This window comes from Arvicanthis niloticus, chromosome 1 (genome assembly GCF_011762505.2).
Source record: "Arvicanthis niloticus isolate mArvNil1 chromosome 1, mArvNil1.pat.X, whole genome shotgun sequence".
NCBI classification, from domain to species: domain Eukaryota; kingdom Metazoa; phylum Chordata; class Mammalia; order Rodentia; family Muridae; genus Arvicanthis; species Arvicanthis niloticus.
In genome coordinates, this window is record NC_047658.1 from 95336701 (window position 1) to 95460056 (window position 123356).

General features: G+C 46.8%; 5 protein-coding genes across 9 annotated transcripts; 3 read left to right on the forward strand and 2 right to left on the reverse strand.

The window, feature by feature from the left end:
* The first annotated feature begins 390 nt into the window (after positions 1-390).
* On the forward strand, positions 391-6974 carry Tgfb1i1 (transforming growth factor beta 1 induced transcript 1). Of its 5 annotated transcripts, none has more exons than XM_034520804.2 (11): positions 391-467; positions 1618-1733; positions 1854-1906; positions 2017-2154; positions 2305-2392; positions 2508-2613; positions 2724-2918; positions 5349-5522; positions 5749-5830; positions 6053-6201; positions 6367-6974. In XM_034520804.2, exons 2-11 carry the CDS (start codon positions 1717-1719, stop codon positions 6631-6633), a joined length of 1269 nt encoding a protein of 422 aa, XP_034376695.1. In that variant the 5' UTR covers positions 391-467; positions 1618-1716; the 3' UTR covers positions 6634-6974. The 5 variants fall into 5 exon arrangements, with proteins under 5 accessions (XP_034376695.1, XP_034376688.1, XP_034376704.1 ...); XM_034520797.2 differs by having other exon boundaries at positions 397-467; positions 2012-2154; XM_034520813.2 differs by having other exon boundaries at positions 397-467; positions 2012-2154; positions 2724-2914; positions 6367-6636.
* A 13020-nt stretch (positions 6975-19994) lies between these two features.
* Positions 19995-26049, forward strand: Slc5a2 (solute carrier family 5 member 2). Its single transcript, XM_034508088.2, has 14 exons — positions 19995-20142; positions 20642-20713; positions 20790-20894; positions 21660-21824; positions 22137-22242; positions 22949-23029; positions 23173-23402; positions 23581-23716; positions 23945-24052; positions 24183-24333; positions 24459-24627; positions 24704-24919; positions 25407-25536; positions 25622-26049. The coding sequence occupies exons 1-14, from the start codon at positions 20011-20013 to the stop codon at positions 25843-25845; spliced, it is 2025 nt and encodes a 674-aa protein (XP_034363979.2). The 5' UTR covers positions 19995-20010; the 3' UTR covers positions 25846-26049.
* Rusf1 (RUS family member 1) lies at positions 25200-55493 on the reverse strand. The gene is made up of 13 exons (XM_034508101.2): positions 55149-55493; positions 54825-54939; positions 46683-46728; positions 45076-45108; positions 44867-44972; positions 41760-41861; positions 29519-29589; positions 29251-29435; positions 29113-29170; positions 28222-28292; positions 27259-27402; positions 27080-27157; positions 25200-26266 (listed from the first exon to the last, which is right to left on the reverse strand). Exons 1-13 carry the CDS (start codon positions 55440-55442, stop codon positions 26169-26171), a joined length of 1401 nt encoding a protein of 466 aa, XP_034363992.1. The 5' UTR covers positions 55443-55493; the 3' UTR covers positions 25200-26168.
* An 805-nt stretch (positions 55494-56298) lies between these two features.
* Ahsp (alpha hemoglobin stabilizing protein) lies at positions 56299-60446 on the forward strand. The gene is made up of 4 exons (XM_034508113.2): positions 56299-56429; positions 59412-59605; positions 59780-59854; positions 60087-60446. The coding sequence occupies exons 3-4, from the start codon at positions 59780-59782 to the stop codon at positions 60318-60320; spliced, it is 309 nt and encodes a 102-aa protein (XP_034364004.1). The 5' UTR covers positions 56299-56429; positions 59412-59605; the 3' UTR covers positions 60321-60446.
* An 8086-nt stretch (positions 60447-68532) lies between these two features.
* LOC143441289 (uncharacterized) lies at positions 68533-79186 on the reverse strand. The gene is made up of 4 exons (XM_076928667.1): positions 79007-79186; positions 77933-78070; positions 72448-72580; positions 68533-70813 (listed from the first exon to the last, which is right to left on the reverse strand). The coding sequence occupies exons 1-4, from the start codon at positions 79184-79186 to the stop codon at positions 70791-70793; spliced, it is 474 nt and encodes a 157-aa protein (XP_076784782.1). The 3' UTR covers positions 68533-70790.
* Between the last annotated feature and the right edge of the window lie 44170 nt (positions 79187-123356).

A 123356-nucleotide genomic window follows, 5' to 3' on the forward strand; every position in this document is an offset into this window, starting at 1 on the left:
TAGAATGTCACTCCCGCCTCTAACAAAATTCTGCAAGTCTTTTTAAAATACCCAGGGTGCGAGTGGGGCCCTACCTTGAACTCTGCTGGCTTTTGGGAGGTGTGGGCTTGGAGCCCTCCGTTTATGAGACTCCTTAGGCAGGAGCTATGGAAGAACCACTCTAACTTGGCTTTAGTTTCAGGGACTCTGCCGCTGAGGCAAAGGCTGGGGTGTGGCCTCCTCTGAGCAGAGCCAGAAAGCTGGATTGGGTGGGCCCTAGTGCTGTCTTTCTTCATGTCCCAATGCTCCCCCTCCATCGCTCCCCCTGACTGTATCCTAGCGGGTCCCGGCTTCCATACATGGTCACGGCCCTGCTTCTAACTCCCTGACGTCCCCCCCCCCCCCCCCCGTCCTCCGCCCCCACCGGACACGGCCCCCGCCCTACTCGCCCCAAGCTGTCCGCCAGCGCACCGCCATGGAGGACCTGGGTGAGTGGGGACCGGATTCCCCTAGCTTCTCACCCTTCCCTGCATCTATCCTCTTCCCAACTCACACACCTTCCCCATCTCAGTTTTCTCCCTTTTCTTGTCTCAGCCTGGCTGTGCCTCCCTCCCAAATCCACATACCCTCTCCTGCCTCTCCCTTCCTGCCTTGCTTGCTACGCCGCTCCCTCCGTTCTTCCCTGGCTCTCTCTGCTCCCTCAATCCTGCTTGTGAAATGGACAAAAGCGTTGAGGCACTCACGGGGCCTGGATTCAGAGACTCTGGAAAGGAAGGGGTTAAGGGATCATTGGGTCCTGGGACTGGGAAAATAGACTAGAGAGGAGAGTGTGACCTGGGAGTTTCAGAGATGAAAAGGACCCACAACGGGGTTTCAAGAAGAGAAGAATTAAGTGCTCCCAGGTATAGCAGGGGTCAAGAAAGTCCTCAGGGCAAGAAAAAGAATAATAGAGAGTGCCAGCGTGATAGAAAGAAGTTTAAGGCTTCTACAGTAGGTGCTTGGAGAAGAGTAAAGGGACGGGGCTCATAGATATAGCGCCCCAGGCATCTCGTCCCCTCTGCTTGTCTAAGCGGAGGCTAAAAGACTCTGCTCTTCGTGGCAGAATTTCTGGACCCAGCAGCAGAGGGCGTTCCTCAATAATAGTACATGGATAAGAAGTACACCAAAAATAGCCCCTCCCTGCCAGGGCCATTTACCCCTGAGGACTTCAGTGTGGCCAAGTGAACCAAGCTGGCCAGGCTGTTTAAATATGGGGAGAAGTAGTGAGTGTGGCAGCAAACATCTAATCAGGAAGTTGGGTGTCAAACATACAGCCGATTGAACAATTTGGGTACAGTAAGAGCCAATCTGGGCTGCACCAGGAAAGATGGAGAGAAGAAAACAGGCCATTACTGGGCTTGTACTTGATTCTCATGGTAAGTCAAGGGAGATGTCTGGTCATAAATACCCTGCACCCCCGCTGCTGTGCTACTTCTTTGCCTTGGTCTGGCCCTGTGAGTATGTTTTTTGGCCGCTGCCTTTAACACTGGCTATCTATCTTTTAAAACACTGACACTTGAAATCCTTTATCCTCTAACCTCTTAAGACCTTGACAGCCCCCTCCCCCCAACCTCTCACCCTGAGGGCCTCTCACTGCAGATGCTCTGCTCTCTGACCTGGAGACCACCACTTCACACATGTCACGGTTAGGGGCTCCAAAAGAGCGCCCACCAGAGACAATCACACCTCCCCCACCCTATGGCCACCAGCCACAGGTGAGATGAGATTCTGGGGTCTGGGGGAGCCATTAGGGCCTGGGTTGGTCTGGGCTCAGGGAAATCAGAGTGAGGTAAGGAATATGACTGTCCTTCCACAAATACCTCTACTCTCTGTAGACAGGGTCTGGAGAATCTTCAGGAGCCTCTGGGGACAAAGATCATCTATACAGGTGAGGGGCTGGGAATTGGGGCATAAAGATGGGGAAACCAGTTGAAGTTCAGGTGAGGGTCCTCAGATTCCCTACCCTAAACCCAGATTTCCTTCTGTCCCTTAGCACAGTTTGCAAGCCTCGGTCCCCAAAGCCTGTGGCCCCTGTGGCTCCTCCATTCTCCTCTTCCAGTGGTGTGTTGGGCAATGGGCTTTGTGAGCTAGATCGTTTGCTTCAGGAGCTCAATGCCACCCAGTTCAACATTACAGGTACCAGGGTTTGGTGGGCTGGGGACAGGGCAAAGAAGGGCAGTCTAAGGGACACAGACTGTCTGAGGAGCAGTTAAAAGACACGAAGTCTTCACTGGGAGGGAGGACTGAGTATGGCTCCTTGCCAGTGTTGTTCTCTTGTCTCTCCAGATGAAATCATGTCTCAGTTCCCGTCTAGTAAGATGACAGAAGGGGAAGGGAAGGAGGACCAATCTGAAGACAAGAGCTCACCCACTGTGTGAGTCTGCCATAGTTGGCAGGGCTGGGAAGGGGTTGATGGGTCCTGGATGCCTGAGTTACTAGAGGGGTGTTAGGCTGGCAGGTTCTGAGGTTATACACTGTGTTCTCCGCAGTCCTCCCAGCCAATTCCCTGCCCCCTCAAAGCCTTCAGCCACCTCAGCCACTCAGGAGCTGGATAGACTAATGGCATCGCTCTCTGACTTTCGCGTCCAGAACCATGTGAGTCTGGAAGGATTTTGGTTGGTGTCATTTTGTGGCTCACCAATTCAGTCTTGATGCTTCCAGTCAGTGGCTTTGTTGACTCAAGTTCCCTGTCCTCTTCACGGCAGCTTCCAGCCTCAGCGCCACCTCAGCCTCCAGCAGCAAGCCCCACGCATGAGGGATGCCCATCTCCACCAGGACAGACTAGCAAGGGCAGTCTAGACACCATGCTGGGCCTGCTGCAGTCTGACCTCAGCCGCCGTGGTGTTCCCACTCAGGCCAAGGGCCTCTGTGGCTCCTGCAATAAATCTATTGCTGGGCAAGTAAGTGCAGTCCTGTGAGCAGAGGCATATACATACTCACATACCCACCTTTGAGAACCAGACTTTGTGTTTTTCCCTTTAAGAATATTTTCTTATTCTTTGAGAATTTAATAGATGTATACATGTTAAATACAGTGTCAGCTACATGTTAGATACAATGTATCTAACTCCTTCCTCTATTTCTTCCAGTGCCCTCATATATCCCCCAACTTCATATCATCTTTAAAAAAAAAAAAATATCTACCAAGTACAGTTAGTGCTTCCAGTGTGTGAATGGGTGTAGAGGCCATCCTTCAGATCACTGGCACCCTCCAGGGGCTACATCCCTAAACAAAACAAGCACCTTCACCCAGCAGCCAACAACTGTCAATCTCTCCTCTGCTAAAGGAAGGGCTAAATAAGCCCCTTCCTCATCCTTGATGGAATTTTGACTGGCTCCATACTGTGTAGGTCTCATGAAAGAGCTACGGCTTTATGAGTGTGTAGGTGCACCAGCCCAGTCATGTTGAGAAAGCACCGACTCACAGCAGTCGTCCCCAACCTCTGGCTCTTACAACCTGGCACCATCTGTGATGCTCTCTGAGCCTGTGGGGACACGGTGGGAGATAGATGCTCCATTTAGAGACTGTGTGTTCCCCACTATTAATGAGTATCTGTGAAATGGAATTTGTTTTTTTTTTTTTTTCCTTGTGATGTTGAGGCCTGAACTCAGACCCTTGCATTTGCTAGGTAGACTTCCTGTCACTGAGCTGTACCCCTAAGTCTTGGGACAGTGTTTCATGTATCTCATGCTGGCCTCGAATTCAGTATTTAATCAAGGATAAGCTCTGATTTCTGATCCTCTAGTTTCTACATTAGGAGAACTGAGATTATAGGCATGTGCTGCCCCTTCCCAGGTTATATGTAATTCTTGGAGATTGAATCCAAGACTGTGTGTGCTAAACCATCAGTCCACCACCTCTAACCCAACCCTCGGAATTCTGAGACCAGGTCTTACTGTGTAGCACAGCTACCTCACAGCCCATGATTGTCCTCCCTTTACCTCCCAAGTTCTAGAAATTTTAGCATGTGCCACTATGCCTACTTGAAATGGACATTATTATTTATATTTTATGTGTTTTTTTTTTATTTTTTTGAGGCAGTGTTTCCACTGTAACCTAAGCTGACCAGAAACTCACTCTATAGCCCAGACTGGCCTTGAAATCATGACAGGCCTCCTACCTCTGCCTTCTAAGTGCTAGAAGTACAGGTGTGAGTCACCATGCCCAGCTATCGTTTCTTTCTTTCTTTCTTTCTTTCTTTCTTTCTTTCTTTCTTTCTTTCTTTCTTTCTTTCTTTCTTTCTTTCCTAAATGTGAATTGGTGTTTTGCCTGAGTTAACAGACTCAGCTGCCATGTAGGTGCTAGGAATTGAGCCCCAGGTCCCCTGAAAGAGCAGCCAGTGCTTTTAACCACTGAGCCATCTCCCCCAGTCCCCTATTTTATGTTAATTTAAAAAGTTGTGTGTGCTAGGGACTAAACCCAGGGCTTTTATACATGCTAAATACACCTTTTGCCATTGAACTTACCCCCCAGCACCATGTATATTTATGGATGAAAAAAACTGAAATTCTTAGTGATAAGCAATAGGGTAGGAATTCTCCAACCTGTATAGTATTTGGTGTGGCCCTACTGTGTGCCAACCACTGTGCTAGCTAGTTCTTTTTCATACCCCTATTTCATTTAATCTTCCCAAAGGGCTCATTAGTTTTGCCTAGTATCTCCCGGGAATCATAAAAACTGTCTCTCTTCCCTTTCTGGTCCAGAAGTCCTGTTTCTTGGATCATAGATTGAGCAGATAGAATCCAGTATAGCTGGGCTGGGTTGGCTTAAAGCATCTCAATAGATTAAGTACCTGACTCCCAAACCAGACTCACCAACCTCAAAAAGCAGAGTGGTGTGACCTCTGTGAGGCTCTAGGAACTCTGGACTTCATGGGGCACTTCCTCTACTAAAACTGACCTCTATGTCGGCATCAAGAGGACTCTGTTTTCTAGCATGGTGGTACTGCCTTAATTCTAGCACCACAGAGTTTGAGAGGTAGGAGGATTAAGCTACATAGTGAATTTGAAGCCAGCACAACTTAAACTCTGTCACAAACAAGCACCCTACATAGACTTTAAAGTAGCTAAACCTTTTTGTGGGCCCTTAGAAGGAGTGTGGTCCCAGATACACTATGCCTTCGGTGCGTAACTCTGGGGTAAAGCTGGAAGGCCAGCTCTGGACCTCTAACACAGTTTGCAGAGCCTTGGACACTTGATTTTTTTTTTTTTTTTCATCCTGATCCGTTAGGGTTAAGACTGGGAAAATGTCAGGAACATAAACCTTAGCTCGTCCAGCTCCTGCCAGGTGAAGAGCCACTCTGACAGAAACCTCCTATTCAACTTCACAGGTGGTTACAGCTCTGGGCAGAGCCTGGCACCCCGAGCACTTCCTTTGCAGCGGTTGTTCCACAACCCTGGGAGGCAGCAGTTTCTTCGAGAAAGATGGAGCTCCCTTTTGCCCCGAGTGCTATTTTGAGCGGTTTTCCCCACGATGTGGCTTCTGCAACCAACCCATCCGACACGTAAGCTCTGCAGACCCACACCAATTAACCTGTTTCAGAGAAGACTGGCCAAATTGAGACATATCTCTTCTACCTACCTCCACGCCCACCCCACCCTGCCTCCTCAGTTTTCCCTCGTTAACCTCAAATTCCTTGTTAGTTCTTCCGCCTTCCCTAGGTTCCCAGAGGGAGGTGGAGAGAAGACTGGAGATAAGGTGATTGGAGTGTCCTTTTTCATTTTATGCAGAAAATGGTCACCGCCTTGGGCACTCACTGGCACCCAGAACATTTCTGCTGCGTCAGCTGCGGGGAGCCTTTTGGAGAAGAGGGTGAGAGCTAAAACTGAAAAGCTACAGGTCCACTGTTCTCCTCGTCATGAGTTTCTTCTATTCCATTTGGCCTTTCCTATCCATCTATGGATCGCAACTCCCGGCTCTCTCTCCACCCACCGCGCGCCCTTTCCCTGTCCTAGACCCTATCCTTTTCTCCCTACTGCCCATACCCACTGCCACTCTTATAGTCCCACACACATTGTCTGTCTCCGACCCCAGGTTTCCATGAGCGGGAGGGCCGCCCCTACTGCCGGCGGGACTTCCTGCAGCTGTTCGCCCCGCGCTGCCAGGGCTGCCAAGGACCCATTTTGGATAACTACATCTCGGCACTCAGCGCGCTCTGGCACCCAGACTGCTTCGTGTGCAGGGTGCGTGGCTGTGGGGAGCGGGCTAGGAGCCCAGGGTGGGATGATTCGTTTGTTAGTCGCTTCACTTCTGCTGCGAAGCTGCAGGAGTCAGGGTGGATGTTAGTTATCTACGCGGGTTACCTGGTCAGGGTTTTGTCTCATTTTGTTAATTCCTGCTTCTGGTAGGAATGCCTGGCGCCCTTCTCTGGAGGCAGCTTTTTTGAGCACGAGGGTCGCCCGCTGTGTGAAAACCATTTCCATGCTCAGCGTGGTTCGCTGTGTGCCACGTGTGGCCTCCCTGTGACTGGCCGCTGTGTGTCTGCTCTGGGTCGCCGCTTCCACCCAGATCACTTCACCTGCACCTTCTGCCTGCGCCCACTCACCAAAGGCTCCTTCCAGGAGCGTGCCAGCAAGCCTTACTGCCAGCCTTGCTTCCTGAAGCTCTTCGGCTGACCTCCTCTTGAGATCACAAATCTCCAAAACGAAGCCTCCAAAAACCCTTTCGTGAAAAAGACTGAGTCCTCCAGGTCACTAGCTCTGGAGCTACCCAGGCATCCTTGCCCATCCTCCCACCCCCATTCCCGTGTGGCCTAGCCACTAGAGAGGCCTACCCCTAAGGTTCTCTAGGTGTGTCAAGTTCAGAAAGGGCCCCACTCGCCTGGAATATAGCTCTCACTTTGACACCATTCTGGGTTTCTAAGCTAACCAATTAGAGGTCAGGATACCCCTGTTCACCCATGGCTCACTATTCTGTACACTTTTTTTTTCTACAAGCATAAAAAACACGCTCCACATCTTACAGTGCCAGAGAACCTTGCTTTACTACCCAGAGCCCTTGCTCTGTGCTCTGAGGGCTCCAGGCCACAGCTCTGTGGAGGGAACAGAACTGCATCCCCTTGGAGATAACAACAAATAACAGATGAAGGCAGGCATGGAGAGGTGCGCCTATAATGGAGGCCAGGCAGACTATCCTCAGTTGTATAGCAAAATTGAGGCCAGGTTGGGTTTATGAGACTATCTCAAAACAAAACAAAAACCCTCAAACACCTGGAAACCAAAATTCAAAGCAATGGCAGCAGACTGAGTGGTATAATCCCAGCATGATGGAGGCAAGTTCAACACCAGTTCAAAAACAGTCTGGCCACCTGGGCGGTGGTGGCGCATGCACGCCTTTAATCCCAGCACTTGGGAGGCAGAGGCAGGCAGATTTCTGAGTTCAAGGCCAGCCTGGTCTACAGAGTGAGTTCCAGGACAGCCAGGACTACACAGAGAAACCCTGTAACAAAACAAACAAACAAACAAACAAACAAACCAAACAAACAAACAAACAAAAAAAACCAAAAACAGTCTGGCCATATATAGTGAGTTCCAGGCCAGCCTGGTTCCTGGATATAAGACCTAGTATCAATAAGGTGGGAGTAGGGCACCAGAAGACCCAGGTTTGATTCCTAGCACCTGCAACTGTATGTAACTCCAGTTCCAGGTAATCCAATACCTGCTTCTAGCCTCTACAGGCACCAGGTACACACATGGTGCATAGACATACATGCAGGCAAAACCCCCATACATATAAAGCACAATTTTTAAAAAAGGGTTGGAGAAATGGCTCAGTGATTGAGAGTACTGTACATTAAGAAGATGTGTGTTCAGTTCCTAGCCCCCACATGGTGGCTCACAATCATTTGTAACTCCAGTTCCAAGGAGTTGAGGACACCATGAGTTATCATTTATTTTAAAAGACATTTTTAACATGGGTCTTAACCACAAAGTCAAAAGAGAGGCACTGGAGAAGAAAGAAAGACATGATTTAAACCATAGGTGTGGGCTCCTGACAGACAGACGCGTCGCTGTGTTCTAGAGGTGAGTATATAGGATTTTAGCTGCTGATGAGCTTCTCAGACACCCTCTGCTTCTCTGTCTCTATTCCCCTTTTAGGTACTTAATATTATTGGGTGGATATCTGGGAAAAGTGGGAGCTACAGCATGGAAAAAGATCTTTACCAATTACATAGCTGATAGAGGGCTGATATCAGATATAAAAAGAACTAAAACAAAACAAAAACCCAGATATTAAGAAAACAAATTGCGCCGGGTGATGGTGGCACACGCCTTTAATCCCAGTACTTGGGAGGCAGAGGCAGGCAGATTTCTGAGTTCAAGGCCAGCCTGGTCTACAGAGTGAGTGAGTTCCAGGACAGCCAGGGCTACACAGAGAAACCCTGTCTCAAAAAAAAAAAAAAAAGAAAGAAAGAAAGAAAGAAAGCAAGCAAGCAAATAGCCCAATTAAACCAGGGCACAGAAGTAAGCAGAGTTCTCAGAAGATGAAACACAGTGGCTGAGAAACATTTAAGGAAGTGTGCAACATCCTTAGTCATCAGGGAAATCCTACCTCAAGCAGCCCTTGGGAGACAGAGATGGGCCTGCTGGTCTGCAGAGTGAGTTCCAGGACAGCCAGGGCTACAGAGAGAAACCTGCCTTGAAAAACAAAAAACAAATGAACAATCAAAAACCCCAGATTACTTTGAGATTTCATCTTACTTTAGTCAGAATGGCAAAGATCAATAAAACAAATGGCAGCCCATGCTGGCGGAGATGCGGGGTGAGGGGAACACGAACAAATGGCAGCCCATGCTGGCGGAGATGCGGGGTGAGGGGAACACGAACAAATGGCAGCCCATGCTGGCGGAGGTGTGGGGTGAGGGGAGCACGTCGTGCATTGCTTGTGGGCATGCATGCTTGTACGGTCACTATGGAAATCAGTGTGGAGGCTCTTCAGGAATCTAGAAATAGATTTACCTCATGATCCAGCTGATCACTCTTGGGCATATCCCCAAAGGACTCTACATCGTACTGCAGAGACGCCTGTCCATCCCATCGTACTGCAGAGACGCCTGTCCATCCATGGTCATCGCAGCTCTGTTCATCCTCTCTTGAAACTGGATAGATGCTTGTTGACAGATGAATGGATAAGGTGTTACATTTTACACAGTGGTATATTATTCAGCTGTTTAAAAAAATACAATAACAAAATTCACCAGTAAATAGATGGAACTAGAAAAAAAAAATCATTCTGAGCAAGGGAACTTAGATCCAAAAAGACAAATATGGTATGTATTCTCCTATATGTGAATGTTAGCTTTTAAGCTTTTAATAGACATGCGACAATCCATATATAATCACAGAGGTTAGGTATGGAGTAAGGGACTTGGTGGGGGGATTGTCCAAGGGAGGAGAAATAGAATATATATATAGTTATGGAGACACAGGAGAAAGGTGAACAGGAAGATTAAGCAGAGAAGAGGAGAAAAGAGGAAGATAAGAGAAGAAATGTAAGAGACAGCTAATCCTGAAAGCCCACTGGAGGGGCTGCATAGAAACCTGCCTCCTAAAATATACACATATATGAAAGGAATCTAAAGAGAGTCACCAAATACTTGGGAGACAACGCTTCAGCCAGATACCTTACACCGCCACGGGAAACATCCAGTGCTAGCAATGGGCTACATCAAGTTGAGTTCTTGGCCAATGGGGACCCACGAAACCCCCAAACATCTCAGGCTATTGGTTGCTCTCCACAACCTGATGGTAAAACCCTATTGCTGAAGACAACGCTTGCATTATGTCATCCAACACAGAGAAGTCAAACTGGTGCCTAACAAGAGCCCTCACCCTTACTAACTAGTGTTCATTATATTGGGAGGTACTCTCTGCATGCTACTGAGGAAGGACGACAAACACCCACTCAGCTACAAACCCTTCAATCTATATATAATATGGTGACCTACCTGCATGATATATGCTGGTGCAATCGTGGCACGAACACTGTGGGAGTAACCTGCCACTACCTGGTTGGATTTAAGGCCCACCCATGAGATGGAATACATGCCTTACACTGCTCAGGTGGTTGGGAACCTGAGACTAATAGACTTAGGGGCAAACCAAACATTGCATTCTGCTAAAGCGGTGGTTCTCAACCAGCCTAGTGCTGAGAGCCTTTAATGCAGTTCCTTGTATTGTGATGACCCCAACAATAAAATTATTTTTGTTGCTACTTCATAACTGTAGTTTTGCTACTGTTATGAATCATAATGTAATTTATCAGATATGTGACCTACGTGAAAGGTCTTCAACTCCCAAAGCAGAGTTGACCCACAAATTGAGAACGGCTATGCTAAGAAACGTGGCAATTCTCCTCTGCCCACATATTAGTGTCTTTCCCAATCAGCTATCATCAGAGAAACTTTTTCCTGCAGTAGATGGGAAACTAATACAGAGACCAGAGACCTGCAACTAGGCAGTGTGTAGAGCGAGAGACCTTGGAACTTCCTGTCCTTAATGGCGCATCTTCACCAAACCCCTTCCCTCAGGGCTCGGGAACTAATTAGAAGAGAAGGCAAAAGGAGATTATAAGAGACAGAGGTGATGAAAGACACCAAGGAAACAATGTTTCCAGACACAACAGGATTGATGTACATATGACCTCACAGAGACTATGACAGCAGGGCCTGCATAGCCAAATGGGGTCCCAGTGCTGAGAGGCAGAAGTGGACAGGAGCTCCCATCCCTAAGTATGAGGCTATCTTCAACTGATAACACTTGATGTCCGGAGGTGTTTGCCTGCTTCTCTGAAGCAGAGAGAGAGAGAAAGTCTGCCTGCTAGGCAGAGAGTCAGGGAAGGTCAGGGTCTGATGACATGTTTTCCAGCCTGCTGAGGCATGGGGTGATAAGAGGAGGTGCACTTGAGGCTCAAGGTGAGAGGCTGAAGATTCTCTTGACCTTGGAGGAAGGAACAGGAAGGTTTTTGGATGGGAATGAAGACCCTCATACTCAGGAGACCCTTCCTCAAGTCTCAGGAATCACAACCACCCAAAGATCACAAGAAACCATACCTGGATGCAATCAGCAGAGGTTTATTAGGGAAGAAACCTGGCAGCCAGGGGTCTCACCACGCACTCGCGCAGGAGTGGGGTTCGACCCCAACATCCAGTCCGTGGAGGGTTTTAAAGGGAAAAAAACCCACAAACCAGGGGAGTGGGGAGGGAATGAGGGGTTGCCAAGGATACATAACATAAGAATAGTGAAACATTCCAGAGAAACCCACCCTGAATGGTTAGTGTCATGTGGAAATCACCCTGCATTCTTCTCAAAAATGTGGTTTTTATCATGTCATTGTGTCCTATCCTGCCATTACCAACTATTTCAGATTAACTATCTTCCGGCTATAGCCCCACCTAGGTGGCAGCATCTTTATCTGTAGTCAGGAATGTGTCTTCCTGCCTTGGGTCTCTCTCACCCATAGGTGGGCCTACTACTTGAGGCTTGATTCAGGGGCAGTGTCCTCCACCCAGAATGTGCCCTGGAGAAAGTGAAAGCCTGAAATCTTATTTTCAGTTCCTTGTTCTGGAATCTGCACTTTTCTGCCCAGGTCTAAGGGCAATGAAATCTACACATATTTCATAAAATGGCCTTTATAATTTTTTACTCTACAGGAACAGATGTCTTTTTTGGGGGGCGGGGGGGGGGCGGTTTCAAGACAGGGTTTCTCTGTATAGCCCTGGCTGGCTTTGAACTCAGAAATCTGCCTGCCTCTGCCTCCCAAGTGCTGGGATTAAAGGCATGTGCCACCACTGCCCGGCTGGGACCAGATGTCTTATGTGTATATTTCATCAGTTGTTTCTGTTAGCTTGTGGCTTTGCTTCCCACGGCAGTGTGTGGTATAAAAAGGCTATGAAAAATAAACCCACTGCTCAGGCTGCTGCTGGTATGGAATTGACCAGCCCTCCCATATCTGTCTCTTGCATCTTTTTTCTGCCTTTCCTATCTTTAATCCTCCCCCTCCTCCCCAGCTGGTCCGGTACACTTGCACAGGAAAATTTAGTTTTCTCCAATGGAATCTCACTGGGTTTATGAGCACACTTAAAGGCGAGTCCTGGGCATGCCCAGCAGTAGATGGCCAACATAAAATGAACTCAGTGGTGTTAGGTTTCAATCCTAGGACAAATGGCTGAGGTGCCTACTTAACATATCAAATGGCCTTCAGGTTCTTCCAGCATCCTTCTGCCCCTGCCTGTTACAGGGTCCTCCTGGATGGCATACCCTGCCTCCTTCTTCTGTAACCCAGGTATTGGGTTGGGCTGCCCTTCCCCCAGCTGCCCTTCCCTATATAATCCAACCATTTTAGTTCTGTTCTCTTTTGGGCCACCTGCCTACTGCCTCTGGGTCTCGGTCTCTTCTCCCCCTCCTCCTCCCCTCCCCCTCCCCTCCCCCTCCCCTCCCCCTCCTTCTCCCTCTCCCTCTCCCCTCCCCCTCCCCCCTCCCCCTCCCCCTCCCCTCACTTGGCTCAGGTCATGTTCACTCATTTCCCAGACACCCTTACCTCTGGCCATGTTCTCTCACATATCTATAATAAACATTCTCCTCCACTATACCTAGGACAAGTGATGCCTTTCCTTTTATTTATTTTTTCATTCAAATGATATTTTTGGAGATTTTTGTTGTTCTTGTTTCATATGGCTTTGAGTTTTTTTTTAAATTACCTTGCAGATCTTTTGCTTGTATAATTTTGTATTTTTATTGATGTATGCCTGCTTGTCTATCTGCCTGCCCGCCCACCTGCCCGCCTGCCTGGCCATTCATCCATCCGTCCGTCTGTCTGTCTCTGTCTGTCTGTGTATGTTTCTCATGCCTTTTCTTTGTGTTGTTTCTGGTTTGTTTGTTTGCCTATTTTCTAAAGAGAGAGAGAAAGAAGGCTTGGAGTTGGGGTGGGGATGTGGGGAGAATCTGAAAGAAGACGAGGAAGAGAAAATTGGTCAGAATATATTGTATAAAAATTTATTCTAAATTTAAAAATAGATTACTGGGTGGGTCTGGGTGCCATGTGAATTGAACCTGGGTCTTCTGGAAAAGAAGCCAGTGCTGTTAACCATTTCTCCAACCCTCTTGTTAGAATTCTTGCTTCTCAGATGGTGAGAGGCTTAACTAGTTTCTGGGTGAGTGCTCCCTTTGCCTTGTGAGCCATTTATACAGCATGTACTTGCCTATGAAATTTTCATCTCACCAAGAGGCAAGGGTTAGAGAAAAAATCCCACTGAGAGACAGGGTTTGGTGAATAAATACCCCATTTCCTGGCCCACTGATGGCCCAGTCTGAGGGACGTTCTGTGTAGCGTCTCAGACCACTGGGGGCTGGGCCGCAGCTTTGCATAGGTAATACCTGGTAAGCAGTGCATCGCTTTCTGGTCTTTCTCTTTTGCCTGCTTCCCCCATCCCTTCACTAGAAGCACTAGTTTTGACTGGACTTCCACACCTGGGGCTTCTACATCATACCCCCTCCTCTAAGGATTATTCTCAGACAAGAGACTCAGGAAGCAGTGGGAATCTAGGTGACTTGGACTTTTGTGATTTTGAAGATGAGCTGTGTGTAAATGGGCAGGGCGCCCAGCATCCCTGCTTCAGAGGACAGTATAGACTCAACTAGCCTTTGAGCAAAACCATTTGAGAAGAGAACAGTGCTCTTGTACTGGGTATATATGCAGGCCTTTTCTGGTCATTTGTTAAACAATACAGTACAGCAACTATTTTTATGTCATTTATATCAGTTTGTGTATAATAAGGGATTTTGAGATAGCATAATATCTGGGGATATGTGTGGGGCTTGAGCATCCTGAGGCCTGTAGTGGGTTCTGGAACCAGGACCTCACAGGTACTGAGGAATGAGTATCCTTGAATTATCACGTCAATTCTTGGCTTAAGATGATGATGACCTGTGCCGTTCTACAAAGATGGTGACGGAATCAGGGTAGAAACTTCCACCAAGTCCTCACCAAATGTTTAAAAGCACTCTGCCTCCTTCCCTGCCTCTGCCTGTCAGCCCCCAGTCGTTTCTTATCTTGACGTCTGCTTTTGCCATACTAGGCACTCCTTAAACACAGGCTATCATATTCATCCAAAATTTCATTCTCTCTTCCCCATGTCAAGGATCCCCGCAACTTCCAATCAGAGAAGTCCTCCTCACTCAGAATGCCACTCTCTGATTTCCAGTCTGGTCAATTGTAGAAAGCAGATATGTGGGTATTTTCCAGCCCTTCCTATATGTAGCATGTAATAAGCAATGGGCTACTAAGAACGAATCTGGTCAGTCTGCTGTGGCAGAGTCTTGAACCTGCTGGAGCCTAGAGAAGTACCACAGAAGCATCCAGAACTACATCAGGAAAGCCAAGGAAGCCTCCTCATTCCTCCTCTCTCTCCAGGGCTCAGAATCAAAGCCAGGGTATTTGTGCATGCCTGGAAGAGTTCTACCACAGTATTATCTACTTTTCTGTCACAGAGACCAAAATACCTGACAATGACTTAAATTAAGAAAGAGCTCATCTTGGCTCACAGTGTCAAATCATGGCAGAGAGGTCGTGGCAGACTAGCTCAGTGCACGGCCGTGGAGGCTTTTCAGATCATGGTAGACCAGCGAGCAGAACAAGCAGGAACCAGGAACCCAGTATTATCTTCAAAAATCTCTAGTCTTCCTAAATAATGTCACTATCTGGGACACTCAGACATTCAAGACATGAGACTGAGGGATACTTCATATTTACACCATAACAACCACTGAGTTTCCTTGCCAGCTCTTGGTTTTTTTGAGAACATATCTTATTGTGTGGTCCAAGCTGGCTTTGAACTTAGGATACTCATGTATCCACCTACTGAGTGCTGAGATTGTAGCTGTTGCCACCACCTCTGACTGAGAAATATTTTTTTAAAGGTGTCATAGACAAGTTAGTGAAGGCTGAGGAGAACTCTTCATTTAGGAGGCAGGGAAGTCCTCTAAATAGAAGACAAACATATGCAAAGACTTGAGGGATATGAAAATTTTCAGCACAGGAAAAGATTTTCTGAACAGGACCCTGACAACACAGGCATTGACGCTTATAATTACTAAATGGGACATTATAAAGCTGAAAAGCTTCTGGATAGCAAAGGACACCATCATTTGAGCAAAGAGGAAGTGTATAGAATGAGAATTACATATCTGACAGAAAGTTAGTTTTTGGAATATACAAAAAACTAAACAAACAAACAAACAAAATCCTGAACATCAAGGAAAAATAGCCCAATTTTCAAATAGGATATAGAACTAAGTAGAGAGTTATCAAAAGATGATACACAAATGATCAAGAGACATTTTAAAAGTTCAGCTTCCTTAGCAACCAGGGAAATGCAAATTAAAACTGCTCCGAGATTCATCCGAGAATGGCCAAGATCAATATAAACAAATGACAGCTCATGCTGGCAGGGATTCTGGGAAAGGAAGACACTGATGCATTGTGGGAGCACAGACTGATACTCCCACACTCTGGGAATCACTATGGAAGTTCTTTTAAAAGCTAAAAATCAATATACCATCACATTCAGCTATGCCACTTATGATGGTTTGTATATGCACACCCCAGGGAGTGGTACTATTAGAAGGTATGGCACTGTTGGAGTATGTGTGGCCTTGTTGGAATAGGTGTGTCATTGTGGGCACGGGCCTTAAGACCCTCATCCTAGCTGCCTAGAAGTCAGTATTCTGCTAACAGCCTTCAGATGAAGATGTAGAACTCTCAGCTCCTCCTGCACCAAGCCTGCCTGGATGCTGCCATATTCCTGCCTTGATAATAATGGACTGAATCTCTGAACCTGTAAGCCAGCCCCAATTAAATGTTGTCCTTACTAGAGTTGCCTTGGCCATGGTGTCTGTCCATAGCAGTAAAACTCTAACTAAGACACCACTCTTGGGCATATACCCAAAGGACTTTACATATTACCTCAGAGACACTTGCTCATCCATGTTCACTTTGGCTCTGTTCACAATAGCCAGAAGTAGGAAAAAGCCTAGATGTCTATCAACTGACAAAAGGACAATGACAATGATGTGCATCCATGCAAAGGAATGTTATTCAGCTGATAAAAAAATGAAATTTGAAGGTAAATGGACTGAACTAGAAACTATTATTCTGGGCTGGAGAGACAGCTCAGAAATTAAGAGCACTGACTGCTGTTCCAGAGACCCTGAGTTTAATTCCCAGCAACCACATAGTGGCTCACAACCTCTATGAGATTGCTGGGAATGAGATCCAACACCCTTTTCTGGTGTGTCTGAACACAGCCACAGTGTACTCACATACATAAAATAAATAATTCAAAAGAAAGAAAGGGAGAAAGAAAGAAAGAAGGAAAGAAAGAAAGAAAGAAAGAAAGAAAGAAAGAAAGAAAGAGAGAAAGAAGCTATCATTCTGAGTGAGGTTAATCTACACCCAGAAAGACAAACATTGAAATTTTTCTCTTATTATGTGGATATTAGCTTTTAAACTTTAGATATGTGTGCTTCATTCATAATATCCACAGAGGTTAGGCAGCTACTAAATGACCAGGGAGAAGGAGGGGATTTTCTATGGCAATGGGAATTGAATATAAAGGGATAAAGGAAAAGTTAGAATAGGAAGATTAAATGGGGGCAGGGTAGAGGGGGAACATGAGGAGAGACAACTAACACTAAAAGCCTTTTGAAAAGCTGTATGGATTATCAGAGGAGCTTCCTCCTGCTGCAGATGAGATCTGATACAGGAACCAACAACTGGACAACGTGCAGAGAGGGGGAGAGAGAGAGAGAGAGAGAGAGAGACAGAGACAGAGACAGAGACAGAGAGACAGAGAGACAGATAGAGACAGAGGCAGAGAGACAGAGACAGAGACAGAGAAAGACAGACAGACCAACCGACCTTGAAGTACTCAGTCCTAAATGAGATGTCTAGGAAGTCACCATCAAATCCTTTCTCTGATAGCCCAGGGGACTCTGCAGAAGAGAAGGCAGAAAAAGTGTAAGAATCAGAGGGGATGAAAGACACCAAACAAGGCCTTCTAGACACGACAGGACTAATGTACACGTGAACTCACAGACACTGTGTCAGCACACGCAGGGCCTGCCCAGGTCTAAGACTTATGGGATCTCAGCACTGAGAGGGAAGTGGACATAAGCCTCCATCCCTGACTCAAAAGCTATCTGTAACTGATATCTGATCAAAAGGAAAAGGTTAGTTTTCTTCAACAGAGTCTAAGTGAGTATACAAACTATTCTTTTTTTTTTTTTTTTTTTACAAACTATTCTTAAGGGTAGGCTCCACGCCCAGCAACAGCTAATCAACATAAACAAACTCAATAGTATTTTGGGAGGTATTTTTGTCTTATAATGCTTTGTCTTGGCTTTGCTTTTTTTTTTTTTCCACTGATAGGTCTTCTGCTTATATATTTTTATGCTTGCTTAATAATTCTTTCTTTTTAATTTCTCTTAAATTTATTTATTTAATGTATGAATGTTTTGCCTGCATGTATGTCTATTCCCCACATGTGTGCAGTACTGGAGGTGGCCAGAAGAGAGTACTGGAATTCCTTAGAATTGAGCTACAGACTATATGGGTGCAGGGAGGTCCTCTGGAAGAGCAGCCAATGCCTCTAGCTGCTACGCCATCTCTCCAGCCTCCTTTGCTTATATATTACGGTTTCCAATGTTGTGTTTTGATGGGATTTGTGTGTGTGTATCTATGTGTCTCTGTGTCTATATGTGTTTCCTGTGCCTTTCCTTTGACTCTTTTATGTTTGTTTGTTTTTGTTTTACTCTGGTTTGATTTTATTTTAGATGACCGTTTTCTAATGAGATAGAGAGAAGGAAAGAATGTGGATTTGAGTGGGTTGAGAAGTGGGGAGGATCTGGGAGGAGTTTGGTAGAAGGGAAACTGTAATCAGAATATATAATATGAAAAAGTATTTTAAATTAAAAAAAGAGCCATATGGAAATCTACTACTGCAGAAACTTTCCAAAATATACACATCCATAAATGGAATTTAAATAGAGTTGCCATATAACGAGGGAGACCATGTCCCAACTGGACACCACATGGTGCCAAACAAAAGTCCCAGTACCAGGAATGAGTTGCCATCTTATGAAATCATTGGCCATAGAGGTCCAATGGTACTCCCAAACATTACAAAAGCGGTTGCCAGGGTTACTGGGTGCTCTCCATAGCCTGATGGTAAGACTCTATTGCAGAAGACGGTACTTACTTATATCATGAACGTGGAGAAATCGAGCTGTGTGGCTAGAAGCTTCACCCCCATCGACGAGTGTTCATGGTGCTGGAAAGTGCTATGTACAGGGGGAGAGTACTCAGAACCTCACCCAGCTACACACCAGAGACTTACACCAGAGACCTGCTCAAAGGACGGGCCCACCGTGCACAAATATTACCGGAGCAACTAATCACTTTTTTTTGGGGGGTGTATTTGAGCTCCACTCCATGAGATGGAATCCATTCCCAACATTGCTAAAATGACTGAGAACAGGCCCTAGGGGAAAACATACTACAGTTATTCTGTTTAATGCACACAGCTATGACTCCTAATGACCTATCACTGGCTCCATCCGTTGGTCAGTGCATCACTGAAACCTCATCAGAGTTGTTTCTTGGTAATTAGCACAGGACCTATGACTGAACAACTTGCAGAGACCTTGGAGCACTCAGACTCCAAAGGGATGCTTGTATCTCTCCCCTCTGCTAAAGACTCGGGTTCTATAAAGGAGATGAAAAGATTGTAATAGCCCGAGTCAGAGGTTGTCTCCAAGAAAGCAGAGTTTTCGGGATACAACAGAGGTGATGTGTATCTGAACTCACAGACCGTGATAGCACATTCAAGACCTGCACAAGTTCAAACCAAATAAAATCCCAGCATGGAATATGAAAAGTTGGCACAAAGTCCCACTCCTAACCAAGAAACTACTTGCAATTGACAGCTACTGGGAGAGAGAAATGGGTCTTCTTCAATGGAGAGACACTGGGTGTATCAATTGCACCCCAAGGCAGGCCACATGCTCAGAAATAGTTGACCGACACAAAACACACTCCATGTTCTGTTTTCTTTTTGCTTTGGTTTGTTTTTGTGCTTTCTTTTTTTTTTTTTCTTTTTTTTTTTTTTGAGAGAGAGAGAGAAAGGAGAGAGAGAGAGAGAGAGAGAGAGAGAGAGAGAGAGAGAGAGAGAATATATGAAGTTGATTGGAGCAGGGAGGGGGAATCTGGGAGAAGTTGAGGAAGAGGAAAGAATTTACCCAAAATATATTGCATAAAATTTTTTTTAAGGGCTGGAGAGATGACTCAGCGGTTAAGAGCACTGACTGCTCTTCCAGAGGTCCTGAGTTCAATTCCCAGCAACCACATGGTGGCTCACAACCATCTGTAATGGGATATGATGCCCTTTTCTGGTGTGTCTGAAGACAGCTACAATGTACCCACATAAATAAATAAATCTTTTAAAAAAACATTTAAAATAAAATTAAAACAATTCTTGGGCTAGAACAAAGAGAAAGTAGAACATGTTTGGGTTGGGAAGGGCAGGAGAATGAGGGCTACGTGACTATTTTCGTGACAGGCTTGACGGTTCTGCTGAGGAGCTGTACTTCCTGCTGGCTGTTGTCGGGGAGCTATGGAGGCTTGTGTGTGAGGCACTGTCAGAGTTGGATCCAGACCTTTCTAAATCAAAGCTAGAGGGTGTGTTTTCAGAGAACGCAGGAAGTAACTTTGCCTGGAACACTGTGTATAGGATGGAGCCTAAACCCAGGAAAAAGTGCTCTTGAGTTCCGAATGGTCCAGCGCCCCAGGACCAGCCTTCGGCCTTGATAGAACCTGATTCAGCTAAATAAAACTGGAGAAGGAGGCTGAGACCTGGGGGACTTGTCGGCTCAGTGCTCCTGAGGTAACCATTAATCTTTCCCCCAGGAGAATCCAGGGACTAGCCCCTTGAGGGGCAGATGCTGAAGAGAATGGAGGAATACACAGAGGAAGGCTCTGAACTTGGGGATCAGAAGGTCCTGATTGATAATCCTGCTGACATTCTGGTCATTGCTGCGTATTTCCTGCTGGTCATTGGTGTTGGCTTGTGGGTGAGACGTTGAGGGGATTTCGATAGGGAATTGCTTCTGGGGCTTGAGGGCAAATATTTAGGGAGACCTCAGAGAGGAGTGGGAGAAAGGTACTTGGATACACTGAGGGAGAAACCTAGATCTAGTAGGCAAGAGAATCTTTAATTCTTTGTCTTGGTACCTTCTGGATTGTACAAAAGAGACTGGGGGTACCAGTAGGTTGTTCATTAAGTCAAGTGTTCTAAAAGATGTATCCATTTCCATGTCTGTATTATGGCCGAGCAGCAGCCCAGGTAAGTCAGGCTGAATCTAGACACATTTAGGTTCCTGTACTTGTACTAGGATTAGGGCCTGGGTTGTTCTGAGTGTGGGAGAATGTTGGGGTAAGGAGATACACAGTCTGGGGAGTCCAGTGCTGGTTAATCTTCAGCCTGAAACAAGGCTGAGGAATGTGTTGAGGAAGCTAATGAAGTCCAAAGATGTGCCCCAATCCCAGTTTCCCCCCACTTCTGTCTCCCAGTCTATGTTCAGAACCAATAGAGGCACAGTTGGTGGCTACTTCCTGGCAGGACGGAGCATGGTGTGGTGGCCGGTGAGAGGGGATGGGACATGGGATGGGAGGGACCCTGGAGGAGCAGCGTAGCTCACCCCCATTTCTGGCCACCCAGGTTGGAGCCTCTCTGTTCGCCAGCAACATCGGCAGCGGTCATTTTGTGGGCCTGGCGGGGACTGGCGCAGCAAGTGGTTTGGCAGTGGCTGGATTTGAGTGGAATGTGAGGTCTTCTTTTCTATAATAATCCACCCCAGTGGAGACTCTCGGAAAGATCACATCTTGGGGAAGCTCCTGGCATGGGGATATGAACAAGTTGGAACAGCCCAGTTGGGGGATGAATTTGGGCTGGGAGCAAGGATTGCATGCTAGCTTACAAGCAGCAGGATACAGGCAGTTCTTCCTCCCGACTTTTTGTATATGCCAGCATCAGTTCTCAATGGGCCTTGATCTATGTACTCCACTCTGAAGTGGGGCCGGCACCTCACAGATGAAGTACCTATCTTGATGTTCTTTGATGCTGTAGTCTGTGAGCATCTATCTCTAGGCTGAACTGAAGTTCTTTGCAAAGACAAGGAAACCAAGTGCAGGGACTGGGCTCACTTGGAGGGTTGGAGAGATGAGGGTTTGAGCCTTTCTATAAGAGGCCTCTGAACTGAGCCTATGAGGATAAAATTCTTGGGTGAGTGAAGGAGGGGAGGTAGTCCTGCCTGGCAGATGCTGAGGTACAGTCTAAAGCGTCTGTGCATGCAGGTTCATTTGCTAGAGAGGTAGGGAGGGGCCATAAAGAACTTGGGAGAATCTAGATAGAAGTGATGGTCTATAAGCGCTAAAAGGGCTCTGTATAGTTAAGGTGCCGGTAAGACGTCAAGATTCTTTCCCTTCCTGTCCAGGGCCCAGGCACTTTCGCTGTCTTCGGGGTCCTGGGTGTGAAGACTAGGACAGGCCTGCTCGGGATGCTATCCCGGGTTGTCATTTGTTTCCACAGGCGCTCTTTGTGGTGCTGCTCCTCGGCTGGCTCTTCGTGCCTGTGTATCTGACTGCCGGAGTGATTACAATGCCTCAGTACCTCCGCAAGCGCTTTGGTGGGCACCGTATTCGCCTCTACCTGTCGGTGCTCTCGCTTTTTTTGTACATTTTCACCAAGATCTCGGTGAGCACTGCAGTGTACTGCAGTGGGCAGTACAGCGGCTTAGAAAGGTAGAAACACCCAGTGAGGTCTTCAGAGACTTCTGGAAGGGGCAGGAACAAGGAGAAAAGCAAGAATCAGTATGAGGGGCGAGAGCTTGGGAAAAGCAAGTCTCTAAGGCTGTGGGCACTGTGCTCGGGACCTGGGAAGACCAAATTGTTAAAAAACGAGTGGACTTTTGAGGTGTGGCCACAGAGGGTGGATGGTTTTAGGGCAGGCATTTGACCTGGCTCACTGCCTTTGCCTCCAATCTATGTATTTGCTCTCTCCTGAAAGGTGGATATGTTCTCCGGGGCAGTATTCATTCAACAGGCCTTGGGCTGGAACATTTACGCTTCTGTCATCGCACTCTTGGGCATCACCATGATTTATACTGTGACAGGTGGCTGCACGGGAGTGGCGGGGTAGGAGGCGAGGAGCTTGATGGCAGTGATAGAGAGCTGGCCTGCAACATAAGCAGGGAGCCATTGGGTCTATTGGGAAACAGGAAAGTGGGACAGAGGGATATGGAAGTGTGATATAGTACAAATAGAATTAAATCTGGGGAAAATAAATCCACTTTCTCTCAGTGTCCCTTGGATTTGGATTGTAAGGTCAGGTGCCCAGCTAGTGCTGGGTGAGCCTCAATAGTGAGAACGAGGGAAATAATTTAGAAGCACCTGCCCTTCTTGGTCATCTCAAGAGTTGACTTGGTGAGTCTCCAAAATCTTTGGCTAAACTCTGTGCAGTTCCTAGGATCCAAGATCATACATAGAATGGGTAGAGTGGTGCTACAGTAGGCTTGGGGGCCTGCTGAAGGGTGGGAGACAAGCAAGGGCTGGACTTAGAGGGATTGCCCCACCCCATTACCCAATGGAGAAAACAGGCCAAGCAATGGATTGTGGGAGTCTTATACTACATGCATTCCTAGCCAAGAAAGTATCAGTGAACTCTCAAACTCAACTCTGCCTCCCAATGCCCCAGTGCACAAGCCCAACTTCATTTTTATGAAGTTTGTTCTCTAGAATGGGTACTTTCCTTAGTCTCAAAACCATGGGTGCCAGGGACTGGCAGCTGTGTTGTCCTCCGTTGACTCTGGCTGGTTGCAGGGGGGCTGGCGGCACTGATGTACACAGACACCGTGCAGACTTTCGTCATTCTTGCCGGGGCCTTCATCCTCACTGGTTATGGTATGGGGTTTACCCACTGTGGGCAGGGCATGGCTCTCTGATGCTGCAGCATTGGGGCTGGAACCTTGCTTGTCTCTGCCATGTGGGTCCTAAGGAGGGCCTTCCCACTTGGGCCAGATCCCCTGACAACCTTGCCTGCACAGCTTTCCATGAAGTGGGCGGGTACTCGGGTCTCTTCGACAAATACCTGGGAGCAGTGACTTCACTGACGGTGTCCAAGGATCCAGCTGTTGGCAACATCTCCAGCACCTGCTATCAGCCAAGGCCTGACTCCTATCACCTGCTTCGTGACCCTGTGACAGGAGACCTGCCGTGGCCTGCGCTGCTCCTGGGGCTTACCATTGTCTCAGGCTGGTATTGGTGCAGTGACCAGGTAGGTCAAGGCATGGGGTGGTGTGTGTGTGTGTGCACATGCCCGGGACAGAACTCTAAATGCCCTGTGCTCGTTGATGGGTGACACCACCCCTTGGAGTTAGGTTGAAGGCAGAGCCTGAGCTGATGGATCATGCTATGGTGAACCTAAAAGTTGTCAGAATTACCCCTTATCACAGGTGATAGTGCAGCGCTGCCTGGCTGGAAAGAATTTGACTCACATCAAAGCTGGGTGCATCTTGTGTGGCTACCTGAAGCTGATGCCCATGTTCCTCATGGTCATGCCAGGCATGATCAGCCGCATTCTTTACCCAGGTAATGTCCACATCACACCAGCCTCAGCAGTACTGGGCTGCATCCAAAGCCCCTCCTCTGTTGTTCAAGTGCCTGACAGTCATACCTGCTACTATCCTAAGAGCTAGAAACCTGGTATCTCAGTCTTGCTTCCCACCGTCTCTGGGATTGCCAGTTCACACTAGGCTTCAGTATCTTCGTCTCCACATCATGGTCTTTCCTAGCCGCCTTACAGCTTCTTCCTTGCAGATGAGGTGGCATGTGTGGTACCTGAGGTGTGTAAGCAGGTGTGTGGCACTGAGGTGGGCTGCTCTAACATCGCCTACCCACGGCTTGTTGTGAAGCTCATGCCCAATGGTGAGGGCTGGAAATGGACTTCCCTTGGCCAAGCCTGCAGGGACTGCCTATGGGAGGGTCACCTCCTGCCAATCCTTCACCACCATGAACACAATAAAGGCCCTGGCCTGACAGCTCTTGTTGGCCACAGGTCTGCGTGGACTCATGCTAGCAGTCATGCTGGCCGCCCTCATGTCTTCTCTGGCATCCATCTTTAACAGCAGTAGCACGCTTTTCACTATGGATATCTACACACGCCTGCGGCCTCGTGCAGGTGATAAGGAGCTGCTGCTAGTTGGAAGGTGTGGCCTGGGTCCCAAAAACCCTCCCCCCCCTCCATAAACGAACCTGGGATGTGGGCAGGGAACACCAGAGGGGTAATGGGGAAGGTGGATCCTCAGGAAAATCTGATTGTCCTCAACTACAGGCTTTGGGTGGTATTCATCGTGGCGGTGTCTGTGGCTTGGCTGCCAGTGGTGCAGGCAGCACAGGGTGGGCAGCTCTTCGATTACATCCAGTCTGTCTCCAGCTACCTGGCGCCTCCAGTGTCTGCAGTCTTCGTGCTTGCACTCTTTGTTCCCCGTGTTAATGAGAAGGTGAGTAGGGCGTGTCTATGTGAACTCCGGGGGAGGCGCCAGCAGCTTGAGTAGGCTAATGCTGTTTCTCCTGTAGGGGGCGTTCTGGGGACTAGTTGGGGGCTTGCTGATGGGCCTCGCTCGTCTCATACCCGAGTTCGTCTTTGGCACGGGCAGCTGTGTGCGACCCTCATCATGCCCGGCGCTCTTCTGCCGGGTACACTACCTCTATTTCGCCATTGTTCTCTTCATCTGCTCTGGTCTCCTCACACTCATAATCTCCCTGTGCACCGCGCCCATCCCTCAGAAGCATGTAAGTGCTGGCCTCCAAGGGAACCAGGAGACTATACAGACTGTTTGGGATGGATGAGCCCTTCCCAGCCCTTTAACCAGTCTGCTTCAAGGAATGCCCACAGGGGCCAGAGGCTGGGAGTCCAGTATGAAGCTGTTCTCAGGGCAAGCACATTTACTTACTGACGTTTGTAGGAAGCCGAGCAAATGACAATGGGAATATGCTGTATCAGAACTTTAAGACCAGTGTAAAGAACTACAATTCTGGGTGTAGACTTAAAACTTGGGATGAAACATGGGACTGGCCAGGGCCAAAGACTTTAATACTAGATGAAAAGCTTGGGGTTCAGTGTGAAGGCAAAGACTATCCTGGAAAGAGGAGTCTGGGTGAGCTGAGCCTAGGCAGGCCAGAAGGGAGGCTGTGGAGGGCAGTGACAAAGCTGTGTGCCAGCATGGACCTGGGGTGAAGGGCACAACTCCCACCTGGTCCCTTCTCCCTAACTTCCCAGCTCCACCGCCTAGTTTTCAGTCTCCGGCACAGCAGGGAGGAGCGGGAGGACTTGGATGCTGAGAAGTTAGAAGATCCAGCCCCTCCCCCTGTGCAGAACGGGTGCCAGGAATGTGCAATGGCGATCGAAGGTAAGGCATACCCCAGGAGAGTATCCTGGGAAGCTCGGGGAGCCAATTCCCTTCAGACTAACTGTGTGCTTCCCATTTCTTCCAGAGGTTCAGACCCCAGCTCCAGGCTTGCTCCGCCAGTGCCTGCTCTGGTTCTGTGGAATGAGCAGGAGTGGGTCAGGGAGTCCTCCACCCACTGCGGAGGAGGTGGCTGCAACCACCAGGCGGCTGGAGGACATCAGTGAGGATCCCAGCTGGGCCCGAGTAGTCAACCTCAACGCCCTGCTCATGATGATTGTGGCTGTGTTCCTCTGGGGCTTCTATGCATAAAGTCAAGTGTATTGGGTACCATGAGCTGCAACCAGAGCATGTCTGAGCCTCACAAAAAGTGAGTGTGAGGAGCTTGTAGTGGATCCCAGGAAAGGAAAAGGGCAAGAATACAGCAGGAAAGAACTGGTTCCCTTCCTCTTTACCAGTCCATCTGGTTGGCTGTCACTTCCCACAAGATGGTGGCCAATTGGTCATAGAAGTTTGCCTATGCAAAAATAAAGCTGCCCTTCCAACATCCTGCTGTGGCTGAAATATCATTGCTCTAGGCTCCAGTCCTGGGCTCCAGGCTCCTGTCCTGAGCTCCGGGCTTGGAGTCCGGCTGCTCATAAAACCTTCTTTTCTGGAGACAGGGGCCATGTGGCCCTCCACTCATCCACCTCTAGATGATGTTTCTCAGTCTTCCAGCCAGCGGCCTGTAGTCCTAGGGAGAAGTCACAGGATGAGGCCAGGGAGGAGACTCTGGGCTGAACCTGGGGGGTGTGTAGCTGGTCTTGGCTACTCTGTGGATTCTTCTTTTTCCCACCGTTTCTCCCCCAAGTTTTACCCCCATCACTAGGTAGGAGAGAAAGCAGGATAGAGCAGAGAGAGAGAGCTAGAGATCCCTGAATCTAATGTCTTTTGTTTCTTCTTTGACCATGGCTACTAACAAACCGCAACCAACACCGCCCACCCCCACCCCGAGTGACCAACAACCACCTATCCCACCTTTTGGGGACCTAGTACTTATGTTCCCAGAATGCCAATAATTGCCGAAACTATCTGCAGCTGGCAAAACCACGGCTCTGCTGGAGCACGAGGCAAATCACTGTCAGCTGCTGCAGACAGTCTGAAGCAGCCCTATGTCCCTATATCTGGGATTAAAACAAAAACATAGTCTTGTAATAGTTCTGTGGTTTTTTAAAAAAAAAAAAAAATTCCAGAATTCTCACTACAGAAATGAATTATGTGAGCAGAGGTACAGTCTGGTGCAGCCTTTCACACGACTTGGGCTCCTCTTTTGGAATTATCTGTGGCAGAAAATAAAGCTAAAATTTTGTGTAGTGAGAAATCAGCCATAGCACATGGAAAAGGTCAGAAAGAAGTGAATGCTTTAAGAGCAACTTGGTTTATAAACTATCAATATCAGAAACCGTCCTGAACTCCAATCCTGTAGGTAGGGAAACAGAGACCCAGACCGAAGTCCTATATTTCTCATGCAGGACCCAAGGTTGCAGAAGCCAGGGGATGATATTACCTTTCAAGAACTTTGGGAACAGTGTATCCAACACTTGATGTGTCTCCCTGACAAGAATCCAGCTTTCTTTCTTAGGACCTGGTGGGTGTAAAATCAGGAATTCTCACATCCTTGGCAGAACAGATAGCCCACCGTTTCCCACCTCTGCTGTAGTCAGCAGGAGACCACAAAGCTCTTACCAGCCTGAACTTGCTCCCTCAGCTCTGCCAGCTCTCCTGGAAGTGGCCCGTCTTCCTGCAGGGCTCCTAGAATCAGCCCATGGGTGGCAGCCCTTAAGACAGTCTCAGGGCCTGCCTCTTGACTCAGCGCAACCTGTACCTGGTCTGAAGAGACCCAAGAGACAGACAAAGATCAGAATAACTTCCTCAGATGCCTTCAACCCATTTTCCTGATTCTCTCGTCCACCCAAGGCCATTGCCAGACACGGAAATCCCCACTCTTCCCTTCCCAACTTCAACTTCTGCTGTTTCTTTAGCCAAACTGAAATGCTCAGTTTTCAAGAGCAATTTCACAGTAGTTCCAAGAGGTAACAGCTTTCACCAGTGAAAATTAATGCCTTTAACACATCACAATCAGCAAATCCCAGGACTCCTTTCCCTAACAAAGGACTCAGGGTAAGAGACAAAGGGATCTACAGAGAAGCCAAGGGCCACAGTCTTACCTGGATGGTTACAATGTACAAAGCACTTTTACAAAATCACCCTATTTAATCCTTAGAAAAATGCCACAAGTAATAAGGCAACTTCTGTAGCTTCCGTTCTAGATCAGTGGTTCTCATGTAAAGGGTCATGCTGGGACCCTTTAACACAGTCCCTCCTGTTATGGTGATCCTCAGCTATAAAATTACTTTCGTTGTTACTTCAAAACTGTAATTTTGCTACTGTTATGAATCACAATGTAAATACCTGATATGCCGGATCTCTGATGTGTGACTCCTGTGAAAAAGTCATTCGCTACCCACAGGCTGAAAACCATTGTTATAGAGGGATACAGCAAATTCACTAGGGCATGAAGCTATTCACTTGAATGCATCAAAACTTCGTCTTGAGCACTCTCTAAGACTCTAGGCAGCCCCCAAACTGTCCAGGAATCGGAGGCCTGGAGTCAGAGAAACGAAGACTGGGAGAATACAGCACACTCACTTCGTGACTGGTTCCAGCAAAGGAGGTATGGTTCTTGATGGCCCTCAACCAGCTGCTTCAGCTCAGAGACACTGAGGGAGAGAAGAGTGCACTGGGCAGAAAAAGCAAGGCAGCAGGACCCACTTGGTCAAACTGTTGGCTGTAACCGCCCATTTGCCATTGGCTTCTGCTCACTGGTGCTTAGTTTTTGTCAACTTGACACAACTTAGGAGTCACCGGAGAAGAAGGAACCTCAACCAAAGAATTGCCCTGACCAGACTGGCCTATGGCTATGTCTGTGAGAGATTGACTGATGGTTTATTTGGGTGCCACTATCCCTCAGCAGTCAGGCCAGGGTTGCATAAAAAGCTAGCTGAGCATGAGTCAGCGAGTGGGCCAGTTAACAGCAAGGCTTCCTCTTAGTTCCTGCCCTGACTCCCCTTGATGATTGAGTGTGACCTTGAACTATAAGCCAAAGAAACCCTCCCTGAGGTGTTTTTTGGTCATGGTGTTTATGACAGAAAAAAAAAAAAAAAAGTAAACCAGATCATACCAAGTGTAGAAAATGCGTTTAGAGCCTTTTATCCTGTCTTCCAGCTTACACACTTCCTGCCCACTCTTACACAATGCCCCATGAGCCTTAGAGGAGATGGTGCATCTCTGGTAGTCCTGAGTCTGCATCACTGCCACACTCGGTAAGGAGGCTGAGGGCTGCTTTTGTCTGCTATACCATATCTACTCTGTTCTAGTTCCTGCTTCCCTCAAGAGCGCCCGCTGATCTCTAAGGCTGTACAATGGCAGTAAGAAACCTAGAACAGATTATACAGTGAAACCTGACCAAAAATCAGTGTGTAACTGAAAGCAGGAGCTTATGTGGGAAGTGTGTGAAGCAGGAGAAACTGGACCACTCACCTGGAGACCAAGCGGTGTAAGGGAACGCCCAGGGATAGAGACAGGGATGGCCAGAAACCTGTTGGAAGCAGTTGGGATGCTCAGGAAGAGGGAGAAGGCTGGGAAACCCTAGGACAAGAGACCAAAGGGTTGGATCACCTGTCCACAATGGCTCCATCTGATTGGCTGAAGCAGGCTCAAGTACCTCTCCTCGATGAAGGAAGTGCTTTAGGACCAGCTGGAGGCGGCTTTCATTCAAGGTCTCCAGGACGAGGGCTCGGACTGCCCGGTAGTTGGCATAGATGTGGAGAGCAGTGAGCAGGATGAAGCAGCCAAGGCTGAGGCTGGTGCCAAAGAGGAAGGGAGCCAATGTACGCAGGCGCAGGCTGAGCTGGGCATCTTCACCAGCGCCTCACTCCTGGCTTACCTTGGGCAATCTGACACCAGGGGAAGCATCAAAAGGCTGACCAGAAGCCCTGCTAGGTTCACCACTGTCTCCTGGAAAACAGCAGAGAAGTTGAGCATTAGAGGGCTTCCCAGCAAGCCAGGAAAAATGGCCTCCGGTGCTTTTTATTCTGATGGGAGTGCCAACTACTAATGTTTTGGTCAGTGAGCTGCTATTTAAAAGATGCTGGGAATTTCTCTGCTCAGTAGACACAATACTCTTAGAATCCCCTTGGGACACATCTTTGTTTATTTCCAGGACTCATCTGAGCAGTCCTACACTGGGCACTCTTGGCTTGTTGGGCCTTGGACGAGGTAACTCCATTTAACCTGTTACCTTCAGTCACATAGGACACAGGTAGAGGGCGTGATTAACAAGTCTCTACCTCCAGAGATTTAAATATTAATGAATTATCAAAAGGCCAGGGGCGTAGCTAATTAAGTTATTCCCTCCCCTTTTTCCTTCCCTATAAAATGAGAGTCCCCTGGCCTTTGGCGGGGGAAGCGCGTACCACCTGCATCCATTTACTATGTCATGAAGCTTTGGAAAACCAGACACGTGTCGCGTGTCGCATGGTCTCTCCGCCTGATTCCCAGCTTTTGGAACCCTGGAACCTTGCCAATGCAGCCGCCAGCCCGAGGCAGCTGTATGAATGTGGGATCCTCTGCTGGCGATGTGGGAAGCCTGCCCGGGACCCTGCCGCCGGACTCCCTCCCCACCGACCGCGAGATTTCTTCCCCACAGCTGGCGCCACCAACGTGGGGCACAACCACCCATGCGTTTACAAGAATTATCCTGGCTGAATCTACTAAGCAAGTATACTTCCTTCAAGATGTGATACTAAGTCTCTTGGTCCTCTCTCAGCGCGCGCACCCCGCGCGCTCCCTGCCTCCATTCTGCAGGAGTTCCGAGACCCCAGATGGAGGCCAATCTCAGCGTATGGATCTGCTGCCATGCGACCCCCACATTCTCCCATTTTGCTGTGCCCACCCACCGCCGGGGCTTGGGCCCAAAACGGAGATTTCCCACCGAGAGACTCCTACCACAGAGTCTGCTTTGCGCACTGTGAGTGCCCTGCTTAGCCCCTGCTCCTCTACAATAGCCCTATCTCTGACAAAGGACGGTGCAGACCAGCGACAGAGATCCACACTCGTGCACCCATGCACGGGCCTACATTGTTTCCCACAGATGGTGGACAACGTGCGCAGAGCCAGCTCCGCAAGCGCCCCCCGCTGGTGTCTGCAAAAACCGTGAGTAACATCTCTCTCTGTCCACCCTACCCCCTCTTTCTTTCTCTGATTCTTAGCTATAGTCTAACCCCTGCCTAATACAAAAGAACTAGGTCTCTCTCCCCACGTGTTCTCCAGCTCAAGGACAAGATGGCGGCGGCTTCTTAGCCCCCCCCATTCTTCCCATCCCCCCAGCTCCACAGAGGGGGTTCCTTCACAGCTAATAGCTGTCTTTCAAGCCACAACACCTGCTGTAACCCTCTTTCTAAGACTTCCTTGGCTGAGAGACTCCTTCTCGCGGCTGAGACCATCCTTTCTCTCTCTCTCTCTCTCTCTCTCTCTCTCTCTCTCTCTCTCTCTCTCAAAATCGCCAACTCCAAACTCTAGCCCCTTGCGCCCTGCCAGGTAGCTTCTTTCCCTACTCTCCCGTCATATGCGACAGGCTACAACTATTTGGCTTAGCCTGCTTGCCTGAAGCAACAGGGCGGAACCCTGCTTGCTAACCAGCCCAGTGTTCCTTAGCCAGTCTATGCTTCCCCTCACCCTCAGTCATTTGCAGCTGACTAAAGCTACTTAGCTCAGCCAGCTTGCCTGAAGCATCGGATCTAAAATCCTGCCTGCACCCCTTGCCCCACTGCTGCCTGCCAGTTTCTCTCAAAGCTGCCTGACTCCAATCCAACTTCCACGTGTCTTTCCCATAGACACAGACTCTCACTCTTTCTGACTCTTAGCCCTCCCCAATGCTTCTTACTTGCCTTAAACTCTTCTTCAAAATTGGCCTTTCCTCTTCTCTACATTTAAAATTTACCAGCTAAGAAAAAGAAAAGCGGGAATGCAGAACCTCTCTGCCAGAGCACCCAGACGCCACATGGCAGAGCTAGGCCCCTCCCCCCACTGCTTCTAAACCCGCCATTACTGCTTCTCCCCAACAGGAGGACCTGCAACAAACGTTCCTGTTTTCCAACCAAAAATTTTAAACGTTTCCTTTTCTTCCTAACAGGAACACCTAGAACAACAATGCTTGTGTTTTTTCAACCAAAATTTTGTTATTTTTTCTATTTTAATGCTGCCTTTTCTCTTTAATACTCGTGATAGATGGTCAACATTATTTTTTCAACCTTTATAATTTCTTCAAGGTTTAAAAGCCATCTAATTTTCTTCCACAGTTTAAGTCAACGTGCTGATCACCATTTCTTGAGTCTTAATTAACAACTAATTTCTTTTGCAGGCAAACTATTGCTGCCAATCCCAGATACAAAATTAACATTGTTTTTCTCCCTCAGCTATCCAAGATACCTTCTAAGACTAAATTTCCTCAAACACCTTTGCTTTTCCAGGATCTTAACGACAGGCCATAAGGTGCTTGTTCCCAAGCAATTTAATGCTCCATATCCAGCCTACAGACATCTCCCTGCTGGAGATGCTGCTTCCCTGCTGTGATTATCCTACAGGTATACCCACAGATCCAACAGAGTCCACGCCATCTTCTGGAACCTGCCTGAGATGCCAAGCTGCTTTCTCCCAGCCACCTCATCTGACTGCAGACTCCAGAGACACGCTGAGATCCAGAGACAGCGCCACCTCCTGGAACCTGCCAAGCTGCCTTCTTCCAGCCATCTCATCTGACTGAAGACCCCAGAACATGCTGAGATCCAGAGACCCACACCAGGCTCCAGCGATACACGCCAGAACCCAGAGATGCTCACTACAGAAGACAGATCCAGACCTTCCAGCTACAAATGAACTCTTTTGCCAAAGTCACATAGCTAAAGTTACATGTTAGTGAGGAAAACATAATGTCTATTAATTATTATATTAATCAGATGTCATTACCCTCAAACTATACAACCTGTATTTAATTGTTTCAATGATTCCCTGCCTTCCAAACCCTACCCTCAATTCCCATTACCCTTGACTTAGTTATGCTACACCCTCTGGCCTACATAGTGTTTTCTTTTGACCACCTCATCCAAAATTTTCACTAAAAAGGAGGACTGAGATGTTGGGCCGTGAAGAGATGGTTTGGACATAGCCTGGTTGAACGAGCTTTGAACCCCGGAGACCCTTTAAAGGACGGTAGGATATTCAGCTCTGTTCCTAGGCCCCCTTGATACAACACTGGGTTTGATCTCCCCATGCTCCCAGATTCCAGACTACTCCACAGGGTCCACATCTCTCATTAAACTTGCAGACTACAGATGATTCAGAGCCACCCCTCTTTTTATGAAAGAAAAGAGGGTGAGATGTTATTGTAGGGCACTGAGCTGAGAGACAACCAGGTGTCTGGTTGAACTAGCTTCAAACCCCGGAGACCCTTTGAGGGATGGTAGGCCGTTTGGCTCTGTTCCTGGCCCCCTGGCTCTCTCAGCTTCTGCCCTTACCGCTTCACAGCCCCTCCCTCAAAGAGGTTGAGAGGTCTACGACCATCGGGTCACGTAGGAATGGTGCCCCAGGCTCTATGAGGCATCCCCAAACCTCAGACTAAGCCAATGAGGTTACCTGCTGCTAAAACCTTCACCCACCCCAAACTGTATATATTGAACTTAATTGAGAAGTAAAGCGCACACGAGAACCATCCAGGTGTCCGAGAACTTCCTTCCGTGGTTGACCCTCCGCAGCCGCCGCCCTTCTCCGATACTTAGCCGGCACTTCCCGGCTTAAGAGCTGTAATGCTTTAGAGCCCGCAGGGCTCTTCCGCTACCTAGCCGACATTCCCCGGCTAAACAAAGAGCTGTACCGCTTGACAACCTGCCGGCTCTCCCTGGAGCCTGCCTGGAATGCCCGGCTGCCTTTCTGTCAGCTAGTCGGCTCCTTATCAGCCTGGCCCAAGCCTGGACCAGTTCAACGTGGAGTAGCAGGGGCAACACCTGGAGAAGATTGGCCAGCAACGACGGACGCCAGAAGCAGCGGCAGGGGCAGGCAATCTCCCCTCTCCGCTCACGCCCTGCCACCAGCTGGGAGACTGTCGAGGGACATCCTGCAGGACCAGAGTCCAACATTGGCTGTGCACAGCTAATTTTCTGCAGTGTGCTGGAAAAGGTGGGTCTCTTCTTGTTTGGTATCCAATATTGGCAAACAAGGAACCCCAGGAAGGCAAGGAACAGGCCCTGACCTTTTGCTTGTGGACTAACGTAACCAGAGCTCTCTACTAGCCAGAATGAAGACATTCCAGGGGAAAGGAACCCTGCTGCTGCCCCAGTACATTATTCAGGAGAATGAATTGGGGTTCCTAGCTATGAGATTCTGGGGAAAGGTAGTCTTGGCATGGAGGGGCCCTGAGGCTCACAAGCTCTTTTTGCTCCTAGCCTTCCTTGGAAGGAGATAGGCCGAGGGACTAAAGCCTGCATATGAAGTGGTAAACTAGGGATGGAGGCAGGAGCTCAGGAGCAGAAGGGCTCTGCTTTTATAGATAAAGTCAGTCAAGTAGCCATGTTAAGTTGCAACATGCGAGCATGGGAACTGAGCACAGCTGCCTCAAGACAAACATAAAAAGAGCAAGTTTTGAGGATGACTGGGGGTCCTTCTTTACCTTGGCATCACCTAACACAGCATTCTTGTAACAGCCAGAGAAATACAAGGGTGTGGGAGTAGGAGCATTCGTATTTGTAAAAGAGCACACAGCTTGGCTGGGTGCTTTTGGGTTCTTTCTTCAGCTCACTAGCCCATTTCCATTCCTGATAGGCTTTTACCATTTTTAAATAATCTATTTCTATTCCATGCCTAACTTAAAAGGTATAACTCTCCATCTTTCCTCCTGGAGGCTGCTGGGAGTTTTCACTTAACTTGTTCTGTGTTTTCTCTTAAACTCTAATAAAATTATCCTTGAGCTTCTGTCTCAGTCTATGTCTGAACTCTTTCACTAATGAGGACAAGAACCTTAGGTTCCCCTGGAACATGTCAGAAACAGGAAGGGTTCCCAAAGAGGCTCCTCTGAAGACTCAGCAACCTGTTGTCTGGGATTCCCTTAGAAACATCTGTCTCCAGGCTGTATCCTCTCTTCTGCCTCAGGCCCTGAGGCTCAGCACGCAGATCCCTCGTGTGTCCACAAACGTGACAGCTGTAAGGGCTTGGAGGGCGGTGGTGGCAGAGCCTACTCTGAGGACACAGAGCCCAAGAGAGGGTAATGAAGGCAGAGCCAGCACCTGCTTCCTAGTGGGCCTGGCTTTCTAAGGTGGGGGATGGGCTACAGGCTATGTGAAGGCAGCAGTGACCACCGAACCATGGAGGTGTCATCCTTAGGTCCTCAGTGACACAGGCATTCTCTCTGCCAGCATCCATTTTACTTCCCAGTCTTCTCTACAATCCTCATCCTTTTCAATGTCCAGACCACCTCCTACCAGGAGAAGCAGCTCTGTACACAGAGGCTGCTATGAGCCGTGTGCCCGACCCCAAGGATTCAGGCGGGTGGGGCCCGGGCAGGTGATTTTTACAGGATGGAAGTACTACAAAGTGTTGTTGAGGCTTTAAATCAAGAGCAACTCTTTTAACAACTTCATTTAAACAAAATGTTGCCTGTATATTCCTGACAATTCTGGTAATGTCTTTATACGATCTATAAAATCAGGCTGAGCTCATGCCAAATGCTGCCATCTCATTGGTAAACAAGTTTAGAATTGGATTTCTACTTTTTTTTTTTTTTTTTTTGCAGAAATGGGTTATATTTATCATGATCTTGATCGTGATAGACATTGTGTATTTAACTTTATTGTTGTTTTAACTTCATATCCTGTTTATAGTTAATTCACATTCATATGGTCCTGTGAAAAAATTTAACTCCATCTTCCTAGGTCTCTTTGACCACTGTCAAAGAGGTTTACAGTAGTGGGAACCCCAAACTCTATGCAGTGCCTATTCCCCCAATTTCTCCTCCTTGTGTTCTCCCTGGGTCTGTATCCAGGTGCTCTTTTACTAAGGAGGGGTGGCAATGCTCTCCTTGCTTCATAACATGTATTATTAAGTAAAGTAGCATCTCCCAGGAGTGCCTCACCACATGATACAATGAAAGCCAACGTCACCCTTGCAGGGTCTACTGCCTCTGGTTTGAATGTGGGGACCTGCAGGCGCCTCCCAGCTCGCACTTCTCTCTACAGGGACAACTCTTCATGGGGACAAGGGTTTACAGTCTGGGGTTCTATCACAGCAGACCCAAGGACTAAAGAATGGCTGGCACCAGGAAAGGCTAACTCCAGAGCTCGGTGGTTTATATGGCGGCTTGTGGGTGCTGAGCCCATGCTGCTCAGAAGACTAAGTCTCTGCAGCTGAGGTGACTCTGGGTTTCTACGCTTCATCTCTCAGATGTCTTCTCCATAGCTGGAAGACAGTTATCCCCCAAGTGAAATGGTGCCAGAGGTAAAATCCAAACAGAACACTGCACCCCACACTTTAACCTGCAGTCATTTAAAACCGAGAGCTCTGAGCCCATTTGGTTTCCGGCTTCATCCATTTTTGTTTACTTTTTTGAGCATCTTAGGATAGAGACTGCATTCAACTTCAGCACAGGAGACACTTCAGAGACACAAGCAGCAGGGACATGCACCAGGTAGTTTGGAATGAGGGAGGTAGGGAGAGGTATGGGGGGAGGGGAGCACAAACCAGTGTCTCTAATCCCTTTGGAGCTATACTTGGGGGAGAGGGGGTTTATCCTCAAGGATGTTTGGGTAGCTAAAGACAGGAAGATTGGTCTTGGGCCCAGAGTGACATCAGGAGACATTCTACTTTACTTCAGAGGCTCTTGTGTGCCCAGGTTCCCACCTAGTTTTGGTTTATGCACATCTGTCTCTTGTTATAATGCACTGAGCAGCCTGGCTCCTTTATCTGTGTATACTTTGCAAATACATCCTCTCCAAACACTGCACCTAGCATCTTCAAAAGTCTGCCATCCCTTACTTGCACTGGGCTTCCAGTATCCTATCTCTGAAAAACAGTATGAGCTTCCTTGCCCCTGATAACTATCAAATTTAGACAGTTTCTATTCAAATAGATTCCTAACATATCCAGGCATAAAGAACAAAAGAGCCAATCTGGCCTGAGCTGGTTTGGGATGCATGTGCAGTAAGACAAACTGTCTCCTTTAGTAACCTTTTAGGGAGAATCTTTATTTACCATATAATGTCTATGTAATTGAGTGTGCATATGACTAAAATTGGAAGCATTATGAGAAGGGATATACATGGTAGATAAACAATTAATCTATTAATCAAAATACTGAACAACCCGAACTATCCCAGTTAGTAACTGGCTCCTTCCCTTAGGACCCATACAAAGAAACACCAAGCTGTAGCCCTTGAGTATTTTCACTCATGTGGCGAGCTGTCAATCACAACAGTGTATCTTGTTTTAATCTGGATGATGGCTTAGCTCTAAATAAAATTACCTTGTTTCTTGTGCACATCTGTATAAGCCCTTATTTCCAATTCTTGGGCTAAGAAGCCAAGGACCTGGAAAAACCCAGCCCAGACCCCAACCACCAATAACACCAGTCCTTCCTCTGTCCTCACACCTGTTGCTATGACATGCTAGGACACAGCCCCTAAAACACAAAGAAAGAGAGAGTAATGTTTTACTGTACTCTCTGACCTCAATATAAGCTAGGTAAATGAAAGCTCAGGCCCAAAGATAAATCTTAAACTTAACCGCCTGCCTCTAGCTGGATTTACTCTGTAAAGGTCAAGGGCGATGATCTGAAGTCCTACGGACACAGGAGGAGTGAAGTCTCCATTTCCTCCAGTGCCTATGGCACTTCTGGCCAGGAAAATGTCTGGACCCTCAGGAGTGATTACTCTTTGCGATCCTTTTCAATCATACACCCTCAACAAAAAGCTACAAAGTGACTCTGGAGAGTCCCCAGACAGCACCAGGCTACAGCTAAATCTGTGTCTTATGATTATCTGTAGTTTTATGGTGAATTACAAAACCCCAATTCATAACAGTATGTACCTCCTTCCTCTTCCCAAAGGAGAACATTCCTCATACTAAGCTGATTTCTTTTTTGTTGTTGTTGTTCCCTAAAGGTCCAAAGACTATTCCTAAACTGATTAACTCAGATTACAATGTTATTCTAAGAACTCAATAGTACAGGAATCTCAGACTCCACACACCCAACCTCTTGGACACCATTCCTTTGATGTTAAACAACTGTGACCTGAAAACCCATCCCTGATCCAAGCTTCTCAGGGATGGAAAGTTCTGACACACAGGCAACAGGCAGCCTAGCAGATTCCTCAAGAGCTAACCTTACTTCCTCAGCCAGGGAGGGGAACTTCTGAATGCCTGGCTGTAATTGAGTCACATGCATTTCCAAGTGATGGCATTTCTAAGTCTAGTATTCTATGGAGTCGAACTCAGTATGTCCCTAAAATTCCCCAGAATAACTAAGTAACAGGGACCACTTAGATTTATCTCTCATCCATATATGTGTGTATATAAATTATATATATGTGTGTGTGTGTATATAAATTAAGGCTCTCATTTGCTTTAAGACCTATTAAAATGGTAACTTTGGGTCTATAAGTTACTTCCTAAAATCTTAATGCTATTTTTTATATAAAACAACAATACCATTCACAATATAAGTTACCTTGCTCTGTACATAGCCAAGATGGCTATATTCTTAAATCCTAAGGTATTAATAATGAGTACCTTACATTTCTAAACATATATTTAATCTTAGAACTATGTCATTACAAAGCAGGACCTGCTGTCAGTCCACCTCTGCTCTCCTCTACAGATGGGCTTTTCTAGGTCCTTATCTTGTCCAATGTAAAGAAAGTCACATAATGGACAGGCTGAGAGAGCCTGCCTAGTGAGCTGGGAGTCAGGTCATACTCTGGTTTAAGATCAAAGATCTGTGACTTTATACTAAAATCGTATCTGTAAAAATATATTCAGAATAAAAATTGCTAATGCTATTATAATGTGATCTAATTGATAGTCTAACCTGAGATGGTCCAGTGGACAAACTTGCATTATGTTTATATACGACTGTGCATTCTCGTATGCTTGTATTGTTACTGTGTTCACAGAACCAAAGGGTCTTATAAGGAAATGGTCAGGTTAGTTAAAACAGCCAGGTTTAACTGCAATTCTTTTTAATTCATACTGTAACTAAAGTTTAAAATGAAAAGGGGGATCAAATAAATAGTCTGAGCCCAGACACTGCTGCTTAGTTGTTTCAGCTCTGACTTGGAAGTGCTTTAAACATCCTATGCTTGGAAAATAAACCGGCTTTAGGATGTGATGTGTCCCCTCATCAGAGAGGTGATCCTATAGACTCTGCTATTAATAAAATCTAAAAATTGGGACAATGATTTAGCCCTGTGCCTTTAGCTTTTCCCAAGCAATTAATGTACTTAAAAAAAAAAAAGATTTTGTTTTATCAAAGTAAGCTTATAGTTTCTATGAAATGTGGCTTCTAACTGAAGAACTGACTCTTAAGTCAGGTTCATTTTAAAAAACCTGTCTGTTAAGCTTCTCTGATATACCCACCAGTGTGTTATAAATTTGCCTTGATGTATGTGTTTCTTTATTCTGTAAAACTATAAAAATGTCATGAAATTGCTTCCATGTTGGAACATGGAATTGAGAGCATCCTAATTCTGTGTTCCTGGGCAATAGTTACTCAAAATGACTCCAGAATAAACTGTCTCTTATTTCCTTTAAGATGACAGCTGTGGTTTTTGTGTCGACAATCTCCTCCCTTCCTCACCCTGGTGTCATCTAACACAGTATACATGAAACAAAGCCTTCGAGACACAGATAAGATGGGGCTATAAAGACCCTGTACTACACACCGCATGGCTGGATGCTTTTAGGACTCTCCCCTTAACTTGCTAGCCACTTCTATTCTTAGGAGTGCTTTTTCCTCTTTTAATAAGCTATTTCTCTTCCATATTAAAGAGTATTAACCTCTTCTCCATCCCCCCTCCTGGAGGCTACTGGGATTTCCACCTAACCTGTGCTATGTATTTCTCTTATGTCTTAAACTAATTATTCCTGTGCTTCCTTCCTTTCTATCTCAGGCAGTCCATATGGTCAGAAAAGAGTGAAAGCTGGACTACAGAAGGATTTCTGGTGTTAGGGGGAAAAGCCAGCATTTCTCAGGACCTTGTGAACCAGGTTTTCTGTCCTCAAAAGGAATCACTTCCTTGACTCTAGAAGAAGTCCCTACTCACAAGTACTTATTACACATTTCAACCCCCCACACTAGCATGCTGCCCCACACTAGCATGCTGCCCCACACTAGCATGCTGCCCCACACTAGCATGCTGCCCCACACTAGCATGCTGCCCCCACACTAGCATGCTGCCCCACACTAGCATGCTGCCCCACACTAGCATGCTCCCCCACACTAGCATGCTGCCCCCACACTAGCATGCTGCCCCCACACTAGCATGCTCCCCCACACTAGCATGCTGCCCCCATACTAGCATGCTGCCCCACACTAGCATGCTGCCCCCACACTAGCATGCTGCCCCACACTAGCATGCTGCCCCACACTAGCATGCTGTCCCCACACTAGCATGCTGCCCCCACACTAGCATGCTGCCCCCACACTAGCATGCTGCCCCCACACTAGCATGCTGCCCCCACACTAGCATTCTGGCCCCACACTAGCATGCTGCCCCCACACTAGCATACTGCCCCCACACAAGCATGCTGCCCCCACACTAGCATGCTGCCCCCTTTTTATCCCCACCCTCCCTATTCTTGCTATTCTCTGTCTTTTGCTATCTCCACTATTCTGCTCTCTCGAAAAGAGCCCTGGCCATGTACAGTCTGCTTCTTTTCTCTGTTTTCTCTCTCTTATCTACAATAAAAACCTTCCCTGAAAAATAAAGTGATTATTTTAGTAGTTTCCTCCCTGTGTCCCCTTGTATACACTGAGTCAGTTTCTAAATTCTTTTATTAATGAGACTAAGAACCCCCAAAGGAAGCCTCACTTTCCCTGCAGAAAGCAGAGGCCAGCTATGGGACTGAGCACATGGTTTGAATAGCTCCCATGATGCATTTCTGCCTTACTAAGGAAGCTCTACAGAAACAAAGCTTGGAGACTGAGGCAGGACTGGGAGCCAGGGAGAACTAACAGAAGAGGCTGGGAGATGCTGGAGAGGAGGGCCTGGTTTTTACTTGTTTGACTTAGTCTATTTCACTGGGCGGAGGGACTTGCCCAAGGCTATCTAGATGGACTTTGAGCCTTTCTGCCTTTATTTCCTTATCTGAAAAAGGGTCACAATGGGTACATTAACACTGGAAAGACGAGTGAGTTCACGGAGAGGACACACAACATGGGATGAATGCTTTACAAATATTAGTTTATGAGTGCTGAGCAAACCAGTGTGAGACAAGGCTAGAACAGGACTGGATAGGACAGGCTCCTAACTGATTCAGGGTCAGCAACTACAAGCAATAAACAAGTAAACAGCAACAAAATCAGCCCGTCGCATTTCTGGGACCTGTTGGGGCCTTGCTTTCCTCATCAGTGAGACTAGGATCATAAATGTGTCGACTTTACTGGCTCGTGAATTAAATAATAAAACCCTGAGAGAACTTAGCAGAGAGCTTTGGGGCAAAATCCAAGACCTACGGAGTCCAGTCCCTCCCAGCCCCACTCTGCCCAGACTCCATCAGAAGGGGTGCTGGGTCAGAGGACCTGCCAAACTCCTCAGTGGAGGCCTCTGGCTGACATCCTAACAATCTCACATGGGGAGTACTTGCCAAAAGTGACCAGGACATCTAGCTTCCACAGAGGGGATAGGACTGACAGAGGGCAAAGGTCACTTTCAGCCACACAGGCACAGAGCATGGGCTGAAATCAGCTTGAAATTGTCTGCAAAGGTATGCTGTCAGATCTGACCCCACCAAGTGACAACAGGGCCACCTATGTTTCCCCCTGTATGCTTCCGAGGGATACTCAGAGGCCTCTTTCTGTACCTCTAAACTGTGGCCACTCCTGGACCCTTCTCTACCTCACATGGTTTCCCGTGCTTGATGCTCACCTGGCTGCTGTCCTTGGCTGACACATCTGCCATGTTGTTTCTTCGGGCCTGGTGCATGGTCAGTGCAGCTCGAGTGGCCCCACCAGCCACACCAACAATGCACTGGGTGGGGAAAAGAGAAGAGTGAAGGTCAGGGTGGTATGTGCTGTGGAAACACAGGCCCTCCTGTGGGTGAGCACATAAATAACTCACACCAGCCAGAGAAAAGCAGGTCTCTGGTGACACCTCCCTTCTGGCAAACACTCAGGGCAGTCCTTGGCTTTTAGTTCTTACTCCCGTGTCTGTGGGTGCATGTTCCTGATGTTGTTCCAAGAGAAAAGGCAAGTCTTGCCAGCCTTTATTACCCTGTGACCCTGACTGCAGGGAATTCCAACTTCCTTTCCCAAAGATCTTTTTCCCTCTTTGAATCAGGGTCTGGCCACGCATCCTAGGCAGCCCTAGAACCTGTAACAGTCCTAACTCAGACTCCATAATGCTAGCATCACAAGGGTGTGCCCTGCAGAGATCTTTTTTAAGCCATACCTCCTATCTCCTGGACTTGCTTTGGCTGCACCCTCTCCCTGACTGATGCATAAGGTCCAGTCTAGTCTTCGACTTCTTGCTTACTTACAGTCTGCCTCCTTATAAGTCCTTATAAGTCCTTTCTTCTTCCTGCCCCAGCTGAGCTCCACTGAGCACTTCTGGTGATCCAGTGGCTCTGCATGAAGGTACTTACATCTCTCCTGAGATCTCTAGATAGCAACTAGATTCACTGATAACTTGGATCATCAAGTCTCTTGTAGATGACAGACACAAAACAATGTGTTGCGATAAAACTCAGACAGTTGTTTGATGAAGCTTAAGTATAGCTCTAAAGGTAGGAGAACTAATTCATTCAAAATCAAGAGAAAAGTGGTGTAGGATGGGGCTCGAGTGACTGGCAGGGAGCAGTCTGGTTCCAAATAGAAAACTGGAAGCCTTAAGGTTTTCAGAGAGCATGGGTCAGACAACTAACTTAATTTGATTTCTATGTTTACTATTTTTTTAATTAAAAGATGTGTGTGTGTGTGTGTGTGCGCGCGCGCGCTAATGCATGCATAGAGATCAGAGGAGAATCTGTAGGAGCCCCTGCTCTCTTTCTGCCATGTTGATCCCAGAAACTAAACTCAGGTTGGCAGGTTTGGTGCCAGCACCTTGCTGGCCCACTGACTGTAGAGAAATTTTCATTTAGAACAAGGCTGATCTGGCAAAAGATCACATCCAAAGACCTTCTAGGTCTGTGTGATCTGGCTGGAGTACAGATACACCTTTAATCCCAGGGTACACAGGCAAGCAGATTGAGTTCAAGGCCAGCCTGGTATAGAACAAGTTTCAGGTAAAGAAAACTTAGGTCCAGGCATGGTGCTACACACCTTTAATCCCAGATGATGAAGGCAGAGTTAGTGTGTAGAAGGAAGCACTTGTGTTTGTTTGAAAGCAATGTCTAATTGAGTGGCAGATAAAGTGACAGGTTAGAGAAAGATTTGACAGAATAGGATCTGCCCGACTCTCATGAGAGGAGAGAGGAAAGAGAAGCTACTCAGGGAGCAGTGCAGAGAGGAGGGGGCGCGGCCAGGATGGTTTTACAGAGACAGGTTAAAAGAGAACAAGCAAGAGCATGAAAAGGCACCAGAAGATTAGAAAAGGTTGCTAGAGTTAGTTTGAGGCCAAGCAGAGCAAGTCAGAGGTTTAGAGAAAAGACAGATTGAATAAATCAGCTGGGAGAGGAGTTTCAGCCAGAACAGCTGACATAAGCCAGCCAGTCAGAGCTCAGAAAGAAGAGAAGGCGAGCGTACTCAGCAGTAAGTCTCAGAGGCTGAACACCTCCTAAGCCTAGATAAGATTGTATGGAGGCTGGGCAGACGGAAGCAGACAGCCTGAGACATAATTACTACAGAAGAATAAAAGTTACCTTTTACAACTGACTTTCAAGAGAGTATTGGGCTATGTTAAGGACCACAGAGCAATTAGGCTACGGAAAGAACTTGTCAGCAGAGGGGCCACCAGCAAGGGAGGGGACGAACGGTGGAAAGCAGGAGGGAACCCGATGTGATGTGACTGGAAGGCAACAGCTGAGGTGGAGGAGGTAAGGTGACATCCAGCTTCCGGCTGCTGTAGCTGTGGAGAGAGTGCTGGCCACAGACTGAAACTCTGCCAAGAGAGATCATGGGGAAAGACCATGCCTTGCTCTAGGACAGTATTTGACAGACACAGGTCTCAGAAGCAGAGTTCACTACAGAATTTGGAAGATATGCCAGAAGTCACAATCCCTGGTCCATAGCTACAGCAGTTTTCTCTCTGGGGTTGCCTACCTTGATAATAAAAGCAGGGATGGAAGTTAAAGTGTGTGCAGCATTTACTGCCTGTCCCTAAACAAAAGTGCCTGTGGCATGTTAGACAGACAGGCCTTTGAGATGGGTCCAGTAATGAGTCCTGGAGAGTTACCGTGGTCTACATACCTGACTATAGTGGGGTTTTATGACCTTCCTAGGTCTGTTTTCTTATCTGAAGGCACTGTGAGGGCAAGAGAGCTCCCACCACAGAGGGAAACCTTGCCTCTGCTTCACTGGCAATTTGTGGTATTGCTGTGTGTGGTTTCTTGGTCCTAAAACCATAAACTCCTCTCTCCTTCTTCAGGACTTAGCCTCAGGTACGGCCTGTCTACATCCCAAGACTAATCCCCACCTGGTATACTCAGAACTCTAATCCCATAGATATTTGTGTAATTGTGTGTCATTTCCTTTAAAGATGGGAGTCTGTGTCATCCATGCAGTAGGCACTAAAAAGATGTTTTACAGAAGAATAAAAAGTGGCGGGAAGCTAGCCCCTAGATACTGGTGTTGGACCACCCTCCATCTCTCAGCTCAGAGCACCCTCACCAGTGTGTGGTCCAACATGGCCTTGTATAGGCTGGTACAAGGACTGTCTGGTCAAAGGAGGATCAGAAAACTTGTCTGTGTCTGAGTAGAAACATATAAACTTTGCCCCCTTTTTAGAACTTCCTCTAGTACAGGGCCCAGGTAAGCCACACACAGCATCGTTAAGGATGGTATCTCAGGTCCCATCAGAAGTGTCCCAGAGGTGGGTACCTTGGCTAGGTTGCTGGTACTGACAGTCATGGTGAAAAAGATTGGGTACATGGGAGCCATAATCTCTAGGAACATGGCTATATCATTGAGGATGTCAGCAAAGAGCCTATGGGAAGGATCAGAGGTTAGAGGTCACAAACAAGAGATTTTATAACAGCAGATTCTCTCCTCCCTCCTCCATCCCCTCCCCCACCCCCATCCCTTCTCACCTCCACTGCTTTGCATTACAGTCCAACTTGCTCCTGTTGGGGACAAGAGGTTGTTGCAATTTAGAACAAAGGAAAACTGCTGTGGGCTGTAAGGAGTTGTCCTAGGTTACAGTGAGGTCCAAGGGCTCAGGGTAGAGATAGACTGAAGGGACTCTGGGCAGCTCGAGCCACCTCCTCCTCCTGAGACTGACTACCAAGAATGAGCTACCAAAGTATTCAGGTCCAGCAATCAAAAAAAGCCCCTTTGGCTCACCTACTTAAGATGCCCAGTGAAAATGATACACCTCGTCCTAACACGGGGTTTCCCCTTGTACCTTTACAAACTGCCATTTTCCTACGGGTCATGTGTCTCCTCTCTATCCAGAGGCAGTCCATTGTCCTCCAGGATAAATACCCTTTCTCCCTTGTCCTCTATCTCCTGTCTTTGTCTCTTATTCCTTGCCCTTTGTCCCTCTGGGACAAATAAATCTCCCTTGTGCTTTGGTCTTGGAGGTCTGGAGCAGAAAGGGTTTCTTACTTATACTTCCCTGTCACTATGAGATCAGGAATCCTTTAGCTGCTTTTCACTACTCCAGAAACTGGGCCATACCCTCCTGTAGCTCTATGATAACAGCTGCAAGAGAAGTTCACACCCCATCTAGTGCTGGATCCATTTCCCTTAGCTATAGATGGGGCCCGAACTAAGTCACATGGTGTGGAACTTGGGCCATGCCTCTGAAAACTTGATGAAAGTCAGATTGCTGTTTGGGAGACTTGAAGGTTTTTTCCTTTGGTGCCCCCCTTATTACACTGCACATGGCTGTCACCTCTCCTCACCTTGTTCCTCTCTGGGTTTTGAAGGGAAGGCCTGCTCCCTTCAGTGAGAGCCCCACCATGTTGTCCTTGGCAGGATGTTATATCCTTCCTAATTCATCTCCTACTGCAAGGTGGGAAACTCTCTCAGAATATCTTGTTCTACAACACTGCAGGTATTTCCCCTCTGTTTCCATTCTACAGAGTCAGTTCCTCTGGCCAATGCATAAGCACCTAAAGGCATTCTCACTAAGATCTTAATGTTGGGAGACGCTGCAGTATAGTCCAGCCCAGAATCTGCACCATTAGCTCCAGATCTTCCTCTGGTGTCTCAAGGAGTCCTTCCAGGGAGGGCATCCTATACATGTGGAGTTGCTGAATACATGGGCGCTCTTCGCACCTAACCAGCCTGATGCTACAGAAAAAGAAAAAGCTTCAGTCCCACCCCAACAATTACAGAGTAAGAACTGAGAAAATGATTTTCCTCTTCCAGGTGTATTTCACATCTTGAAAAGTATCTTTGTCATCTTCCTCTTTTCAGTTTGGGGAATGGAAGCCAGGGTCCTCCCCGTGGTTGGTCAAATGCTCCACCTCCGCTATATTCCCAGACTTGCATCTCCGAAATGCTCAATCCTACCCAGAAAGCTTATGGGGATTAAGGTTAATACAAAATGCAAGTAGGACACACAATGTTAAACACTTTGTATAATTTTTTTTCATTGAACCTTTTCTAGGAAGTAAAGGCTGGTACCACTACTAAGTGCCACTGGGAAGTACAACTAGAATCAGTTAACTAGGAGGAGACACAAACTTACCCCTTCCACCAGGCAAAGATGATGCGGCCCAACATGCCAGTTGAATCTGGGGATGAAAAGAATGCATCGGTAAGGGCAAGAAAGGAGGAAGTCAGGAGCTTCAGGGCAAGGCAGACGATGGAGCTGAACCAGCCGATTCACTACAGGTAATACTGCACTTGGGAAAACATCTGGTGTGATAAATTCTAGACAGATTTAATACTGAGGGGTATGCTGAAGTCAGCATCTTTTCACTGTGTACAGATTAGACAAGAAATATTGTTTGTAGCATCAATAGATGGGCTCTGCACACACTGGGCTGCCTCCTCAGCCCTCAATGCTGCTAATAACAGCAAAAGCCTGAGGTAATGCAAATGTTTATAGATAAGGGGATGCACAAAATCTTGGGAGATCTACTTGGTCGCATATCAGAAGTGAAAACCACATGAGCAGCTATTCGCATCAACACAAATCTTCAATATTATAACAGCGTATGAAAGACTAATTCACAGAGACTACATACAGCACAATGTTTTCTGGAAAGCTCTGCAACTGTAGTGTTGAGAAATACATATCTATTTGGTCAAGTATTCAAAAATTTGTCTGGTCAGTAGCTGTTTCTGTAACAAAATGGTAGAACTGAGTAGCTCTGCAAAAGGCAAAATTGTCTGGCCCATGAAGAATCTGCAAATTCAGCCTGTCCCTTGTGTGGAGACAGCAGCCATTAGGCCAGCAGGATTACAAGGAAGGAATGATTTAAAATCAGACAGCTGGGAGGGACAGTGGCACTGGAAAGGACAGACTAAAGAGGGGCAGGACTCCATTCTGTTTGAGTTTGCGGCCAGAAACCCTTATGGGGAGAATGTAAAGAGAAGGTTGTACTTGCACACCCTCCATGCTTGTGTGCCTTCTACTAGACACACTGAACTTCAGTCCTACAGCATGTTACTAAGAACTCTGATGGACTCCTGAGGTACTTTCAACTATCAACCATCCTGTAAGTTTGGGAAGGATCATTCTATTTCATAGACAAAGCAACTGATTCTCAAAGAAGATTCATGAATGAACTGGAACATTTTATAACAACTGTATTTCCAGCTTTTCTGGAAGACTGGTGTCATGGGAACATGGAGAGCTACCTTCCCTCACTACCACAGTCTTCCAAAAGATACCATGTGAATGTACTTTCCTACCCGGGCTGCTCTACTTCTCTGTTCCTTGCCTGGACCCAAAATACCTATCAAAGCAACTTTCTAGGCATCCTACTTTCTGTACAGTAGATGTTTTCACCTGAACTTCTTTCCTTCAAGACATTATATTATAAACAAAACTTTATGTTTTAGATTTTTATATTAGATCAGTTTGTCATTTTGAATATTCACATGAATGTTATGAATATTACTGTTTCAGAGGGAGTCACTGGGACAGATTCCATCTCTTCCTTTTAGTTTCTTACATCAACAGGGCATATATCCTACCTGGACCATTCGACAGAGATGAGGGCAAGTCTGTGGATTGGTAGAAGCAGTCCCTGGGGCCCGCCACACAGTCTGGAAAGTGGCACTATGGTAAAATAATGACATAATGTCCTACCTATTATCTGAAAGTCAATATCGTCTACCAGAATAGGAAATTTAATTCTCACCTCCTCTTTGCCTTACAATTAGCAGAGTTGAAGATCTAGAACTTCCTTAGTCCAACTGATGAATCAGTGATCACCTGTCCACAAATTACATGCGAATCTACTGTAAAATCCCTGCCAATGAGTGGCAGTTAAGAACAGGACACGGCCTGCAAACTGCCTTTGCCTGGTGAGTTTCTGACCCCAACCACTGCAGTGCCATTGCCATACTTAGAGGCCTAAGTCTGGATGTGAAGTACATGGCACCATTTTTGCCTGCTGAGTTCCTCTGACTCCACCAACCTTCACAACATCTCCACACATGAAGGTCCAGGTCCAATCTAGCAGCTCATTCATGAGTTAGTTGTCCCTAATCTAGTTTTGGACATGCAGTTCCTGAACTGGCTCAACCTAAGGCAGGCCATGATCTCACATCAGACACAAGACCAAAGCATCTAGGTCACATCATGAAAACACGAGCAATAGCAAAGGCCAATGGAACACATCCCACTCAAACCTAGTAGCCAATAGAACACACCCCACTCAAACCCAGCAGCCAATAGAACACACCCCACTCAAACCCAGTAGCCAATAGAACACACCCCACTCAAACCCAGTAGCCAATAGAACACACCCCACTCAAACCCAGCAGCCAATAGAACACACCCCACTCAAACCCAGCAGCCAATAGAACACACCCCACTCAAACCCAGCAGCCAATAGAACACACCCCACTCAAACCCAGCAGTCCTCCGGAAATGTTTTCCATGAGAACTACATGAACCCAGGACACCAAATATAAAAGAACAATCATAAACTTTATTAAAGAATGCAAGGAGCTTACGAAAGCCTCAAAAATCAGTTTGATCAACTTAAAGAGGATGGCAATAAATGCCTGAATGTTGTCCAAGAAAGCACTAATGCAGACAACTCAGTATCTGAAATATTAATTCAATGAAGAGATGCAAATACTGAAGAGAACTCAAGCTGAAAGTAAGGTGGACTTGAAAAACCCAAAGTGTATAAGTACAATAGATCAAGTAGAAAGTAGAATACCGAGATCTGAAGACAGACTAGAGGAATTAGATCACACGCATAAAGAACACCAATCAATCCTCAATCAAACAATCAATAAAAACATACAAAAGGAACATGGAAGACCTGTGAGACACCAGGAACAGACAAGATCTTTGAAGTTATAGGAGCAAACAAATAAGGATCCCAGGTCAGTGGTATAAACTAGATCTTCAACAAGATCATAGAAGAACACTTCCTCAATTTGAGGAAAGACATTCCCATACAGATACAAGGAGCACACAGAACACCACACAGATAAGACCAGAGAAAAACTGCCAAGACACTCTGTAGTTAAAGCACTAAATATACAGAACAAAGAGCAGGTACTTAAAGTGCCAAGATAAAAATCCCAAGTCAGCGTAACAACTGATTTCTCAAACTTTAAAAATCAGAAGGGCCTGGACCAATGCACTTGACCTACTGCCAGCCTAGGCTACTGTACCCAACAGAAGGATGAAGAGACAGGATAAAAGGACACAGGTACACTAACCCAGCCATACAGAGAGTTCTGAAAGCAATATTTTGGACTAAAGAGAGGAGTTGGCACAGCTGAGACCATAAAAACAAAACAAACAAAACAGTAATGATTGAAACAGTGTATAACTAAGAACACAGAAAGAAACAAAATCACAACCAACCTTTTAATAATAACAACATACCTTTTAATAATAACTTTAAATATTAATAGTTTCAACTCCCCAACCAAAAGACACAGGTTAGTCAAATGGATGAAGAATCAAAATCACCTACCTGTTGTCTACAAGACACAGGCTCCTATCTTCAAATCAGGCAGAGTTTGAGAGTGAGAGGTTGGAAAAAGTATCCCAGAACAGAAACAGAAGGAGCACTTCCAAACTTCTCCTAAGAAGTGATATCATTCTAATACCAAAACAGTAAAGACACAACAACGGAAAGAAAACCACAGGCCCATATCCCTCAGGAACACACATGTAAAATCCTCAATAAAACACTTGCAAACAGAAGACAGGCAGACAACAAAAAGGCCATCTACCAAGAGCAAGTTGGCGTTTATCCCAGTGATGCAAGAAGGACTCAACATATGTCAATTCATGTAATAAATCATATAACTGGACTTCAGAGACAAAATCACATGATCATACCAACAGATGCAGAGAGAGCCTCTGACAAAATCCAACACGACTTCATGATAAAGCGCTGAAGAGTGCAGTGCTGGAGGGAAGATATCCCAGTGTGACAAAGGCTTCTTATGGCAAAACCACAGCCAACATTGTCTTCACAGAGAACACTCGAAGCAATCCTGTCAGCATCATGACTGAGACAGGCAATGCACTACCCTGACTCCTTTCAACACAGGGCTTAAAGCGCTAACCAGGACAGTAACCCAAGAAGGAAATCAAAGGCACACAAATAGGAAAGCAAGCCAATGATCCCTATCTGCAGATGAGATACATAAGATATCCCACAAGTTCCCCAGAAGTTGTCTAGACTGACCCAGGGTCCTCCCCGTGGTTGGTCAAATGCTCCACCTCTGCTATATTCCCAGACTTGCAATTCCAAAATGCTCAATCCTACCCAGAAAGCTTATGGGGATTAAGGTTGATACAAAATGCAAGTAGGACACACAATGTTAAACACTTTGTATAATTTTTTTTCATTGAACCTTTTCTAGCAAGTAAAGGCTCATACCACTACTAAGTGCCACTGGGAAGTATGACTAGAATTAGTTGACTGGGAAGAAAACAAACTTACCCAGAAAAGAACAAAAAGGGAATAGGGCAGGAGGAGGAGCCCCAAAGAGGAGAAGCCCCAGGGAAGAGGAACCCTAGAGAGGAGGAGCCCCAGGGAGGAGGAACCCTAGAGAGGAGGAGCCCCAGGGAGGAGGAGCTCCAGGGAGAAGGAGCCCCAGGGAGGAGGAGCCCCAGGGAGGAGGAGCCCCAGGGAGGAGGAGCCCCAGGGAGGAGGAGCCCCAGGGAGGAGGAGCCCCAGAGAGGAGGAGCCCCAGGGAGGAGGAGCTCCAGGGAGGCCAACAGTAGGACCAGGGGCTATGTAGGAAAATTGGGGAAAATGGAGAGGTGAGACTTCAGAGAGCTGGAGGGCAACATAGGAAGAAGGGATAAAATCCATGAAGGATGTTTGAAAAAGCCATAAGGAATTGTATTACTTTCTGTCTACTTAACAGTACATATGTATGTATATATCATACAGTTAAGTTGTTCATGTTACTTGAAATTATCTGATCACTCCAAGATCCATAGATTATATAACGAAAACCTCATTGGCAGGCATGGGAAACCTCCTTTCCAGTTGTTGGTCAGGGTAGCCTAAGAGACCCCCTAAACAATACAGGCTTTTGTCATACCTTGGTTACCTCCCCCATACTGAAGGCTACATTCTATTGCTAAAGATACCACACACTTTGGACATAGAACTTGAAGAGTGGGAATTGACCTGGAAGCCTCCTACCTGAAGACTAATGCTCACAGTGTCTGAAAGCAGTGTGTAAGGCATCAAGGGAGAAAAGCAATCAATAGTCCTACCCAGCTGTAGTACCCACAAACCGTGTCAATGACCAGGATGGCATGAGAGCCCTCAAGGTGCAGTAGGGGCACCTATACTTGGTAGCCAATCCACTGGATGGAGGTCTTGCTCAATAATAGGAAACATGTTTCTGGAATTGTTTTGTTGTTTGTTGTTTACTATAAGTTATTTATTTTGATTTCATGTGTACTGAAACTTGCCTACATGTATGTCTGTATGAGGGTGTCAGATCCCCTGGAACTGGAGTTACAGACAGTTGTGAGCTTCCACACAGGTGCTGGCAACTGAACCCAGGTCCTCTAGAAAAGCAGCCAGTACTCCTAACTGCTGAGCAATCTCTCCAGTCCTCACGCCTAGTATTATAAACCCAGCTCAGTCCCCAGGCCTCATGAGGCCATGGACCCTAGAGGAGAACCCACTTATTCCATTTCTCCCAACCAGTATAATCCCTAACTGCATTCTAAATAATTATTCTTATACCCATAGATGAGTGGCTCTTATCCCCCATTTAAAAACAAAACCAAATCTTCTTTTTGCAGCAGATGGAGACCATTACAGAAAGCCACAATTGCTCAAAATACAGAGAACAGGTGACCACTGGTACCCAGCCTCAATACATCTATGACACAACTCTTACATCTAAGGCTCAGGGACTATCTCAGAAGACGGGGGCAGAAAGAAGAGCCAAAGAACCAGGATGTCTGCTTTGAGACGGTGCCGTCTATGTACGTCAGAGAGGCTGAACTCATGAAATCTCAACAAGACCTGACAAACGATAGTGACTGGCACGCCAGCGTGGACAGGAGGAAGCACGTGACGCTCCAACCCTGATAAGAGCTACAGGAAACTAACAGTTGCTGAGAGAGGGAGGATCTGTCTTCTTCAGGGTTGTGCTTCCTGATAGGTTGTCTAATCTCAACAAAAATGAACTCAGTCGGGTGTGTGTAACAATAATAATTCAAAAATAAGAGGCCATGAATTTGGGGGGGGGGGTTTGCTAAAAAGGGAGGAGATAAATTATGTAAATATAGTATTCACATATTAAATTCTCAAAAAAATTTTTTTTAAAAAGGAGACACAAGAGTCAGCTGTCCTGGGTCTGCTTGGAGCTTCTCTATCTGAAAAATAAATAATACCATTGAACTGGTTACTGTACTGATCAAGAGACACATTGTACGTAAGAGGGCAAAAATCCCTGACCTATACTAGGCTACTAAAATATTAACTGCTAAAGATATTACTATTGTTGGTTCCAACAATTAACATGTTCTATAGAGTGCCGCATTAGCTGGGGTTCTATCGTTTTGCTAAGACACAATGACGGAGCCACTTGAAAGGGTTTATTTGCCTTACTATCCTGGCTCGGGTTTATTTGCCTTACTATCCTGGCTCGCAGTGAACCAACTGAAGTCAAGGCAGGAACTGGAGCACACACAGCGGAAAGCTGGAGACAGAAGCTAGAGCAGAAGCTGTGGGGGTGATGCTTGCTCGGCTCTCTTTCAGCTACCCCTGAGCACTTCCCCATCATCAGCTAAGAAAGTTCCCCACAGGCTCAGACCAGTCTTAGGGAGGCGCGTCCTCAACTGAGGTTCCCTTTTCTCAGATGACCTTAGCTTGTTTCAAGTTGACAACAAACAAACAAACAAACAAACAATAACCACCTGGTAAAACTAACCAACCAACCAACCAACCAACCATCCGACCAGGACAACGTGTGTCTGAAAATGATTACCGCATACATTCCAAAGCCAGGTACATTAGTGCATGCTAAGTAAAGATGGAGGGTTATATCCAGTGATACATGGAGATCTAGGCTAGCCTGGGCTACAGAAGATCCTAAGTCAAAAAGAAAACAAACAACAAAAATCCCAAGGGTACTTTTTATATGGTGCTCTGTATATAAACTCCTCACCCTTGAGGGAAACAAGCTTGTCAAATGCTTTCTAATTAAGAGGGTATCCTTTAACACTGGTAACAGGTTTTCATGTGCATGCACATTCATATCTTAAAGTTACAACGTGCTCAGTTCTAATAGTCGGGCATTAACAGAAGCCTCCTGTTCTCCAGAGTCCGGAGAGACTCACCTAAGACGCTGAGGTCTATGATAGGACCGGATGCGCTTGCCCCACCCCTAGGGTTCATTTAAAACCACTGGAATAACAGGGAAAGACAGTGGCCAGAAGACTGAGCCAAGGGCCCTCATAAACTTGAAATAAGTGTTGAGTTCCCTTTTCTCTGCGTCACTCTCCAGGCAGCATGGTGCTAAATGATCTTTGTTTTTCTTAGTGATTTTTTTCATATATATATATATATATATTCTCAGCACACGGTCACTGTAATCTTACTACAGCACTGTCTAGTACCCCAGAGGAGTCAGAGTGCATTTTAGCATTTCCATAACTACCAACTGAGGACCAGCCACATGCCCCTTTCCCCATCGGAAGTACCCAAATTTTCACCATCCTGAGAAGCTGGCAGTTCTGTGTAATAGACTGCATTTCTATGCAATCCTGCATAAAGCAGGATTAAAGTTAATTTAAGGATGAGGGACCCAGATGATTTAAGGATTCTGAAGTTTTCATGGGTAACATGTTGAGCCATTTGGGCTGATTCACTGATGAGGGTATTCCAGCTATGGGCAGCGAGATAGACATAGAATATTGTTCTAGGCATGGAGATCCGCAGCTTCTGTGTACTGTCTAATCAGGCAGCAGACCATAAGTGTACACACACACAGACACACAGACACACAGACACACAGACACACAGACACACACACACACACACACACACACACACACACACACACACACACGAGAGCCACTGTTGGAGGTCAGAACGGTACAGAATGGCAGGGCTAGGATTTGCCGTGAGGGAAAAAAAGAGGCCAGAGACAGAAAGCAGGGGTGAGATCAACAGATAAAGGCTCCCAGGTTCCAGCTCACCTTTCACGAGCCAGGTGGATGTGGCAGCTGAAACTGAGGCTTTTGCATTGCCTACCCCTAAGCCCTGCAATACTGCCTGGGTGGCTAGGGAGCCGGAGAGGCTGGAAGCAAAGGCCTGGAGAGAAAAGAAGTGAAGTGAGGAGGGGTCGCAGAAGACTGGAGCTTACGGTGCTACACCAGCTCTCACTGGTTCTGTGGGACCTGGAAAACTGTCAGGACTCTGCAGTGCACCCTAGCCTTCCAATGTGCAAATGCAGATTGCGGGGGCCTGTTCCCTTGGTCCCCAGCCATAAACTGGCCCCCAGGGCAATCGGCCGGCCGGACCTGCACGGAATCCCACAGCTGGTACGGCAGGTAATCCGGGCTGACGCTATCTGGGAAGCCCTGAGGCAGCAGCACGGATCTGAGGCCCGAAAGAGCGGTCAGTGCTGCCCAGAGCCCCCCGCCTCCACCCGCGTGCTGCCTGGGTTTCGCTGTCTGGGCCTGGGAGAGCCAACCCCAGCGCCGAGCCCCGTCCCATTGCAGGCTCCCATCGGCCGCAGCGCTGCAGCCGCGCGGGGCTCCGGAGCCGAACTGCTCAGTGCACAGCGGCGCCCGCAGGCTCGCAGCGTCAGCCATCCCCAAGCTCAGCGACTCTGTCCAACGCGGCAAAAAGCTAGACAAACTACATTTCCTGTTTGGCTACGGTGGCCGCAGAGGAGCAATAGTCTTTTACTGTCTTAGAAATCAGATTATTGTGTGCCCTGCCTTCCTGAGACCTATCCCAGGGCTGCACCTGGCCTGTCTAACGTTCTTTGGACCTTAGGAGCAATATGGGGGCCTGTAGACTTCGAATTCCAATTATCAGAAGAGGGAAAGATGGCTTCCTGGGGAAATAGTTGGCGATCGAGACTCCACTCAGATCTCAAACTTTTAGCTGTGTAACTGAAGAGTATTCCTCTCTGGGTCGCAGTGCCTTTTTTGGCTGTGAGGCCAAGGACAATACAGTTTTTGAAAAATTTTAAATTAGCTTGTGACTTAATGAGCTTTATTATGGCGTTCTAATGTGTATTTTCTTACTGTTGCTCCTATTACCACCCTTGTCCCCACCTTCTCTTGCCTGACTCCTTTGTAGACACCCACTCACCCCCCAGCCCCAGCCCCAACCCCAGGCTGCTTTTATGTCACATGATTTCTGTCTTCCTACTTTCCTTAAGATCCCTTCTTCCCTCCTCACGGTCCCATTTCTAATTTCATGATCTCTCTCTCTCTCTCTCTCTCTCTCTCTCTCTCTCTCTCTCTCTCTCTCTCTCTCTCTCTCTCTCTCACACACACACACACACACACACACACACACACACAAAATTCCAAATCTAGGACTTGCATATGAAAGAAAACACAGGGCATTTGTTTTTCTGAAACAAGTCTTAAACTCATTTTCCTGCAAATGTTATGACTTTACTTTTCTTTATGGTTGAGTAAAATGTCACTGTAATTCCACGTTTTGTGACCCAGTTGTCGCCTGATGGAGATCCAGACTGCTTCCGTTTCTTAGCTGTTCTGAACACTGCAGCAGTAAACACACGTGGAGTCCTTTGGTGTAGACCTGCGGGCCGAGCTGTAATCGTAAGGCAGTTCTATTTTTTCCTTTTGGTTTTCAGAGCAGCCACAGCTTACATTCTCTCCAGCAGCAAAAGGGTTCTTTGCCAATATTTGTTGTTATTTTGTTACTGGGGAAACTGAAGTTCCCATGGGAACCTCTTAGGCTCTTTAATAACGGGATTAAGAGGCTTACTAGTTACACACTCCCAGTTCTTCCAAGACATCACTTCTGTCAGGTAGTTCAAACCACCTGTAACTCCAACTTGAGGGGATCAGACACCCTCTTTCTGGCCTCTTCAGGCAAACATGGATAAGCACACACACACACACACACACACACACACACACACACACACTAAATTTTTTTTTAATAAAATAGTTTAGAAAAGCCAGGCAGTGGTGGCGCACGCCTTTAATCCCAGCACTTGGGAGGCAGAGGCAGGTGGATTTCTGAGTTCAAGGCTAGCCTGGTCTACAGAGTAAGTTCCAGGATAGCCAGGAATACACAGAGAAACCCTGTCTCGAGAAACAAACAAACAAAAAAAAAAAAAAAAAAAAAAAAAAAAGGAATCTTGAGACAGTTTTATTAGTTTAAGAGGGAAATAGTACAGGTTAGGTAGAAATCCTGGCAGTTACCAGGAGGAGACAGGGAGGAAAATCATGCCTTTTAAATTAGGCACAGGAGAGAAGTAGACAGCCTGTTAAGGAGAAGTAAAAGCTGCCAAGAGTGGAAGTAGGCTAGAACCGAGGAAGCACATCCAGCCAAGCACTGTGTGGTCATCCAGAGCTGTCATGTAACGACCTCTCCAAACACATAACACGAATGGCCCCCTGACATTGTCCATTCCACCCCTTGAGAGCATGCTCTCCACAGTAGTCTCTTTGGCCACTGCTCACCTCATCCCTTGTTGTTATGCATTAAACTCTATTTTCTACACTACACTCTGTGTGTCTCGCCTGACTTCATTTACTAGAGAACACAAAGGCTAGGGCACTAAAGGGAAGCCAGAGCAAGATGCACTAACAGCATCGTCTTGGCCTTCACTGTCTCTCTGTCCTTTGCTATCTAAATCTCTGGTTCAGACCATTTCTGACCAACTCTGCATGCAGATATATTAACCATTAAAAACTATTTTGTCTAGAACAAGGTTGATCTGACTTAAACTTGCTTACTTCTCTTCCCTTCCAAGGCCAAAGACATCAAAATTAAGAGTAACTAAACCAAATAAGGCCACTGGAATGGTACCAGGAAGACACCAGTCTTTAAGAGGTTGTTTTTAAAATGTCTTCAGCCGTCAGATCTTTGTTACTCGTGGCTGTCAGCTCTCTCTTGCGTGGCTGTCAGCTCTCTCTTGCGTGTGGTTCTGCTTTGGTCTCTATAAAGCCTTTCCTAGCACCTGCCAGGTTTTACTGGCATTAGCCTTTGTCTCCTTGGGTTTCTGGCTTTCCAAACAAGCCCTTTTCTTCACCCTAGTACTTGTCCCCAAGTGGTTGACTTTTTCAAGTAATAAATAGACAGTTTGGTTCACTAACAGCCTGAGAAGTGATTCTTTTCCCTTCAGCTTTCCCCACATTCGGATATTATTTCTAAAAGGCCCCTAAGGAGGCTTGGGGGTAAGAACATCAAGAGGTTGCAGGACTGTGACAGAAGACAGCATAAGTGGGGGAAGTCCTGGAGTTTCTTCTCCTGGGAGAGCTCTGTGAGTTCACTCCAGAAGGTCTCTCCCCCTCTGAGCTCATCCCCTTTTCTTTGGTCCCATTCTACTTCCCGTCAAGTTTAGGCAACTGGCCCTAAAATAGGAATTTGCCAAAAGCATCTAATTTTTTTCTTCAAATTAGAAATAAAATATGGTTGTTCCTTAGCCTGGAATTCTTGAACACATTCTTGGCACTCTGCCATTTGATTCCAGTTAACAACTCCACTCTGTAAACTTAGGATTCCCAAGGAATTCCACTGGCTCCATCACAAACTGTGGCTAGGAATACCTTCCAACTCAAGCCACCATATCTGACCCCACACAGAGTATGTCTGAGGCTGAGATAAACTAGCACTTTTATGAAAAATTTGTGTTTCTGGGAAGAATAAAAAACTACAAGCCAGTTTCGGTGAATAAATTAATTCACTCAAGAAACTTAACTTGAAACACTGGTTTATAGCTGTGAGATCTTGGTAAAGTTAATTGTTTCTCTGGCATTCAGTTTTTCTATCTGATAAATGGAAAAAATATTACTACATACCAGAAAGAGTTAGGGTGAAAGCTAAACAGATCTTACATGTAACAGTCTAAGCCAGATTTGGCAAGTGATACATACTATTTTTACGTATTTATGTATTTATGTGTGTGAGAAAGACAGAGAGGACAGGAAGAGAGAGAGAGAGAGAGGCATACACACCGTGGTATGTGTACATATGGATATCAAAGGACACCTTATGTGGGTCGTGGGGCTTAAACTTAGGTCGTCAAGCTTGGCAGCAAGTGCCGCTGAGCTATCTCACCAGTCCAGTATATTTGCACATTATTTGGAGACAGTGGCAAGTATTCAAAGATTCCTTTGCTCCACTGAGGCAAAGATATAACTTCATTGAAAAAAAGACTCCATTATGAACATATCCTCCACTTTCTAAAAGGATTTTTATAATAAATACTTAATACATGCTTGAAAAAGTGTCTGGCATATAAGAATACATGTAGCATAAACTTTTAAGAACAAGGTCTTGTTTGGATGTAGCCTGGGACTGGCCTTTGACTTGACTCTTCTTCCTTTACCTCCTTAATGTGAGATTGTAACCTGGCTTCTAACTGTTATTAATATGGCAGTTATGGGTTGGAGAAACAATGCCATTGCATTTTGTATGGGGCGATAGTGCCCGTTACCTAATGTTAGTTTCCTTAGAATTTTGAGACTGGTTGTAGGGTTGTCAGGGAAAGGGCAAACATATGGTCCTGGTTTGTTTCTTACATTTTCTGTCTTCATTTATCTATTCTCTTCCTCCCCCGCCCCCAGGTCTATCTTTCTAACTCCAGGGAAGCCTCACCACCCACCTTCTCCACCCCAGAAAGACCTATCATTCTCACTCAGAACCTCAAGGCAGGGCGTTGCCTTCTTAAGCTAACTCCTGACTCTGCCTGCATCTAGAGCAGAGGACACACAAACCCCGAAGAGTGTGGGTGAGGCAGACAGCACCGTTGGACTTGAAGGTGAGCCCAAGGTGGTGAAAATGTAACTTCTGAGCAGAGCAGGACTTGAAAGGTTTAAAGAAAGGGGTGTCCCTCTCAGATATGAGGGATGTTTAACAGGGGTGATGGGGTGGCGATGGTGAGAGAGGGGAGGCATGAGGGAAAAGTATAAAGTTCATTTTTTCCCCCTGGCAGATGGCCCCTTTTCAGACCAATAAGGATCTGATCTCTACAGGAATAAAGGAATTTAATGTTCTGTTGGATCAGCAGGTAAGCAGTGCTCTTTATTTCAAGGTCAGAGATGGAGAGAGTATGTGTTAGAAGGGCAGCGCAGGTTCATTTGAAACCATAAGGCAATGATGGCATTGATCCAAATATCTAGAAACGGGGAATGCAAATCCAAAACAAGGAGGATGTGAGCAGCTGAGACCATCCTGGACTCCACGTCTCTGGCCACATCCTTCCTTGCCAACTCTCTCCCTTCTCCCCTCCCCTTCCCCAGGTCTTTGATGACCCTCTTATCTCTGAAGAAGACATGATGACTGTAGTTAATGACTGGGTGAACTTGTACACCAACTATTACAAGAAGCACGTGCTTGGGTCGCAGCAGGAGCAAGACGGAGCTCTGAAAGAACTTCAGCAGGAGCTGAGTACTTTGGGAAGCCAGTTTCTAGCCAAATACAGGACATTTCTGAAGTCCAAAGAGCCCCCAAGCAGTAAACTGCCTTCCTCATAGCCGAAAGGTTCAGGGCATCATGTCTTAGAACCCCAAACTCTTGGCTCTGCATTATATCTTCAGACCATTCTCCTATGATGTTGCTGTACTTTGACATGCCAATAAAGACCAATACTAACTTGTTGACTCCTGGCTCTTTCCCCATCGTTCCTGGGTGTGGGAGCATTTGATTCCTTTTTCTTAATTAAGCACCTTTAAAAAATTAATTTGGAGATTTAGTTCAGTACAAGAGAGGTTGGCAGCTTTATGGAAACACTAGATAATGCTAGGATAAGATGTATGTTCAGCCAGTCAGAGACTAAAAGGAAGTTCTGGGGTAAGAAAGGTGATAGGAGAAAGAACAGCAAACAGAAGTCCTCCATAAACTGCCATCTCCTGGCTTGTTTACCTAGCAAGAAGCCACTTGCTATGTACGACAAGCACATCACAGCGAGTACAAAACTGCCTGCTTTCTGTTGTAAACACACACACACACACACACACACACACACACACACACACACACACACACACACACAGATGATAGCATTCTCTGAAAGCAATTCCAAATGCTGTCATTGACTGCATCCTGACACGACTCAGACAATACTCAACCAGCAAAGCCAGCAGAGAGCACTTTGCTTTGACTTTAAAAATGCCACCCCAGTAAAAGGTAAGAAAACAGCTTCCAGGCCAAGCAGGGCACCTCCTTTCCAACTCCTTGTGATTGTTCACTGAATGTGCCTAAAACTGCATCACCAGGCTTCAGAATGTGAAGCCCCCTCCTTCTCTGGTTCGTCTGCTGAAACCTGGGAGCTGTGAACTGCCAAACCCTCTGCAGTTTCTTCCGATGCTCTGACAGAACTTCCCTCTCTGGGGTGGTCAGAAGGACAGGATGCACAGTAGCTGACTGGGGTGCTAGGGAGGTTGATAAAAACACCTCACAGAGACTTGAAGTGGGGCCCCTCCCACTGAGAGGAGGCGGGGAGGAGGAGATAGGGGAAGGACTGTAGAAAGGGGTGACTGTGAGAAGGGCAGTGAGGGGAATGTAAAGTGAATAAGTTAAAAAAAAAAAAAACAAATAAATTTGAAAACAAAACAAAACAAACAAATAAACAAAAAAAATGTTTCTGAAGTTACAGTTCCAGAAAAAGTCTTAGACGCCCTTGATAAAGGAAGAGGTTTCTTCAGATTTGGGGGATTTTTTTCTTCCAAGGTGTTCTTGCTGGCATCACTGCACTAGGCTTCTCCTAACGCATACTCCCTCCCCCACCTCCACAAAATAAAGCTTGCTTTGATTTGGCCATAATTTGTGGTCAGTGGGATTAACAGTATTAATTATATGTATTAATGAAATACACCTTTCCTGGCCTGAATTCAATTTCTAATAGGAAAAAGAAGAAGAAGAAGAGGAAGAAGAAGAAGAAGAAGAAGAAGAAGAAGAAGAAGAAGAAGAAGAAGAAGAAGAAGAAGAAGAAGAAGAAGAAGGAAGAAGAAGAAGAAGAAGAAGAAGAAGAAGAAGAAGAAGAAGAAGAAGAAGAAGAAGAAGAAGAAGAAAGGAACATAATAGAATTTCCTAGTCATGATGGAAGTTAATAAGCACATAATTGTAGGAATAATGGTGAGAGTGCAGTGCTTCAGATGTCAATAAACAAACAGCAAATGTCATGTTTTAAGTGGTTCTCCTTTATTTCATGGCTTTGCATCCTTGTGACCAGTCCTCCAATGCTCCTGCTGATTCTGAGAGCAGCCTAGTCACTAAAAATAATAATAATGCCTGCCCAAATCAGCCAGTTTCCTTTCTTAGATATAAGAACAACTACATGTATTTTGCAAATCTAAGAATGGGAAAGGTAAGCATCCACTGAACAGGCTGTATGTATTCTATTGCCCTTTTATTAAATAATATATGCAAGTTTTTCTATTAAAGAAAATACAGATGGATCCTTTTGGAGTTTTGTATCACAACCAAAGGCAAATAAATAAAACTCAAATGTGAAACATTGTATGTCCACCTTTGTCTTCTGTCTACCAATGGTGGTGAGTTGGGCATCATTATTTCATCCTTTTCCTTTCTTTCCTTTCTTTCTTTTCTTTTGTTTTTATTTTTCAGGTTAGGGTTTCTTTTGTCTAGCCTTGACTGTGCCTGAACTCACTAAGAAGACCTCTCATTCAGAGATCTCCCAGATGCTGGGATTAAGAGCACATGCCCTCACTGCCTCGTGAAATCATTATTTTCTTAACCAGCACATTTGCCTGAGTGTGTGTTGTAAACAGCAGAGACCTGAAGTGATTTTTGTCAGCCGGTTTTCCAACAGTGAAGACATAACGTTCCTTCCCAACCACCCCTGGGCACTGCAAAGGAAAGAGAGGCAGAAAAGCTTTCTGGGATAAGCAAAGCTTCTCACGAGCTCATCTCCACAGATGTGGTGCTGTTCCCACACCTCAGCCTTCTGTCTCGAACAAACACACAATCAAGCATGAGACATGGAGAACTAAAACGTAAAAAGAAATAATGAATAAAGTAACTACTCTAACACACAAAAATGAAAAGATACAAATACTTAAAGGCTTTGAAAAGGATTTCAACACACTGTAAGGGCTCTTAAAAAATAATACCAAAACGGAAAAGAAACACACCAAAAAAAGGAAGAAAAAATAAAGAAAAAAATGTGATGTTTAGCAACTCAAGTCTCTGGCCCCGCCTACTCACTCCAGCCAAAGGTTTTTTATTTATTTATTAAATGTAAGTACACTGTAGTTGTCTTCAGACATCCCATAAGGGGCATCAGATCTCATTACGGATAGTTGTGAGCCACCATGTGGTTGCTGGGATTTGAGCTCATGACCTCCAGAAGAGCAGTCAGTGCTCTTAACCGCTGAGCCATCTCACCAGCCCCCAAGGTCATTTTCTATCTACAAAGTTACTGAACACAAGCCTGTTAAGAGCCACTCAGTAGTGCCCTGTGTATGTTTCCACCAGATGCTGTGGGATAATTGATAACTGATGTTTCCAGTTCCCGTTTTCTAATAAAACAGATTTAATTATATTGTTACAGAAATAACATACCCTCTCAATGAGAAATCCCTCAACACAGTTAGAAATGAAGGGCAACTCTTTACTTGGGCACCTGGTGCATTGGGGCTAATGCCCAGATAAGAGTCAACCCCCAAAAGATTTCATTAGCTCATATACATCTTAGACTTATACAGTCCACATATGTTGTTATTCTTAAATCTCTTTTTAATCTGGCCCCAGGTTACACTCAACAATTTAAACAGAGACAGGAGACTGCAAGTCTGGCCACTTAGGCAAATGGGAGATTTACACAGCAAAGATATTTTGTATTGCCAGAATTATTTTAGGTACCAGTGTTCTTTTTTGATAGCTGTTACCTAGGTTCATCTTCCCCACCTGGCAGAACTGTGCTCTTCTTGATGAGAACACAGGGGACTTAATGGCAGATGAGGAAGGACTATTGATGGTTGTGACCCCACACATGCTACCCAGTGAGCTGCCCGTTAAGGGTATGGATCTTTGGTATGGGAATAGAACCTAACGGATGGACAATCCAGGTTAATAAACATTTACATTCTAGGACCCTAAATTTCTCTTGTCTTCAACAGGCCTGGTTAGCAGACTACTTACCCTTGTTTTGTTTTGTTTTGTTTTTGAGGCAGAGCCCCTTTGGCTAAATTCCATTTGTGTGACTTAAGGCCTCCTAAGCAAATCATCAATGTGTCCTTTGTAACATCAGTTTTATTGTTTTGAGTTTCTTCTACATCAAGTTTAGGCTCTAAAAGTTGGTTACATGGGAAATGTAAGGGAGTAATACTTATTGCTACATTATTCTCCTAAAGGCAGGTTAAGCAAACAGTTTGAGTACACAGTAGCAAGGCAGTCTTAAGGGACTTCCAGGTGTGTTATTAACTCTGGCTATGAGGTTCTACAAAGGCTTTTGTCTGTCAGAATGTAAGTAATGATTCCAGAATTTTGGGTCACCGAAGCTACAGGGAACAGAAGCACCCGTGCTGAGTTCCAAACTCAGCTACCTTTCTGAAGAAATTCTATGCCCACATGTATTTTGGCTTATTTGATTTTACCTCACAATTTAATTTGATTAAATTTTATCTGGAAGCCAGCAAGCCCTCTTGATTGTCCCACCATCTTTACCCTCAGGTCTGCAGACACACAGTCTCACTTCCTGGCCCAGGACTTCCCCTGAGTGCTGCCATGAAAGCAGCGAGCATCTCAAAAGTATTTTAAATTATTTATTATTGTTGTCGTTTATTACTAATAATCAAGTATTGGCTCTCTAACCTTTACTTTTTTATGGTAAGCAGAAAGAAAAGGAGACAGGCTTGACAGGCTCTCTCTGGCTCTCTTCCTAATGTAGCCTTGTTGAAAGAATTCTTTCCCACTTCTCACCCACCACCCCTCAGCCCCCTTCCTACTCCCTGCCCCGCCCTGCCCCTGCATTCCCCGTTTCTTTCAGTTTTGTTGGTGTTTATGTATAGCTGTGCTATGCATTCATTTCTCTGAGAGAGGGGCTCCCTCTGTATTCCTGCCAGGCACTGGTCAGCAATCCCAAACCTAATTAGTAGTTGTTGCCTCAGATGAACACGAGGTGGCAAACGCTCCCCTTAACTTGGGAAGGAAGGTGCTGGAGCACAGCAGGCCCTGTCGTTTACCTCAGCAAATCTCTTTCTTTTTTGTTTTTCTTTCTTTTTGATTTCCCTACATTTTCTTTACACTGTATAATTTCTGTGATTTTTCTGCAAGCAAATATGGTCTACAGAGGGACTCTCTCTCTCTCTGTCTCTCTCTCTCTCTCAAAAAAGACAACAATAATGGTAAAATTTAAACACCATCATAATAGATGATATTTAATAATGTCACTGACCTTGGAGGAAAGGGATGTTCCTCCATCATGATTAGTTTGTTTGCATCCTGGAAGAGGCACCCCTGTATGCTGTCCTGGGTTTTGTTTCCATACATATCTACATGTACTTATTTTTTATTTATTTATATTTATTATTTACTTATAGAAAATAATATTTTTTATTTATTTATATTTATTATTTACTTATAGAAAAGGGACAGTGACAGAGAAAGAGGAGACACACACACACACACACACAGAGAGAGAGAGAGAGAGAGAGAGAGAGAGAGAGAGAGAGAGAGAGAGAGAGAGAGAGAGAGACTTTATCCACAAGGCCATCTTTCTAACTCAAAACGTATTATTTTTTAATAACACCTAGGAAATGCCTTAAATGTATCATTTTTGCTTTAATTACATGCTTCTCAAGAATACAAATAATATGCCATTTTGGTATCTGTAAATGAAGACTGTCGTAATTGTCCTGTCCTTAATGCTGGTGTCTAGACTTCCACTGCATTGCTCAAATCTCCACTGCTACGAATAAGAAATCCCTAGTTTGTGTGTCCAAGGAGCAGAGGATTGACCAGTATTTCATAATAGATTAAGATTTAAAGATTCCATAAATGCATTTAATTTCATTTAGTTTTTATTTTTGAGACAGAATTTCACCTTGTAGAACACTGGCCTTGAAGTCACAAGATCCATCTGTCTCTGCCTCTGCCTCCCTAGTGCTGGGATTTTGCAGGAAGCATCTGCATTTGTTCACTTTGTTCTTGCCATGCTGAGAACTTCGGCTTGCACTTTCTCCCATCACCCAGACCATTCCCATGTCCATGCCCCTCCCCCACGGAGTCATCCATTCCTAAAGGAATCTTGGCTTTTGCAGATAAGGATAAATAAATGGATCCTCTATTGGAGGCTGGAAGATGGTTGCTAGTTCTTTTGTCCCTTCCTGACCAGGTAGTAAGTGGCTTTCTTTCCTGGGATCCTCTGTGCAGTTGGAAGAGCCTGACAGCTTGTGTTAGAATCACGTGTTTACTGTGCCTGTGTTTATATCAGCCGTGTTTCTATACTGACAGCAAACACCATATGGAGGGAAGAAAGCCTGTTAGATGAATTCTTAAGGAGTCACAATATCAGACATGAAATCTCACAATTGCTCTGGGAAATAGGGGGTTTATCTCGCTCCAGTCAAATAAGTAATACTGTGCTTTCTCCCATACTTGAATAAAACTGTCTGTTTTATTCAGTAAATAATAGTAATTTGGTCTGCTTCTGGTAATTTGCTACTTGTTGGAGAAAGATGTAAAGATTTGTTTTTCTCCCTGTGAGGCAGGGGGTGGTTGGGTGGGGGACAGTGGTCAGTGGGCTGTGTGGGAGGCCTCGTGTTAACAGATGCAGGCTACAGACCTGCCCTAAACCACAGTCGCCAGGGTCCCTCCTGTGGTTCTATCATACACATCTAGCATGCCGTTTCATAACTATCACTTGGGATTATGTCTGCTTGCCCACATGTAACCCTGTTACCCCTTCCAATAGAGAAGCCCTTCACCCTATCCCCTTGGAACCTGACATACTCCAAAGCTAAATACTTCCTGGAATGGCTACTTATGAACCATCTGTGCCTGGAGATATGGAGCCTGAACCCACACTGAAAGGCAGAGTTCCAATGCAAGAATCCAATGCTAGTGTCCAAGTAGGAGAGGACTTGGCATGAGGCTCACCCATGTCGATCAAAATTCACTAAAGAGAAAGCCACATTTGTTGGTGGCTTCTACATATCACACTTAGAATCTGTGAGCTCCTACTAAAACAGCCCCTGCCTTTCAGCCATTTCCCTGTGAAAAGAGCAATGAATGTCTCCTTGCAGTTCCTGTCAGGAGTAGATGCCCACCCAGGTCTCAGGATGGCCTTTAACTGACTGGAGGAAAAGATATCTTATCAGTCCTAAGTCCTCAGCACCCTAGAGATAAGAGTGAGTTCCAGAAGTCCTTTTCAAGAAGATAAGTTCGAGTTCCAGGCCTCTTTCCAGGCAGCTCTAGCTGCAGCTTCAGGGCTACCGTCACAATCCCTGTCGGGGTGTAGGTCACTCCTCGAACCTACCATTGTGGCCAGGAAACAGGCTTCCAATTTGGCTATGACTGAATTAAGCACCCATGCTTGACCTTATTGTTGTGACGGGAAGACTGAAGGGTTTAATTGGCTGGGGCTGAGTCATTTGCCCATTCTTGAACTTGTCACTGGGACTGGAAGACAGGTGACTCTGGCTAAGGCTGAGTCAGAAGCCATCCCCAGAGCTTGAGAGGCACCAGCATCTCAGGCCCAGAAGGTCTGATGGGGATTTGTTCAGAATTGGAGAGAGGATGTTCTGTAGAAGAGATAGAACAGACCTAAAGGACTTACATCTAGGCCAAAAACAGGTCCCCCTCCCCCAACCTTGTTTGTGGACAGTTGTCCCTGCTTCACCACAACTGCCAAGGACACAGTCCTTCCTTTCTATCAAGTTGCTTCTATCAGCCTGGGGGCAGCTGCAGAACGGAAAGCCATACAGCCATGCTGGGGAACGTGAAGGGGTAGCATGCTTCAGTCTTGATTCTCAAGCATCTCCTGGCCAGTGAAAGCTCAGAGAAGCTTTAGAAAGTCTCCTAGTCCCACTCCCAAATGAGTGCTTAATTTTTTTTCAGGGGAGGGACTGTGGTCACAGAGAAGGTGTCCTCCCTCTTCTTAAGTCAACACAAGCTAGAGTCATCTGAAAGGAGGGTACCTCATTAAGAAAATGCCTCCATAACATTAGGCTGTAGGCAGAGCTGTAGGCATTTTTTAAATTAGTGATTGATGTGGGAGGGCCCAGCCCATTGTGTATGGTGCTGGGCTGGTGGTTCTGGGTGCTATAAGAAAACAAGCTGAGCAAGCCACAAGGAACAAGCGGTAAGTTAGCACTCCTCCATGGTCTCAGCATCACCTTTGGGACCTGCCCAGTTTGAGGTCTTGCCTTGGCTTCCCTTCATGGACTATGATTCAGGATTCTTAAGCAAAACAAACCCTTTCTACCCTAAGTTGCTTTGATCCCTGTGTTTCTTCACAGCAATTGTAACCTAAGACAGGCGAGCTGTTTGAAGTAACAAAACAGTCCATGGCTAGCAGTTCATCTTCTTGGCTTGGGGCCGATTAGCTCACCTTGTTTCCTCTTCAGACTCCTCTTGATCTGAAGGCTGGTGGCTTTCTGTCTCTGCCTGTTCAGCTGGGAAATGCACAGTTTTCATAACTTGAAGCAGCTGAATGGTGCTTCACTTGGGAGAAAAAGAAAAGGAGACGGAGATGGAGGAGGAAAAACACAAGACACAACTATTTACTCATTTTCATTTAATTCTAAGCAATTTAGAACTTTTACCTCCCTAGCCAGAGAGAACGAGTTTCCTCATAAAGCGGCTTTTCAGAAGTGGTGTGGGCTTCAGATAACCTTCTATATCTGGCCCAGGTCCTACATCCGGTGCCAATAGCTACATCTACAAAACACTACCACACTTGAGGCTCAGGAAACATTGCAAAAGAGGGGGTAAAGATCAGGGGATATGTTATGAGATTGTGTCTCCTAGTAATGTCAGAAGGTATATCATAAATCTCACAAACAGGATTTCCCAAGCACGAGCTGATCAAAGGCAACACGACAGACAAGCCAAAGTAGGTGAGGAAAAGTCAGGAGGCCTCAGATCTACACAAAGAACAGCAGGCAACTAAGGAAGACTGAGGGCCAAAGAAATGGTCTTCTCCAGAGAAGAGCACAGTCGGTTACTCAGTACCGAACTGTCTGTCCTAAAAACACGCATACAGCAGCATTGTACAGACTGAACAGGTTATACTTAGGAATATACATGATATTCATCCAATAACAATCAATGACAAAAGACGCCATGATTTGAAAGATGGCAAGGAGGGGTAGAGGGTGGGTTTGGAGGGAAGAAAGGGAAGAGAGAAATTGGAAAATGAAATGTGGTTCCCTGGTTATTACATTGGGACAACGGAAGCAGCGTAAGGAGGCAAGGGTTATTTGGGGTCATAATATGAGGGCAGAATCTGTCATCATTGGGAAGTCTTGGTGCCAGGAAACCCAGACAACTGGTCACCCTGCATCCAGTGAGAAAAGCAGCAAGTGGTGAATCAAGTCATTTTCTCAAAACCAAATCAAACTCCATGCCTTCCTTCCTTCCTTCCCTCCCTCCCTCCTCTCTTCTTGCCTGAGCCTCTTCAGCATTCAGCTAGAGAAATCTAGGAGACCTGCATGTGAATATACCCAGGAGAGATAGGTGTCCACAACTGGAGCTCACTGGGAAGGCTTGGGCTTGGGGAACAGAAAACCAAGAGTTGTCACCATACAGCTGAGATATAAAGCCTTGTCTCACCCAGGAGGTGGATGCAGCTCTATCAGTGACTAGGACCAAAGACCAAGTGCAGGACCAGGGCTGCCCGCCATGTGGAATAGATGAAGCAGTTGTGAGACCTGTCTGGGGAGTCAATGATGCAGAGCAGGCTCAGACTGAGCCTTGTGTTCTGTTGGGTGACTCTGGTCCATTTGCGAAGGGGGTGGGGAACCCTCAGTGGATGCCCGTTTTCATTCTAGTTGTACCATGCTTCCATTCTTGCTGGGCTAGTCCCAAGAGCTGTTTATCAGAAAGGAAACGGGAGGCTGGCTCTTGTATTAGCAGGCCAAATGCTCTACACGAGCCTTGTCAGAGCCGCCCTTTGGAGGAGCTGACTGTCCCATTGGTATTTTTTTCTTGGAAATTATGGAGTCCCGTTCATTGCCACCTGGCAGCATGACTAGCCTCTGGACCGTCTCTTAAACATGAAGTGTTTGCTGAGTTTTCCGGGACCAGTATAACTTCTCATCTGAAATCATTTTTCTCTCATCCTAACTGGATGGGGGAGCAAGAAAACAACCATGTCCTTGGCATTGCAGATAGTTACCACCCAGGGAACTTCGAGGCTCAGTGAGTGCCCTCATCTGTGTTCCCACCTCTCTGGTGAATTTCCACCAGGCAGAGCTTATTAAAAATAACCCGTCTTCATGGGGCTGCTCTTCTTTGAAATCTCACCATATGCATTTCTCAGGTCAAGCACTGACTGGCTATTTTCAAATGGGCCTCAGTGGTCTGGGGATAGAAGTTTTGTGTATCACTCAGCCCCACTCCATGCTTCCCCGGGGCTTCCACAGCCCTTGAAGAGAGGGGGAGAGTCTGTGACCTAAATCTGATCTCTGTAAAACAAATAAGGTTTGGCCATCTGGCCAGGAAGTGGAAAGAGGCTCAGGCTAGTGTCAACCCCACAGGCTAAGAGAATCTTGCCAGAGGCATCTTCAAGATGGATGGGATTCTCATTAAATCTTCTCTCTGGGGACCTTAATCTCTTAGCTTGTCACTTGTGTGAAACCCTTCTGTTCCGACCCCCACTTTGGACCAGACCTTATTTTTTCTAGCCTCTTCTCTGGGGGTGAGGAAGAGTTGGTGGATATTGAACCAGATTTGCTTGGTGTGTGTTTATCATCTGCCTCCTCTGAGGGAGACCGTCCTCTGCAGTTGGTGGCTGCACGGTGAACAGAAGAGGCAAGCATTCACGGCATGGGAGATCGCCTTTCTGGGTAAAGGAAAGATCAAAAGTTAGCAAATAAGAAAGTGGCCAAAGAATGTAACAAGAGGAGCTGTGAGGTCAGAGCTGCTGAGTGTCATCCCTGACTCAGTGCAGTGGCTCAAAACATCAGGAATCCCTGTGCTAGCTCACCTATGGACCAGATGAGCACACGTTAGGGTCTTTCGATAGGCCTGATTATCTGGAATTTTGTTGTAAGATAATCACTTCTGCCTCACCAGGGTACTAAGCAGCTTGCCTCTTTGTGTCTTTCTATTACTAATCTGATCTCCCTCAAGAATTATTTTTGTCTTAGAGTGGGGACAGATCTCATGTAGCCTAGGCTGGCCTCTAACATACTATGTAGCAAGGATGACCATGAGTTTCTGAGCTTCTTGCCTTTATCTCTGAAGTGATGGGGTTATAGTTGTGCGCCATATATGCCTGGTTTATTGTGGCGCTAGTTTTGTGTACACTAACCAAGTACTCCACCTAACCTGAGCCATATCCACTCCTGAGGGTCATACTTGAGAGACCTGCAGGACAATTGGCAAAGCCAAACCCAGGGTTCACAGTCATCTGGAAAGAGTGCCTCTTCTAGAATGGGTTCATCCAGTGGTCATGTATCACATCCTATAAGTTGTACCAAAATGGCACAGTGAACTCCTGATCTAGGCCTGTGTGGGCTGTTGAAATAAGGAATGTATAACAGGCAGGCATATATTTGAGGTTAGGTCAGATCCTTCTGACCCTGGGCTTTTGAGGGTGTCCCTTGCTCAGTGGTTCTGCGTTCTAGCTGGAGAGCAGAAAGGAAGCCAGGCTGGGGCCCACTCATCTGCAGCATGGTACAGGTTATCAGCAGAGAATGGATATCCATTTGAAGTGAGAGTGTGGTCCAGGACAGGGCAGTTTACACAGTGGGAAAATTATCTGGTGTATTTCCCCTGTCCTGTCACCACACTCTGACCTGCAGGGATGAGGAAGGAAGAAGACTGACACACAAGGCTGGCCTGTGAGAGCTGGGTCTTCAGAAGAACGTCTGGGGACTGAGATGTCCTGAGGAAGGGAGTTGGGGAAACACTGCTTTACCCCTTCCTCTGGAACCTGAGTCTTTCATCCACTGTGTGGTCCACTCAGAACTTAACCACCAACAAAACTGTGCCCTGCATCAGCCAGGAGTGGCAGTGTACCAGTTTTGCTCAAAGGAGAAAATTAATTCTTCCAGGGCTTCAGTTTTCTTGAAAGGCATACCAGAGTCCAGACACTAAAAATAAAGAGATGGAGAGATCTCCTCAGTGCCTAACCAACCCCTTCACCTTCAGCCATGCTCAGGCCTTGCCTCAGCTGTGCAGCCACCCGTGTCTGATGAAGCCTCCTCTGTAGCTCTCCCTGGGGACGTTGGCCACTACAGTCCTAATTCGCGTTGAGCCAGTGTGCTGGCTAGCTCTGCTAGCTAAGCGCCTGAGCTCCTAGGCTGAGGCTTGTGACTTTGGACACAGTGGACACTCAGGGACAATTTGGGTCAGACACCAAGTGCAAGTCACACAGTGTCCTCTACTTCTGCATATTCTTGGCCTACCAGGACTCACTACTGTTCTCAGGACCACCACCCAGAAGGTGAACCACCACAGAGAGTCAGTTACCAGATGGCCTGCACTGAGATGGAATCGTGGGCTTCACAGAGACTGTGTTACTTTCAAACACAGAGTCAGAGTATTTCCTTCGCCCTCCTGTGCCCTCCGACCGGTGCCCGTGGCCTTGGCACAGCCATGACATCTAAGGGGGAAGGGAGTTTAGGGTGAGTTTCATGCATCTTGGGAAATTGCTACTTTTCTTCATCACTACTCTTACGAATTAAAATCTTCACTGGAGAAAAAGCCAACCAAGTTTAAATGGAAAGTGGCAGGGTGTTACTGTCCAGTCGCTCAAGCACGCAACCACACAAGACACCACACTCTGGGTTTTTGAGATCTTCATGATGCCAAGAGGAAGATGGCAGGTTGGGTACATCTTCCTAAAGGTGTGGAGGCTGCTGAGGCATGAGCTAGGCCCTAGACAGGTCTCTGGAGAAAGGGGCTGTGACACTGAGCAGGAACGCTGAACATGTTCTGGAGGCAAGGGCAAGTCCAGGTTTTGTGAGACCTAAAGCTTAAGGAATGTGGGAAATTCCCATCTGAACAGCAACTGGGTGTGGTGGTGCACACTCAGAGCTGTGAAGGCAAAAGCAGTAGGAGCATCATTAGTTTGAAGTTAGTCTGAGCTATTTATAGCAAGATCCTGCCTCATGGAGGTAGAGAGATGGCTCAGCTGCGATGAGCACTTGCTGCTCTTAGAGAAGACCCAAGTTCGATTCCCAGCACCAACATGGTGGCTCACAACTATCCTAACTCCAGGGTATATATATGTATATACATATATATATATATATATATATGTATATACATATATATATATATGTATATACATATATATACATACATATGAGGGAGAAAGGAAGGAAGGAAGGAAGGAAGGAAGGAAGGAAGGAAGGAAAGAAGGAAAGAAGGAAAGAAGGAAAGAAGGAAAGAAGGAAAGAAGGAAGGAAAAAGAACACTTTATGGGGGCTAGACAGAGGATGGCTCAGCATTTAAGAGCTCAGGCCTTGCAGCCAACCTGCTGGGCTGACCTTGGGGACCCCACACAAGAAGAGGGGTAATCCTGCACCCAGTCGCCATGTATCAACCTTACCCAGTGCAGAGGACACTTTGTGTGCTGGACTGATTTATTTCTCATCAGTGACCCAGACACAAAACCTATCTTTCTCCTTTGCTCTGCTCTTGTCTGGGGTTTGTGGGTTGTGTCTTCTTCCTAGCCACAGACCGAGAGGAACTGCCCCAGACAGACTTGAGGGCAGGCAATGGCAGCTTTAACACTCAACCCTTAGACTTTGATTTAGAAGGTGGAAGAATGGTGTATCTTACTCCTGTCAGCCAGGCCTTAAATCGCTTCTCCAAGCAAGGCAATGTTCTCCATGGGCTGTCGGCCACCAACTTTCTCCTTCCTCTTCTGGTTGTGGAAAGCATGCCCAGTTTGATCCAAGAGTTGAGTCTAGAACAAGTCCTCATGTTCCCCTATCTCTTCCCACTCTCTCCACCCAGGTCTCCAGGTCGTATCAAGTGGCAGGTTTTATCTTTCAGTCACTCAAAGGGGAAGCTGTTCGAAAGCTGAGGACAGACTTTCCATATCATCTGATGAAACCACACAAGACACAGCAGTTCCCAGACTGGGCTGGAGAGTACCTGGGCCCAAGAAACATCTCCCAAGTGCAGCTTCATTATCTCTAGCCTTCAGCCCCAAGTATCTGTCTAAACTCACCCTGACTCTCCATATAATTCTGACTAAGAAAACTGGCTCAGCTTGTCACCAAGACAGAGGTAGACCAGATGACTCCACAAAGACATTTTTAATGTCCAAACAGGAAATTCCTAAATGTGGTGTCAGGCATGAAAACCAGGACTTTGTGGTTGCTAGGCAAGCAATCTTCGTTGTAAGCAAACATGCACGTGCACATATACTTATTCCACAAGCATATCGAGTAACTCCTGCTTGCCGAGCCCCATCTATTCACTTTAAAAATGGAGTGGAGAGATTTCAGGTTTGAGAACGAGGTGGCCCTGAATTCTAGTGTCAAGTCCACCACTTTCTGAACATCTGGTCCCTTGTAGATTGCCTGATTTGGGGAGATAAGATTGAAACACCAGGCTGCTTTCCCTCAGCTCTCCAAAGCTCACCATACACACCCACAACCTAGTAACTATAAACCCATTTCATAGCATGGATTCTCAGAGCAACAGAAGTGTAAATGGGCAGAAAAATCCACATAGAAGGCCCAGAACATGGCGGTCTCTGCTCAGCGCCAACAGCTGTCAGGCCAACCCTTCTGCCTGAGAAGGTTCCTGAGCCAACCTCCCTGAGGTTGCCATGCTCAACCCTGTCACCTGCTGTGTGTATGACTGCCACTCCTACCCCACTCCTGAAGCCAGCTTTCCCATAGCTGATGAGATCCCCTCCCCAGGAGCCAAGGGGCAGCTAGGACACACTTATGGGAGTGTCCACCCCCCTGTTTTCCTCTCCAAGGAGAAATGAGGGACCCCAAGAAATCTCCTGGTCTAATAGGATGAGGAAGTCCCTTTGTTTATAAAGAAGGAAGCCCCCAGGGATCCATTTCTTCCAGAGTTTGCCTTTGCTGCTCTACTTTTCCTGAGAGCTGACGCTGTATATTGGGAAACTGCAAAGTTTACGTGGGGAATGTCAGCTGCCCACATATGCAAATATACACATCATTAAGACCTAAGTACTTGCATCTGGAGATAAAGCAGATGTGTCCTGGGCTGACCTTCTCTCCTCTGGCAGAACCACTGCTAATGAGCCCTCAGCTCCTTGAGGGGATGCTTCCGTATGTTGAAGCAAAACATGTGTTGGACATTAGCTTGTGTGTCTATATGATCGTCTGTTCACGTGCGCACATGCATCTGTATACACACACTACACGTGACACCATACAAGCATCATTTATCAAAACACTATAACCAACTGTGCTACCTTTTCTAGCACCCACGGATCTCCTTACAGGGATTGCTCTTCAAGACCTAAGTCACATTCTTCCATACAACCTAAGAAGGAGCTTGACATTCTTCATGTTTTGCCGCTACTTAAGGATGGACTTCTCTGGCCTGTTTGTCAGGTTTTAAATTTTGTTTTTTGAATTTCAGGTATGTGACCTTGGGCAAGTCACTTAACTTCTGAGCTATGTCTATATCTGTAAAATAGAGACAGCAATAGTAAAACTTGCCTGAAGAGGGTCAGACAAGATCATGCTGTGAACAGCACCTAGGTTTGGGGTGTAGTAAGGTATTTGTGGGAAAACTCTGCTAATTAAAGTTGAAGTCTACCATTGGCCCAATAGCCTTCTGGGGCTTGGCTCGTAATGAAAAACTCCCTTCATTCCTTCGTTATCGGGGGCTTATCTTTCTCTGATATTGTCAGGGGAATTCTACCCCACACACATATATGCCTCTACCTGGGGGATGTATGTAGCCTTAATTCGATTACAGGATCAATTCTCCCCCAGGACCCCCAAAAGAACCTGTTCAGCCAGCACCTGAGAGTCCTGAAATGCTTCCACATGCAACTGGGGCATCTCAGGTACTCTAAGCCCCAAGCCAATGACCTCTATCCACCTGGATGTCCCTACCCTCAGTCCCTTCAAACCTTTATAAGCCTTGAATCACCTAACTATAGTTGATCTGCCTACTGATTGCTGTGGACCAACTCGGCTGACGACCCACAGGTGTTCATCACATAGCAGCCATGAGAATAGCGGTGATGGTGATCACCACTGGGAGGTGGGCTTCAGTGGAAGGCCATAGCTGCCCAAGGAGTCTTCCTTGGGTGAGCTGCCTCTGAACGTCCCACTCTGTCTGCAGGATGTGTGTTTCCTGGTGGCTCAGGAGGGTGGCAGAGGGCTATTGACAACCACTGAGGAGATACAGGGATCTCCTAAAGATCTAAGACAGTTGCCTGTGCACCTGATCTCCTTCCCACTCTGATCACTTTAAACAAGAGATTTGGTGCAAGGACAAAGCTTTGGTTATAAGAGCCAGTGACAACCAGGCCTTCTCAAGTGTGAAAAAGACTAGACCTTTCCTCCTTCCTGCCCCTTGTGGTGCAGAGAAGACAATGCCCAGAAGAGCAGGCACCACCACTGAAGCTGTCTGTGGCACTGCCTTAAGGATTTCCTTTTACAGGCTAATGACTATGCACCCGCCCACCTTTTTTTTTTTTTTTTTTTTTTTTTTTTGATGTTTCATTGTCTAGACTGGGCTCACCAAGCAGCCTCGGGCCTTCACCAAGCACTCCCTCTCCATCCTGCAAATCCTCTCTCTCCCTAGAGGTCCAGCTCTCACCTTAAACTGCCCTAGCCTCCCTTCCAGACTGATCTGTTATCTTCCCTTTTCACCATTTCAGAAAAGGATGGAAGTGGTCTCGGTGGACCATTCCAGCCTCCCTACAGTTTAGGACAGAAGGCTGACCCTATGGGGTTGGGGTATCCTGTGCTCTCTCTTTCTCCCTGGGAAGCAGTACTAGAGGAACTCAATTTCACCACTTCATGGGCTAACTGCCAGACTGTTGGCCTTGGCTGGATAGACAGGGGCTGAGCTAGGACTGGGTTGCCAGCTGGCCTTGGGTCTGGAGTCATCTCTCTGTAAGGTCACCAAGTGTGGACATGTAACTGTCAGCAGAGACTGTGGGTGTGGGGACCGTTCACACATGCTTCCTGGATTGAGTGCTTAGTGAAGCTCCAGCTGGTGACCATATCCCAGGTTAGACCCACACCTCTTTCTCTTCTGTCCCTCATCCTCCTCCTCAGCCTGCCCCAGTTCCCAAAATTCCCAGACTTATTCCTGTTCTGAGTTGAGCACCAAAGACCCTGTGACATCACAGGCCTGACTCTGGAGGACCTGGACAGTCACTGGGACAGTGCTGTGCCCAGGACAGGAGATGCAGGTAGGTGGCAACCTTCCACACACACTCTCTCAGTCATCAAGCCACCCCTAACCAACCATACACTCACCCAAGATCCATCGCTTTACCTGCTTGCTTGTGGATCCTCTGAACTCTTTCATACAAGCATGCTGCCCCCTATCTCCTCCACACTTCCTAAGGAAGGCCTGTGGTGCCTGCATCATGCATGACTGGCCACCAGTACCATGCCTAAACATTGCAAAGGTTGTGTTCCTAGTTGACATGTTGAAGTTAGGGTCACATAGACCTATCTTCTATGACTAGAAGATAAAGATAAAAGAGAGGAAAGAGGACTATACAGAAACGTAGGGTCCTGGCCACCCATTGCCATGGGTCTGTCTGCTCGGCTACAGTATGACACACAGGGCTTTTCTCTGCACTGAAATCTGTGTGCGTTTTCTCTCCCTTTCTGCCTAGAGAGGTGTGTTCTGGTAAACTCAGACTTTGGCAGTTACTAGGATCACCCCAGAATCTGTTGGGGAAAGCCTCAGGAGAAATAACAGACAGGGCAGAAAAGGTAGTGACAAGGAAAGCAGGAGGGGACCCCAGGGGGTGGCACACTACCTGGCATCTCTTGGAGGACTTGGGCTTTCCATCCAGGACTGTGCTGATCAGAAGCTCCTTGGTCCCTTTTTGTTGACAAAGTGCTCGCTCCCTGGAGTCACCAGAATTCACAAGGACTTGGTTGGAATCACTTAATCTCTTTAGGTAGAACCAGAGGCTGGATTTAAAGTGGTGGTCACTAAGCCTAAAGACATTATTACCTGTCTTTTCTGTGGCTTCCCTGTCTTGGCTCTCTGCCTGTTGACAGTCAACCCTGAGTGTGAGGATAGTCTAATGCCATGTACAGAGACGGGTCACCTCCAGACTCAGGGTAGACCTGTTGTCCCAGAGACAAGAACCCTGATAACTGCTCTCACCTGCAGGGCTAAAGAGGGTGAGAAGCCTCAGTGTAGGCCCTGCTTTGTCTTTGATTCCATTATCCTGAAGGTCCTTCCCAGATGGCTTTAGCACATTCTGGTCTTCTCTTCCTGTCAGTCTCTAGTCTGGTTCTCCCTACCCTCCACTCCTTGCCTACATCCCTCAACCCTGCTGACAGATCTCAGAGTGTCTTGGGCTCCACACTGGTAGAGCCCCAAGGGCTGAGGTCACACCCAGGGACCTCCAAGGAGATGAGGGAGGGGAAAGACAGGACACTACTTTCAGTCAGATCCCAGACAAGAATAACCCAACCCAGGTTCAAATCCCCCCTCCACCACTTCTTGGCTGAATGGTCTTGGGAACAGTACTTAACCTTTCTGAACTTTTCATCTTCTGTGAGATGTAGTCACAGAGCCTCAATGTAGATTAAGTAGCACGTGTGTTGGGTGTTCCCTTCATTATTGACCAGTATTGGGTTTCAAGGTGTGTAAAACATTGGGATAGATTATTTTTATTGCTTGCCAATGTTAGATCTATATGTAAATTTCATTTGGAAGTAGAGAAAAGAAAAAAAGTTTGAAGGCCATTGAGTTCTGATTTTGGTCCCTTTTGTAACTGTAAACAAGGGACACTGAAATTTTTTTCTAGCAGAATACAGCATTCCTGAGTCTTCCTGAAGAAAAGCACTTGAGTGCCGACCAGCCAGGCTTTACTTACCTTCTTATCTCCCCCCTTCCATGCCAGCTGCTGGTTGGGCTGATGAGGAATAAGCTGAGTCGTGTGTGGGTGAAACAGATGGATCCTGGTGAAACTCTGAGGTAGGCAACTCAGGCCTCTCCTCTGTGAAGCCAGAAACCAATCGTTTCCCTTTCTCCCTTCAACTCCCACACTCAGCATCTCTACGCTGACTTCACTAACACCAACATTCTATCACCTCTGTGACTGACACATAAGCAGTAACCACCCATTGTGCCAGGCATAGCCCCTCCCTTCCAGGTGGTCCACCAGTCGGCTCTCTTTCTCCTTAAGCAGATTGCTCTGTAGCCAATGTCTTGTGCTCATGTTTCATTGCTCCAGGATCGCCTGAAGTCACTGGCTCCAAAAAGACTAAACTGCCAAGGTACTCCCAAGTTTATCCACTTCTTAGGGGGAAATTTAAAAAAAAAAAATTCATAAATGTTAAAAATTCAAAGGAGGCTTCAGCATCTCTGGGGCACAGCATGGCCAGGTCAGAAGTTAAAGGTAGCCTTGTTTTATATGGCTGAGATCCCGTGTCCTGGAAAACCTGCACAGTGAGAACACTGTCTATAGTGATCCCAGAGTCTGGCTGGGCCCTTGCACACCCTCCAGAAAGAGCCTAGGGCTCCCAGGAGCCCAGCAAGTAAGATGGGGCACTCTCTGGGCAGTGTCTCTGGTTTCTAATGATTATTAAAGTCAGGCTTGTGAAAGGCTATTTTTCAAACTCTTCCTCCAAGTCTTAGAGGATAGACCACACCCTGCACCCAGCAACCAGAACCTGGTAGTCACCATCTGGAATCAGCCTCAGGAGGTGTGGGGAAGGTCACTGTACAAGAGCATCACACGGCCATGTGTCTACCCAGTCCCACCCCATCCTGACTCCAACCTTCACCCTCCATTTCTGTCAATACCACTGTGGCCTGAATTCTATAGAGCGCCATTCCTAGATCCCTCTCACAGTGAGCAGGGCTTCATGTTGTCTGCATTACCATTCACGGAGGATTTTGATAAAGCCCTGTGCTCTTCCAGCTGTTTTTAAAAGATTTTATTTTATTTAAATTTTTTAGCTCATGTGGGTATGGGTTTGTGGGTTTGTCTGAATGAGTGCATTGCCTGCTGACTAGGACAGCAGGTCCCTGAGAGCTAGTGTTACAGGTGGTTGTGCACCACCTCCGTGTGAGGACAACCAAATTCTGTTGTCTCAAACTGTGGGACAAATGGCTGAGGTGCCTATTTAATGTATCAAAGTGGACCTGGCCACCAGGTTCTCCCAGCATCCCTCAGTCCCTGCCTGTTATAGGGTCCTTCTGGCTTGCATACCCTACTGCCTTCCCTGAGCTCTCCAGCCCAGGTGACTAGGCTGTTTTCCTGTATAATCTAGCCTACCATGAACACTCTAGCTCAGGGAGGATGAGGCTGTTTTCCTGTCTAAAGCAGCCATTTTGTACCTTTGCCTCTTGGCTGTTGCACCTTGTTCATCTCTCTTCCCTCTCCCTTCCCCTCCTGCTCCCCCAGCTCAGGCAGAGTCATGTCCACGCTGACCTCTCCCAGATGTCTCTGCCTGCCTCTGGTCTCCCTCTTATCCACACTAAACTCTCTCCTCCACCATTCCTAGGAGCAGTCACATCCTTTCCTTTTTCTTTCTTTTTTTTTCATTCACTGTAACCCTCTAGAGAGTTCTCAATCATGGAGCCCTCTCGTCTGCCTCCCTTCCTGCATTCCGAGTGAACATTCCTTTATGTGTTCAAGAAAAGGGGGCTGCAGTGTCTGGGATTTAGCCAGTTATATCACACTTCTCAAGGGACCCAGTGGAATCTAATGGCTGTGGCAAATCGATTTCCTTCATCATCTGTCTAAAAAGCCGTGCAGGGAGCTCTTTAAAGGTAAAGAGTAACTAATGTCAGGAGCTCCACACTGGACACTGCCAGTGTGTGCAACCCTGTCAGATCCCAGGGCACCCACCAAGGTCATCATGATCATAGGGAGTTCCTAGAGAAGTGTGATGTAACTGGCTGACATCAAGACATGGGGACCTCACACATCCCTGGGCACCACAGAATCAATTGATGACTTTGCATGCATCTCTGGGTAGAGATTATTTTAGGGCCCCAAGAGGGTTTTAGAAACAAGAAAGAATGTTCCTCAGAGTTCCCACCCCAAACACTAGCCTGCCTATGTTCGTTTTCCCCTAAGGGCTGAAAACAAAGAACCTCCTCTAGACTTGCCTTGATTGTCTGTCCCTTAACAGAATGCTGAAGGGGAAGGGGTGGCTAGAGACCCACTTTCTCTCATTGTCCTGGACTCTCTGTGGATTTGGTCTGGCCAGTGGTTCTAGTGAGCTGTCATATCCAGCCCACGCCACTGGTTTCTTGAGATGAGAGTTTTTGCCCTTATTGGGAATTGTTAGCATATCCAAAGAAGCCCATGTAAATAACAGAGAGCAGCAAGGCTGGTTTGTAATAAGGATGGATATAGAAAATACTCATCTCATTTGGTGAGGCTGCCCACAGTTTGGGTTCATGAACCACTCCCTGCAAGGATAGATGCCATTCATTAAACAAACAGAATGTGCTAATGCCAACCTGGAGCATCTAGATGGCAACACTGCAGCCCTGGGTTGCAATACCCTGTACACCTCACAGAAGCTGCTCCTTTTCCCAGTTTCCACTGGGAAATCCAGAGTCTTCCCTAGGAAGGCAGAGGGTCCCTTTTATGAGCAGGATCCTGTCACTACAGAGAGGAGACCTTGGGAACAGGATGAGACAGACCCTGGGAGCTTCTTTGGTGACACAGCGGACTTTGGTGATGTATCATCCTCCTGGGATCCCATCTGCAGGGGTTTCTCCTCTGGCTCATCCTTGCCTTAAGCAATGGTTTTCAACCTTCCTAAATGCTGCAACCCTGTAATACACTTCCTCATGCTGTGGTGAACCCCAACCATAAAATAATTTTTGTTGCTACTTCATAACTGTAATTTTGCTTCTGTTATGAATCGTAAAGTAAATATCTGTGTTTTCTGATGGTCTTAGGTGACCCCTGTGAAAGGGTCATGTGACCACCCAAGGGGTCACAACCCATAGGTTGAGAACCATTACCTTACATCCTTCTTCCCAATTGTAAGGCTGCTGCTCTGGTCTTGGTGGTTTGTCTTTGTCTTCAGGACTTGTTCTGCCTACTGGCCATACCAGGTATGCCCAAACCTCCCAGGAGTCTCTGACCATAGCAACCTGTCCTCTGCCATTCATGTGAGGACAGATGCCAGAAATGGGGCTAACCTCATCATTTGTGGTAAATCACTGTGAGAACAGAAACAAGTTCACAATGATCTTGACCCAGAGATACCAGACCACTCGAGCCTAGAGATGGGAGGCAGATATCTTGTTTCACAGGGGAGCCAGCCTGACCTTCCAGGTGATACTACCAGGCCTCCTGCATGCTCCTGACCCCACCATCCTCCAATCTTGAGAATGACCTTGGGAAAGGTCTGTGTGTGAGATCAGAGAGCACAGGGTCCCTGGGGGGCTCCAGGCTAAAGTGTGTGCTCAGAACTACCCACACTGAGGTCCTGTGGCTCATTGGTGGTACTCACATGGCCTCTTCTCCTTTCCTGCCAAGCATCACAGGGCTGGGCCATTCATGATACCCAGGCCTGGCAGGCATGTATGGCATTGGTCCTACAGAGGCTTCAGGGGCCTCGGAAGCCAGCTTGGACTTAAGCTCAGATCCAGGCCAGTCTCTTTTCACTGCTCAGTTCTCCATTTCTTCTGAAACAACAGCCACTTGAAAACCCAGTCAGGCAGGAGAGGAGTGGCTTCCCAAATTGCTTTTCAGATCTGTCTCCTTAAGCAAATTGTTGCAAAATGTCAAGAACCTCATATTTTTCCTATGAAGCAGTCTCAGAATCCTCCAGGACATTTGTAACTCTGACCCCCAGACTTCCAGGAAGTCCATGGGGCATTAACTATTACATACAGGCCAGCTGGTAGTGAGCCTCGTCCAGATACAGGCAACCTTCTGCGTTTTTATTTATGTTCCGCTTTTAAAATATGCAATTTCCACATGTCCCACCTACCCAGAGTCACATGGTTACCCCAAGAGGACACACTGAGATTGCATCTTCACTGGACAGAAGCCTTGAAAGTCTGTGGCCCTTACATGGTTGATTGTTTCTTTAGCTGTGCAGAAGATTTTTAGTTTTATAATGTCCCACTTATCAATTGTTGGTCTTACTTCTCTTGCAAATGGAGTCCTGTTCAGAAAGTCCTTCTTGCACTCTATCAGGTTGGGCACTATGCCTTCTCACTATCAGGTAGGGCACTATGCTTTCTCTCTATCAGGTAGGGCATTATGCTCTCTCACTATCAGGTAGGGCACCATGCTTTCTCACTATCAGGTAGGGCACTATGCTTTCTCACTATCAGGTAGGGCACTGTGCTTTCTCACTATCAAGTAGGGTACTATGCTCTCTCACTATCAGGTAGGCACTGTGCTTTCTTCTTGTACTTTCAGTATTTCAGGTTTAGGTCTGATCCATCTGGAGTTAGTTTTTGTGACAGTTGATAGATGCAGACATAATTTCATTCTTTTGTTTGTGGACATCCAGCTTTCCCAGTACTGTCTGGGGAAGATATCTTCTTTTTTCTTCAGTATATGTTTTGGCGTCTTTGTTAACTACTCCGTGGCTAAAGTTACTTGTGCTCATGTTTGGGTCTTAGATTTTCCCCATTGGTCTACCTGTCTTTTTGTGTGCCAATACCATACTGTTTTTATTATTATGGCTCTGTAATGTACTTTGAAATTTGGAATTGTAATCACATCGACACTGTTCCTTTGCTCAGGATTGTTTTTGGACGTTTGTGATCTTTATGGATCCGAATGACTTTTGGGACAGTTTTTATCTGTTTCTGTGAAAAATAAGATGGGGATTTGGATAGGGGTCACGTTGAATCTATGATAGCTTTTGGTAGAATTTTCACTTTCACAATGTTGATTCTATCAATCCATGAACATGGGACATCTTTCATTTTCTAGTGTCTCTATCTCTTTTCTTCAGAAGTTTAAAGTTTTCACTGTAGAGGTCCTTCACTTCCTTGGTTAGGTTTGCTCTAAGTATTGCATTTTCTTTGAGGCTATTGTGAATGGGAGTGTGTTCATGATCTCCTCCTCTGTATGTTTGTTGGTGGTGTATAGAGACATTATTGATTGTGCAAGTTGATGCTGTATCTTGCCACATTGCTGATTTTTAAATCATTTCTACAAGTTTTCTGGTAGAATTTTGGGGCTCTCTAATGTGTATTGTGTTATCTGTGAGTAGGGATAGTCTGACTTCTTCTTTCCCAGTCTATACCCCTTTAATTTCCTTCTCGTGACTCATTTCTCCCTCTGGTACTTAGAGCACAGTGTTGAGAAGGGTGGGGATAGTGGACATTCCTGTCCCATTCCTAACTTCAGTGGGGGTTGCTTTAAACTTTTCTCCATTTAGGATGATGTTGTCTGCGGGTTTCTCATATGTAGCTTTTGTTGTGTTGAGATGTGTCCCCCAGCCCTATATTCTTCTAGAACTTTCATCTTGAAGGCAGATTAGATTTTCTTTTATCAAAGGCTTTTTCTGTCTTGTTTGAGATAATCATGTGATTTTTTTCTTTGATTCTATTTACATGATTTATTACATTTATTGACTTGCATATGTTAAACCTATCCCTGCATTACAGGAATGAAGCCAACTTGACCGTGATGCATAATCTTTTTTATGTTTATCTGTCTTCTGTTTGTAAGAATTTTATTGAGTATTTTTGGGTCTATGTTCATCAGGGATATCGGCCTGTAGATTTCTTTTGTTGCTGTTGTTGTGTATTAACCTGGTTAGGATTTTAACACGGCACTGGCTTCATAGAAGGTGTTTGGGAGTGCTGCTCCTGTTTGAATAGTTTAAGGGCTGACTGTAGATCTTCTCTGACTGTCTGTTAGAATTCTTCTCATCTTGTCCTGGACTTTTTTTTTTTTTAAGCTGGAAGGCTTTTTATTACTAGTTCAAACTCCTCGTTAGTTATGGGTCTGTTTAAGTTGTTGACTTTGTGGCTAAATTTTGGTGGTTTGATTGAACCTAGACCTTTATCCATTTATTTTAGGTTTGTTGTTGTTGTTTTGGTTTTTTAAGCTTAATAAAGTAGAATTTTTCCTAAATATTCCCTTATAATATTCTGAATTCTTTGGTTTCTTTTGTAATGTTTCCCTGTTTGCTTCAGACTCTTGTTAATGTGGACCTTCTCTTTCTTCTGGTGAGTTGGGCTGACTGTCAATTTTGTTTCTCTTCTCAGAGAATCAGCTCTCAAATTCACTGATTCTTTGAATTGTTTTGTTTCTACTTCACTGATATCTGTTCTGATTCTTCCTGTTCCTTGCAGTTGACTGGATTCAGAATTGGCTCGTTCTAGGGTTTCCGACTTTTTGAGTTGCATCATCATCCTTCTGATTTTTAATGTAGGTACTTAAAGCTATACATTTTCCTTGTAGGATGGAGGCTTACAATGTGATGATCAGAGGTTTCGGTGTGTTGTGTTTTCACTTTTCATTTAGTTCCAGGAAGTTGTTTTTTATTTATTTCTTGATATTCTTTTGATGGATGCAGGATATTTGATTGCATTATGAATCCATTATGATTGGATTATGAGTTGTTTCTAGTTGTGGTATGGCTCAGCCTTTGAGCCTTAGAGCTTTCTGTTTACCACAAACAAGTACTTGTGGTGTGGCTCAGCCCCAGCACACACCTTTAATCCAAGAGCAAAATGAAGGCAACCCTAGGTCAAGAAACAGAGCAAGTACCCAGCTAACAGGAAGTAAACCTAAGAAACAGAAGGAGAGTCATTGAGTTGGAGGGTTTTTGAAACTGTGTGGAGAAGGAGGAGTTTTTCCTTCTGGGATGTGGAGTAGGAAGGTCAGCTGGGTGCTTTCTCTGCTTCTCTGAGCTAGCAGGCTTTCACCCCAGCATCTGACTCCTGACTCTTCACTGGTAAAATAAAATGATTGGAATTTTTGTTTTTTAAAATGACCTTTGACCTATTCATCATTCAGTAATGAGTTATTTAATCTCTGGGAATTTATGTATTTACTAGAGATTTGTTTTCTGTCATTTTTAAGTTTTATTGCACTGTGGTCAGATACAATATAAGAGGATATTTCAATCTTTTTGAAATTGTAAAGATTTGGATTTTTGACCCGGAATGTGATCTATTTTAGAAAAGTTTTTGTGTGTTTCTGAATAGAATCTGTATCTTTGGTGTTTGTGTGGAATGTTCTGTAATATTTGCTGGGTCTATTGGATCTGTGGTGTCAGCTAATTATGCTATTTCCATTTAACTTTTGTCCAGATGACCTGTCTGTTGGAAAAAGCAGGATATTGAAATCACTTAGTATTGAAAGGGTTAAAAAATTTCAAAACCTCCTAGCAGACTGAACAGAACCAAGAGTGCAGGTCAGCTTGGTTGTGAGCTCTGTGTTTCGGGAACTTGGATGACCACAGGATAGATGGCTGATTACATACAGGCTCTTAGAGAATAGCCCATATAAAATGTTCCCCATGATGACTCTTCCTTGTACCCTGTCACAAACTGAATAATGGGCTGGGACTTTCCACAGGTGCTCTCCAATAGCCCTCCTTCACTCCTCCTGGGTTGTGGTTTCCCCCTGAGTTGTGGTGTTTGACTTTAAATTCTCTCTGTCTCCAAAGCCCCGGGTCAGACCCCACTGCCCCTGCGTGGGTCATAGGTCTTGACCTCAGTATACTGATTAAAATATACCTCTTGCTGATTGCATCAAGTTCGGTGTCTTGTGAGTTAATGGGTGGCCGCGAATTCCCGAGACTTGGGTGAGGTCCTCCCTTCATGGGGGCCTTACAGTATAAATGGATTGTTGCCAATCTCTGTTTTTAACTCAAGTAGTACATTTTAAAATCAAACTGGGTGCTCCAGAGTTTGGTGCATGTATGTTTAGTATAGTAGTGTCCTCTTGGTCATCTGCTCCCTTGACTGAAATGAAGAATCTCTCTTTATCTCTGCTGATTAGTTTTAGTTTGAAGTCTATTTTGTCAGATATTGGGAAAACGCTGCTTGTTTGCGTCCTGATCCCATTTGATTGGAGTACTTTTGTGCATCCTTTTCCTCTAAAGTGATGCCTATCTTTAAAACTAAGATATCTTTTAGGGTGGTGGTGGTGGTGGTGCACTTCTTTAGTTCCAGTACTCAGGAGGCAGAGGCAGGTAGATTTCTGAGTTCAAGGATAGCCTGGTGTACAGTGTGAGTTCCAGAACATCCAAGGCTACAAAGAAAAACCCTGTCTCAAACAAAACAAAAACAAACAAATAAAAATGTGTTTCTTGTAGGCAGCAGATTAATGAATTTTGCTTCTCAATCCATTCAGCCAGTCTGTGTGTTTTGATTGGAGAACTGAAGACACTGATATGTAAAGTTATTATTGAATTTTGTGTTAGTAGTGATGTCATTATGTTGTTGAATTTTGGTGTTGTTTTGTTTTCAGTATTATTTTGTGTTTTAATAATTGTAGTTTTGTGTTTCTTTACATATCCTCTGCTATGCTCATTTCTCTCTTCAGCCTGAAATCATGTTTACTGGATTTTCCTTAGGTTTGCTTTGTTGGATATAATTTATTAGGCCAATTATGTCATGAAATTTTTCTTTCTCCTTTAATTATGGTAGATAGTTTTGCTGGGTATATTAGCCTAGGTTAGCTGCCATGGCCTTTGAGGACTTGGAACACATTGCTTCCAGGCTCTTCTGGATTTCCCTTGAGACATCAGCTATTATTCTGATTGATTTTTCTTTATATGTGACTTACATTTTTTTTCTCTTGAAGCTTCAATACACTCTTGGGTTTTCTTTAAGTTTTTTAGTTGGGCTATTGGATTTTCAATTCTATCTTTATTTCAGCTTGATTATTCTTCAATTTCTATCTCCTGATGAGTCCCATTCTCAAATCTTGGATTGTCTTCATCATTTTGATCAGCCTTATTTCCTGAGTAGTCACCATAATCTCTTTCTCTTGATTTCACTGAATTGTTTCTTTGTGTCTACTTTAAGTTCCTTGAGTTCTTTGATGAAGTTTATGATTATTCTTTTCAGTTCTGTAACCTGGAGTTCATTTAGATAATTCTAATTGACAAGCATTTCTACGGGACTGTTGGGTTTTGGAGAGAAGATACTGGCTTGATCCTTCCTATTGTTGACATTCCTATGATGAGATCCAGTGATGTAGACTCCCTTTGCTAGTTCTGAGTTTGCTATGGATGGAAGAGGGTGAAGGAGAAGAGAAGATGTGGAGACTGGGATGAGTCTAGAGGTTGGAAGTGCCTTGGGTGGAATGCAGTCAGGTGGGCAGAGGGGCTGGGGTGTATAGGATGTGCTTCCTTTTCCAAGCTTGGAGTGTGGGGAGAGGTAGGTCTGAGTGGAAAGGTTGGATTGCACTGGGAGAGTCTTGTGGTATGGTGGATAGGTGGTTAGGATGCTGGCTCAAACCTAGAGTTTCTCTACAGTGAAGGTAGGGAAGGTTGCACTAGGTTTGTGTGTTCTTTGTGGGACCCAGGCTAAATCTCCTAAAATGCAGAGAAGGCATGGATGAGAAGTATCTGAGTATGACGTGAGGTGGTGGAGGTGATGCAAAAGTACTGTGGGTAGATACAGATAGGGAAGGTCCTAGAAGCCTAGACTTTGGCTGCAGTGCAGAAGATGGTGGGGCTAGACCAGGGCATAGACTAGACCTGGAAAAACCTAGAGGCCATCTGCTGCAGGACTTATATGGTCAGAATAGGCCCGGGTACTGGCGGTGGGACCTAGGCTAGATGTAGCAGGTTACAGAAAATAAGATCAGGTGGTGGGGGCTACTCACCAGGCTAGACCCCAGAGGAGGACTTGGGAAGCCTGGGTATGGAGTTCACATGGATTCTTATAAAGAAATGCATAAAGACTGAATGGATAATGGGAAGATGGATGGAAGGAAGGAAGGATGAGTAGATGAATAATGGACAAGTGATGAATGGATGGATAGATAGATAGATGGATGGATGGGTAGATGGATGGATGATGAATGGATGGGTGGATAGATGAATGATAGGTAGATAATAGATATACCTGTCCACATACCTACATTGATATCTGCTTACACCTTCATATTGCTCTCCTTTTTGACACAGTTCTGCATGCACGCAGCCTTTGTCATGTGCTCACCAGTGCATGTCATGTGTACATGCTTTTGTTTCTGGGTATAGTTTTGCTGGGTATATAAGCCTAGGTTAGCTGCCATCGCCTTTGAGGACTTGGAACACGTTGCTTCCAGGCTCTTCTGGATTTCCAGTTTTTCATTGAGACATCAGCTGTTTTTCTGATGGGTTTCCCTTTATCTGGGACTCTTTTGTACTTCTGGGATGAGTCTATAAGTCATTTTGTTAAAGCAGCAATTAGGCCTGACTCCAGGCCTTCTGTGTGAATTCCATCAGCCTTGGGTGCACAGGGTTGAGAAGTGACACTGGCTTGTGTGCTTGAGGTGTATTCTGGCACCTCACTCTCCTTTCCCCTTCCTCTGCCCTCGGCATCAGAAGTCCTGAACATAACGACAATATGGCCTGAGCCCTGACTATTGGAGCCTGGGCTGCCTAATCTATGAGACAAATCAAGATGATCAAAGGCCAATCACATTAAGAAGCCACAAGAAGAAGAAATGGGGAGGAGGTGAACTGCTGAGTGCTGGAGATTGAGGAGGTATACTCCTCCAAGTTCTCCCAAGAGGCCACACCCATCTGCAACATGGTGGGCTCCTGGTGAGCCAGATGCTGCCCATAGTGGCCCCAACCTATGCCCAGAGTATCAGACTGGATGGGAACAGGACATACCTGTGGTTGGTACAGCCCTCTACATCAGAATGGCTGGTGCTCCTCACTGTGGGTAGGATAGTCAGAAAGGCCTTGGAGAAAGCCCAGCATGTTGGGCAGGTTGTGCCATAAACCAATTCTACCCCATAAGCCAAGAGATGAGAGCTGAGTAAACGTCCATGGCAGGTATGGGGAACTCGGCAAAGTTCACTTGATTCACAAGCAAGGCCTTGAACTTGGGCGTCCTATTCTTTAAGCTCTAAACCCCAAACACTGGCTTAAGGCCAAGGACTTCAGGAGGATGATGATGCCCTTGGAGTCTTTGAATATCTTCTATTTTCCATCTCCTATGCAGAAAGCTGGCCACAGCTTAGGTTCTGTGTGACCTAAGTGAATGGGCAGAGCATCTGTGTGAGGAGGATTGGACTGGTTGGAGTGGATGGACTAGGTAGGTCTGGATACTGAACAGCCAATGGGAGGACAGAGCGGTGGGGACCATTAAGTCTTCCCTGGAGTGCTGTCCCTTCCCCCAGCCCAGATGAGCACTGCTCCAGTGCTGGTCCCTGGGCCCTTCCTTTGATGTTGTATGGAGTCAGCCACTTCCTGCTCCTGCCTGGTTCTTGGGCTTCCAAGTCTCACCACAGACAGCTGTCCTCTGATGTCAACCATATGGAAACAGGAAGGGTCTGAGTGGCCAGCTCCACAGCCTCTGCAAAGCCATAGACTACTTTCCTTGGAGCCCCACTGTACTTAGAACAGCAGATGAGCAGCCCAGCCCGAAATGGACCCCTCCTCTTCCACCTCTGCATCTCCAACTGGTCTTGGGGCAGGTTCAAGCCCAGACTGGAGCTTAGGGAAAGTCAAGGTTGAAAGTTTTCAGGAAATTAACTAAGCTTCTATACTCAAAGGGTCAGAGGACCCCGGGATTTAACTCCCTCCTCCCCAGAGACCTCTGCCCTGCATCCATCCCTCGCCTGATCATTTCCTCTCACTGGTGTTGTCTTAAATTTTCCTCAACCCTACTTTTAATAATGGTTGTTAAATGCTTTAACCTCCCTTCTAGCCCACCACCCACCAGAGGTAGTGGAAAAGAGAGGGTATTAGGATACAGAGGAAGTGGACCTGTTTAGAAATTGTTCTTTGAAGCAAATTCAATCTGTATTGCCAGGAAATCAGCAGTTCAGTTCACAGGTCAGCAGCAGCAGCTCGATCCACTCACACACACTTCAGGGATACAGTTCCGTAGTGTCGGGATAGCAAACATGAACCAGCAGTGGTGGCACAACCTAGCAGAAACAGCCATGTCCCCACTGAATCGGCACAAGTCAGCAGTAGTGACCAAGACCAGCAGGGACCAGAAGTTCTCTGCTGAGCATCTCTCAATGAAGCGAACGAAGTTCAGCAAAGATTCAAGACCAATGACACATTGCAGAGTCCTACTTAGACTCCCTCCAGACATCACGTGTCCTCCAGAAGCCATAGCACACCACCAGAAGCTTTTTGGTGCACGTCAGTCTATGGAGTCACGACAAATGGAGCTCAACTACACAATGTAAAGTGAACCAATACATGCGTGTCATTAGCGAAGAATCCTTCATCACATGGCCTTTCACGTGTTCACTTTAGCAAAACATCCTTTCACCTGTGTCTGCTTCAGCTAAGCATTCTTTGACATAACTGATTTTCCAAAGAAACCAGAAGTTTCCATGTCACCCCAGCTTCGTTTCTGTGTCATGGAGCTACAGGAAGGATTTGGCAATGGATCTGCCATCCATCTAGACTAAGTCTAAAAGAAGAGGAAGTGTCACTTTGCCAGTGACATATGTCAAAGGCCCACTGAGGAGTGGCGTGCAGCTCAGAGACATACCCAAACCCCATGGCTGTTCAAACTGTTCAGGATGGTCAAGGTGGACAACTGGAAGGACAGGCAGCACCGGCCAGAGGTATGGAGAGAAGGCTGCCAGTGATACCTGACTGTGCCGTAGTCAGCTCTCTATTCAGAGTGACAAGCCTGTAGAACAGGCATCGCCGCCATGGTTAAGATGTCTTATGTCATGGTTTCAAGAGACCTCAGCAGAGACATGCTGAGAGAATGAGACAAAAATGGCCCCTACTTCTGCCCTTCCCTGCACCTACACTGGCCCTCCAAACCTCTCCAACCCAGGCTTTGAGCTGGAGTGTTTGGGACAACCAGGGACACCGCTGTTCCTCTGCTGTCCCCTTGTGGCCACAAAAGGAAAGGCAGTAGCCAAGCTTCATACTCTAGCCTGTGACTGCAAAGTGTCAAATGGTTGAGCCCTCATCTTTGCCGCAGCAAAGAACCACCAGAAGCCTCAAGCTTTGTTCTGTGTTTACTTGTAGACTGTGGTCTGGACCTCCTCACCCACAGCATCTCAGTCTGGCCACTGTGCCCTGACTCCTCCAATGGGTTAGATTCAGGCTACTGTAGGGCCTGACCTGAGAACCGCGGAGGCATCTGCACAAACAGCAAGGAAACTGGTTTCCATCCATCTTGACAGCCTTGACCTTGAGGTCCAGCAGGTCACACATCTAACTGCTCCGTGCCCTGGATCCAATCCTGAGGCCCAGACCTATACCATCCTTAGCCCCACCCCAACCCCAGCACGATCTCTAAACAGTCCCCACCTTCCCTTGAGCCCTCCAGACCTCTGTCATTCCAGCTCACCTGTAGTCCTTCATCTCCAGGGAACCTACTCTGCCTTCTCCCACCCCACCCACACCTCCAGTGGGGCTGATGTGCATCTGGTAGCATGCTGTCAAACTGGTAACACTGTGGGAGGGTGATCCATCTGTATACAGTATCTTAGAAGTAGACAAATGTTGAATTAATAGTCAATTTTTTAAATGAAGAAATTTCACATTAAAACCCTGGTTTTCTGGTGTTCTTTGTGGGAGGCAAAAGAAGTCTTGACTAGCTTCATTCCCGCTTGGCAGGAGCTAAGGAGCAAACAGCCCAGCCTTGCTTTCCAACCTGTCTGTCACCTTCATCATCTTCGATGGTGAAGCATTGTGGGTTCCAGGGCTGCAGTAGCAGGCTTAGCAACTGCATGGCCATGAATCTTTTGTTTCTTGGGATGAGACAGCATAGCCCAGTTCTTTACATCTGGAAAATATTAGCTCAGAGCTGAAGAGATGGCTCAGCAGGTTTCTCACACAAGTCTGGTGACCTGCATTGGGTTCCTGGAGCCTATGTGTGAGGTAGAGGGATGAAATCAACTGCATGGAGCTGTCCTCTAGCCACACACATGCCGTGGCACATACATTCACACATAACAATAAGTATCAACTCCATGGAGCTGTCCTCTAGCCACACACACGCCGTGGCACGTACACTCACATAACAATAAGTAAATGCTTAAAACAAAATAAAATATAAGAGAATCCCGGATGTGAGCACCGACCCGAGCCACTGATTGGGCACCCCAGGGTGACTGAGGGTGTGGCTTAGTTTTTACAAGGATGTGCCTGCCCTGCTGCCACCTCAAGTCTTCTATGTGGGGAGAGATGCCCCTCCTGACTGTGAGTTCTAAGAGGTGACACCAGAGAGGCTAGAGTGACACTTGGAGGAACCATGGCACAGATGTTCCTTTGCCCTTCTGGCCTCTGAGCAGATGGAAAGGTCCAATCACATGGCCTCAGGGGAGTCTCCTACCATGGCCGTTCACATAAGATTCACAGTAGAGGCTAGGCCACTAGGAGGAAGGGGCTGCTGGAGTCAAGAGTCACCTGTCTTTGGGAACATAAACTTTAAGTGCCTGAAGGCTGGAATTTGTTGGACCCTCCCTTCATTCCAAATGTGAGTAGCTACCACAGCTACAAGGAACATCAAAGCCTTCGCTCCTCACATGCTTGCTGACCACCTAGTGTTGTGCCCCATGCAGTACCTAAATCAGCCAATCCTGCTAGCTTCCTTGAGTACCGAAGACTGCCCACTCCCCCTGCCTATGCTCTGGTTACTCTGTACCAATGCCACTGATCTCAGTGTCAGGACGGGGTGGGAGGGGAGTGGGCATGAGTTCTGGAGCCCCACATTGGTTGTTCAGAGACTCGGGTACTCTCCTAGGTGTGAAGGACCTGGACAAACCCCCACTAACCTTCAGTTCTTCACCTGCCAATGAAGCCCATGATGCCTCTGTTCTTCTAACCTGCCATAGACACTGAAGAGTGAAACTACCTGAATGTAAACTACTATCATGAACACTGAGGGCTGACACATGTGGTTCCACTCCTGAGCATCTACTGTCTAGGTCAATTAAGGTGCAGCTTGAAGATGCCCTACTGGCTCTGTATAGCCCAGGCTCACAGTCAGAGGTCCAAAAGAGCACCACCCAGCAAGACCTGTTGGTGCCTGTGTATCTTCAAAGTCTCAGTGGATTGAGAACCATTGGCCACAGTTGGGGGATGGAGCCAAATAATGACTGTGGAGCCAAATAATGCTATGTGAGCACTGGGGTGAGGAGCATGGGGATGGGGAACACAGGGTTGGGGAGCATGGGGGTGGGGGCTACCTTGCTGCAGCTCTTGAAAGTTGGCAGATATGGTACAGATCTCTTCCCAACCCTCTGCTCAACCACTGAAGGATGAAAGCCTGCAATGGACCCAGGATGGGAGTGGAGTATTGACACCATAGCAATTGGCAAATAATACAAGTCAGAGATCTCCAAGACCCCTTCTTTCAGGTGTTAACCATTTGTTAGCACAGCTCCAAGAATGTGAAGAGCGGTCCCTGCATCTTTGGCATCCTCTCGCAGGTGGAAGTTCCCTGATGACCAGGATAAGGGGCAGCAGAGGACGTGGGGAGCCAGGATTCCCTGGTGGTTGATATGTTTATGAAAAGATAAAGAGAGAAAGAATATGTTCTATGGATGTGTAGTCAAGTATGGAGGAAGGGGATGTCTCAGTGGGCCCATGCCAAGGCATCCCTTCCCCCTGAGGAATCAGCCACATAGTATAGTATAGTATAGAGTTTATTCAGGGCACAGGGAGGGGAGTTAAGAGGGTAGTAGAGGCAGAGAAAGGCAGAGAGAGAGAGAGAGAGAGAGAGAGAGAGAGAGAGAGAGAGAGAGAGAGAGAGAAGAGAAGTAGAGGCAGGCCATGAGCACATGGAGGGTGGGGAAGGGAATGGGAAGGGGGAGAGCAAGAGACAAGAGATCAAGAGAGGGAGGAGGGGGCAAGCAGCCCCTTTTATAGTGAGTCAGGCCTACGGCTATTGCCAGGTAACTGTGGGGTGGAGTTTAGACAGAATACTAACAATGTGTGTCTGTCTCTCTCCATTTCTCTCTGTCTCTCTGAGTTTTGTTTCTCTCTGTGTGTATGTTGCTGCGTGTGCTTGTATGTGTCTCTGTCTCTCCCTCTGTTTCTGTCTTTCTATGTGTCTTTCTGTGTCGCTGTGTATCTGTCTATCTCTTTCTGTCTCTCTCTGAGTGTCTGTGTGTCTGTGTGTGTGTCTGTGTGAGTGTCTGTGTGTGTGTGGGGGGGGCTAAGGGACAAGTTTGGAATATTAGGAATACTATCCACCTTCACTGGACAGGGCCTCTCGTTGGTTAGGAGTGCTCATTTAGGTGAGACCAAATGGCCAGGGGTCCCCAGGGATCCTCCTGTGTCTGCCTTCTCAGAGCAGGGATCACAAGTACACATCAACACACCCAGTTTTCTGTGGGTGTTGGGTTTTGAACTTAGGTACTCATGCTAACGATGCAAGCAGCGTGCTGCTGGGTGAGCTGTCTGCCCTTCCCTCTTTTGAGAGAGGGTCTTGTGTAGTCCAGGCTTGCCTTTCAGACAAGCTGAGGGTGCCCTTGAATTTCTGACCCTTTTGCTTCCATATCCTAAGTGCTGGGATTATAGTTGTGTGCTGTAACACCCAGTTCCTATGGTGCTGGAGACCAAACCATGCATGCTGGAGAAGCATTCAACCAACTAAGCAGCCCCAGCCCAGAACCTTTACTTTTCTTTCTCTCTAGGTGATTCCAAACAGGCAACCAGTTTTGAGATCCACTGCTGTGACTGAAGTTCCTGGTGCACACTCACGGCCTCCTCACAGGTGGCATTTGCAAAACTTTCTGACAATCTCCCTAGTGTCAGAAAGCATCTCCTGGTCAACCCTATGATGTGGCTTTTCTGGTGGGTGATCATGGGCACTGTTCAAATACAGAAAGACAGACACAGAGAGAGATGTACAGACAGACACACACACAGACACAGACACAAGTACATACAGAAACGAGAGAGAGAGAGAGAGAGAGAGAGAGAGAGAGAGAGAGAGAGAGAGAGAGACTAATATTATACACATACACAGGCTCCAAACAGCCTGGGACCAAGCCTGGGCACCAGGATGTTTCAGACTTCACATGATTCTAAGGTGCACCTGGGGTTGAGAGCCACTGCGTTACAGCAAAGGTCACCATCTAGGAGTTTGTTGTTTGGTTGTTTTTAAGTTTGTTGGGAGCTATGGAATGGCCACTGCTCTGTCTAAAGTAACAGCAAGGACATAGCAGTGGTTTCTTGGTCAGTGCACCATGTTGTAGATGAGTTGAACACCCAATCTGAGGTTTGCCAAAGGACCAGAACCATACTCCTGGCCTTTGGGCTATCTGTTGCTATGGTGATTGAATGAGATCATGCATGACACAGGATGTATTTCTCAGTCTCTCCACAGGCTCCAGGCTCTGTGCCAGGCCCCAGGGGACACATGGTGAATAGGACACTGGGTTATTTCTATCGTTGAAGTCTCAGCCTGAAAAATCCAAGTGTCAGCAACCACCCTTAAATAGAAGTGAGACTGGGAGTCACAGAAAGCACAGGGGACTGGAGGAGAAGGTGAAGTAGCAGAGATATCTCCGGGGTGCTGGCTGGGCAAGGCTGGAAAAAGAACCCCTACATCACAGGGTGGTGTGTGGAAGGAGACATCTCTGGTCACTGATGCACCTAGCTATCCAGGACTGCCCTGGTTTTAGCACTGAAAGTCTTGTGCCTGGAACAAAAAGAGACAGTTGATCACCCTTGGAATGACAGTGATGCCCCACCAGGTTTAAGAGCCCCTCAGCTTGCTAAAGCCAGTGGTTTCTAAGAGAGTTCTGTTGTATTTTAACATTTCTATTATTTATTATCTTTAGGAGCTGTGTAGTGGTGATAAAGACTTGTCATGAGTCCTAAGTGTCCCAAACCAAGGGGCCATGGAGAAATGCGAGTCAGGTTCCATCCTGAATGACTGCCTCTAAGTCTCCAGAGATGAGGGAGCCTTATCCAGGCTCTGGCTGGATGCTAAAGTAGCCACTAGATCATGACACCTTCATGGGACCCCACAGATTTGCTGGGCCATGTGATGTGATGGAAGTCATGTCTTTACATAGCTCCTTGGATCCTCCTGAATCTCTCTGGAATGCAGCTGCTGATTCCTGTATGGTGTCTGCCCAGTGCACTGTTCTTCAGCTTCTGATTTGTGTTTGGTGTTTGTTAGTGGACTGGACTGAGAACAACAAAGATTAGAATTGCCCCAAAGAACTATTTCTAAACAGGTCCACTTCCCCCATGTTCTAATAACTTTTTTTTCACTCCCTCTGATGGGTGCTGGGATAGAGGAGAGGCTGGACCCTTATTAAAGTAGGTTGAGAAAAACTGATGCCTATAACAACTCCAGGCTCAGTTGGTAAAGTGATTGCCATGCAAACAGGAGGATCTACGTTCAGTTCCCAGAACCCCCATGGAAAAGCTGGGCAGGTGGTGGCATCCATTTATAACCCTTATGATAAAGAGGCAGAGACAGATGGGTTCCCTGCACAAGGCCAGACTAGCCTATTTGGTTAGCTACAGGCCAGTGTAGCTAATCACTATCTCACAAAACAAAGTGAATGTCACTGAGGACTGACACCCAACGTTGACCTCTGGCCTCCACAAACTCGGATACACATTTGTCCACATGAGCACACACATGAATACCCAATAACATGTCCATCAGTCTTTGGTACATGGAAAGAATTTCAAGAGAGCTCCTGACTACTGCCCATTAAAGTCAAAGTGGGTTAAACCAAGAAGCATTTGCTTTCTCATCATTCTGGAGACTGAAGCTTTGGGTAAAGAAGGCAATGGGGGTACGGAGAACAGCAGTTCTGCAGCCTTGGGCATTGGAAGGTTCTGAAATAGGGCAGAGGCCTATAGTGATGGCCTTCATAACCTAGATGTCTCCTTCCCTGGGAAGAATGTGCCCGGCCAGATGGAGGCCCTGGAGAAGGACATCTAGAGTGAGTCAGAGGCGTCCCCTTCTTCTGGGAATTCCCACCACGGGGCTGGAGGAGGGGCCAGATCTTCCACCCCAGACCACACTCTTGGAATCTAGGCTCAAGAAGGCTCAGACAGAGCTTCTACCTTTGTTCAAGTGGTTTTTTTCTTTTGTGAGCTTATGGAGAAGTGCAAGCCCCAAACAACCCTTTCCTCTGACCCTCCTCCTAGGCTCTCCAGTGAAGGCTCTGTGAGTTAGATCCAGAAAAGGAAGGTCACACACAAGAGGATGATGGGTACCTCACCCTACACACAGGAGCATTCGGAGGAATATCTCAGAATTTGGCCAAATTCCATCCAAGCATCCCCACCGAAGAATTGCCAAACGGGGGGAGGGGCTTTGTGTTGTGAGAAAACATACAAACAGGCAAACAAATGCAAGCTGGGGCTGCTGGGTGACGCCATCCGTGCAATTCCTCAGACGCCATCCTTCAGGATCTAAAGACGTCCCTCATAAACTGGAGAGGAGACGGTTTTACAAACCCCATCCTGCAGCAAAATAGAGGTTGCTTGGTACGTAGAGCCAATTACAAAACTAACTGGTTTTAGTGGAAAAGCTTAGGGCTAAGCTTAGACCTGCTTCTCCATTGCCTTTGAGCTCCAACTGACCCTCGTGCTAAAGAGACGAACTCCACCATCCGAGGGCTGTCCTTATCACTGTGTGTCCTTATGAGCCTTTTCCTCCTCCACCCCAAGAGTTTGCCCAGACAGCAAGCTAACAATAACCCTCTGTCTGCATACAGAGATGGGGGCCCAAAGTCACAGGGAGACACCATGGACTCATTCACCTGCCCAGTGTGACCCCATTTCCCAGGTCCTGCCACAGTCTTGAACAACAGTGCTTTCACTTGGCCAGCCTTGTCATGGGCGGGTCATGTTCTCTTTCTTTTGTATTGCTTGCTGAACTCTGGCTGGAAGGTGGAGGAAAGGGGGTAGCCTTTGCTTTGCACTGTTACATAAGGATCAGTTCTGAGTAGAGGATCCTGGGAAATGGCACACTCTTCATTCAGCATCTGAGATAGATGCTCTAAGGTACCCCTGGTCCCTTTATCAAGTGGTATAGAACTTTCATGACATTGGTGGCATCCTCCCATAAGTCTTAAGTCCCCTCCACCTCCTCACCATACACATCATAATGGCCGTGCCCTTTAGTTGTTAAACTTTATTGCTTCGGGAAAGCAACAAGAAAAAAAAGTTTGAATATATTTAGGACAAACATAATTTTCAAATATTTTCTACTCAGAACTATAGTCTGCTGTCTTGTTGCATTTAAAAAGGTCCTCTGGGCCAGAGAGATGGCTAACTGCTCTTCCAGAGGTCCTAAGTTCAATTCCCAGCAACCACATGGTGGCTCACAACCATCTGTAATGAGAACTGATGCCCTCTTCTGGTGTGTCTGAACACAGCTACAGTGTACTCATATAAATATAATAAATACATCTTTTTAAAAATAAAAAGGCCCCCTGGGGCCAGATGTGGTAGCACACACCTATCATCCTGGCCCTTTGGGAACAGAGGTCACCTGGGCTATGCATTAAGACCCTATCTTAAAGAAAACAAAAGTTTGTTTCCTGAGTTTGCATTCGAACTCCTGATTTATCAAAGTCTTGCTTTCTGGGGAAAGTGGGACAGGAAGAAACTGTTCACTCACTTGATGCCTAGAGGGAAATCTGGAAGAGGTATTGGTCAGGGAGGTGGGTGAGGAACATCCAGGATCCCTCTGGGAAGAATGCCCTAACCCAGAAGGTTTCAGGCTCTTGGATTCCATCAGAGGGCAAAGACAGTTTAGTGGAAAAACAACATCCAGCTGCCATTGCAGCTAAGTGCTTGAAAAGTGGGCACGTGAGGGTCCACTGGCCTGGAGCCACTCCCAGAGGAGGGCCAGTCTTGAAGAGGTGAGGTTTGGACCTGAGGCCTCCAGCCCCCAGCTGTTTCCTCGGCATCCAAGAGGAGCAAACACGCAAATTACAGGTTCACAGGCGGTAGCCCATCCCTGCCTCTTGCTGAATAGTAGCACACGATATATTTGTTTTAGAATTTCCTTGGCTTCTTACTTGAGGGCAAATAGTCTATCCCATTTAGGAAGACATGGAAGTGGGTGGCTTTATAGCAACAGAAAAGTGTAGCATCTTTCTCACATCTGAGTTTCCAAGGAGCAACGAGTTCCCTCCCCATGTCTCACTTTCTTCCTAATTTTGAGATGAGCCCTCACTAAGTTGCCCAGTCTGGCCTTGACCTCACACTTGAGACTTGAACTCAGCTTCCCAAGTAAAATGGCTGGAATGACAGGCCTGCCCCTCCAGGCTTAGCAGATAACTTCCCTTCAGTAGTGCAGTGCCTTTGTTAGACGTAACCAGTCAGTATGAGTACATCAGTATGCAGTAAAGTCCACATTGTGTGTTAGGGCTCACACTATGAGATGCACAGTTCTATGAGTTTGGACAAGTTACGGTATGTATCCTCTATGACAGCATCATACGAAAGTTTCTTTGCCCTAAAAATCCTACATTCTACATAGTCATCCTTCCCTGCTCCCCTGGGACACTCTTTTCTAGAGAATTATTAGCACCTAATTTATTCTCTGAACCAGGTTGTCCTCTTCCTGGTTCCCTCATTAGTGAACATCATAAATGTTTGGCATGATTACATTTGCAGGATGCCTGCTGACTTGGCTTTGAAAATGATGCCTTTACCTTGGGAGATGTACAGGGGAAGGACATTATGCTTCCCTCCCAGAGACACTTGCATAGACCCTGATGATAAGAGTGGATCAGAATTCACACACACACACACACACACACACACACACACCCTGCTGTGTGTATCCTTTACTAGAATAGTGGGAAGGAAGCAGGGGAGAAGGAAGAGAGGGGGAAGGAGAGCCCCTGAATAAGCTGACAAAGGCAGATTAACAGGAGAAAATCTAGTTCATATGCACGGGGAGTGCAGAGCGATTTCCCAGCTTCCCAGGGAGGCTCAGGTGTAGATGTTCTTCTTCCTAGAGAGGGGGAAATAGGAGAATGGATGGACTCCAAGAGTAGAGAGTGAGTTGCGGATGAGTCTCTTGGAAGTTAGTGAGACTGGAAGACTGACAATAGCTTGTGATTAGATGCATGGACAAATGGCTGGGTGACTATGGTTCTGAGAACAAGATCATGTGCTATGTGTAACTACATGGATGTAAAGGTGAGTAGGTGGATAGATCTGTTGCATTTGAGGTGTATGGACGGATGCATAGATACATGAGTGAATGGGTAGATTGGTGAATAGTGCATGTATGGATGCATGGGTGATTGGATGCATGCATGCATGCATGCATGATGGATGCGTATATATATGGATGGATAATGGGTGCATGAATTGATGGTTGGGTGGATGGATGGTTGGACAGATGGATAATGTGTTCATGAATGGACGGGGCTGTGGATGACACATGCGTGGAGAGATGAGTGGATGCATGAATGATGGATGAGTGTGTGGCTAGATGGACGGATGGATGATTCATGCATGAATGGATGGGTGGGTGGATGGCTATGGTCCTAGGAACTAGATTTGCCCCATCTGCATTCACAGTGGGGACATGCTGTTACAAAGGCAGAGCAGACTTTCCCCAGAAAATGTTAGAATGACATCTTATGACCACACAGGTGGCACTGGCCCTGCAGAATCAGTGTGAGGGTGGTCAGCTAATTCTAGTCCACGTTCACGGTGTGGCAGCATCTCATCTCTGCATAGCCCTGTCCACTGTAATAATGTGACTACAGAATGGACATTCTGAGCTGTAGTGGGGTGGAGTCACCTCGGTCACTCTGCAAGTCCATTTATGTTCTAAAGTATCCAGCAAAGCATTCAGCAGGGTTCCATTAATCCTTCTGGAAAGTTGCCGTGACTCAGGGAGCAAAGAAACAGCCTTAGAACTGGGCTCAACAGCCTCTCTGGAGGCCAAAGGGCCCTGTGCACAGTCTGTCTCCAGCCCTGAGCAGAAAGGAAAGGGTTTTCCCCCTCATTTATTGTTTTTTTAAGAGTACACTTTTTGATTTTTAATTATGTTGATATGTGTGCATGTGTGTAGTTTGTGCATGTATGTGCAACTGCCCATGGAATCTAGAAGAGCATGGTAGATCCCCCGAAGCTGGAGTTACCGACAGTTATGAGCCTCCCAACCTGGGTGCTGGGAACTGAGCCTGGGTCATTCTGCAAGAACAGTGCATGCTCTTAACCACTGGGCCATTTCTCCATGTGAGACAGTCTCATGTAGCCCAGGCTGGCCCCCACACTCAATAAGTAGCCAAGGATGATCTTGAATTTCTGATTTTTCTGCTTGAATCTCTTGAGTGTTGTGGCACACAGGACTGAGTTAATTGTCACCAGGAAGCCTTTTCTAAAATTGTACTGTACTTACATATGTAAGCCTAAAATAAACTGCCTGGTGCCACTCTAGATGTTTGAACCAGTACAGGCTACAGAGTTGTGTTGAACTGGAGTTCTTCTCTCCCCATTACTCTGTAGCTCTGGTGGTGACAGAGACCCCCACGGGCTGGGATTTGAACCCTGTACCATCTGTCTGTGGAGGACAAGTGGCACTGATACATGAGCAACAGGAGGCCCACATCTTCTCCCTCTACCACCTCAATGCCTCGGCGGTATCATCCTGAACACCAGCTTCTCCTTGCCTGCCTACCTTGCCCTGGACCTCACAAAAGCATCTCACCTCTGAACTATAGAGTATAGTCATGGCTGCCTCCTGCCTGAACAGCTCCTGACCTCACATGGCCACCTGGTTCTTTCAGCCTCTGCCCCTGCTGCCAATCACAGAGCTAATCCTCCATTCCACTCAAAGCCCAGTGCGGGGGCAGGGACTGAGTATGTGGTAGAACCTAACACATGCCAGGTGGGTTCCCTCTGAGAGTGAAAATTCTCAGGGAAGTGAGGGCTGCTACATATAGTGCTTCTACTTGAGTAAAAATCTGCTCCGAGGTCAGGTCAGAGGGCTGCCAACCCAGCCCCTAGAAGCTATGTTAGTGTCTTACTGCTGTGACAAAATATCTGATGTACGGGAAGATTTATTATGGCTCCTAGTTTCAAAAGAGGTTTCAGTTCATGGTTGACTGGATCCGTTGCTTTGAGTCTGAGGAAGAACATGATGTTGGGGGTGGGGGGAGTCTATGGCAGAGAAGGCTGCCAACACCATGGCAGGTAGGAAGCAGCAGGAGATAGGAAGGGGTAGAGGACAAGATGTGACTTTTAGAGGCACACTCCTGGTGATCCAGTTCCTCCAACCAGGCCCCATTTCTCAAAGTTCCCTGTACCCCTTTAAGCTGATGACCAAGCACCCAACACATGAACCTAGGGCTTCTAGTTTGCTTCTGTGTTGTGATAAAAAACACCCTGACCAAAACATCTTACAGAGTAGTTTGGTTTAGCTTAAGGTTTCAGAAGGAGGGTCCATAATGGGTGGAGAAGATACACCCTGGTGGCAGGAGCAGGAGGCTGTCTGATCCACATGGTTCTCCACACACAGGAAGCAGAGGCAGAGAGCAGGAATCCTCAAAACCTGTCTCCAGAAACACAACTCCTCCAGCAAGGTTACACCTCTCAAATATTCTATATCCTCCCCAAACAGCTGGGGCCCAAGTCTTTCACTACGTAAGCCTAGGGGGGACACTGCTCACTCAGACCTAGGGGGGACACTGCTCACTCAGACCTGGGGGAGACACTGCTCACTCAGACCTAGGGGGGACACTGCTCACTCAGACCTAGAGGGGACACTGTTCACTCAGACCTAGGGGGGACACTGCTCACTCAGACCTGGGGGAGACACTGCTCACTCAGACCTGGGGGGGACACTGCTCACTCAGACCTAGGGGGGACACTGTTCACTCAGACCTAGGGGGGACACTGCTCACTCAGACCGGGGGGGGTCACTGCTCACTCAGACCTGGGGGGGGACACTGCTCACTCAGACCTGGGGGGGACACTGCTCACTCAGACCTAGGGGGGGACACTGCTCACTCAGACCTGGGGGGGGGACACTGCTCACTCAGACCTGGGGGGGCACTGCTCACTCAGACCTGGGGGGGACACTGCTCACTCAGACCTAGGGGAGACACTGCTCACTCAGACCTAGGGGGGACACTGCTCACTCAGACCTGGGGGGTGCACTGCTCACTCAGACCCCTGGGGGGTGCACTGCTCACTCAGACCTAGGGGGGACACTGCTCACTCAGACCTGGGGGGGGGGGACACTGCTCACTCAGACCTAGGGGGGACACTGCTCACTCAGACCTGGGGGGGACACTGCTCACTCAGACCTAGGGGGGACACTGCTCACTCAGACCTGGGGGGGACACTGCTCACTCAGACCTAGGGGGGACACTGCTCACTCAGACCTGGGGGGGGACACTGCTCACTCAGACCTAGGGGGGACACTGCTCACTCAGACCTGGGGGGGACACTGCTCACTCAGACCTGGGGGGGACACTGCTCACTCAGACCTAGGGGGGACACTGCTCACTCAGACCTGGGGGGGACACTGCTCACTCAGACCTAGGGGGGACACTGCTCACTCAGACCTAGGGGGGACACTGCTCACTCAGACCTAGGGGGGGCACTGCTCACTCAGACCTGGGGGGGGGCACTGCTCACTCAGACCTAGCCAGGGGTCTGCCGTGTCCCTGATGCCCCACAGCACACTGACAGAAAGGGAATCAGTACCAAATGGTGCCCAGAATGTTGCCAGCTCCACATGGGATCTGTGCTTGCCCAAGGCTGGATCATCCTGCAGAGCGGTGGGCAGGTTCTCCACACAAGCATGTGGGTGCTTTTCTCCTGCCTCTCCCATATGCCCTGCTGCTCTCTGCAAGCTGGAAAGATGGGTGTGGGGGCTGTAGGCACCAGCTGTAGGGACTCCTAAAAGTAAGCTTATTACCATCATTATTTTCTAAGTGTTTGACCAATGTAATACATTGTAATACAATGTAATACATTATAAATCAAATACAATGTAATACATTATAAATCAAAAAGCACTACAGGTCTCAATTGCCTTTCCACCTCCTGGTCCAGCTCTTCTGACACATTTTAGGCATCTGACCTCCATTCCCACAAGAGAAGGAATATGTGTTAGTTTAAGCCACTAACTTTATGGTAGTTGTTAGAGCAGCCATAGGAAGCTAAAACAATATTCCTTTAAATGAGAAAGGATTATACTTTATAAGCTCAATATTTTATCCAATAAGTCATTGTGTTTCCTTGTTTATTTCCCCATTGGGATCTATATGTTGTCAGTAAAATCACATTTGAGAACCCCTGCAAATCCAGCAAACCAGAGCAAACCCGAAGAGCCTGCTTGGCCCACTCTTGGAAAAGAAAGATCAGGGGCCTGGTGTGGTTTTCAGGGTGGGCCTTTGAGCCAAAGCAGCTGGTGTAGCAACAGGTTCTACAAACCACTGGTTGCATGGACTGGGGCAAGCTGTTAACGTTCCTGTTGTTTTAGGTATGGTTTGTCACTTTTAGAGGCACACTCCTGGTGATCCAGTTCCTCCAACCAGGCCCCATTTCTCAAAGTTCCCAGCATCCCTTTAAGCTGAAGACCAAGCACCTAACACATGAACTTAGTTCATGTGCTAGAGGCTTAGTCCCCAGAGTAATGGTACCAAGGTGTGGTGGATTCTTTCAGAGGGTGGACCTAGTGACAGGATATTAGATCCCTGGGCACCATGCTTGGAAGGAACTAAACACCACTCTGTGGTGTAATTTAGGGGCCGGTGCGATGTTCAATGGGTAAAATGCTACCAAATCCTAGTGGGCTGAGTTTGGCTTCCCAGAACCCACGTAAAAACCAGACACAAAAGCACTTACCTGTAATTCCAGTGCTTCTATGGGGAGATGGGTGGCAGGGATGGGCAAATCCCTGGAGCTCATGGGAAATTAGCCAGGTGTATGTATGCACTGGCAAACAATAAGAGACCCTGTCTCAGACAAGGTAGAAGACAACGTCGGAAACCTGAGGTTGTCCTATGACCTCTGCATGTGGTTTGTGGCATGTGCATGTACCCTCCCGCAACACACACACAGATACACATACACACACACTTCTACGGGGCAGGTTATTGAAATAATAAAACAAGCAAGAAAGTGGGTTAGGTCTCGTGGACTGGGCTGCCATCTTCAGAACAGCTACTGTTCTGAAGCTGAGCTTGGGGCTACCATTTTTCTTCAGCTCTCTCCATGACTTCCACCATGACTTGACGTAGGATGAGGCCCTGACCAGATGTGGCATGGATTTTCTTACTCTAAAACCATTCCCCACAATAAGCTTTTCTTTTTGTTTCCCCAGCTTTTGGCATGTTGTCATAGTAACATAAAGCAGACCAAGATCATTGCCTAAAATCCAAATCTCTTCATCTGTAACGGTTTGAACGTTTGCTACACAACATTAACTGTGTCTTCCTCACTTAACCGTTTGTGTGACTTTGGACAGGTTTCCTACTCTTCCTGAGTCTGGGTTCTCATCTATCCAGCTGCTCTCACGGCTGTGGTCTGGTGTGAGAAGCGTGGAGCTTCTCAGGAAGGGAAGAGGCCAGGTGTGTGCAACTTTTCCAAATCCATCCTTTAAACTGGCTGCAAGTTAAACTACAGAAGGCTTTGTTTCCTGGTTGCAACTCAGGCTGCCTTCTGCCTCACCATTTGCTTCTGTGACACACCTGGCCTCTTCCCTTCCTCCAACACAACTGAAGTTGAAAGCTGTCCACAACAGCCCCCTCCCTCAGCTTAGTGTTCACACCATGAAGAGAATGAAGCCTTGTCTGCCTCACTCTCCTCCCTCAGGTCTGAGCTTGGAACGCCATCAGCAGCGACCATGCTGAGGCAGACAGGTGTAGGTAGCAACATCGTTTCTTTGTGGGTGCAGACTAGAGAGCAGAATGCCACCGCCACATTATGGGGACAGCAGATGCACCATCACTCAGACTCACAAACAATTCAACGGGGCTTTGAAAATGGCAACGAGCAAATAAAAGCATGGAAATAAACCAGACTGACAGTCAGCCTGAGCTCCAGAGTCACTCAGTTTCTCTGAGGATAGTGACACCAAACCACATGCTAGAGGAGGAAGCCCTGTGTCCCCGGAACTGTAGCAGGGAATGATGGGAGGGGCACTAGCTGCCAGGCCAGAAAAAGGAACCACAGACACTTGGCTCCTTCAGCAGCTTCTCCCTTCAGGCTTCTTTTCCCATCCATCCACTGGCCTGCAGATCCCTGTGTGTTGGTCTCAGGGCTTGCAGTAGGTCTGGAAGGAGACAGAAGTGGAAGTATTTGTAACTTACAAAGAGGGCAGCCCCACCACTCAAGGGGAAAATCAGCTGAACAAGACAGTGCTCCAGCCCACACTTCACAGCAGTGTGCATCCACTTCTGTGTAGGCCAGCAAATAGAGTAGTCATGAGAAAACCCAGGACTAGTCTAGCCCTGACGTTGAAAAAGCAGAGTCTGATATAGTCCCCTCCCTGCATCCCTGAGAAAAGCTAAATACCAAGTCCTGTGGATTCATTAGCAGGCTGTTCTCTTTCACAACCCTCACCCAGGCAGGAGCCCTGATATCTCCTGCTGCCTTTAAAGGGAATGTTACCTTTATTTTTATTTATGTGGCTGTGTGTGTGTGTGCGCACACCACACACTCATATGCTAGTGCGTGTCTGTGCACACACACACACACACACACACACACGACATGCAGGTGCCACCAAGCCCAGTAGAGGGTGTCAGATCCATTGGGGCTTGGGTTGCCAGCAGTTTTGAGTCTCTGTGGGTGTTGGGAAATCAACTCCGGTCCTCTGCAAGAACAGTAGGCACTTAATCACTGAGCCATCTCTTCAGCCACATCTACCATCTTTTTCTCCTCTTCCTGTGCAGTGGAGCTGAACTTGGCCTTTCTGGATCATGCAGAATCTTTCCGCTATAGCAAGGCAGATAGAGTGACTAGCAATGGGGGGGGGGGCTTCAAAGACTGCTGGTAACCAGGGGACTGGTTAATATTTGTTATCCCCCCTGCAATTGTTTCAGGTGATGTGTAACTTTAATTTTTTTTCAAATCCTATTTTTAATGATGGTTTTTAACTGCTTTAACCCTCCTTGTAGCTCACCACCCACCAGAGGTAGTGGGAAAGAAAGGATAAGTGGGAAGTGGACCTGTTTACGTTCTTTGGAACAACTCCATCTGTGTTGTCTGGAAATCAGTAGTTCAGTTCACAGGTTAGCAGGCAGCAGCAGTTTGATCCACTCAAAACCACTTCACAGATACACCAGCAGCCCAGTTCAGTAGAGTTGGTTTAGTAACAGTGGTGACACATCCTAGCAGAGACAGCCAGGCCTCAGCCTTAGCTTGAGTCCGCAGGAGGGACCAGCAGGAACACTAGGAGAAGTTCTCAGTTGTGCCTCTCTCAGTGAAGTGAAGATCAGTGAAGACAAGAGACCCACAAGCACAGCTAGCTGTACCAGCAAGCCAAGCTCTGTCTCCGTCACTCTGTGGAGTCCTATTTATACCCTCTGAACATCATGTGTCCTCCACGTGCCTTGCCTCAGCACATGCATCCAGTCAGCCTGAGTCCTTGGAAGCAGCAACAAACTGCAGCACACCAGTGTGTTTCTCTCTATGGTGTCCCAATAAAAGCAGCTCAACTATGCAGTGTGAGGCAGACCAATACATGCATGTTGTCAGCAAAGACTCCATCATGTGTCTTGCTTTAGCAGAACACTCTTTCACCTGTGTCTGCTTCAGTGAAACGTTCCTTCAGGAGTCTGCCTTAGCCTTTCACACCTATATTCACTTTAATGAAACGTTCCTTCATGTGTTTGCCCCTGCAAAACACCATCCAACCGACTTTCCAAAGAACCCTGAAGTTTCCACTTCAGTGATGCATCTACAAAGCTCTCCAGAGCCTGGGATAAAACATCCTGCCAAGACTGAAATAAATCCGGCCTTTGGGGGACTTTCTTTTTTCCTTTCTTCCTTGTTTCCTTCCTTCCTTCCTTCCTTCCTTCCTTCCTTCCTTCCTTCCTTCCTTTCTCTCTTCCTTCCTTGCTCTTTCTCTGTCTCTCTCTGTGTCTCTGTCTCTCTCTCTCTCTCTCTTTCTTTGTTTTTGTGTGGTTCTTTTTTTTTTCTCAGCTGAGGATGGAACCCAGGGCCTTGCACTTGCTAGGCAAGCACTTTACCACTGAGCTAAATCCCCAACCCCTCCTCTTTCTTTCTTTCTTTCTTTCTTTCTTTCTTTCTTTCTTTCTTTCTTTCTCCCTCTCTCTCTTCCTTCCTTCCTTCCTTCCTTCCTTCCTTCCTTCCTTCCTTCAGGACCCTATCTTTTTTCATTCTCTCATTCCCCTTCTGTGAATATGAAGATTTGGGTTTCCCTCTTTTAAAACATCTATTATTTAATGTTATGTGGGTGTTGTGCCTGTATCTATATCTGGGCACCACATTCATGCCTAATGTTTCGAGGCCAGAGTGGGCATTGGATGTCCTGGAACTGGAGTAGCAGATGACTGTGACCTACCATGTGGATGATGAAAATGGAACTGAATCTGCTGGAAGAGCAGCCAGTGCTCTCCAGCCCACCCCACCCCCTTTTCAGACAGGGTTTCATATAGCCCAGGTTAGCATAAATACAATATGTAGCTGAGGCTGCTCTTGGCCCTTGATCCCCCTCCCCCTTGTACCTCTCAAATACTAGAATCACAAGCATGTACCACATGCCTGGTTTGTGCCTGGATAAAGCTCAAACCCACGGCCTTGTGGGAGCCAGGTAAGCACACAAACTGAGCTACACCCCTAGCCCTGAGTTCCTGTCTTTCTTGAAAGCACCTTCCAAAGCATAAGCCACCTCTTAGAGTGGGAGAAGCTACTGGGTTCTGCTTATCTAATCTCAGGTGAGGTCTGGAGCCTTTGGGATGACGGACAAGTGGTGACCCAGCCCTGCACAGATGCTCTGGATAGCTGGGACTCATTGCCCCTTGAGTCTGAGCAGGGCAACCATCCTGGAAGGATGCTTACTTCCCCACCCCTAATCTCTCCTTCCTTCACACCTACTTTCAGTGGGGGCTTCAGAGAACCTAGGAGATGAAGAAAAGATATTCCCACCATGCCTTACTACTACGTTATTCAAACTTGATCACACTTAGACAGTATCTTTGCAGATTAGAGGCTGAACCATACTTTTGGCACAAGTTTTGGGAAAGAGCTGTAGGTATCAGGCATGAGGTATAAGGGCATGAAGGTGTCAGGGGTCACACGCTGGACCAGAGCACAACTCCCAACTCTGTAGTCACAAATGACCCGGGAAAGTGAAGCAGCTCCGCAGCTCTCTGCCTCTGTGAGTTAGAGGAGGCGGTGAAAGGTCCGGGACTCCCCAAAAAGGGGTCCACTTAAGTCTCAGGATAACACGCACCCAAAGGACACACGAGAGACCGTCTTGCTGTAAAATACATGAGGTGGTTTATTATATCAGAGCTCTGGGCCAGCCCATATCCCCATATCTCACATAGGGGATAGAGGGACTGACCTCGTGGCTCAGGGGCATAGCGCTTATATATGGGCGGGGTAGGGAAAAATCGAACTTTCGCGCGGGTGCACAGGATTGGTTGTTTTACCTTTTTTGAACACTAGTAGGCCGTACCATGGGGCAGGGTGTAGTTCTTCCCTTGGCCAGTCAGTTTCTGGGATGTTCTTAACAGGCCTTTGTACTGTAACTCCCCCCTCCTCTGTAACTAATTAGATGGACCCAAACCTGCTGGCAGGTGCTTTTCTGCCCAAGGTCTAAGGCGAAAAATTTATACATATTTGATAAGATGGCCTTTATAATTTTTCACTCTACAGCGGCAGCACAACAGGCTTTTAGTTTCTGTGCAAATGTGTATATTGGGGTGGAGTTTATACAAATAGATCATTATCATTAATTATTAAGGGATAATAAAACTAGAGAAGCTCCAACATTCCAATTTAGAATTTTAATAATTCACCAAAGAAATACTGGCATTTTAGTTTAAAAAAAAAAATCCCCAAGTTGTTCCTACCTAATGAGATTTGGCAAAAATGGCCTCATTAAGTGTGGAAGTGAGAGAGGGTGGTCACATACTGACAACTTTATCCATATCCCTGGAAAACTGCAATAACGTAATCAGATCCACCCCAACTTGTCAGCTCTGATTAGACACACGTGCCCCAAACTCTCCATGCCAGGGACTGAACCTGTAACCTCCTGCATCAGAGGAGAGCATGCTGCCACTGAGCTATGTCTCAGCAGAATGGATCCTATCACTGGCCTCTACTGGGATACAGGAAAAACTCAAGGACAAGCCTGGGCTTGTTCAACGCTGGCAGCTCATCTAGGGCTTTGTGGCTGTCCCATGATGTCTCAGCCAGAACACATTCCAGAGAGCAAGTTAGCAAAGAACAGTCCAGCTTCTGCTGTCCCTGCTGGCTGATGAGGAGCAGGTTTTGTCCCAGGTCTTTCCTTGTTTTCTTCCCTAGGGTCAATTCTGTCAGAGGAGGCCTAGAGGGATTGTCCTAGCACAGAATGGGGACAAGAAAGATGAGGTGACTTTAAAGGTTATGGGTTGGGGCTGGGAAAGTGACTCAGTTGGTAAATGCTCTCCATGCAACCATGAAGACCTGTGTTTGATCCCCAGAACTCACATACAAGTTGGTCACAGTGACGCATATGTATAATCCCAGCCCTGAGGAAGAGGAGACTGGAGAGACCCCTATTCAGAAAGCAAGGTGGAAAGGGACTGAAGAAGGTACCCAAAAGCTGCTGCCTGCCCCCCCTCACATGCAGTCACATCTACACACGCATTCTAGCACACATGTACAGGGGTAGAGAGGGAGAGGGAGAGGGAGAGGGAGAGGGAGAGGGAGAGGGAGATATTATAGATGTTTGCCTTGATGTTCTAATGGCCTCTTCTTTTCCCACAAGACTTCTGTGTTACAGGATGTTTACAGGAAAGGTCCAGGACATGAGCACTGGCCTCCTGACCAAGAAAGAGGCAGTGGATCTGGAATGGCTAGTTTAGTCTTGGTTGTCAACTTGACTATATCTGGAATTAACCAAAACCCAAGTGGCTGGTACACCAGTGAGGTATATATATGAATGAATATTTTGGGGTGGAAAAATACACCTTTAATCCAGATCTCTTGAAGTCTAGCTTTAATCCGGGCCATGCCTTCTGCTAGCAGCCTGTATTACGGACAGGGAAGAAGGAAGCTTGCTCTGTGCCTGCTGGTTTTCGCCCTTGCTCTCCTGGCGAGTCCATCCTGTAACTGGCATTAGACCTACATTCCTTTAGACAGAGTCAGATCTTTAAAAAGTTGGATTTTCATCATGATGCTATGATTAAAAAGAAACGCAACACAGAAAGTATGTTACATTTATGTATGAAATTGTCACAATGAAATCTATTAGTCAGTATAATTAAAATCCATTAGTCTGTATAATTAAAATACTGTAATAATAAAAAAAGAGGATATGAAACAGGAAATTAGCTGGTGGTATCAATCTGGTTCTGAGTTTTGAAACATTTTTTTTAGATAATTCATCTGTTCAAGAAAATTACTCCAGCCAGTAGGAGTAGAAACAATTAAATTTTAGCCACTTGCTTCTGATGTTTAAAAAATAATGACTATAGTTTAGAATAAACACCCAAAGCAAAGTGAAGATTTAAATTTTTATTACTTCATTTATTATGTGTGCACCTGTACATCTAGGGCCAGGAGTGTGCCCGGGTCACGGTGCCATCCTGTGTGGAGGTCAGAGTATAGCTTCTCTCCTTCCACCATGTGAGACCTGGGGAATCCAACTCGGGTCATCAGCATGGCGGCAAGCTCCTTTACTTGCTGAGTCGTCTCTTTGGCTCAAGATAAGAATTTAAGTGTTTACTTTACGGGTCGAGTAATGGGTAAGAGGAAAATTTAATATCTCAACCATTTTAAACCTTTAAGCTTCTGTATCCCCAGTCAGTCACTTCTTGATCTTTGTTAGTGTAGCTTTCGGCTCAGGCAGTTTATTATGAAATAAAATTTAAAAAAAACCTTTCAGTTCTTTTAAGTTCAACTTGCATTGAAACAATACTGCTGCTGGGTATGGTGATACATGCTTGTAATCTCACTTGTAAGCAGTTGAAAAACTGAGGCAGGAGGATTGTCATGAGTTCAAGGCCAGCCTGGGTTACATATGTAAGACCCAGTACCAAAAAGCAACAAGAAAATCCCACAAAATGTTGCTTCCACACATTAAAACAAAACAGAAAACCAGCATTAATGAAATGAATATCAGCATCCCACTGATGACCTCTTGGGAATATGTGGCATCTTTCAGAGTGACAGAGCCCAATGCAGGGGATGAAATCAAAAGCAAAAACAAGAGTTGAGGGAAATCTCTGCACACAAGGAAGCGCCTTGAGCCTCTTCTTCCTGTTCAGGCAGCCCTGGGCCTGCAGACCAGGAGAGGTTCAGCCGTTCATCTTCTAGACTGAGTCTCAGCCTCTGCCACCGATATTTGGTTGCCAGGTCAGTGGCCCTGTCACTTGGCAGGAACCTGGCAGGTCTTTGAAGATTAGAACAAGAGCCTTCACAACGAGACCTGGGAATGGGGCCTCTCAGGGCATCCTCTGGTATAAAGGAATCCACCCAGAATGGTGACCAGGACCTGGGAGGGTCCTCTCTCAGCAAAAACTTTCTTTGCCAGAAGCTAAATGGCCCTCTCCCTCCATGGCTCACTATCGCCCCTGTGAGGTAGAGCTGTGAACTGCAGGAACACCTTGCACTCTTCCTCTGTGCCTGTGGGTGTGTCGTCATGTGTACACATGGTCATGTGGAGGCCAGGATCAACATCAGGTGCCTTCTATCACTCTCCACCTTATTTTTTGAGACAGGGCCCCTCACTGAACCTGGAACTCACCAATTGGCTAGATCGACTGGTCAGCAAGCCCCAAGGATCCCTCCTGTCTCTTCCTCCACAGCACTGGGATTACAGCTGTGAACTCTCTTATGAAGCTTTTCTTCGTGTAGGTACTGGGGGCCCAACTGAGGTGTTCGTGCTTATGCAGCAAAAACTATGCCAACTGATCCATCTCCCAAGTCCTGAAACCTTTCTTCCTGCCAGATGACACAGGTCTCCTCTTCTTCCTTCAGATACAGAATGTCTAGAGACTGTCTGGCTTCCACCTCCCCAGCTACTTCCCCTGTAGCCCTCCAAGCCCCTCACACTGTCTTACCTTCAGCCTAGCCACTCTACTTAATAAGGAAGCTGGCTTCAAGTTGAAAACTGAGCTATGTCCCAGCTGCTGGGGTCTCTCCCGCTAGCTCTCCTGTCCCTACTTGCTCCTTGGCTAGCCAGCCTCTGGGCCTCAACAGATCCCGCTCTGAAGACATTGATTAGGACACTAACCATTTGAAGGATATACTGACCCTGCTCTGGCCCTGGGTTGCCTCCTGTGACTACTCAAACAACACTAGGAATAGCTTGTGTTAGGACTGGGCAGGTGACCGTGAAAAGAGACCCAGCCTGGAACTGAGACAAGGAAACTCTGTCCTTCCTGTGTGACTGTGGACAGACCAGGAAGCCTCTGTAGCTGCATCAGTAGCTGCATTAGTGGCTGCATTAGTAGCTGCAGCCCCAGTACACTAGTATTTATTAACCCCCTGTGTACCTGCATCACGTCTTGCACATGACATGAGTCAATCTTAGGCAGTGCTGGAACCTGAACTCTTGTGTCTCTCCAAAAGTCATGTGTTGGAACCACAGCCCCAATGTTGTCTGATCCAGAGGACTGGCCTTTGGAACTGAAGTCTTGGGGGTTCTGATCCAAGAATGGAATCAGTGCCCTTACGAAGTGTGCTTGCCCCCTGTCAGCACACGGGGGCGCAGTAAAAAGACATCCTTATGAGGAGCTACCTTACCTGCCAGTGCCTTGATCTTGACTTCCAGCCTCTAGATGTGAGCTTCTGTTGTCTAACAGCAGCCTAGGGTGTCTTGTTATAGGAGCCCAAACAGATTAAAGCTTAGGCTCCCATGGTTTAACCACCTAACAAGAGAAGAAACAGGCGTATAAGGATGTGTGAGTCACCCGAGGTCACACAGCTAGAAAGTGATGGAGCTCGGGGTCAGACTTTAGGCAGTGGAATGTCACAGCACAGATGAACCAGAATCCTCACATATCCAGAACTCTCAATATTAAAGGGATGATAGCATCAGCAATAAGGTGACGACGATGACGATGATGATGATATGGTGGTGGAGGTTGGTGGTGATAATGATGGTGATGATCTCGACAGGGTGATGCTGGAAATGATAACCAATAGATTATCTACTAAGATTCTGGAGAAATTTGCCAACTTAGTAAAAATATATACACAGTTTGGTGTCTCAGCGTTATGACCCTGCTCACCCAGGAAATTGAAGAAATGCCCTTCCTCCGAGAGAGGGAGACAGGATGACTCTCCTACGATGCCAGAGTCTTGCCTCTGTCCTCTGTCTCCATCTGTAAGTGCAGACAGAAGGCAGCCAAGGCGCTGTGTTGTCCCCTCTGTCTTAAGAGGGGGAAGGGGTGACAAATGGACCACATGACACGTGTTTGCACGGCCACCCTTCCTCTGGAGACCATAGAGCAGCCGGTTATGTTCCCGGGAAACAACTCCATCCAGCAGACATCTGTTACTCCGAGGCGATTTGTATGCCATAACAGTTTAAAAAACAGGGTCTTGATGCTTAAATAAGAAGAAAACAGTTTGCCTACGTTGCAAAACAGTAATACAAACTGAGCTAGAATTAGCACAAGGGAAACATTTATCTTCTATCTAATCTCCAAACAAGACTTTGGGGAATAGTGTGTAATTATGTTTATTGGCATGGGGAGGCATTCACTATATATCACTAAGGGGAAAAAAATTACTGTTTGTAAACATGAAACTAGACTTTTGGAAGGGGCATTGGCTCTGCCCCTGGGCAGGGGCTGGGATCCCTCTATGTGCCTTACAGACCAAAAGGAAGCTAGGACCAAGACTGACTGTCCTACAGCCTCTTTCTTTCTTTTTTTCTTTCTTTCTTTCTTTCTTTCTTTCTTTCTTTCTTTCTTTCTTTCTTTCTTTTCGAGACAGGGTTTCTCTGTGTAGCCCTGGCTGTCCTGGAACTCACTCTGTAGACCAGGCTGGCCTCGAACTCAGAAATCCGCCTGCCTCTGCCTCCCAAGTGCTGGGATTAAAGGCGTGCGCCGCCACCACCCGGCTATAGCCTTTTTCTTGAGAAACAGGGCACATTTGCATTTTCGTGTGTGTGTATGTGTACATGTGTACACATGTGTGTGAAAGCCAGAGAAATAGGATACATTTTCTTTTTCCTGTGTATACATGTGTGAGCATGTGTGTGGAGGCCAGAGGTCAACTTTGGATATCTTTCTTCAGGTGCTATCGACCATATTTTTCCCATGGGGTCTTTCCCGGGCTTGGAATTCACCAAGTAGACTAGAATTGGCTGGCCAGTGAGCCCCAAAGTTTCATGTGTTCATCTCCCCAGCATTAAATTACAAGTGTGCATTGCCACCTGGCTTTTTGGTGTGAGTTCTGGCGATCAGATTCAGGCTCTCATAATTGCAGGGCAAACAAGCATTTAGCAAACTGAACCATCTCCTCAGTTTCCAGAGACATGTTTTCTAACTAGAATAGCCCAAGCTTTGCTCGAGCCAGAGGCTGGGCCAGTTTGGTGCAAGGAAAGGTCTTGAATTACCATGTCTTGAAGACCTAATTCTGGTTCTGGCGCCCCTGGGTACAGCTCTAGAGACCTGTGAAGGTTTCTGCAACCCTGAAGATCAGTTCCCCACAGAGCCCAGGAGAATCACAGCTGCTGTGGTATGATGTCACCTGTGATGTGGGAGGAGAGTGTAGAGGTGTGACCCTCTGATCTCTAATCTGCATTGCCATGACAATGGGATGGGCTACAAATGAGACCAATTGAAATTTCAGATCCAAGTCCTTTCTGCACTCATACACTCAACCCAGGGAGTGTTTCTGGAGGGTTTTCTCTGTGACCAGTGTCACACAGTGAGCTGACCAGTGTGTTCACTAGGAAACAGATCTGGTCTCTGCCCCTGGGGAGACAAAACCGGAAAAAGTAAAAGAAAGCCAGGAGAAGCCCAAAGTAAGGGGGTGATTCAAGGGTCTCCCAGGAGCTAGCAGCCAGCCTAGGCATGATGCATGGGAAGAAATGGGTCTCCAAGATCAAGAGGCAGCTACCCTCAGCAAATGAGGGCATCATGCAAAGGTTGTCAAAAGTGGCATGTGGTGCCGGCTTGCAGATCTGACACAGGTCCAAGAGGCTTGGAAGGATGAGCCTTGGGGATTGCAGGAGGTTAAAGTACAAGTGAATTCTCTGGTCTTGTAGCCCCCAAGGCCACATTTGTGACCTGAATTTTCATTCTGAGGAGGAGGAGGAATAGGAGGATGTAGCAGAATGGTTTCCTGCTGCTGCTACATTGTATGGAAGGAGCTGATGTGGGAGGAGTGCAGAAAGGAAGGAGGAGGAAGAGGAGGGAGAGGACTGGAGGAGAGAGGGGGAGATGGCAGCAGATGTGCGCGTGTCTCCAGCAGTCTAAGGTAGTTGTAATATCTAGGTTAGGTATTGGGATGCACCTCTAATTGTGTGGGCATCTTGTTAATTGAGCATTACCAAATATCTAAAGCCATTGGATAATCTTTAAGCATTAGAGTCTCATTTTTACTGGTTACCATTCACAGGATGGTCTGGGCTCAGCCAAACGTGGAGACAGTGTGGTAGATAGGCAGAGCCATCTCCCACACAGGTGTCTCATGGGTGCTAGGGCCAGTGTTTCTGGTTGGCCTTTTCTAGCTGTGGCCTCCCGTGGAACATGGCGGCAGAGCTAAGCAAAGCAGCTGCTGCTTAGATAGTCAGCCCAAGAAAACGCCGTTCTAAATTTTAACTTCAACCGGAGGAGGGGGGAGGAAGAGGAAGATGAAGGAGACTTAAGCAGGGTGAGCACACCTGGCCAAGTTTGTGCTTCTAACAGATGCTGGGCAAAATGGGGGTTTGGGGAAGTTGGAGCAGCCACTGGTCCGCAACAAGGTTGCTCGATCAGGACTGCGGCAGAGGGAGCCTGATCTACCACAGTGGAGCTGGAAGAGGAGTCTAGAAGGCTGTCCAAGCATGAAGACCCAAGTTCAAATCTCCAGCACCCACATAAGTGCCAGACATGGTGACTGTAACCCTAGATCTGGGGAAGCAGGAACAAAAAAATGACAAAGTCGGGAGCAGCTGAGGCAGAGTTGAATTCTGACCTCTGCACGGGCATGCGCTCCTCCACTCACACATGCACAAATGAACACGCAAGCATGTATCAAAAAAAAAAAAAAAAAAGAAAACAAAAAACCCAAAACTGGAAATGACTCCGTGACGTGACACACGTTGAGGCGAGGCAAGCAAGAAGTGCTTGATTGCCCAGCTGCCTCCGTCCTTTAGCTTTGTGAGAATCTGAAAATGGCTGCCCTTCTTGGCAACTGCAGCCTTGGGACCACCCCTCCACAGCCCCCAGCACAGTCACACCTACACTGCCCTCCCGCAAGAGGGACCCAGAGCTTTCCAGGAGCGTGGGTGGGATTCATATGAGAGATTACAGTGTCTCAAGGGTTAGGCCCATCTCAGCGTCTGAGTTTCTTTGTGCCCTTGGTAGCCTTTGGCCCCTTTGCAGCACTCACTGCTACAGAGACAAACGAAAACGAACCCTCTGCAAGCTAATGGTATGAGACCATGCAGCGCTTAGATGACCGTCCGCAGGCCAAATGAAAGTAAATAGAAGCAGATGTGAATCCAGACCGTGCTCTGTGCTTGACTAACAGTTTGCAAAGTGGATAAACAAAGTGTCCCCACATGGCAGAGTGGAGCCTGGGAGCCGGCTATCAATTAATCAGCTTCTAACTCTGCGACACATGACAGGATGCATGTCCATGTCCCTGACAGCACAACTGTGGGGAGACCCTTTGCTCTTCCTCATCTGAGGCTGAAATAAAAAGCTCACCCCAAGAAGAACAGAGCTCACCCGCCATTATCCTGCAGAAACTTTGCATCTCCACGTAACACCTCCAGTACAACCTAGCCTGTGAGTCTCGGAGCTAAGTACAATTGGCCAGTCATGATGTCCCATCATCTTTGGGGCCAGTTGTGTCACCACCTGACCAGCCGTTTCCACTCTTTTCTCCCATAGCATTCTCATTGTACCCATCATTTGGCTCAGGATATAAGTAGGTGCTCATTAAATTCCTGTTGGGTGAGAAATAAGCATGCTTGCCAAAAGACCAGCATTTACCCCAGCCCAGCCTTGCAAGGGTTCTGTTCAGTGAGGGGGTGGGCCAAAAGGGAGCTGGTTCAGAAGACAGGCATAGCTTCACCCTGGGTTCTGCCCCCTCACAAGCCTGTATTTGTAAGGATTTGCTCTTCCACTTGGTGTTTTCGCCCCAAATCTCTTTGGGGAAGAGGCTAAGAGAAGAAAGCTCCAGTGGTTCCTGTCACCATTAGAAAGCAGTCTGCAATGGGAAAGCCAGAGCAGGAGTGTGAGATAGCTCCACAGGTAAGGAGTGTGAGATAGCTCCACAGGTAAGGGCCTGCAAACCTGACACCACCTGAGTTCAATTCCTGGAACCCACGTGGTGGGAGGCGGGAACCATCTTTGGCAAACTGTCTTCTGATCTACATATATGTGTCATCATGTGTGCACAAGTGCACTCACACACACACACACACACACACACACACACACACACACACACCATAATTTTAATGATAAAGACAGACAGAACAGGGAGGAACCCACCATGGCTTGCTCTCAGAAAGCTGGGCAGGGGAGAGGGAGGAGTGACCATAAAGTCAAAGAAGAACGTTTCCCGGACTGTGTTCTCTGCAGGTGGGAAACAGAGATGAGGGTGCACACTGAGGATGAGCAGGTGACAGGTGCGTGAGTGGCCTGAGACAAAGCAGCAGGGAATAAGAGAGCCTGGGAGCCACAAGAGACGATGCCATTCACTGCCTGAGGCACTGCATAGCAAGATTTTAAACAGATGCCCAGGCAAAGACAGCAGAGTGTACCCACGGCCTGCAGGCTGAGTGCAGAGGTCTCTGGAGACCATTGTCCTAAGCATGTCTTTTGATTCTGCTGTTGTGATATCTGGAACCCTGATGACCTTAGGCTGTTCCTCCCAGAGCTAGCCAGTTTCTAGGCCATGAGCAACTGGATTGTATCCTTTGTTCGCAAAGCAACCATGTTGGGGCATGCCAACTACAGTAAACCACCCGTGTCATGCTCCCTCATGCTGGGCTACTGTCTACCCACCCTCGTTGCTCCGTGGCCAGGTACAAGATAACTGGGGATAGTCGTATCCAGGAGCCTAGTAAAAATATGCAGATTGGCCAATCCCAAACATCCTGGCCTTGCTTGCCCTACCCAAGAAATGACAACAAAGGCTCATTCCCCAATCCTCCTTGTCCTGCCTCCTGGTGCAGCCATGACTGTGCACTCCTCCTCTTAGGAACTGTGAGCACCAAATCTCTCCAACAGTAACTGTCTTCTGGCTTGTTGGCCTCGCTAGACCTTAATCATAAGAAGAACTATATCTGTAGATTTCAGTGGTGTGTGATTGTCACGGTTGTTTGTCCACCTGCTCCCCCCCTTCAGTAGTAGCATCTAACAATTCCCAGCACACTGCTGACCTAGTTTAAATACTAGTCAGTGGATGGATGGATGGATGGATGATGGGTGAGTGATTGGAGGGATGACGGGTGGGTGGGTGAGGGGTGGGTGAGTGGATAGATGTTGGATGGATAGATGAAGAGTGGGTGGGTGGGTGGGTGAGGGGGGAATAGACTGGATAGACAAATGTAAAGATGAAAGTATGTTGGGAGGGGCTGGGTAGAAGCATCTATTTGGCTGCACGGATCCCCTACCTTTCAGTCTCATTGCAATCGCTTCCTCAGGTACAAAGTTCTGTGTGTGCCTAAGTTTGGTGTAAATTCTGGTGGCCAGGAAGTAAGGCGAGCAAACATGAGGGCGGGTGCTTTCTTTTTTCTTCATATGAGCAGCCTGCTGGCTCCCTTTCGTTATATTCCTCTTATTCCATTATAGTCTCTGAACCCAGTGGTGTAAAGGGAAAAGTCAGCGTGAGACTTCCAGCTACTCCAGTCTCTGCCTATGATGGGCTTTCTGAACCATGCTGACTGGGAACCTTGTATTCTCAGGGATGCATAGGGTCCATCTGCACGCCCCTGGCCAGCCAAGCAAAGGAGGAGCCGGAAGACCCGCATCGCTAACTTTCATTCTTCGTGAGGTACTGGTCTCCTCCACTTGGGTAACTAGATGGTTCTGGTAACAGGGCAGGGTCCTCCCGTGTCACTCTCAGTATCTCCCTTCAGTCCCAAGATCCAGAGACAGGCAGAGAGACACCCACAGGAGGCATGTGCCTGAGGCATGTGCAGCAGCTAGGGCTTGTGGTTGCCAGCAGAGGCTCAGTGGCTGCTCCACCCTCATCAGGGATAGCCCGTTCTTCCAGGACCAAGAGGAAAGTACAGGAAGCAGCCATCAGACTAAGGAGTCCAGACAGGGCAAGTTCACCAGAGGGTCATTATCAGGGCATACTGCTAATGGTTTACCAGAGACATTGAGTCACCATAATTCCTTTGGATTTTTGTCATTTTAAATATTTATTATTTGAATGTTTACTTCCTTTAGGTTTTCACATTACTTGAATATTTATCTTTTATTTTTAAAGATTTATTTTTATTTTATACATGTGAGTGTTCTGCCTACTTTGATATAATGTGCTCTATAAGCCTGCAGTTCCCACAGAGGCCAGAAGAGGGCATTAGATCCCTTTCAACTGGAATTATGAAGAGTTGTGCACTACCTTATGGATGTTGCAAATGGAACCCAGGTCCTTCGGGAAAGTAGCAAATGTTTTAAACCACTGAGTTATCTCTCTTGATCGTTTTGTGAAACAGGTTCTCACTATGTATCCATGGCTAGCCTGAACTTTATATGTAGACCAAGCTGGCCTTGAACTCACCAAGATCCACCAACCTTTACCTCCCAAGAGCTAGGATTACAACACGCCTGGTCATCATAGTTTTAAAATGTACCTCACCTTGTCTCTCAACTGTCCTGGTTTAAGTGATAAGTCACATAGTCACCTCAACGGCGGGAGATTTTGCAGATGACAGAGCTTGGGTCGGGGGCAAGGAAGGCTTGTTGTTTTGTGAGTACAAATGAGGCCTAGCAAGCACGATGGAGACAGTCTAGCAGTCGTGGTAAGCCCTGCCGGTGGTGTGGACACTAGGGAGCTGAGCCTGATCTGGGACCTTAATAGGATCACTGTAAAAGAAGAGTGACCTAGGGTGGCTGGAACCCACTGGTCATTCTCAGTCTCCACCCAGCTGCATCAGGTTTCTTTATATGTAGACCAGGCTAGCCTTGAACATATGTAGACAGCACTTCTTTCCCCTTATTGAAACTTCAAGCCAGAGTTCACAAATGGAGAAAGGTGGGAGTAGGAGGTACAGGGTTGATTTGTCCCTCAGTGGCTGAAGGGAAAGGGGACTACCCCATCAACATCACCTTCAGTACACATCTTGTGCTGAGGTTTCAACGGACACCACCCAGAGCCGCCATCACCCCTGAACAATTTCTCTTTTGATTTCTCCCTGGCTGAGACATTGTCTCTGTGGAGATGATGTTTAAATATATGTTGCCTGAAATGTCACAGATTAAGGGTCTAGGACCACGACATGAGAAATAATAGCCTTTTGCTAATGTGGTCATTCAGCCCCCTAGATCATTAGCAGCTGTAGGACCATGAAAGGCAGCCTAATTTCTGGTTGAGCTGTTTGAAACCCTGCTGACCCCTGCAAGGGATGGTAGGAGTTTGGCCACGCTCCCAGACTCCAGGCTCCTGACACAGGCTGCAGTCCTCCATAGATTGTGTCCTTCAGTCACCTAGGGCAATGCCCCTAGCCCCTCCTAGTAGAGGGTGTGACTACAAGCCTCGGAGCCTCAAGACAGGTCTCCATATTAATGAGGTACCTACAAGCCAGAAGGGTTTAGCCAATTAAACTTTTCTTCCCAG

Coding starts and splice junctions, on each gene's coding strand:
- Slc5a2 (XM_034508088.2), top strand. CDS start 20,011: ATGCTGAAGAGAATGGAGGAATACACAGAGGAAGGCTCTGAACTTGGG. Junction 20,143..20,641: donor TCATTGGTGTTGGCTTGTGG/GTGAGACGTTGA, acceptor TCTGTCTCCCAG/TCTATGTTCAGAACCAATAG. Junction 24,920..25,406: donor CGCCCATCCCTCAGAAGCAT/GTAAGTGCTGGC, acceptor CTAACTTCCCAG/CTCCACCGCCTAGTTTTCAG.
- LOC143441289 (XM_076928667.1), bottom strand. CDS start 79,186: ATGCTGAGTGTGGGAGTTGAAGGGAGAAAGGGAAACGATTGGTTTCTG. Junction 78,071..79,006: donor GGAAGGGGGGAGATAAGAAG/GTAAGTAAAGCC, acceptor TTCTACCTAAAG/AGATTAAGTGATTCCAACCA. Junction 72,581..77,932: donor AGTCCTCCAAGAGATGCCAG/GTAGTGTGCCAC, acceptor CTTCCCCCTTAG/ATGTCATGGCTGTGCCAAGG.
- Rusf1 (XM_034508101.2), bottom strand. CDS start 55,442: ATGGCTGACGCTGCGAGCCTGCGGGCGCCGCTGTGCACTGAGCAGTTC. Junction 29,590..41,759: donor CAGCCAAGGACAGCAGCCAG/GTGAGCATCAAG, acceptor GCTGTTTTCCAG/GAGACAGTGGTGAACCTAGC. Junction 29,171..29,250: donor GATGGAGCCATTGTGGACAG/GTGATCCAACCC, acceptor TGCTTCCAACAG/GTTTCTGGCCATCCCTGTCT.
- Tgfb1i1 (XM_034520790.2), top strand. CDS start 1,346: ATGGAGAGAAGAAAACAGGCCATTACTGGGCTTGTACTTGATTCTCAT. Junction 2,919..5,348: donor ATAAATCTATTGCTGGGCAA/GTAAGTGCAGTC, acceptor TCAACTTCACAG/GTGGTTACAGCTCTGGGCAG. Junction 5,831..6,052: donor GGAGCCTTTTGGAGAAGAGG/GTGAGAGCTAAA, acceptor CTCCGACCCCAG/GTTTCCATGAGCGGGAGGGC.
- Ahsp (XM_034508113.2), top strand. CDS start 59,780: ATGGCCCCTTTTCAGACCAATAAGGATCTGATCTCTACAGGAATAAAG. Junction 59,855..60,086: donor ATGTTCTGTTGGATCAGCAG/GTAAGCAGTGCT, acceptor CCCCTTCCCCAG/GTCTTTGATGACCCTCTTAT.